The sequence below is a fragment of the Myotis myotis genome, unplaced genomic scaffold (genome assembly GCF_014108235.1).
Source record: "Myotis myotis isolate mMyoMyo1 unplaced genomic scaffold, mMyoMyo1.p scaffold_m19_p_10, whole genome shotgun sequence".
Classification (NCBI taxonomy): domain Eukaryota; kingdom Metazoa; phylum Chordata; class Mammalia; order Chiroptera; family Vespertilionidae; genus Myotis; species Myotis myotis.
The window spans coordinates 76,046,968-76,187,175 of NW_023416314.1; the positions used below are offsets into that span (position 1 = coordinate 76,046,968).

General features: G+C 52.8%; 3 protein-coding genes, 1 long non-coding RNA gene, 1 other non-coding gene and 1 pseudogene across 27 annotated transcripts in view; 1 reads left to right on the top strand and 5 right to left on the bottom strand.

The window, feature by feature from the left end:
* Positions 1-2,269: 2,269 nt before the first annotated feature.
* PPFIA1 (PTPRF interacting protein alpha 1) lies at positions 2,270-56,277 on the bottom strand. Of its 9 annotated transcripts, none has more exons than XM_036326331.1 (29): positions 56,119-56,277; positions 53,865-54,128; positions 42,880-42,981; positions 42,366-42,530; positions 41,684-41,758; positions 41,211-41,312; positions 40,756-40,977; positions 38,758-38,904; positions 36,849-36,983; positions 35,438-35,521; positions 32,574-32,705; positions 31,132-31,194; positions 30,282-30,361; positions 29,472-29,588; positions 28,395-28,530; positions 27,106-27,329; positions 25,753-25,981; positions 20,190-20,341; positions 18,643-18,815; positions 18,214-18,307; positions 17,818-17,899; positions 17,516-17,716; positions 10,897-11,072; positions 10,694-10,791; positions 8,956-9,131; positions 8,144-8,212; positions 7,233-7,398; positions 4,833-4,902; positions 2,270-3,602 (listed from the first exon to the last, which is right to left on the bottom strand). In XM_036326331.1, exons 2-28 carry the CDS (start codon positions 54,126-54,128, stop codon positions 4,844-4,846), a joined length of 3,723 nt encoding a protein of 1,240 aa, XP_036182224.1. In that variant the 5' UTR covers positions 56,119-56,277; the 3' UTR covers positions 2,270-3,602; positions 4,833-4,843. The 9 variants fall into 9 exon arrangements, 7 of the variants coding, with proteins under 7 accessions (XP_036182224.1, XP_036182222.1, XP_036182226.1 ...); XM_036326329.1 differs by lacking the exon at positions 56,119-56,277 and adding an exon at positions 55,386-55,628; XM_036326333.1 differs by lacking the exons at positions 8,144-8,212; positions 56,119-56,277 and adding an exon at positions 55,386-55,630.
* Positions 56,278-56,997: 720 nt separating this feature from the next.
* Positions 56,998-57,166, top strand: LOC118665545. Its single transcript, XR_004970656.1, has one exon. It is a non-coding gene; the product is annotated as a U1 spliceosomal RNA (small nuclear RNA).
* Positions 57,167-58,241: 1,075 nt separating this feature from the next.
* Positions 58,242-62,651, bottom strand: LOC118665177. Of its 2 annotated transcripts, XR_004970579.1 has the most exons (4): positions 62,592-62,651; positions 61,630-61,781; positions 61,315-61,529; positions 58,242-59,791 (listed from the first exon to the last, which is right to left on the bottom strand). It is a non-coding gene; the product is annotated as an uncharacterized LOC118665177 (long non-coding RNA). The 2 variants fall into 2 exon arrangements; XR_004970578.1 differs by lacking the exon at positions 62,592-62,651 and having other exon boundaries at positions 61,630-62,577.
* Positions 62,652-62,956: 305 nt separating this feature from the next.
* On the bottom strand, positions 62,957-63,499 carry LOC118665176 (annotated as a pseudogene).
* Positions 63,500-84,729: 21,230 nt separating this feature from the next.
* On the bottom strand, positions 84,730-90,205 carry FADD (Fas associated via death domain). The gene is made up of 2 exons (XM_036326338.1): positions 89,733-90,205; positions 84,730-87,611 (listed from the first exon to the last, which is right to left on the bottom strand). Exons 1-2 carry the CDS (start codon positions 90,016-90,018, stop codon positions 87,256-87,258), a joined length of 642 nt encoding a protein of 213 aa, XP_036182231.1. The 5' UTR covers positions 90,019-90,205; the 3' UTR covers positions 84,730-87,255.
* A 6,040-nt stretch (positions 90,206-96,245) lies between these two features.
* ANO1 (anoctamin 1) overlaps positions 96,246-140,208 on the bottom strand; it is a 73,134-nt gene continuing 29,171 nt past the window's right edge. For 3 of the 14 annotated variants that reach the window (XM_036326341.1, XM_036326339.1, XM_036326353.1), the window contains 20 exons: positions 138,910-138,951; positions 133,029-133,093; positions 132,118-132,252; positions 128,791-128,951; positions 123,908-123,990; positions 121,738-121,749; positions 121,089-121,160; positions 120,542-120,634; positions 118,935-119,012; positions 117,865-117,939; positions 113,860-114,061; positions 113,582-113,693; positions 112,520-112,577; positions 110,210-110,310; positions 109,502-109,647; positions 106,844-106,996; positions 102,547-102,599; positions 101,444-101,628; positions 98,470-98,575; positions 96,246-97,776 (listed from right to left, as the gene is read on the bottom strand). In XM_036326341.1, the coding sequence (XP_036182234.1) occupies positions 97,534-97,776; positions 98,470-98,575; positions 101,444-101,628; positions 102,547-102,599; positions 106,844-106,996; positions 109,502-109,647; positions 110,210-110,310; positions 112,520-112,577; positions 113,582-113,693; positions 113,860-114,061; positions 117,865-117,939; positions 118,935-119,012; positions 120,542-120,634; positions 121,089-121,160; positions 121,738-121,749; positions 123,908-123,990; positions 128,791-128,951; positions 132,118-132,252; positions 133,029-133,093; positions 138,910-138,951 (2,175 nt within the window). In that variant the 3' untranslated portion in view covers positions 96,246-97,533. The remainder of the gene's footprint in view (positions 97,777-98,469; positions 98,576-101,443; positions 101,629-102,546; positions 102,600-106,843; positions 106,997-109,501; positions 109,648-110,209; positions 110,311-112,519; positions 112,578-113,581; positions 113,694-113,859; positions 114,062-117,864; positions 117,940-118,934; positions 119,013-120,541; positions 120,635-121,088; positions 121,161-121,737; positions 121,750-123,907; positions 123,991-128,790; positions 128,952-132,117; positions 132,253-133,028; positions 133,094-138,909; positions 138,952-140,208) is intronic. The other 11 variants (XM_036326343.1, XM_036326340.1, XM_036326346.1 and 8 more) reach the window with 6 other exon arrangements.

Below are 140,208 nucleotides of genomic sequence, written 5' to 3' on the forward strand. Positions count from 1 at the left end.
CAGAGAGAGAACCCTCGGGGGAGAGAGTCAGAGAGACAGACGGAGGCAGAGACAGAGAGGTAAAGAGAGACACAGATAGAAACAGGGAGAGGGAGGGAGAGAGAGTGACATAGATGGAGACAGAGGGACAGAGACAGAGAGAGAGACAGAGATGGAGACAGAGGGACAGAGACAGAGAGAGACAGAGATGGAGACAGAGGGACAGAGACAGAGAGAGAAGGGACAGAGACAGAGAGAGACAGAGGTAGAAACACACACACACACACACGGAAATTGAGAGATAGGTACAGAGAGACAGAGAAGACGAGACAGACAGTGGAGATGGCCTTGGAGGGAACCTTCCAGAGCTGGACAGTGACCTTCCGAAGGGCGGATGTGAGGCAGGGATGGGCGTGTGGGGAGCCTGACTGCCCAGTAACTTACCCAACTGGAGGGGCTGGTCCCCACTGTCCGCTGTTTGAATTGGGCTCCCGTGGTGAGACCAGGAGCCGGGGAGGCCGGATTTGTGCATCTCTCTCCACCCCTCCCTCCTTCCTTTTCAGCAACATTTCTCAGGGGAGGGTGAGATGGAGTTAAAACGTGCTTGGGATGGAGTGGGTCCTGTCGACGGGGACGGAAGGAAACACCTCTACAGCATGGAAGGGGTGAGGTAGGGTTAGGGTTAGCTCTGCCCTTCAGGACCGGCTCTGCTGTTGGTGACGGGGCGAGGCCCTTCGGGACCAGGCGGGGCTCTGAGGGCAGGTTGTCCCTTTGGGCTAGGCTCGGTCTTGGGGACGAGGCTTGGCCCTTGGGTCGAAGGCTCGGCTCTTCGGTGCTGGGTTGGCTCTCTGGGACTTGGCTGGCTTTTCCTAGCACGGTTCGTCTCCGAGGCTCCGAGGCTGGGCTGGACTTGAGGCAAGCGTCAGTCTGTTTGTTTTTGGTTAATCCTTGCCTGAGAATGTTTTCCATTGACCTTAGAGAGTGGGAGAGGGAAAGACAGAGAGAAACATCTATGAGAGAGACACATTGGTTGCCTCCTGCACGAGCCCCGACCAGGGCCCAGACGGGGAGGAGCCTGCAACCAAGGTACGTGCCCTTGGCTGGAATCGAACCCGGGACCCTTTGGTCTGCAGGCCGACGCTCTATCCACTGAGCAACACTGGCCAGGGCTAAGTCAGTCTTTAGTGATGTCATGCAGTACACTGACACATCGCAGGCTTTGTGCTTGTGTTGGCAGCGACGACCTACCGTGAGTCTGCACGGTCTGAGCATCAGACTGGCCTGCAGGGGACAGACATTCATTCCAAACCCCTCCCCCCATCTCTTCTGACTTCCCATCATGGGCCTGTCCGAGAGCAGCAGCTGCCGTGGATTGGTTTGATTTCTGTGTACACCAGCTTTACCCGGCTTAATAAACACAAAGCTTCCATAGTGTTCCTGTAAGCAGGAGCAAAAACCCTTTCCTCAGAAGGGATTATTTCTAGGGCCGTGCAACATTCAAAAGCAGCGGTGGCCACCCTGTCAGACCTCGCGGACCACAGTGGTCTGTGGCCGGCCGGTTGGTGACCGCTGTTCAAAAGGATCAGATGCCTGTGAGAGTCCAGAGTCCAGGACCATCAAATTGGCCGGGCCATGGGGAAGCCCCGGTCTCCTCAAGACTGCCTTCCAGGAAAGGACCCCTAAGTGAGCCCAGTGGGCCTCAGAGCCGGAGGTTGAGAGGGCCACTGACTGTCGAGGGGGATGCGCCTGTGCAAATCGCTCCAACACAGGCTGGCTCCCTGGGGCTGCTGGAGGAGCAGAGCGTGCTCAGGGCTGTGCCGGGCACTTCAGGGCTGCGCCGGGCTCTTGGGAGCGAGGCTGGGCTCTTTGGGGTCAGCTTGGCTTTTTGGGGCTACGCTCAGCTCAGCGAGAGTGGAGCCTGCCTCTCTACTCCTATAAGGAATCGATGAAGGAAACCATTCCTTAACAGAGCACAAGCTCTGCGGCCCCAGGTACTTACTGCCCTTTGGGACTGGCTCCAGCTGTTTGGGGCTGGGCCAGGCTCTGCCCTTTGGGCCGGGGCTTTGTCTGTTTGGGTCTGGGCCTGCGGACTGTTGACATGAGCCCACATTTCCACTCTGCTTCAGTCCCCTGTGCCTTGGTCCTCCCAGTACTGGTTCCCCTGAGGACGGGCGAGGTCATCTCGGCCTCCAGGGCAAGGGCAGGGACTGCCTGGCCCTCCTTCGGATGACTCCTGAGCCTCCCCACTGGCTTCCGTCATAGTTTCCCAAGGGAGGACAAGGCCCAGAGCTGAGGCGGACAGGGCAGGCCACCCACGCCCACTGGCAGTGGGAAATGCTTTATTGAAAGAAAGCAATAAATAACACTGTGATAAAAAGAGTTCCAAAGTGGACTGTACATACTGTTACATAATCGGGACGTTCACAAAGGGTTACTAGAAAAACAGAAGGGCCAGAGCCAACTGTCCAAGTCGCTCGGAGCCGAGAGCGAATGTCGGGACACGCCATCTTCTGTCTCCGCAGCGGCTGCAGAATAAATAATGCACCGTGATCCGCACGCAGCCCCTGCTGGCTATGCCACGTGCCATTAAAAAAGGGCCCCTGGCTACTCAGACCGTCCAAAATGGCTACATCATCAACCCTAAAAAATGCATGGCTGGGTCCATTCTTTAAACAAGTTTACAAACAAATGTAAAACGATGTTCTAAGTAAGAAAAATAAGGCCTTTATTAGTTGCGCAGCATTATTCTCAGGAGCCCGTGCGTCATCTCTGCATCCACGTCTCTGCGATGTGCGTGTGGCCGCCGTGATTGGTCCTCGTGTGGGGGTGCCGGTGCCTTCCCGGGGCAGAGCCGGAGGCTCCCCACCTGCTTTTTCTTGTCCAGCAGAGAGCTGTCCCCAGCTCACGGCTCTGGCCGTCACTGAAGACGTCTCCAGTCCAGAGACGAGGCTACAAAGCACTGAGCCGGGCCCAGGAGTTCGTAGTGTTCTGATTCGTCCTTTCAGTCCAAATGTCTAACCCAGGTATATTGTCGCTGCAGAAGGAAGCAGTTCTTGCTAGAAAAAGTATAGCAAGGTCAGTCATTAAACTCCAACAGGGACTGCAGGAAACGTCTGCCCATTGCACAGGGACTGCTGTGCAGCTCGGAGAGGCCACTGCACGGTGTCAGGCCGACTTCAGAGACCCAGTGAAAGTCTTTTCTCTGCTGTGGCTTATTATCAAAAAATTAAACAGTGATAATTACAGAAAATGCATAATTTACAAACGCCCTACATTTGTTCACAGGATTTTTACATACAAGCATTACAGTACATTCGTTGAAGAGACTAAAATTAGACATAGGGACATGACTTGGTCTGATAGGACATTTATAGCCCAGATACACATGAAAAAGTAAGTAACTGTATAAATGAAGGCATAAGTTTACATAAATATAAGAAACATTAGATTCTAAAATATTTTCTTTATGGTACTTGTGAAATTTTCACTGATTAAAAACTCTGTAATAAAATATCTCAGGTCCATATAACAAGTATTGACAGACGGAAGAGTCCATCGAGTTCTAAAAGGCCGTCTCTGCAGGACTCACGGCTGCAGTCACCTGTAGAAGTAGTGTGGATAACCTGCAAACGAAACAGAAAGGCAGCCTTGAGATCATCCAGGAGAGGCACTGCCCTCCATGCCCCACCCCGGGCTCCCGCCTTCCCACTGCCTGCATTCCAGCTGCTCAAGAATTTGGATAAAACACCAAGGACTACGTGTATCAATGAGACAATTTCTTGACTGACTTTATTTTGGCACATGTCTAAAAGTTGTGAATTTTAAAAAAAGATGACAAGCCCTGATCAGTGTGGCTCAGTTGATTGAGCGTCGTCCTGTGCACCAAAAGGCTGCCGATTCGGTCCCCAGTCAGGGCACTTGGCCAGTTTCAAGCTCGATCCCCAGTAGGAGGCGTGCAGGAGGCAGTGACTGATGTTTCTCTCTCACGTAGATCTCTCTAAAATCAATAAAAGCAGCCTGGCCAGTTTGGTTCAGTGGTTGAACATTGACCTATGAACCAGGAGGCCATGGTTGATTCCTGGTCAGGGTACATGCCTGGGGTGTGGCTCAATCCCCATTAGGGCGTGCAGGAGGCAGCCAATCAATGGTTCTCTCTCATCATTGAGGTTTCAATCTCTCCCTCTCCCTTCTTCTCTGAAATCAATAAAAATATATTTAAAGATAAAATCAATAAAAGCGTATTAAAAAAAGTGATGAAACCAATCAAATAATCCAGCTGAGAGATGACAACAGAACAGGGCCCTCCATCCAGCCCTCAGAGGGTGACAAGGGCTGCCCCCCGCACCCCGCTCCCGGCAAGGGTATGCCCCTCAGGAACTGATCTTGGTGATGGCCAGGCAATTCTGTTTTTAAAACCAGTCTCTACATTGAAAGGCTATCAGCAAGTGTCACAGCACGGTACAGAGTCATGAAACAATTCCTTAGGGCTGGTCACCAGGAATGTGTGACAGCCAGCTAGCACCAAGACCTGGGGCCACGCCGGCACACGCACAGGGTGCAGGGACCAGTGCCTGGCACTCTGAACCACCGCCAGCTAAGAGCCGGTTCCTCTTTTCTGCTGTGTTCAGCCTCCCCACTCCGAAAAGGACGTGAGCAGACGCTTAGAAGAAGCCAGCTTCCTCAAGCTTAGGGACAGCAGGAGTGCACACTCTGGCTCCGTGGCCAACGGCAAGTACACAGCACCAAAGCCACCTCCGTGGCGCAGAGGCCGCGCCTCTCCAGGTTTAGTGCCTAGAGTGGGCGCTCCAGGCCCGAGCCGCCTCAGACCGGCTGCAGGATGCTGCTCTACTCACCACAGGAGGCGTCAGCAGGAGTAAGTCCTGACTGTGGCGGAATCCAGCCTCTGCGCTCCTGACACACTGCCTGCGCGACGCCCCGGGAAGAAGCATGCAAACACAGCGTGCAGTTAGTGTGGGCATCACACGAGGGCACTGGCACACACGCACACCTGCCACCGCCACCATGAGGGTCCCAGGGAGCCTTCCAGAGGGGACGTGATGGGCCAGGGAACCTACGTGTCACCAACTGTGGTGACCCTAAGTGTCTCTGCGTCTCCCAAGCAGCCCTGCAGTCACTGCAAGTTAACCCCCAAACAGTGTCGCTGCATCGGTGACAATTTCACCACGTACATCTACGTGCACGACTACTTAACGTGATGACTTTCTCCTTAAGCATCCAGAAAAGAGAGCAACTGGATTTCCTTTCCACCCTAAACGCTGCATCTGTAAGGAGGCGGGGAAGCCCAGCAGTGACTGAGCTGTTACCAGTCCACTCGGGGGAGGCCAGAGTCCAATGCCCACCTCCCAGCACCCTCTCCGTCCGCCTGCCGAAGGACGGGCTGCTCCCCCAGGAGGCCTCAGGGCAGGAAGGGGCCCAGGGGCGTGGTTTCGGGGGGTGGCTAGAGGACAATGACTTATCAAAGGACCTGAAGCCACTGTCAGTTTCTCTGGGAAACAGTGCACACCACGGACTTTTTGGTTAAGAAGCACACTGCACGGCCCAGGAGATAAGCCCCAGTTCTTCCTTACAAATCTAAGAAATTTTCAAAAGTATGTAGCAGATATTCAAGGTTCCCAATTACACATTTTTGGTTTTCCACCAGGAACACATTAGTAACATTCTGCTAAGGTTCTAGGAAGGATGCTAAGACAGCTGGTGCTGCTGCAGAGAATGGACAAGCTTATAAATCCTTCCAATTCCATGTGCCAGGAAACCTGCTGCAGTTCATCTTACACGCCCTCATTTCAACAGCCATTAAAACAGCCCATTTAATCAGGTTTATGCCTTAGTTACCATACAGGGTAGAAAGTCGTCTTCCCATATAACATGCTCCCTATACCTTTTCTAGAAATAGTTTTAATTCATCTAAACTCTAATCTCAATATTGCTGTTATTAAGGAAAAGGTGTAATGAGGAAAATAAGAAAGCACCCAGGCTGTTTAATAAGTCACAGGCCAAATTAAAACTTATGAAAATTATCTGCGTGCTCCTTTAAAGAAAAATGTGACTGTTTAAAAAGCTCCTGGCTTCCCCCGATAAGCATATTACTCAGAGAGACATTGCCTTCTAACAGGAAGGCTGCCCTGCAGCCTGGCCCGCGGCTTGGTTGGCTGGAGCGCCATCCCGCACGTCGAGAGGCGATGGACTCGATCCCTGGTCGGGGCACGTGTGGAAGGCACCAGATTGATGTGTCTAACATCTATGTTTCTCTCCCCTTACTGACTAAATAAATAAAAAATAATAACAATGTTCCCTACAAGCCATCCTCATTAAAAGTGTCCAGCTTAGCCAAGGTCTTATTTATATAAATGCACTTTTCTCTGATTTTTACATAGGCAAGTGAGACAAAACTTTTAAACCCACTTATGGGAAGGGCTAGTTAACATGAAAAACAGTAAAACCACATCAGTGCCCTTTTTAACTTCTCTAGGGCCCCCACTTCAGAAACGAGAATGGAGCCATCTGTCACAGGAGCATGAATACTGACTTGTGCCGGCCACACACTGAGAGCTTTATGGGGATCACTCCTCTGGCCGTCGAATCAGGCCGATGAGGAGGACCGCTGCACGACCATGTCACAGATGGGGAAGCAGGCGCAGTGCCTGCCGTCGAGCGGGCAGAGCACAGTGGCTGTCTGAGGCCTGATTTGAGACCAGGACTGCAGGGGCAGCGCAGTCAGCAGGACCGGCTCCCATCTGGGGATGACTCCCCAGGCCTGCAAGGTCTCCATCCCTCTGTGACAGGCAGTGTCGTGGACGGGTCCCAGCAGGGACAGGGAAGAACAGAAAGGGAGCCCTCCCAGGGTGCAGGGTGCCGACTGCTGTTAGGTGGACTTGGCCGTTGCCCAGTGTGGAGAGAGGTCCTGGGAGTAAGTGCTGCGGGCTGAGAGCCACCACACAGCTGCTACAGCGAATTCTAGCGCTGCCTGTCATGCCCACGTCCTCACATGCACGGATGTCCATCTACACGGAGGACACGCAGTGCTCAACATCATGCATTGGAAGAATATGAATATTCAACCAGACACAAACATAAATAAAACATTTCCTATTGTTAAACTTTTATAAACAGATATTAAGATTAATTCTAAAACATTTAAGCCGGGGCATGCAACAGGACTGAAATGCCTCGTAACAGATTAAACGGCCGTGCTCCATCACTACCCACACTCCAGCCACCAAGCGTCCACGTACCGTCCAGCTGCATCTTCTTGGGCGGCACGGAGGGCGAGGACAGGGAGGAGGTGACCCGGAAGTTTGCAGGGAGAGTCTCTGCTGATCCAGCAGCTAAGCCACGAACGTCCTTTGGTCTAAATTTTTTTCTCCAAGAAGGTGCTCTCCTAAAGGTCTTATCATCGTCCTGGAAAGTAAAGGACAGAATACAAAATGACTGTAAAATAAAGGACAAGAAAATAGTGGTTTTCAGCCCTTTGAAATGATGGCTGGACTCGCGGCCGCACTCTCATTCACATGCACCCCACCCGTTCCTGACGACCATATGCCTCGGGGACCGACTGGGAACCTGACTGAGAGGTGGTGGGCAGCACTGGCACCGAGGCCCTAACTGGGCAGAAATCTGCACTGTCCTGGCCGCCGGGGTGATGCTCCTCCCCTCCACCACCACGAGTCACTTCTGATCTTGCAAAAATCACGTCCTAACTATGCAAGAGGACACATCTTTGTCTTAAAAATAGCCATCAAGCTGTAAGGATTCTGTCTTATGCTGGGGTGGAGCCAGCAAGTGCTTCAAATTCAAGTTTCCTTCAGACCCGAAGAAGAGAGTAATAACAGTGTGGGAATCAGTGAGTCATGGTTTTGTACAAGGAGAAATTAACATTTTTATGTTTAACATACTTCCGAAACAGTCCCCCAAATGTTCCCAACACACAGCTTACAGACTCCATTCCTAGGCTACAACCAATGTTTTATGAACATTTTTGAGGGTTATCAAACGTTAAATAACAAAAAACAACCTATCTTACTGAAAATGTTAGTTTCTTAATAGCTCATTTGTTCCTAAAGTTTTAAGAACAAAGCCTAACTTAAAGTAAACACATGGCCACACTTAGCAGAGACACCACTGAAGTTATTAGGCTGGAACTTACTTCACTGAACCGCCTGTCGGTGCCCACGACCAAGAGGTTGTTAAACTCTCTCTCCAGGACAGTGCGAGCCTGAAAGCATAAAACACTCGACTTCAGTCTCACTTGGGAAGGAGGGGTCAGCACAGCACAGCTGTTCTTTCAACCAAGACTTTAAAAACCTTTGAAGGGAGGGAGGGGGAAAGGGAGACAGCCGTTATATTTTCAACAATAAAGATAAAAACTAAAACAAAATAAATAAAAAACCTTTGAAAAAGCTCTGATTGCCTTGAGCCATGACAGTGACCCAAATCAGGGTTTTCCTGTGGGGTTCCCAGACGGGCTTCTAGGAACTGCAGTGGGAAGGGTGTGTGTGGGTAGTGCAGCCAGGGGAGCGCCATGGGTGGGGGCGGAGTACTGGCAAAGCACATGCATCCTCTCAGAGGAATAAAGAATGTCCTGGCTCTCAAACGAGCCCGCAAGTCAGAAAGGACCAGGCAGGCGGCAGCGCACAGAAAGGACTGCCCTCCGTCGTCCGGCACGCGGAAGGTATGGAAGGTATTTCTCTTCCACCTAAGGTTGGATATGGATGCAACTTCCATGAGCATATGGACCTGAATGAAAACTTCCCATTATTTTATCGTTAAGACTCATGCAACTGGACATGAAAAGAGGACACAAATAACGGATCTGAACTGCCACATCCGGGTTAGGTGGGGAAAGAGGTGCCGCGCTGCTGGAGGGTTTACGTTGTGTCTCCATTTCGGTAACTCGCTGAAGGTCCTGGTCAGGAGAGCCGAGGGGACACGGACTGCGTGGGGCCGGGCGGGCGTTACCTGGGTGTTCTGCGTGGGGATCTGCAGTAGGAGGGCCAGCACGTTGAAATCGAAGGTTTCGTCTAAGGCCATGAGCGCCCCGTGCACCCCGCTCTCCAGGAGGTTGTTTGCGTATTCTTTCAGACCAATAGACAGGACCCAGCGAATCACGCGATCGTTGCTCCAAACAAGCACATCTGCAGGGAACAACAGGACGCAAGTGACTTCAGAAGGCTGTCTCCCTCATGTGTCCCCTGAACCCAGGACCAGGGCTCCTGCATGGGCCCTGATCCTTCAGTGCCTGCCTCAGCCAAAGCTCCACGGGCCAGGAAGCACTGCTGAGTGTGCACCAGCCACTCACTGACCAGGGATCGGAAGCAAAAGGACAGACGGGAATCTGAGTGCTCACCAGGTGCCAACTCGACTCACACACAGACTTGAGAATACTTGAAACACGTTCCTCCCATCACAGGAGCTGGCACCAACATGCATGCCTTGCTCACTCAACACAAACTTCCTGCTTATGATCTTGAAGCCATTTTTCTTGTCCCACTTTTAAAAGAGAGAAACGTAAAGATATTCTCCAGAATACTAGGATACTAGGAATTTGGAATTGGGGGGGGGGGGGGGGCAACAGAAGATCTTACATTATGCAAAGCAATAAATTATTAAATTCGCTCTAAAAATACCTCTCTAAAATACATACAGATGATCATCACTGCTTTCAAAGACAGCTTTTGTCAATTGTAAAAAGATTTAAAATGAATAGAAAAAAACAAGACAGATTTACACATTTAATTTCTAAAGCCCCTTTCTGGATAAAGGACAACACACACACACACACAGTGAGCGCGGGCTTACAGTTGTTCTCATGAGTCACATCAACTCAAACACAACTAGACTATTCTTCCAATGGGCCATCACCCCCAAAACACGTTTTTCATCTTCCATTTCTTTCTTCGTGAGAGTTGGGGACAGCAGCATTTACAGAGCCATGGGAGGATTAAATAAATTAACCCACAAAGAAAAGCATTCTGGTCTCCCGGTCCAACATCTGCATCTTCTCATGCTTCCCCACCCGTTTTCTTTTTCTTAATATGTTTTTATTGATTTCAGAGAGGAAGGGAGAGGGAGAGAGAGAGATTGAAACATCAATGATGACACGTCCCACACTGGAGTTCAAGCCCACAACTCAGGCATGTGCCCCAACCGGGAATCAAACTGACCTCCTGGTTCACAGGTCGACGCTCAACCACTGGGCCACGCCAGCCAGGCCCCACCTGTTTTCTAACAGAAACGCCTTTGCCTTCTTTGCCATAGGAAGCTCCCACCCAGCCTCCAGGCTCAGCTGGAATGTTAGCCCTGCACTGTTCCCCCTGCCCTGGGAGCAGGACCACCTGCTCTGTTCTGTGGCTCAAGTTCTGGAGTCAGTGGCCAGAGCAGCATTCACACCTCCATCAGGCGAGTGAAGTGCAGGCTCTTGCCCACCCTGCTCAGCGGTCCTGAAAGGAGTGGGGAGGTACCTGTGTACCCCCACAAGGAAAGGCTGAGTCAGAGGGAGAACATGCACCTCGATGCACCCAACCACAGACTAAGGATGCACAAGCTTCTCCGGCCGCAGCGGGACCTTGAAAAGCCCTCTTTCTCCCACCCTATCTGTGATGACTCCAGGCTCATCTTCCCCACTCAGAGCCTTTCCTGATTTTTTTAAATATGGGAAGCAGAGACATGCTAAATCAATTAGACATGAGGTACTAGCCTTTTACTTCATTCTGGCTTTCTTCTCTTTTCCTTTCCAGTTCTTTTCGGTCATAATTTAACCTTCGCAGGCACATAATTCCGCACTGGAAACTGTTTCTATTTATTAAAAACAAATAATAAAAATTATAAATAAAAAAAAAGAGAAAAAAATGGCAACAGTCACAAGTCAGCCAAGCAATAAGCACTCTGGCAACGACGTGCCTGTGGAAGCTGTCGACCATCTTCAGCTGCCCCCGCAGGTCCTTCTTGGTCAGGTGGTCCAGCATGCGCGCGTCCACCAGGCACTCCATGAAGTAGCTGCGGTACTGCGGGAGGCCCAGGCTGGGCAGCCACTCGTTGCCGATCCACTCGTGGTTCATGTCCCCGTACGCCAGCGTCTGCTTTCAATAATTGAGTATAATCAGTTCAGAAAAAAACCAGGAAAGAGGTCACAAGAACAGTTTCAATAATCTTTACACTGGATGTTTAGTCTATGACATATTCCCAAAGGCTAAAAACTAAGTACATCATTCTCCTTTATAATATCAAAATCATTTGCTCTCCTGTTAACTACCTTAAAATGTTCGTAAAACTTTATACAAAAGGAATTATACTAATAAAAATCTATGACTCATTTGTGTTTATAAATTGAATCTATTTACTGAACTACAACAGAACTGTAACTGACTATATATTATCTTTCTGGAATATGTTTTATGTGTAATAATATAAAACCAAAGAATGACCATGACTCATGAACAAGTTTGAAGGGCCTACCCACCTGTACTCATTAAGTAATCTTTGCTGGCTTTAATTTTAATACTTTGCTTTCTAAATTTTCTTAAAACCTGTTAATTTCAAAATCAGTTAGAAAAGTGAATAAAATTGTTTTAAAAGAATAGATAAAAGAGCTGATGGGTCTGAAAGGAAAAACAGACACACACACACAGGCCCACTCTCAGTTCATCACCCTCTACCTCATTAAGGCCGTGGATGCCTCCAGTACCAAGTCCCCGACCTAATGGGCATGTCATAGCGCACTCCACAGCTACAAGGGCATATGGAGCATTCTTCACGACAGACAGAGCTCAATGTACACACAGAGAATAAAATCATAAAATGTGCTCCAACCTCAAAAGAATTAAATTAGAAATCGATAATAAAAAGGTAAATGAAAACTCCTGAATACTTGGAAAGCAGCATACTTCTAATAACCCATGTGTCAAAGAAGAAATCATAAGAGGAATGAGAAAATATATTAAACTGAGTGAGTGAAAACACAATATATTCAAAAAGTATGGGATACAGCTAAAGCAGTGCCTTGAGGGAAATTAATAGTATAAATACTTAAGATATAATTGAGGAAAGGTCACAAATCAATAATCTAAGATTCTACCTGAAAAACCTTGAAAAGAACAAATGAAATCAGAAGGAAGGAAATGAAGCAGAACGAAGAAAAGAAAAAGAGCAGAAACCAATAAAACAGAAACCAGAAAAATTAAAAATAAAATAAAACTAAAATCTGTTTCTTCATAACTATCAATAAAATTGTCTATCTGCGACCCCTGAAAATACAGCCTACATATCAGATATTTACATTATGATTCACAACAGTAGCAAAATTAGTTATGAAGTAGCAACGAAAATAATTTTATGGTTGGGGGTCACCACAACATGAGGAACTGTATTAAAGGGTCACAGCATTAGGAAGGTTGAGAACCACTGGACCCTTCACCAGAGTACTAAAACAAAACAAAAGACATTACCAATATTAAGAATGAAAGGGGATAAAGGTTCATATCCTATAGATATTGAAAGAATAATAAGGGAAAATTGTGAATAACTTTAAGCAACTCAGACAATCTATGAAAGCCACTGAGTAAGAAGTGTATGACCTCTATCTATTAGAACTTTTTTGTAGTTACAAACCTTTTCACAACCAAAATTTCTGTCCTAAATGGCTTTACAGGTGAATCCTACCTAACAAACATTTATGAAAAAAGAGCAATTCTATAGACTATTTCAAAAAAGTGAAGAAGAAATGCCGAACTCATTTGACGAGGCCAGCATTGTCCTGACATTGAACCCAGACAAATGAATGTATTACAAGAAAACTATAGACCAATATCCCTCAGAGACACAGATGCAAAACTCCTTGTAAAACATTAGCACAGCAAATCAGTAATATATTAAAGTCATGAAATAGGACAAGTGGGGCTTTTCTCGAGAACTTAAATTTGGCTCAACGTCTGAAAATCAATGAAATTCACCATATTAATGGACTGAAGAGAAAAACCGCATCTGAAAGATGAGCGGAGGCATTTGACAAAATTCACCATTCCTTTAGGGGCGTCTCAGCCTTCTGAGTGGAAAAACCCGCCTCGATCTGATGAAGGGCCTCTACCAAACACAGCGCTGACACCCCTCCACGGGAAAGACTACACGCTCCTCCCCTGGTCAGGACAGAGCAGGGACGTTATGCAAAGCTGAGCGGCAGCTCCTAGCCACTGTGACAATCAAGCATGTAACTGGTGAGAAGAGAACATCTTTATTGGTAGGAGACCTAACAACCCGGGAAATGAATCTACAAGACAGCCGTTACAACTGAAGAGTCCAGTCAAGCTGTAGGGTACAAGGTAAAGATATGAAAATGAACTGTATTTCCAAACACTAGAAAGGAACTGGAAACGGAAATTTTAGAAATGCCATTCACAATGCCATGAATCGCCACGGACGCCTTGGGTAAATCTAACAGAATAGGTGCAGCTCTGTCCAGAGCAGAAAGGAGCCCGTGTGTGCAGTATGTGACACACGTCAAAGAGACACGGGTTCTTCAGCCCGAGACCAAACTGACCCACAGGCTGCTGCCCGGATCCCTGGACACAGCAACCCTCCCTCCTACCACGTTGTTTTGAAAATATGGTCTCTAAGCTATTATTTATTCCAACCAAGCTGAAAGGAATGACTCCAACAACAATGCTCAAATTCTAACAAAAAAAGTTTTACTATTTGCTCTAAACAACCATGAGGGAGAAATACAGACTTTTTTGGACACTGTCACAATATCATGTTTTTCTCAGTCTTTCAAGCCTCACTTTCATTTCACAGACACTTAGAGCATGGGTATCTGGTACTGCTTTCTTGCTTGCTGAGTATGTAATTCTTAAATTGACACAAAATGCAAAGAAACTTCTAAACAGAAAATTCTATGGAAGAAGAACCCTCCTTATTCTCATCTACTCACTCTAGTCTAGTTACTTCCTCCTGGCAGCGATGGGAGCTCCTGGGAGTACCGGCTCATCCCAGGGAGACCCACATCTCCTGGGCTGCCATCACAGGCCTCTGAGAAACGCACGCAGCAGGGTCTCGTGGTCAGAGAATGTGGGCGACAGGAGACAGCCACAGCACAGGGTGTTTTCCCATCATTGGAATGATCACAAATTCAATTCAGACCTTTGAGCTCTGTAGAACGGGGTGCTGGGAGGGCCCAGGGCCGTCCTGTCCCCTGCTGCGTCTGGAAGCAGCAGTCTCGCGGGTGGACACACTGATGGTGCCTGCCCAATGGCTGCATCTTGACATGTTCTTCCCCCAGTGCCCATGGGCACCTCGAACTTTCCTGGCTGCAGAGCTGCCGCCGTGGGGCGGCATGGGGTGGGCACCGAACGACTCCCGCACTTGGCAGCACCCGGACCCACCTCTCCTTCCTCTCATCTAAAAGCCCAGTGGCCTTGGCTCACGCCGAAGACCGCATGCTGGCTAATTCTGGCGCCATCAGCACAGCTCGCCCTTGCTTACATTTCCAGAGCAAGAGCAAGTGTTCAGCTTATGTAATTTATACGTCGTGCCTCTGATGCAGGGATTTCCTACGGCAGAGCTCTGCTTCTCACTATAAAGTTCAGTGACATGTAAGGAACTATGAAACGCCCCCTTTTTAATTCTAGTGGTCACCACTGACCCTGTGAAGGTGGACAGGGCATTTACCTGGAGAAGCAGCCAGACCATAGGTGGGGGCGGGGAGCTTAGGGAATCCTGCTTGAGCTCCCCTCTTTTGTTTAGGAAGTTGATGTAACTGGCTTTATTTTAAGGGGACCAATAGGAGAAACAGGGGTGTCAACCATCAACTGTAATTAGGAAAATTCTCATTTAAAATTATTGTTTTTCAGATACACAATCTCCAGATCCATGCGCAATGCCTTTAAGGAGGCCTCGGGAGAAAAGGCCTGCCCACACCTCCCGGCTCCGAGGTGCTGCTGAAATGCACAGCACACGGCAGTGCTGGCGGACGCAGGAGGGAAGCCACTGCTTGGCACAGCTGCAAACCAGCTGGGACAAAGCTCGCTGGAGCTGAAGAACCAGGAAGTTGAAAATCCAGATGTACACTAAGTGAGAAGAGGCTGAACTGAGGTTTCCATAGGAGGAAAGCTGTTAGTTAGCTCACACAGTGTTAAGAAAGTACCCACACAGACTCAGAGGTGAGCCTCTGAACCTACTTGTGTTGTTAATGTATTAGAAGGGTTTTCCCATCAGCAGATCTTGTAACTACAGTGACCCTATTGGGGACTGAAATATCTAATCTCAGGAGCTGCTGAGACCACAGGACTTTGCATAAAGGCCACACGTCAGGCAAAGTGATCTATGTTCATGAGAGTGAACCACTGTGTCCCTAGGAGAAAGCTGAGAAATGTTCAAAATTGTCCATGAGACATCCTCTATGCACTCTTGAATCCTATGCTTGGCTTTGACTGATGCTTTCAATCATTAACATTAATATGATTAAATTAAGATGTTAAAAACGTCAAGAAAAGTAAATTACAAGTTTTCATACGCCAATTCTTTTTGTTGCTGTACATATAGTGAAGAATAGATTATAGAAAGTCTCCAACCTGAGCCCAGCTTCCCTCCTCATCCTCCTGATGTTACGTGGTTAGGGATGCAAGAGAACACACACATATGGTTAGTACTGTGAGCTTGGAACGCAAAACAGTGAACGCGGGCAGTGCAGCTTCACCAAGGGAAGGCTCAAATAGCACAAGCACCATGCAGAACGCATGCACAACCCACACGCCCTCTCGCATGCAAGGAGCAGGCGTCCATGCCCAGCGCACCCACTGAGGAGGAAACTCGGGTCGGGCCCTCACAGTGGGGGCTAAACTGAGGTCTCCCCTCAAGAGAAAGGAATTCAATCTAAACAGAGCTGGTCTACCAACTTTAAGTTCATGACAAAAAAAATCTAAAAGAAGATAAAATACGAATTCTACTGCACACATTGGACCCAGACCTAAAAGAAGTATGCATCGGGAACAATATGGTGTGGAGGACACCCTGTCCCTGCTCTGAGCGGGGTGCCCTGAGGGACACGAGCCCGGGCGGGACTGACCGTGCGTGGCGTGGCGGTGAGCGTCTCCATCTCTTCGTGCGTTAACCAGACATTTCCTGTGGTCTAGGGTGACCCATGACCACGCCCATCCGGGATAAGGGGAGCAGTGACGAGAAGGAAAGGTGGCAGACATGTCAGCCACAGGCACGTAAGAGCAGGCGACGCAAAGGGTGTCCTTTTCACCTTCATGTCAGATGTCCACATGGAAGTAACATGTTACCACCAGCTCTCCCCTTTTACAGAGTAGCCACACCTCACTGACACTGTGCTGTCAACAGCAGGAGAGCAGCCCACGCCTTCCAGGTGTACCTGCCACGCTTACCACCTGAGGTACCTGACAGGCACAGAGGAAACAGGCCGTACTCCTGAGAGCTGTGACTGACTGTCGATTCAATAGATTGAGTGCAGTCTGACCGACAGCACAAAGGGCACAGCACAAAAGCAGGTTCCGTTATGGGAAGACGGTCCTCAGCAGGGGCCGCCGAGAGTAGCCTCCCACCTGGACAACCTCGTGTGGGGGCACCAGGAGGCTGGGAGCAGGGCTGTGTCCACAGAACGGCCCCCTCCCCTCAGCTGGCCTAGGAACAGGCCCTAGCCCCGGGATCCTCAGGGAACAGCTGCCCTGGTCTTGGGGTGCAGGGAAGGCTCCCCCAGGGGAGGTGTGCTCTCACTGCCTACTCAGGAGCTGTCTTTGTCACGAGTTTACGAAACACTGGGGAACCACCGGCTCCTTCCTTTCTAAAAAGGCAAATGAGGTGAACTGGGACAAGCCCACGGGACAAGAGCATCTGGGCAGCAGAGACAGGGGTGCTGTTCACCCCGCCTTCCCTACTAAACAAAACCAACACACGCGCTCTTGACTCACTGTGAGGAGCAGCTACGCGTTCGAATCAGGCCTTGGCCTCCACTCAGACGAGTGTCTATGCGGCTCTGAGGGGCCTGACCAGGTCTTTTCTCCAGAGCAGACTCAGAGCAGAGAGGCCCGGAGCCAATGCCAGAGCTGCCCAGACCCCAGTTACCGAGCATGTGCCCCTGAGGTATGTTTTTAACTTTTCAACCAGCACGCTTTGAAGGATGTTCAAGGTCTCCCCGTGGGGGAAACTGAGCAGACCATGCTGGCACACCTGCTGGTTCAGGACTGCTCACACCCTCGCTCCCAGGGGCTCCAGTCCCCAATGAGCAGCACCCGCAGGCCGAATACATCGGTAGAGAAACACTAGTTATCATGCAACTGGGGATCTAAGTTTTCCCTTTACTTTTCATAAATTTCTATTTAAATGTGATCACCACTTTTCTACATTTCAAACTCCTTCTGTATTACAATGGCAAAGCTGCTGTAAAAGCATTTCATAAAGTGTCTTTTAACCACCAACTGTCACATGAGAAGCTGTAGTGTTTCTGAATGCTAAAATCTTAAACTGGAACCGTGAGTGTATTTCTAAGGAAGCAGGGACGGACACGTACCGTCCTGGACGTGGGTGGGGCCGACGGGCTGGTCAGGGACATGATCTCCTGGATGGCCAGCCGCAGCTTCAGCCGGTGCAGAGGGTTGCTGATGCCGATCTCCCGCTGGATCTCCGTGTCCGACAGGGCCGACATGATGGCCCCGCTCTTCACGTTGGCTCGGCACGCGGCCACATACCAGGCCGGCATCCCCACCCAGAGCTAGAGACAGGAAGTGTCAAGGCCGGGTTAGGCTTAGAGTCTGACGGGAATCACACGCTCACCCGTGTAACACCCTCACCCCCGATGAGAAGGAGGCGTACCTCCAGCCACACGACCACAGTGGGCCCGTCCCATTGTGCAAAAGGTAGACCTTGTCTCCGTGCTTCCTCGAGCAGCTCGTGCCTGCAAATGACAAGACACTTGAAATCAGAGTCCCTACTATACACATACATAAAACACATGGACAGCATTCTCTCCGTAACTGCTCCCAAGTGTAAGAGTGCATGCCCATCACTCCTTTAATCTCCCACATCGCCCACTTATTGCTGGTTTGCTACAAACTACAAAGAATGCCTGGAGGAGGAAATGCTGACTGACTCCTCCATCTCTACAGCATCATCTCCTTGCAGAATAAAGGACACATTTAATAAATAAACATTAGGTAAAAATCAGGCCCCCCAAAAAATATTCAGTAAGTTGGACAATAAAACACTTACTTTTTCTGAAGTTTGCGATTTTTCTCAGCCTGTCCTCCCAATTTGCTAAGTCCCAAGGCGTCTTGAGATGAGTTTTCTGTCTCTGAAATGCCAGCTACGAGGAAGCAGAGTGGTTGAAAGAGAGATCAATATGGGCACCTTAGACGGTTTCATCAACAGGTGGACAGTGTGAGCAGGTAGAGTGAAAAACTCTATAGGCTGTTTATAACGTCACGCAGATGCCCAGAGAAGTAAACCGCTTACTTCCACAAGAAGCTGGTGGCTCTCTGGTTTGTAGGTACACACGGGGAAAATGTGCCTGTCCCTGGCCTAGGCCCCAGGAGAACACCCAGCTGGTAAGGCAGACCCCACGCAGGATGGATGGGGCACACAGCAGGCACACCTGGCAGACCCTACCCTCACGGCTGGCTGTTTGCTGAGAACACCGACCTTGTCCCAGCGCCTCCTTGCCGATGTGCCCAGGGCGCATCTTTTCCTTCTTGCCAAACAAGCGGCCGATGGAGGACTTGATGCCCTTCTTCTTGGGGGCTTTGTGCAGCGAGTCCTGGCTACTGTTACTGCTGCTGGGGTTGCTCACCGGGCCATCCTGTGAGCCTGTCGAGCTTTGGGGACAGAAAATGATCTTTAACAGGTGCCCCTGTCACAGGAACCAGAACTCTCCATGTTTTTAATACCCGCTCTCAAACTTCACCACAAACATCTCCGTCTCTTCTGCGACACCTACTTCACAGAACACACATGCCAGGAAGCTTGGGCTCCCGTGTCTCCCGACAGAGCCCTGTTTCTGGGAGGCCAAGGTTCTTCTGGGCCTGGGAGACTCCTTCCAAGGAAAGCGGGGCTCCACACCACCTGCCACAGAGGGCATGACCGACCCCACCCAGGTCACCTCTCAGCTAGTGACACGGCAGTCCCCACTCTCTGCAGCTCCCTCAGCCTCCCCGAGTGCAACTGTCCTGGCCGTGGAAAGAGCAAGAGTAACCAGCTGCAGGGCTGTCTCACTGGGCTCCTGAGGGCAGACACCCGGGAGCAGGAAGGACAAGTGAAGTCCCGCAGCTCAAAGGTACAGGGGCACCTGAAAGCTACCGATTGCCTTACAGGGATGACCACCAGAAACATGCCATGTGCGGGGCAAACGCTCCCACAAGAATAGAACGTTCGTTCTCAAACCAGTTGATTTGTGGAGTCTGAAGAAATGAGGTTTTCCTAAAATTGTGGATCTGGCCTAAGTCTGTCTTCCCGCACTGCCTCTACCAATCACGCCTGCACCCGTGGCATCACCGCAGCTCCAGGGCACGGCCCGCATGCTGAGAACACCATTTCAATAAACGCTACTGAATTAGCCAGTATTTCTTTAAAAACATTGTTCTGACTTTTTTAAACAAGAAAAGATCAAGAGCCTTGGCCAGTGTTGCCAAGTGGTCAGAGCCTTGGCCTGCAGGTTTGTTCCCCACCCAATCTGGGCGCATGTGCAACCAATCGATGTGTCTCTCTCACATCCATGTTTCTCTTGCTCTCCCTTTCCCTCCCTCCCTTCCACTCTCTCTACAGCAAACAAACATACAAACAATGGAAAAATATCCTTGGGTGAGAATTAACAACAAAATAAAATCAATAGCTTGCCCGGCTGGTGTGGCTCAATGGCTGACTATCAACCTATGAATCAGGAGGTCACGGTTCAATTCCCAGTCAGGGGACATGTCTGGGTCACACGCTTGATTCCCAGTGGGGGGCATGCAGGAGGCAGCTGATCAATGATTCTCTCTCATCATTGAAATCTCTCTCTCTCTCTTCCCCTCTCCCTTCCTCTCTGAAAGTAAAAAGAAAAAAAGACATTAAAAAAATAGAGGGAAGGAGAATGGTCTTTCTTAAAAAAAAAAAAAAAAATGCTTTCTTAATGCTGAAAATCCAGACAAGTATGTTTCCATGGTGACTGGCTCCGCCCCACCCCTTACTTCCTATAGACTGTGCCTCCTTACTTCCTGAGGTCCCGGATGTCTTCGTGGCTGACCGTGTGCAGGGCTCCTTTGTGCAGCCTGTCCAAGCGCAGGGACCTCGGGGAGGGAGGGGGGGATGTTTCACATTTTATTGTTGTCTTGTCATCTCGTACCTCTTCTCGGGAAGCTGGCAACTGAGGGGTGGAGAGAAGTGTAAACTTAGTTAACAACAGACTTGACCAAAAAAATAAAAAATCACACAGGCTTTAAATTACAATCATCCACTTATTTGAAAATCTTCTGGCTCTGCTTTTGTCTGAGTACAAAGCGGTCTCGGGCTAATGCCATTTTAAAGGCAGGTCTTGTTCACAAGACACAGGGCCACGGACCAAGCGCACAGCCCAGAGCCTGGCCCCAGTCCCCAGCTGCTGCACTCGGGCTAATGTGGGCCCTGGCGGGACACAGGGACACTCCTGTTCCCGAGCCTCCATGCAGACTAGAGTCCTAGGACACCATGGGGACAGCCACTGATGGGATGGCAGAGACCTGGACCACATCATCACGGACCAGGCGGCATTCGCTCTCCCCAGTGGGGAGCGGGGAGAATGTGTGGATCCGGTGCCCTTCAAAAGAAATGCCAGCAAGGGCAGAACCCTTTTGGGCAAAACTATCCAGACCTTTTTGTTTAGAAGGAAGAAAAAGAAACAGCTTGTACCATGACCCAGTACGATTTCAAATAATGATTCAAATTACTGGAGTAACAAACAGTTAAAAAAGTGAAAAGGTAACTAACTCCTCCACCCCCACACTTGTGTCTGGCCCGTTTCTCAATAATGTTTAGATTGGGTGTCATAACTGAAACATTATATGCGGTTGAAAAACAATGTGTTCACTCTGGCTTAGAGGAAATAACCCTAAGTTTTCACTAAAAGATGGTCTCCATGGTCTTGAAGATTCTAGGTGTGCCAGGATGTGAGTATGGGAAGCAGGGCGATGGCAAGAGCATGGGGAGCAGATGGACCCTTAGGACTCATGTACATATTTGAGTTTCATGTTTAGGGCAGGGCTGGACATCACGAACTGCCCCTCGCAAGCACTTGTGTGCACAAAGAGACTTGAGCAGCCACCATACGCCTTTTGAAAAATGATATTGTGTAAAAATATCGATCCACTGCATCCCAGAGGCTCGGTGATGACCAAGTGAATTAGTGCAGAACAGAGCTGAGCTCATTCAAGACATAACCATTAGCAACAGCTGGACAATTCTGCATCCTCTCCTCATTTCCAACCATCAGACCACAGGCTACAATGGCTAAACCTATCACTGTTAAACTTAGGGGTAGATCTCAGATGCAGGTTAAAACAATGATTTGTGAAAACCCAACAACAAAAAACAGGACGGGAAGTGACCCTTGTGGCTGAACTGACTGTAAACTCCATGAAGACCAGCAACTGCCCAAGCAAAGGCCGCCCCTCGTTCAAAGTTCAGTTGACATGAGCCTGTTGCTAAGGACATCTCCCGGCTCACCCCATGTGGCCTGGCCGGCCCTCTCTGTGCTCCTACTGGAAGGTGCTCCCCATGCTGGACTAGAGTCTACGTGCCATTTCAGACTTGACGACAAGGGGAGGCTCCGTGGAGCTGGGAAGTCATCTGGGCATATCCAAGGACACTGGGGAGTAGAAAGGCGCCATTGCATACCCATTGGCCGCATCTGCATGGCGACAGGCACTCCGCACACACCTGGTTGCATCCTCACAACCACCCCAGGGCAGTCATGACAGAACAAATATAAGTGAGCTAAGATTTAGAAGAAAAAAAGTAACTGGAAATAGAACATTTTTTCACCAAAAATCTTTAAGTTATTCAGCCCTGGCTGGTTTGGCTCAGTGGATAGAGCGTCAGCCTGTGGACAGAAGGGTCCCAGGTTTGATTCCGGTCAAGGGCACATGCGTAGGTTTCTGGCTCGATCCCCAGTAGAGGGTGTGCAGGAGGCAGCCGATCAATGATTTTCTCTCATCATTGATGCTTCTCTCTCTCTCTCTCTCTCTCTCTCTCTCCCTCTCACTTCCTCTCTGAAATCAATAAAAAATAAAAAAATAAATTATTCAAAATTTACTAGAGAAACACTATGATTACTCAGGGAAATAAAATTCTATTACAACCTATAAGATTAATTAAAATAATGCAACCTATGTATCAAAGAGCCCTAATAGTTGTCTATTCTAAGCCAAACTTCTCTATTCTTTAGGTACTATATGTTTGGTAAGTTGATGACATCGACAGTCTTTTTTTTTCTTCATATATTTTATTGACTTTTTTACAGAGAGGAAGGGATAGGGATAGAAAGTTAGAAACATCGATGAGAGAGAAACATCGATCAGCTGCCTCCTGCACACTCCCCACTGGGTATGTGCCCGCAACCAAGGTACATGCCCTTGACTGGAATCGAACCTGGGACCCTTGAGTCCGCAGGCCGACACTCTATCCACTGAGCCAAATCGGTTAGGGCGACATCGACAGTCTTGAATACAAAGGAGCCCGTCAGTAGCCCAGGCTGTCCTGCCCGGAGACAGATCAGCACACCACTTCCTTCATTGAATGCCTTGCTAGCAAGAAAAGTGAAGTATGAGCCAGCAGGACGGGAGGTGTGCTCTGTGCCTGTCGCTAGTGTAAGCTCTTCATCACCTGTGGCCTGTACACAGACAGGCACAGCCCATGGCCTCCCAACAGCACGCTTTCTGTCACTGTCTTCATTTCACAGGAGAGCAGAGCTGGGCACCAAAAGGGCGAGGAGCACAGCCAGGCCACACACCACGCAGCGACAGAGCTGGACCGTCACCACACAAGGTCCCTAAATCGCCAGGCTACTCTGCGCGAGGGAAGGCTCACACCACTGACCACCTGAAGGGCTGTCCGAGTGCGTGAGCACACAGGCTTGGGAGGGGGTAGACTGGTGCACAGCGTGACAATCACGAGGAAGTCATTTGGTTCCATCCTCTGAGAGCAGGGAGACCCAATTCATGGTCATCTATATGGAGAAGAGGCCCTGACACCCCTGGCAGGGATGCTGCAAAGGAGCCGAGAGCATCTGGGAAAAGGTAGGCTGGAGAGCGACGTGGCCAAGTGTCCAGGCTTTGAAACCAGACAGATCGTACTGCACTGTTTCCTGACTGTGTGACTGTGGGCACAGTGCGTGACACCGCTCCAAGCCTCAGTTCCCAAGTCTGTAAAATGGGGGTAACAACAGTAACCCATGTCTCCCAGGGTGTGTGTGAGGATCAGATGACAGACTCGTAAGCATGGAGCACAGAGCCTGGCATATAGTAAGAGCTTACTAACTGCTGCCAGCTATGATGATTAAAACTGGTGTTTCTCAGACCTAAGATCCATGGTTCTGCTTTAATAGTCAAACACCACGTTTGTTATAAACATGAAAGCAGCGACTGAAAGGCAACCAGGTGGGAGGAAGGCCAACGCTTATGCCCATCATGGCTTCTGTGGAACCACCAAGGACCTATTTCTAACAGTGTCATTACCTGCCCTCGGTGTGCATGTATATACAGTGACAGACACTCTTCACAGAGAAACAAAGGCACGTTACATCACGAAAATTTACCTTTCTACGATGTTTCCTTAAATCACTAGGCTGATAGATGCATGCAAAGAAAGGAAGAAAAACCAGGTTTACTGCACACTTTGATGTTAAAAATCCAACCATCAGTATATACAGGCAAATACATTTAAAAAAGAATGACAGGACAAATATAAGTGAGCTAAGATTTAGAAAAAAAAAGTAACTGGAAATAGAACATTTTTCACCAAAAATTTAAATATAAGTTATTCAAAATTTACTAGAGAAATACCACGAATTATTACTCAAGGAAATAAAATTCTATTACAACATATAAGATTAATTAAAATAATGCAATCTATGTAACAAAGAGCCCTAATAGTTGTCTATTCTAAGCCAAACTTCTCTATTCTTTCATTTTTCTTAATGAAAAACAAGTTACACTTCAAACGATCAGTCTTATAACTGTTATAAAACTGAACAAACCTAATTGGAGTTCATCACCTGTTGGATGTTAATGTAAAATCCTTGTCTAGAATTTAATTTAAAATGCTCAAAAAAAAGTTTTATTGACTACAGCAGGGAACCCCCTGAAAATCTGTAAGAATAAAAGCTAGAATAAGTAGGTGGAATCTTCACATTCTGTAATTCATGATCTTTAAATTAGAAAAGTAGTCTGTTAAAAGTATTAACTGTGCATGTTCAGTAAGTTGATGCTCTTGATGGTCTTGAATACAGCATCACAACCAGAAGGTATACTGTTTGTGTCAAGATTCCATTAATCCTACACTTAGTGGATCATTTCTTCACATTTGTAGAGGTAACATTTCACTTACGAATTACACACATCCTATAGTTTTGAGTAAAACCACTCTGATCCATCTATATCATGCCTATAGCCTCATCTAAAATATATCATCATTGCAGGGAAAAACACTATTCAATGAAAAATGAAGAAAAAGCATAAAGTCACCAATGAGCTGAGCGTGAACAGTCACTCCCCATGGACCACATGGCTGCCGTCACTTGGGCCTGTGGTGGAGGGAGGTGTTGCAGCCAGGGAGAGGGGAAGGGAGGGAGGAATAGACTACGGGGAGATGGGGGACAGGGGAACTGAGGCCTGGATGAATGGTGATTAAACAAGCAAAAGGATGATGCAGGAGATCAAAACCAAATGCAGCAGACACAGGCCAGCCAGCATGCAGAACTACACGCAAGGGGAAAATATCCAGCCTGTTTATAAATTCTCAGAGAAAATAAATATGAAACCCTAAGTGAAATTGTCAGAGTTTAAAATACTAGCTAATTAGCTAATGATGTAAGTTACGGAGAGTATGTCACATGCCACCGGAATGATGCAGAGGTGAAGTGGCTATCTGCTGGCGGGCAGTGTGGCTTAAAGTGAGTGTGGGTGGGACAGGAAAGGGCGGTGGTGCGGCTGCACAGCACGCTGTTGGTCAGGGTGCAATGTGAGGCAGCGCTCATGCAAACCTAAACCAGATGCGTGAACAAGGGTATCGCTCTGTCACCAGGGCCACAGGTCACTGCATTTCCAGATGCTTCCTAGGAAGCCACTCGGCTCTTTATGGGTGGCTGCTGGTCTCCCAGGCAGCATGACTAAGAGGGCCGGTCTGCCTTGTTTGGTTGCTGTTTTCTGATGGCAGGCCCTGTACCCTCCAGTTAGGCAACCCTAATGTAAAGGAAGACGGCCTCGGCCTTGGTACACTTCTCTATCAGCTACGAGGCTGCCTATACTTACTCTGTTCAACTGTCCATTCCTAAAAAACGGAAATACTCCCCCTTGAAGCTGCCATGCCCAATTGGTCCCCCGAGAAGTAAAATTCATTGTCACCGTGCTGCTGTCGAATGACTGATGACATACCAGCTGGTTTTCAAAACCTTGGACTTCCAAGCATAACATATGCGAAGCAAAATACCTGATTTTCTTCTGGGTCAAACAAAGAGCACATGTGCAGTGTCCGAGACAGAACTCGCTGGATGGGGAGTGCAGCGGCGAGCAGGCAAACACTCACCAGAGTCATGACGCCTAGTCTGTCCACTTCCCGAGCGGGGCTGTGCGGGATGCGTCGAGGGGTGGACCGACCGCTGTTGGGAGGGGAGGAGCCCGCGAGTGAGGACGCAGGATATGGAATGGAGCTCATGGATCTGAAACGGCCGAGGTTGTCCAGGCTCCCACTGCCAACGCGGCTTTCGATCTCCTCGGCCCGCTGCTCCGTGCTCTCCTTTTCCTCCTGAATCAACCTGGACAAACACAGACAGGCCACCCGCTGTCAGCAGCAGCACCACGCCACTGTGTAGAAACCGTGTGCAGGTGAGGGGCATTTCTGCCGTGCTAGTTGTACAAGAACAAGACCTGGTGGCCGCGCCACCTGCATGTACGGCAGGCTCAGCACGTGGCGCTCTTCACGTGGCCTTGGGACCAACCGGGTGTGTGGCTGCATCAGGTCTGAGCAGGTCGGGCCTCAGGGCACCCTGGTCACGGCTGCGCCCCAACACCTGGGGCCTCCTAAGCCCAGGCAATTCTTTGAATCCTGCCCCAGATGGCCCACTCTTGTACTTTTACTACTAGAACTGCTGGGAGGTTTCTAAGGAAACCCTTTTAAAATATTGATGAGCCTCAAAGAGCGCACACACCCCTTGTGACCGGCACTGTCCCGCAATGCACCAGTCCCTGTGCTGTGTTAATTTAATATGGCCAAGTACAAACACCAAGGGGATTTGCCAACCTTCACACCTTAGCTTTCCTGTTCGAAGTGGCTGTGTGATACACACCGCACTCTGCAGGGCGGGAGGACGCACATGTGGCAGGTAGCCCCCACCCGCAGCCTCCCAGGTGGGCAAAGCTCCAGGGCCCTCCAGCTGGGTCCTGAGCTTTTGGGGATGGAACTGAACACCTCTCACCCTGCCGCGGCACCTTACACAAATGTGCCGACACCACAGTTGTAGAGGGAAGGCCCTGGCTGACTGAATTCCATAATAAAGGGCAATTTCAAAACTTAAAAACCCTTCAAACAGAACTGAAGTATTATTCTAGAGCAGTGGTTCTCAACCTTCTGGACCTTTAAATACAGTTCCTCATGTTGTGACCCAACCATAAAATTATTTTCGTTGCTACTTCATAACTGTAATGTTGCTACTGTTATGAATCGTAATGTAAATATCTGATATGCAGGATGGTCTTAGGCGACCCCTGTGAAAGGGTCATTCGACCGCCAAAGGGGTCACGACCCACAGGTTGAGAACCACTGTTCTAGACCATTTAGACACTGCTCGCTGCACCGGCTCCAGCCTTCTCTAAGTGGGGTACAGTTCCCCGGGGACACTGTCTGTGTGCCGGGCATAACTCCATGTACAACCCCGTATACCTGATCTCCTTGTTGATGGCGTCCAGCTGCTCCTGCAGCATCATGGCCAGCGTCTGAGCGTCGGCCTGCCCACTGGGCGACAGCAGCGCCGACGAGCTGAAGAGAGTGTCCCCTTCGTCCTCGCCGTCTGACAGGTCGACATCGCTCTCAAACGCCTGTGCCACGTTGGCCAGGACGCTGGCTTGCTGGGCACGCTCCCAATCCTGCTCGTTCAGAGTCTGTACCTGTGAAAAGAAACCCCATCTCAGCAAAGACGCAAGAGTATAACCACAGTCAGAGCAACTTTAAGGAAGTCAAAGTCAAAAGTTTTCAAAAATTTCTAAATCAAGCCAGAAAGATTCTCGAAAAATGGGCCACGCTACAAGCTGCTGGCATCAATCAAGATTAGCCAGTGAATGTTAATTTAATTAGTGAGCGAATGCTCATTTACATTAAAATAAAATGCTTAGCCTGGCTGGCGTGGCTCAGTGGTTGAGTGTCAACCTATAAACCAGAAGGTCAGGGTTTGATTCCCGGTCGGGGCACATGCCCGGATTGTGGGCTCAGTCCCCAGTGGAGGGCGTGCAGGAGGCAGCCAATCAATGATTCTCATCACTGATGTTTCTGTCTCTCTCCTTCTCCCTTCCTCTCTGAAATAAATAAAAATATGCTAAAAAAAAATATATATATACTCTTAAAACTAAAAAGATAAATATTGTCGACCCTTGAACAATACAGGGTTAGGGGTGCCAACCCCCTGCACAGTCATAAATCTATGTATAACTTTTGACTCCCCCAAAACTTAACTACTGACAGCCCATTGTTGACTGGAAGTCTTATCAATAAGATAGTCAATTAACACATACTTTATCTTACATTATACACTGTACTTATAATAAAGTAAGCTAGAGGAAAATACATTCACGATGCTGTACCTACTCAGAGATACCTAGTCCTAAGTGTAAGTGGTCTGTTTACACGTTGGAAAATTCCACAGATAAGCTACCTGCACAGTTTAAAACCGTGTTGTTCAAGGGTTAACTATACGTGCGCTCATTTATTCTTCACTACTACTTCAAGACTACTAATCGGCACTGTGTTAGAGTAAGAGGTCATATTTTATTAGAATTTCCATTCCTTAAAAAAATAGCACACCTCAAAAATAAACTTTTAGCTAGAAAAAGGGACATGGGGGGGAGGGAAAGAGAACGTGACCTATTGACACTGTAATTCCAAAACACTCTCAAAACTATGAGGTAAACAGGTGACTTGTGCAGGCAGGTGACCCAGGGAGAAGACGGAGCGCTTGCCTTGGAAGGCTCGTCCCGCAGCGCTGCCACGCGGCCTTTCTGGGGGCGCCGCAACACCACGCTGCTGCTGTAGGAGTCCGTGGGACCGTCTGCCACGGGGAACCTGAAGTCTGGGACGCTGCCCAAGTGGGGTCGGCTGAAACATGGGAAAAAAACATTATTAGAAGAAAGTCAACTAACTTTGTTGGTCAGGCCAGACCTGTCAATCTGGGAAATAAATAAATTTACGGCAAGGTCTCTACGGAGGGCACAGAGGGGCCTCTGCTTGCTCCAATGCCCACGCCCTGCCAATCTTTCCTCTTTCAGCCCCTCCAGGAGGGAAACCTCGATGCCCAGGGAAACCAATGCGACACCGCAAACGTGACCCTCAGAACTGTCCCTTGGTCAGGCTGCGCAGCCTGGGTCATCTCCGCTTTCTCCCTGATTGACCTGGGGGCACACCCGCATGTCACTCCTGGCCTCCAACTGCTTACTTTCCCAGCTGCCAACAACCACCGCGTGAGGCTGCCGGCCCCCAGCCCCCACCTGTGAGGCTGCCTCAAGTGCACCCTGGAGGACCTGCTGCAGGAGCCCCTGAACCCCAGCTGGCACTGACAGGAACTGGACTTGGCAGCTTGCTTTCATGTTTCCAGATCCAAAGCACAGACCAGTGTGCAATCAGGTTAGCACACACTCAACACTTTTGGCTGGAGGAATCTCCCGAACAGTGGCCAGGCCTGGACACCCTGGGCGGAGATGCTGAAGGAGCCACTAGCTGTCACCAGGAGGCCTGCCAAGAACCTGGTCAGCGGGGGATGGAGCGCACTGCCCACAGGTCCCACCTTCACTGGGCAGGGCACCACACTCAGTCCTGCCACCGTCACCTGGGAAACAAGGGTGCTGCCTTCATTCTTAAAAGTCCTTAGGATCTGGGGAGATAAAACCCACCCACCTGATCAAAGCAAGTTAACGGGTCCCCTTGTGCCTGGGCACGCGACCTGCGGACAGGGCCAGTGGGACATGCCAACTCATCCCCTTTTGGTTCCCACACCTCTACATTCTTTCAAGAAATGTTTCTGAAGTGCTGCTCAGACTTACTGCTCATCTAAAAATGTCCACGTCAGGAATTTCCTCTTTCCCTTGTTCCTAATGAACTGCTCCTTCCTCCTCAGCAGGGTTCCAGCTGTGGTGGGGCTGGGCCTTGTTTCACACCAGCTGAAAGCCACGCGCACAGTCCTGCATGTCATTCTGGATGATTTCTCCAGAGTCCGCAAGTGCCTACTCCTGACACCGATCTCCAGGCTGCCTCGCCTCCCCACTGCCACCACCCTGCAGCTAGTCCCCTCAGGAGCGAGGCTCTTGTCCACATGCCGTCTATTTACGGAAGCCCGTCCATCAGCTGCCTTTCCCACTCCGCCTGGGCTCTCTCCTGTCGCTCCAGAAGGTCACAAAACAAGCTGACAGACCCCACTGCGAAGTCACGCCCAGAAGCCGAGCTCATGCCTGCTTCTCTTTACCCTCCCAGCCAATGCCTGTCCCAGGCGCTCTGCGAGGTGTCTTTTCCCACCTCTGGCTCCTCTGTGAAATCTGCAGGTTTGCCTCCTCGAAGTCTCTCCTGCCACTGTCCCCCACACAGCCTCTCGGTTCCTGTGCCCGTGCCTGTCACTCCCGGGTCTGATGCTCTCTGAGGCCCTGGGCTTTGCCTGCCTGTCCCTACACCACCAGGGCCTTGTTCTGCGGGGCCTTCCAGTGCACACACCCATGAACTGATCACCCCGCTTCCAAACCTCCTCCAGGTGCTGAGCCTGGCCTGGCCTCCGGGGCCCAGGCAAGCTGCAGCCAGTGATGCTGCTCACCCAGCCAGGCATGCGCCCTGTGCACACGACAGGGCGGAGGCCGACTTCATACCTGTGATGAAGGGAAGCACCTCTGAGCCGCATCTGGCTCAGTTCAGCCCTCAAAGCTTCGATGTTCAGTACCAGCTGATTCTGCAAAACAGCAAGTGACACCCATTGAAGATCTCAGGATGCAAATTCTTCACACAGTAGGTTAACTGAACAGTGACAAGTACCAAGCGCTTTAATTCTAAGAACATTTTCTCCAAAAGTCCTAATGTAAACAGACCCCCCTAACCCCCAACGAATAATTGCACACCTGCACTCACCTACCATTTGTATGCTCAACCTTTCTATACGCTGCAAAGTATTAAGTCAAGCTGACAAAAAGCTGTTGCAGGCACCCCTAAGCTGTGTCTCAGTGCTACCCCAAGTAGCTCCTATAGTGGCCCCACGTGGCCACGGAGCCCTCGAAGGGGCAGTCCCAGTTGAGATGTGTGGTGACTGTAAGACTGTAAGGTGGATTTCAAGCTTCATATGATAAAAAGCATGGGAAGGAGCTCATCAATTTTTATATTAATTACATGACAAGGTAACATTTTGATTCTACTGGGTTAAACACAAGTACTTTCACCTATCCTCGTACTGTTTAAATGTGGGCCGCTAGGATCACGCGTGGCTCAGTGTCTTCCGACTGGCCAGGCCTGTGCTAGGGGAAGGTTTGTGGTTCTGTCGTAGCTTTTCCGTGAAGCCAGAAGGAAGCAGTCCTGGGCCACGTGCACCACCAGACGCACAGCCACGGAGCAGTGGGCTCGCACAGAGAAGCCGCCTCAGCACCCCCATGCCGCAGTGGTCACAGCAGCACTGGACGCAGCTCCGTTCTGCTCTCAATGAGGGTCTAAATGGGTTACAGACTTAAGTACCTTATCATGTTGAGTTTCTTCTAGTTGCTTTTTTGCATCTTCAACTTCACGTACTAGAGAATTCTGAAAAAGATACAGTGCTTTAGTGTTGATTCGGGACAATGCTCCACGTGATATCAGATGGCTGCGTTTCTGTTTAAAATAATGAAGTACCTCAGCAAAGGAATGAGGCATAAGAATGTACTGCTGAGCAGCACCACACTCCCAGAGTGAGGCCAGAGGAACCGTGAACAGTCCCTGGTAAGGTAAACTTACTTTTCTGACTGCCTTCCGAATGTTGGTGTGGACATTCATTTTAATTGTTACACTGGTCTGCAGTGGCCTTTAAGCCATTAGGGAAAGCTAACACAGGTTCACATGCCGGCTTCAGCTCCCAGATAAAAACATTCCTGCCTGCCCAGCCAGTGTTGCTCAGTGGTTGAGCAGTGACCTATGAACCAAGAGGTCATGGTTCGATTCCCAGTCAGGGCATATATCCGGGTTGTGGTCTCAGTCACTAATGTGGGGGAGTGTAGGAGGCAGCCAATCAATGATTCTCTCTCATCATTGATGTTTCTATCTCTCTCTCTCCCTCTTCCTTCTTCTCTGAAATCAATAAAAATAAATAAAAATTAAAAACATTCGTGCCTTCGGGTTGGCCCACTGATCAGGGATGTGTGTCACCAACCATCCTGTGCAGCTCAGACAATGCGTTTCATAGTGTCTGATGTGTCGCACCATCAGTAGAGATCACTGGTCTCTCTCAAATGAGCATGACCAAATGCCAATCCCAACAAAGATTCTGGGTCGCATCTCTAGGTACACTGGTGCCATCAGAACAATTTTATTGACCTGGACCCCACTGGCTCCCACTGGGGTCCTGACAGATCCTAGAATGTGTCTCCTCTCAGTCATAGCTAAGAATTCCATGGCGACAGCAGCGAAAGCCCAGGCTCAGACACTTTCCAAACCAAATGGAAAGAGAGAAGGCAGGTGGTAGAACGGGACTCTGAGACAGAAATCAACTTCCAATGCAAGAGCAACAAAGGGGTGAGGGCCGGGCCTCCCAAAAGATTCTAGTGTAGGGGTTGGTAAACTGGCGCCTGTTGGCGAAATTCAGCCCACAGCCTCTTCCTGTCAATCAATTTTTATTAGAACAGCACACCAACTGATTTACATACCGTGTCTTTGGCTGCTTGCATGTTCATTGATTAGCATGGAATTATTTTACTCAGTTTGTAATTATTAGCAAGAGTGTAAAATATTTACTGTCTGCTCCTTGAAAGAAACGGTTTACTGACTCCTGTTCTAGAGAATAAGAATGACAAACGATTTTCCATGTACGCAAACTGCGCAAGGACATGGCCAGTGAAAGCCACTTCCGCTGGAAGATACTGTCTGCTTTCTGCACTGGCATTGACCGTTAGGCACTGTGGGGCGGGAATGCCCTCAGGGCAACCAACCTTCTCTTCCAGAGCAGCCATCCTCTCCTTAAGGTGAAGCTGAAGTCTCTCATTCGATTCTGAAAGGAGCCTGTCAACAGTTTCTGATAAGCGTTTATTATGTTCTTCATTCATCTTTTCTCTCTGCCGTGCCTAAAACAGGAGAAAAAAACTCAGCGCCCTGGCTGGTTTGGCTCAGTGGATGGGGTGTCAGCCTGTGGACGGAGGGGTCCTGGGTTCCATTCCGGTTGGGACACAGGCCCAGGTTGCAGGCTCAGTCCTCAGTAGGGGGCGTGCAGGAGGCAGCCGATCGATGATTCTCATCACTGATATTTCTCTCTCTCTCCCTTCTTCTCTGAAATCAATACAAATATATTAAAAAACAAACAAACACTTAGCAACTTCCAGCAAAGGCAGGATCATTATTTTAAAAGTGCCAAGGGCCGACGGTGTGGGCGATCTGTGCTCTCAGCCCTAGGCTGTCCCTCCCCATCGCCTGTAGTGATGACAGGAGCACTAGGACCCACTCGCAGGTGCAGAGTCGCAGGGACGAGTCTGTGAGAGATCACCAAGGAGAAGGCCCTATTGCTTCTGCTGAACAAAGCACTAGTGGGCCTCAGGAACCCCTCCAAGCAGCTGCCAGACTGACGCAGGAGGCAGACTGACATGCAGGAACAAGGGTGTTTATGGGGATCCGATTATGTACACACACTGGGGACCTTCCCCGCGTGTAAACAGAAGCTTGCGTCTGGATTCAGGGGAGAAAAGAATTTAACCCACAAAGCAAAAGGTAAAGAAGTTCATTTTGGAAAAAAGTCAGTGGTAATAGAGAGGCTTTCACTTGTATTTCTTTATATTCCTACATCTCTTGAACATTTTATAATAAAGATTTATATTAAAAAATTACAAATACCTTAATTTTAAAATGTATTAACAAAGTGTTAAGTCTATAGTTGATAAAACCATCACCCATTTCATGGTTTAAAAAGCTTGCTTTTGTCCCATATCCTAAGTGCAGGGACAGGAAGTGCCAACAGGCAGCCAAGTCAGGGTGGGCCGCTGGAGCGTGGCAGGCGCTTCCCCAGGGGGAGGGCAGCGTGGCCAGGGGCTGAGAGGCGTGCTCAAGCCACGCTGCCCGGGTAGGAGTGGTGAACTCACAAGAACTCGCTGCGGGACTGTGCTTCAGTTTCCTTGTCTATAAAATGTGGTGCCAGTGTCTCCCTTTTCTCTATGGTCTTGTAAGGATTAAAGAGAAAGTCCTCCAAGCCAGGCCTAACACTCTGCAACCACCATCTGGAGGAGACCCCATACAGTAAGGTGTTAACATTCGAATATTTTGAGAGCAAAACTTAAAAGTTTACTTTGAATTGCCTTAGTTATACACAGAATCCCCATCTCAGCACCTGTCCTTCAACTCTATAAGCCAGTACTGAAAATAATAGAGAGGCTCAAGCAGTGTGGCTCAGTGGTTGAGAGTCGACCTATGAACCAGGTCACAGTTCAATTCCCGGTCAGGGCACATGCCCAGGTTGTGGGGCTCAATCCCCAGTGTGGGGCATGCAGGAGGCAGCCAATCAATGATTCTCTCTCATTGATGTTTCTCTCTCCCCCCCGCCACCTCTTTGAAATCAGTAAAAATTAAAAAATAATAAAATGCACCCCTAAATAGCCAAAAATCTAATTCTCCAAGAGGTGAACGTGTGCATGAGCCTGTGCATGTGTGCCTGTGTGTGTGCACAAGCTTGTGTGTGTGTGTGCATGAATCTGTGTATACCTGCGAAGGAGCATGTGTGCATATGTGTCTGTGCGTGTGCACATACTGGGAGGCAGGGGACTGCCCAGCACAGTCCCTTCATCAGAGTCAGAATCTTCTCTTTGTGGAAGCTCATGTCTGATGCTCGGCAGTCCATGACCAAGAATACAGGTTTCTGGTGAAAACAAAATCTAACAGCCTTGCCGAAGCCGGTTTGGCTCAGTGGATGGAGCGTCGGCCTGCGGACTGAGGGGTCCCGGGTTCGATTCCGGTCAGGGGCATGTGCCTTGGTTGCGGGCACATCCCCAGTGGGGGGTGTGCAGGAGGCGGCTGGTCGATGTTTCTCTCTCATCGATGTTTCTGACTCTCTGTCTCTCTCCTTTCCTCTCTGTGAAAACTCAATAAAATATATTTAAAAAAAAAAAACAAAAAAACTAACAGCCTTGAACTGATGTCATAAGGTGGATACCCGCTGGACCTGGGGCAGCCACTCTCTTTTCCCTGGATGTGCCATGCTGACCTCTGATGGACTCTTTGTGAAAAGCTCTTAGATCCACCCGGCACACGCCCCACGACCCTGCTCGCGGACTCCTTCCATCACGGCTCAGCCAACAATCCTCATGTGTAGTAATATCCATCCTTATATATACCTTTACGTTGAGAGTAATAATTTGCTATTTCGGGATAGAGGTCAGGAACATAACCTGAATTTGGGACTTGGGTGCCATATCCTAAGCAAGCAGACTCTGCCTAGTCATTTCAGGGGGCCCCAGGCCAGCAACCTCAGTGTGTTTGAGGGGCGCCCATAAATCGGTCCCGCTGGTGCCTGGAGCAATTCCTGACAGGCTCGTCAGGGCTGCAGGCAGCCTCCTTGGATGTGGGGATCCATCTGCCCCCTGCAGGACTGCCCGCAGGGACCAAGTTCTTTCCTGCTTCCAAGGGGACATGATGTTGCCTGTGTGGCAGGGGCCCCTATCAGCAGACAAAGCGCAGATGCAGCCACAAGGTAAATGCACGCAGCAGAGGGAGAAGGGGACAGAGTCAGGGAAAGAGGAGAACTGAGCCTCCCGCACCCGGCGGCCCCCAGGCTCCACGCAGCGCTGGAGCAGACAGATGTCTGCTGGCCACGTACCCGCTGCAGCTCCTGGTTCTTCTCCTCCAGCTGCGCCTCCATCTGGCACAGCTGCTCCTCAATGTTGCCGTGTCTCTCCTCAGCCTGTCGGCAAGAACAGTGTATAAGTTCAACTAACAGTGACGCGACTCTGGGGACCGCATGCTGCAAACTAACTAAAGCGGTAGCAGAAAGCACACATGCTCCGTGCGGCGCTCCCACCCGACGGATGGAAGCGCTTCCTCATCCACCAGCACGTCCTGGGTGGCGGCATGTGTCAGTGGGAGGCAGCTGACCCTCTGAGGGTGGCTCTGGGTGTGGCTGGGGTGTGGTGAGCTCTGTGAGGAAACTGCCTCCCCCCCATGCCCAGGCTCGGGCTTTCTCGTGTCCCCCGTCCTGAGCTTGCGTGCTGAGTGCGCATGGAGCGGAGAGCAAGCACGACCCGACGCGGCACGACTACCTTCCTAAGCTGGGAAGTGAGTTCGCACAGTTTAGCTTCCTTAGCAGCAGAGCTTCCAGGAGACAAAAGGTCAGACTACAGGGCCGACCGAGGACAGGAGAGATGACAAGGACAGGAGAGGTGACAGAGGAGAGAAACCGAGACTTTAAACGCAGATCACGGTGGAAAGGAAGAGCTTCCGTCCCAGCTGTTAGCATGAACTCGCTCACGGGTCTGTGAGCACTTGTGTCAGCTGACTGACCCCACGCTGGCCACGCAGCATTGTCTGTCCTGCCCCTGCCAGCTCCTGAGCTCGAGCCAGTGAGACAAACCATCAGCAGGTGCTCCCCCCCAGGCGCCTGGGCCGCTGGACCGCAGACCTGAGGCTCTCGTAGGCCCAAGAGGGCGGGGTGTCTGTGGCTATGCCCGTCCTCCTCCTGGGGACCCGCCCAGCCCAGGCACCAGGACAGCATTCTGACATCGTCTTGTCATCCGTCTGCTTCCCCCAGGGTGAGGATGACTCTGAGAACAGGCACTGTGTCTTGCACATGTGTAGCCAATATTTGTTGAGCAAATGAATAAATTACTTAAAAAATTTGTTTATTACAAATCCACTCTGACTGTCTGTAGAAGAGAGTGGTCCTCCCCTACTTCTGAGAAGCCCTTCCCTTCCTCTCCACAAAGCTTCCATCCGGGGCCTTGAGCTGCTGACTTAACTCCAAGAAGCAGTGACTCTTACTTAGAGCACCCACGCTGGGGACAAACAGTACACGTCTGACAAACTGGAGGGAAATCAACATCAGGATAACAAATAACTGGGGGTATGCCTGACATTTAAGAAGTGTTCCACTCTCAAACAAAACAGCACTAAACACCAGTCTGGCTATTTCAGGGATTTTGGGCTACCGATGTAAGACCAATGACCAAGGTCCATGAACAAACCATCCCACCAATCAAAGCCCCGTGTGTAAGGGAAGGAAGCCGGGGAAGCACCTTGGAGAGCGCAGCCACCCGCTGGGCCAGCTCAGCCTCCACCTCAGGGAGTGTCTCCGCCTTCCGCAGGGTCTGCTGCAGCTTCTGCTCCGCCAGCTCCAAGCGCTCCTGCAACTGGCGGTTCTTATCCTCAGTCTGTGGAGAGAGCAGAGAAGCGAGTGGGAACAGGTCTCTGTGTGTGTGTGCTTTTTAAAATATATTTTACTGATTTCAGAAAGGAAGAGGGAGAGAGAGATAGAAACATCAATGATGATAGAATCATCGATCAGCTGCCCCCTGCAAGCCCCCTACTGATGGCTGAGCCTGCAACCTGGGCATGTGCCCTAATCAGAATCCAACCGGCAACCTCTGGGTGCACAGGACGATGCCCAACCACCTGAGCCACAGCAGCTAGGGCAGCCACTCTGTCTTTAATCAACTAAGACAAATCTGAATGCTGACATCGAAGTTAGTTCTGATGGGAGAACTCTTCCTGTGAGGAGTTCACACCCACTTTCTTGGGCTTGACTTCAATTGCAAAACACCTCTGGCCAGAGTACTTGCCTTTCCTAAGTATCGTTAAAGAAATCTTGCCAGAAATACAAGTTTCTACACATTAAAGAAACATGCTGGTCCCTTTTCGGTGGGGACTGAGGAGAACCAGGCCCCTCTCACAGCTGACCGCCACGGCGTGGCTCCATCTCCTCAGAAAGGGAGCCCCCAAGAGGATGCCTACGACATGCATCTCAGGTTACTTTTGTTTTTAATATATCTTTATTGGTTTCAGAGAGGAAGGGAGAGGGAGAGAGATAGAAACATCGATGAGAGAGAATCATTGATCGGCTGCCTCCTGTATACCCCACACTGGGGATTGAGCCTGCAACCTGGGGATGTACCCAGCCCGGGAATCGAACTATGACCCCCTGGTTCATAGGTTGACGCTCAACCACTCAGCCACGCCAGCTGGGCTCAAGTTATTTTTGTAAATGTATGATTAGTCTTTTAAAAAAAATCCTCATACTCTACAAAAATTTCAGTGTAGAAAATGCAGACAAAGTAATTTTTTTTAAAAAAAAGAAAACTCAGAACTCATTTATAAGTTCAGGTTCCTGAGATGTTAGCACTTGTTTATACTCAGCTTTCTTCCCTTTCTCTGCCTGCATATATACGGGTAGACAAAAGTAGGTTTACAGTTATAAAACATCTAATAATACAATAATCAATACATAATAACCAAGAGTAAACTGTTCTGAGTACTCACAATTTTAAACCTGTTACACATATACAATACATTATGCTTTCAAACCCTCAGGAAATTCTGTGGCTGTCTGTAAACTCAGTATTGTGAACATCTTACACGCTCTTAAACAGCATTCCACATTCTAATTTATACCTTCCCAGTATTTCATTTGTTACTTTAACTTGGGCGCTAAGGATACACTTTATAATACACCAGACAAACTCACTTTATTTTCAGAAGTGGATTCAGTTTTCCAGTTAACTGACTACCTGAGCCTCCAGAGGAACAAGAACGGTGTGGCTGTGGAATCACCAGAGGTGAACGCTCCCTGCAGGCTGCCTTGCTAAACCCACCGTTTACTATCCTGACCCCAGTCCCTCACAAGCAGCCCACTGCCTCGAAATGGGAAGGTCTTTGCCACTCTGCTTCTTAGGTAAACAGGCTGACAAACAACAGATTAATGAAATAAAACAGAAGAATCAAGGAGTGTAACTCTATAAAATGGTAAAACCAAATCCTACATAATTAAAACTGTTAATTAAAATAACCCATACTTTTCAAACATAATAGTCTGAGATCATAAAAACTTTACTTTGGACTTGACATCAACAGGAAAGTCGCAGGAGAAAGGGCTCTAACTTCCTTAGTAATTAACTGGAAAAGCGAGACCAACTTCCTTAAGAACACTACCTGTCGATGCATAGAGTCCTTGTTGGCAATTTCGTTTTCCAGCTTGTCGTTGAGGTCGTGCACAGAGGTGGCCTCGCGCTGGGCTGCGAGGTAGCGCTCCTCCAGGGTGTTGATCCGCTCCTCCATGTCTTCCTTCTGCGCCATGGCCTACACAGCGTTCAGAGGGGAAGGTAAGTAACAGGGAACACATCAACATGCTGCTGAGAAAAAACTGGACTAAACCCTAATTTTCAAATCAGATATAAAATTAGTGTCTCCAAAATTAAATTGATAGGTCAATTTTCAGCAATGTGAATGGAAACGTGCCTACCTCAAATATCATAAACATGCACCTATACCATTAGCCAGCACTCCCTGTCTTAACACTATGGCTGGCCACTCAGTTAACCAAGCTTATCCTTTTCTACGTAGCATTTCCAAAAAAATGTACAATGAAATATCGCAATATTGCACGAATTCCAGGAGGGGAAGGTATCTGCCTCACGGTACAAGAGGGTTCATCAAGGTGTGATCCCTCAATGGACATGACAGTCAGACACCAGTGTCATTTTCTTGGGTACAAATTGGATGAAATCACATCCAATTACCACAAAATTAAGGAAATCGTTACACTTGGCTGGTGTGGTTCAGTGGTTGAGCGCCGACCCAGGAAATAGGAGGTCACGGTTCGATTCCCAGTCAGGGCACATGCCCGGGTTGCAGGCTTGATCCCCAGTAGGGGGCATGTAGGAGGCAGCCAATCAATGATTCTCTCTCATCATTGATATTTCTATTCCTCTCTCGCTTTCCCTCCCTCTCTGAAGTCAAAACATATGTTTAAAAAAAAAATGTAAGGAGATCAAATGAATGAATGGAAATGGAAGTCAAAGTTTAAGTTAACTGTATACAGCCTTCAAAAGCCTAATCCTGTGAAAATAATTCTCTTACACAGTATTACACACTGAAACTAGGGCCGAACTTTCTGCTCATGCAATTCCTGTCCCCAAGTAGAAATTCATTTTAGGTGCCTCCCCATTGACTAAGTAACTAATGTTAGCAAAGTCTTAATATTAAAAGTGACAGGTCTTTAAAAAAGGAATTTAATTTCAAAATTCGCTGCATATTACTCTGCCACATAAATACTGCCTGTTACCAGAGAACAGTGTAACTAAACCTTAACAGGTTACACTCTATCTACTCCTGTGAGGGTCTGAAAGGCTCTTCCTGAGAGTCCTGGCTGAGATGGTCTCCCCGGGAGAAGAGGTGGGGTGTTTGTCTTGTTTACAAAGAAGAGCATAAAGTGAAGGGGGAGGGGCGATCCAGAGAAAGTATGCAGCCCTCACTGGCTTTTATAATGACGATTATAAATTCTTACACATACAGAAGGAACTGTCTGCCAAATAGGAGTGCATTTCTACGCAATGTGACAGCATCATCCTGATGACCCCATGTGAGCACACTTCACTGTCTGTCTGACCCCAGCATTTAGTATCAATGATTCCTTTGGGGACAGGACATATAAAGGCTAGGAGATTGCCAACGCTCTGAACAGTCAGCAGACAACGCAGATAGCAGGTCAGTGAACTAGCAGCACACCAAACACCAACACCCACATGTTCACGTGTGCGTCAGAAGGAAATCTGAGCATGGTGGAGACTAGGTTCAGACTGCCCAGACCTTGCAGAAATCAGGACTCCACAACCAGGCCATTACACAGTCACGCAGTAGCATGACCAGAAGGGTGGCCTCCTGTTCCTTCTGCCGCCGCCGGTCTAATGAGCAGCTGGACCAGGTCTCCACCTTTCCAGACCTTGGGGAAAGGAGACTGCATCAGCAGAACGGGGAGGGCACCTATCACGGTCTCACAGCACCGTTCTGTTTTTTGCTATTACGTATACAATGATGCGAAGGTTGGAAGCAATTGGGAGGGTAAGGGACAAAAGGAGCAAAACAATCAAACTTTCAGACCACCCCAGCATTTGGCCCGATGATGGCCCTGCAATCTGTGGGCTCGCTTACCTCCCGCACATCTCGCTGCAGCTTCGTGTTCACCTCCTCGGACTTGATGAGGTCCTTCCGGGCCGTGTCCAGGTCCTCCTCCAGCTCTGCCACGTGGGTGGAGAGGGCGGCCAGGCGCTCCTTCATCTGGCTCTGTTCCCGGGCCTGCTTGTCTATGACTTCCTGCAGCTCCATCACTTTAGCAAGGTCTTCCTCATGGCTTAAAGAACCATCAGAGGATCTCTGATGGGGAGAAAAGAACTCTTAAACAGCCTCATCTGAGGAGCTAGGAAGCAAAGTGCTTCTGGGACACAGGGAGACATCAAATGAATATATGCAGTCAGCTGGACCACAACTTCCGCAGGCGCGAGGCTGGACTGGACTGGGCTGTGGCCCAGCGTTCCCCACAGTCCTGCGCAGACCACGGACAGGTGAAACCAGGACTTAGAAAGAGACAGAGAGAGCCAAGGACTTGCCTTTCCATTCGTGCTGGGTGTGTTTTCTTGTTCATGATTTATGTCAAGCACCCCATCTGTCAGTGTTTTTTTCTGATTATTCTGTTCTTTAAGAATCATCAGCTAAAACCAAAAAATCGAATATGAGAGTAAAGCACTAAGTAAAGATAGCAAAACTCGTTTTGGAAAAACACAACTACCAACTGTAAACATAATATAAGAATATATCCATGGGGACGTCAGCCATCCGGACTACGGCCAGATTAGTAAAACCAGAACTTACTCCCTACTGGACAGGTGGTACTGAGAGATATCCTGCAACTCTGGAAGGAAAGTGCCATTCACCAGTCCTTACACTGACTCCAGGGGCTGGTCCTCACTCAGAAAGACAAACAGCACCTGATATCCACTAGCACAGTCTTCATAATTTTTTTTAAATTACGAGATAAAAATGAAAAACCCTCAATTCAAACCATGTGATATACCAAACTTACCTCTTTGTGGGTGGCACCCAGCTCTTCCTCCAGCAAACTACACCTTTCAAGTGCTACTCGTAGGCGCTCCCTCACCTGAAAGCAAACAGAGTTGAAGTGTGTGCATATTTATTTAATGCTTAATGACAGCAATTCTAATTCACCATCATTCTAACATAACACAACAGTATACCTTAACGTCTTTCATGATGTTAATGTCAAGAAAAGCCGTTTGTTAATAGCTTAATAATTTAGAAAAATCTTCTCCCTAAATTATACTATTCAATTCTTAATAACAAATCAATATACAGAATGGAATAAATTTTAAGCCTGGCTGGCATAGCTCAGTGGCTGAGCATCGACCTATGAACCAGGAGGTCACGGTTCAATTCCCATTCAGGGCACATGCCGGCATGCGGGCTCGATCCCCAGTGTGGGGCATGCAGGAGATGCCGATCAATGATTCTCTCTCATCACTGATGTTTCTATCTCTCTCGAACTCTCCCTTCCTCTCTGAAATCAATAAAAATATGTAACAAAACAACAACAAAAACTTTAAAACATTTATGCTAATACTTTTTACCTATACAGAACTCTGTCTTCTCACAGGAAAACTGTAAGAGTTTAAGTTGTGCATATCCATGATGCCCACGGAGCAATGCGGCACATGTTCAAGCCAAGAATAACTGCGGGGCTGCTGTACCTTTTCATCCAGAGCTTTGTGGTGCTCAAACAATGACTTGAGTGCTTTGAGGACTTCCACCTCGCTGGACACGCCTGCCGGGGACTGCGCCTGTCTCTTCACCACGGTCATCCGGAGAGAACGCTCGTGCCTGGAGACAAGGCACTCTAAATGTTCTAGCAGCAGCTACAAGAAAGGCCAAAATCAAACACGTTTAAGGCACACTCTCAGTATCGTATTTGAACCTGGAGCAAATAACTCCCTTCATTCTCATGCTAACACGAGTCTGACTCCCTTCAATTTGGTCTAAAGTCAGAGAGAGCCCTCTCAACGGTATTAAAATATTAGTTCTTCTCATCATCAATTTCAAGCCAGGACCGAGAACACTGAACTGATCAAATGCAGTTGAGTCACGGGAGATGTTCAAACTGTGCTTGAAGCCAGACGGAGTGGGTCGTCTTTGAGAGTAAAGCCAGCAGCACAGCTCTGGACAGCGACCCAGAGGCCAGTGTGAGAGCACGCAGACCAGACTCACCCTGGTGTTGTTTCTTTCTGCCTTCAGTTCAGCAATTTCTTCTTCCCGCTCAAGCAGCTGCTCCCTGCACACATTGAGCTCTTTAGTAAGTGCTGCAAACTCCTGGAAAACAGGACAGACGCTGTCAAGATCCCAGGGCTCACGCAGAGGGGTGATCCCAGGGCTGGGACAAGGGGTGACCCTCCAGAGAAAGAGGTCAGACGATGAGCCCAGACCACAGACCACCTCACTCAGACTGCCTGTCAGGCATTCAATAGAGCGAAACTCCTCTGAAATAACTAAAATTATCTGCCAACGTTTCGCTGCATTTTAAGTTTTTCTCTCTAAAGAACAAAGAAGGGACAAAGGTTCACTTAATCAATCTGACATTCAAATTACGAAAAATGGTTGATACAGATTCTAGACAATTTACAAACAGGTGGCATATTCAAGTTCATGAATAAATTCTTTGAAATCAAAGTCAACTTTACCCCAGAAATGACGCCAGTCATTAGAACCTGACTTTACAAGGCTAGCCTCCAAGAGCTTATTTGAGCCATGACGCAGAACTGAAATACTTGAAAAGAAGCTGTCCCCAGGACTTGAAAAGAAGCAAAACCCAGGACTATTCATGCAAACTGGGGCACATGGTCATCCCACCTGTGAGAGGTGGGTGGACAGAGATGGGAGGGGCAAGACTTCTGAGTATGCCTAGTTCTGTGGTTCTGATTTTTGGATCATATAAACATTTTATATATTTGGAAAAAAATTATATTCCAAACAAAAAAGGCAGACCCTAAAATTAAGAATAATCAAAAACAAATGAACCTAACTGTGTTATCAAATTTTGTGTGGCTATGTTACTTCCTATTGCTTTAAAACATATTATTCTAACTACACTTGACACTTAAACAATGGGGGAGGTTGGCTTAGGGGCACCGACCTGCCCATGCAGTAAAAAATGTGCCTGCATATAACTTCTGACTCTCCAAAAACTTTACTCATGACTGAAGCCTTACCGATCACATAAATAGTCAATTAACACATATTTTGTATGTTATGTTATATACTGTATAATTACAATAAAGTAACTTAAAGAAAATAAAGAAAATCAAGAAAGATAAAATACATTTATAGTACTGTATGTGTATATTGAAAACGAAAATTGCATATATGTGGGTCTGCACAGTTCAAATCCATTTTGTGCAAGGGTCAATTTGCATATAATTCTTTTTTTCAAATTGATTTTAGAGAGAGGCAGGGAAGGAAAGAGAGAGAGGGAAAACACTGCTCAGTCACCTCCCATACATTCCCCAACCAGGGATTGAACCCGAAACCTTTTAGTAGACAGGAAGACTCTCCAACCAACTGAGCCCACACTGGCCAGGGCTGGGCTGCATATATTCTTAAGATATATTTATTCCAAAACTCAAAAGAATTATAAAAACAATTCTAAAACTTGATTCAGTAGGATAATTATAACAATAAGGTACTAAATATCTAAAAAGGATAAAGAAAATAATGTTGCCCTGGCTGGTTTGGCTCAGTGGTTGGAATGTCAGCCCAAGAATAGAAGAGTTTTGGGTTTGATTCCCTGTCAAGGGCATGTACCTGGGTTGTAGGTTTGATCCCCGCCCCGCTTGGGGCACATATGGGAGGCAGCCAATCGATATGACTCACATCCATGTTTCTCTCTCTCTCTACTCCCCCCACCTCCTTTCCACTCTCTAAAAAAAAAAAAAAAAAAAAAAAAAAAAAAAATCAATGGAAAAAATATCCTCTGGTGAGGATTAGCCAAAAAAATATGAAAAAATAAGTGACCACTCTAACCAATGGTTCCCACCTTGTGTCCATTCTTGCCCCCACCCCCAACCTATTCTCTAAGCAGCATAAACATGATCTAAAAACATCCCAACAAACCTTGCTAATCTCTCCACCTGGTCCGTGACAGTATTCAAAGAAACCCTCACTCTTTGGCAGGCAAGGCTCTGACTGCCCACCTGGCCCCCTCACCTGACGCACTCCTCCCTTTGCTGCAGGAACAATGGCCTCACTTCCATGGTGTGAGCCATGGCCAAGTTCTTCCTTGCCTCTGGCCTTAGCCCCTGCAGTCACAGTGCTGGGGAAGGTCTCACGGCTGGCTTCTCTCAGCCTCTGGATCTCTGACCAGAAGAGACCCTCCACAGGCCTTTTCTGGGTCCCTCCTGGACTCCAGTGTGCCACAGACAGCACACCTCACACAGCCTTGGCTGTGTCTTTCTAACTACTTTGTCTGTGAAGATACACCTCACAACCTGTACTTCTGTTGAGAAGCAGTTTGATGTCAGCTCTCGAAAGACAGCTGTCTGCCTCTACCACGGTCTCCTGGGGATATGGAACTCGGAACCTGAGGGGCTCAACTGAAAGTGGAAGGCTCACCTGGCTGGTGTGGCTCAGTGGTTGAGCATCAACCTATGAACTAGGACAGTGATGGCGAACCTATGACACGCGTGTCAGAGGTGACATGCGAACTCATTTTTTTGGTTGATTTTTCTTTGTTAAATGGCATTTAAATATATAAAATAAATATCAAAAATATAAGTCTTTGTTTTACTATGGTTGCAAATATCAAAAAATTTCCATATGTGACACGGCACCAGAGTTAAGTTAGGATTTTTCAAAATGCTGACACGCCGAGCTCAAAAGGTTCGCCATCACTGAACTAGGAGGTCACTGTTTGATTCCTGGTCAGGGCACATGCCCAGGTTTCAGGCTCGAACACCAGTAGGGGTCATGCAGAAGGCAGCCGATCAATGATTCTCTCTCATCATTGATGTTTCTCTCTCTCCCTTCCTCTCTGAAATCAATAAAAACATATTTAAAAATAAGAAAGTGACCACTGTAGCCCTGGCCAGTGTTGTTCTGCAGTTAGAGTGTTAGCCGACACACCTAAGGGTCACAGGTTCATTTTCCGGTCAAGGGTATGTACCTTGGTTGCAGGTTTGATCCCCCAGTAGGGGTCATGCAGAAGGCAGCCGATCAATGATTCTCTCTCATCATTGATGTTTCTATTCCTCTCTTCCTTCCTCTCTCTGAAATCAATACTCCCCCCCTCCCCCCCCTTTATTTTAAAAAAGAGTGGAAGGCTCTGTCTCATGCAGACAATTAAAGGTGCTGACAAGGAGGAAGACAAGGCAGGGCTGCTTTAAAAAAGATGGCAAGTTGTGCAAAAGAGAGAAGATACAAATGGGCCAGTGCTGCTGGGAAAGGATATATTTAACCGTTTCATAAACTAGGAACCATGGAAATACGCATGGTCTCCTGAGCGAGGTTCTGCCAAGTCAGTGAGGCACACCAGGGGGACCATCATAGGCCTGCCCTCAGTGAGGAGGCCTTGACTAACTTTACCGCACCCTGATTAGGAGGTCGGTCTCCCTAACTTGCGCACTGACTTAACTCAGCCCGTGCCTGATCGCCTTGTTGAAAGCCCTGAAAACGGAATTACAATTGAGCGCTGCACCCTCTGGCTGTGACCCCTGGAGCCCCTCCACCCCGGCCCCTGGACGCATACTCTTCCCTGTGGGGGGCGGGAGCTGCACTGTCCAATGTTCAGGAGCGTCTCTACCCCAGTTCCTTTGTCTCCCCAGCATCAGAGCTTTTCCAGATCTCATCCTCCCGACAAGTCTGCTTCCACCTGCTTCCCTTTCCAATCCACCCAGCACACTTGATACTGCCACCAGCTTCCCCTAAACCTCTGCTGTGACAATCGACACATCTGATGTAGGTAGGCTTACTTCTTACTAAGTTGTGATTCCCCCCCCCCCCAATATATTTTTATTGATTTTAGATTGAGGAAGGGAGAGGGAAAGATAGAAACATTAATGATGAGAGAGAATCATTCATCGGCTGCCTCCTGTATGCCCCCCACTGGGGATGGATGTGCCCTGACGGGAATTGAACTTTGACCTCCTGGTTCATGGGTCCACGCTCAACCACTGAGCAACACCAACCTGGCTGAGTTGTGATTTTTAAGAACCTGTTCAGGACTGGCTGGTGTGGCTCAGGTGATTGGGGTTGTCCCACGCATCAGAAGGTCTCAGGTTCAATTCCCAGTCAGGGCACATCCCCAGGTTGCAGGTTTGTTCCTGGTTGGGTGAGTACGGGAGGCAGCTGATCGATGTTTCTCTTTCACACTGATGTTTTTTTTCTCTTTCCAAAATTAATAAAACATTAAAAAAAACCCACCACCACCTTATTGGTTAGGGTGTCTGAGTCTTATATACACTCCTGTCTCAGGGATTAGCAGACTGGGAGAGACATGGGCAAAATTTGGGGTCCCACCCAAAACTCAACCTGAACAATCGGATTCTCTTTTCTCAGTTTCACATACGAGAATTCTCTGAGAGAAATGTGTTTCAAAACTCTCTTTTGTTGCTTTCAAACAAATCTGATCTGATATACTTAAAACACTGCTTTCCCACCAATACTCATTGTTTTCAAGTACCCAAGGAAGAGTTCACAAAAATGAATATATGCTGTCTCATCATCAGGCAAGCTCAACACATCTCACAGGACTGAAATGATGCAGTCTACTTAGGAAATGCAGCGGATTGACAGTTTATGTCCCCTCCAAATCCTCCACCCGCCCCAAGGAGATGGTATGAGGAGGCAGGAACTTTGGGAGGTGATTAGGTCATGAGTGGACAGAACTCCTTTGCCCCGTCACTATGTGAGGACAGTGAGAAGCTGGCCATCTATACACCAGGAAGCAGGCTCACCCAACATCGAATCAGCTGGCACCAAGACCTTGGACTTCCCAGCCTCCAGACCATGAGAAATAAATTCTGTTGTTTATAAGACAGCTAGTCTATGGTACTGTTATAGTAGTCTGAAAAGACTAAGACAGGTATCTTCATGAAATTAAGCCAGAAATCAACACAGAGATAAATAGAAAATCCCCCAAACATTGGGAAGTAGTATACTTTCTAAAAACTTTATGACAAAAAAAGATACTACAATGACAAAATTTTAAATATTTTAATGTTTTTATTGATTTTTTTTGAGAGAGAGAGGAAGGGAGGAGAGAGAGAAACATCGAAGAGAGACAAACATCAACATTGATCAGCTGCCTCCTGAACACCCCCTGCTGGGGATCAGCCCAAAACCCGGGCATATGCCCTGACTGGGAATTGAAGGGTGACCTCCTGGTTCATGGGTCAATGCTCAACCACTGAGCCACACCATTTAATATTTTTACCTAAAAGAATAAAAATTTGGCTTATCAAAACTTGTGGAATGCAACTAAAGGTGTGCTTAGAGGGAAACTTACAGTCTTAAACACATATACTGGAAAAGAAGAAAAGCTAAAAATCAATTAAGCATCTATCTCAAGAAACCAGAAAAAAGAACAGCAAATAAAAAGTAGATGGAGGGAAAAAAATGAAATAGAAAACAAAAATTACATAGGAAAAAAAAAATCAATAAAGCCAAAAGTTGGTTCTTTGAAAGGATTAATACAATTGATAAACACCTAGCAAGACCAGCAAGAAAAAGAAATAAAGCCCAGTGACCAATATCAAATAATTGTAAAGGGGACATGAGCCACTTCACACTCATTAACTGAAAAGTTCAGGTGAACTGAATGAATTCCTAGGGGGGGAAAAAGCCTACCTAAATAGACACAAGAAACAGAAAATAAGAAAAATCCCATTTCCATGTAAGAAATTGAATCTGAAATTAAAGCCTTCTCACACACAATAACAAACCCTACACCAGCTTCTTCCAAAAATCTAAGGGAAAAGAACACCAGTCTCACAGGAACTCTTCTGGGAACCCATGAGGAACACTCCCACCTTGTTTTATGAGACCAGCATAACCCTGACCAAACACAACAAAAAGAATGGACTGTAAAGCACAGAGCTCAAAGATACGCAGATATTTAGCGTCAGAGACATTCAGTGCAGAAAAGTGTTGGATGCTACAGATTCATCAGGATTCCACAGTTTCAATTATAATTTACTTGCAAGGCTACACTAATGTTTTTGCTTGACTCATTACAAGATACGTTTCTTGACTCTCAATTAGGTTTTCAATGAGGATGTAACAAAATAAGAATTTTGAGACTAGAAATTGTTCTTTTAAAAAAACTGAAATAAGTTCATTCCTAGTTAATTATAATAGAAGCATAAAATTTTATTGGGCAAGCAGATAACATACATGTATTGAAACATAATACTTCTCTGAACTTCATTAGGCTTTCATATACTCATTTCTATTTAATTATAACTAAATCACCATCATTCATTGCCAAGTTGGAAACACTGTCAAATAAACACTTTCAATAAGAGAATTCAAAAAAAGATTTAAAATTACAGACCAATTTCTCATGAATGCAGATGAAATAATTCTTAAAAATATTAACAACAACAAAAACAGTGAAAGAAGAATACACTGAGGTCAGGTTGGGATTATTACAGAATTTCAAAAAAAAATTTTTAAAGTTAAACCACCACATAAAAGAAAAATCACTTGATACAAATTGATGGTCACCAAATTGAGAAGGGGAGGCAGAGGGTGGAGGCTGGGTGAAAAGGGGGAAGGGATTAATATGTATGAACTGCCAGTTATAAAAATAGTCATAAAGTATAGCATAGGGAATATGGTCAATAATTTTGTGGTAACTATGCATAGTACCAAGTAGGTACTGGACTTATGGGGGAATATCACTCTGTAAGTTATTTAAGTATCTAACCACTAAGCTGTACACCTGAAACTAATAATATCAAATGTCAACTGTAATTGAAAAATTTTAAAGTAAAAAAAAGTTAACATAATAATTTAATTCATTATCTTAAAAATGCTTAGCAAACTAAAAATAGAGAATTTTCAAATTTTGATAAGAATATCTACAAAGAAGCTACATCAAATATCACTTGTAATGGTAAAATATGGACTGCTTTCCCTCTGATATTGGAAGCGACATAAGGAAACCTATTCTCATCACTTCTACTTAACACTGTACTGGAGATCTTAGCCAGTACAATAAGGCAAGAAAAATAAAAATGGGTATAGCACTGGGAAAGAAAAAAAATAAAGTGTCATTTGCAGACACATGTGTACGCATAGAAAATACAATAATTATTATTAGAAATATATTTAGCAAGTGAGTATCCAAAAAGTTCTATCTCTATATACCAGTAATACACCACGGCATTATTTAATTCATAAAGATATAATTTTTAATGGCATCAAAAATATCAAATACCTTTGAATAAATTAAACACATATTAAACATATACAGAAAACTGTAAAATACTAAGACAAGTTAAAGAAGATCTAAATAAATGGTAGACTTTCTTGTGTTCATGGCTTATAAGACCAATATTAAAAAGATGTCAGTACTCCCCACATTGGCCTACAGATTTAATGCAATCTCAATGAAAACCCCAGCACATTTTCTGGGGAGAGACTGCCAAGTAGATCCTAAAATTTATCTGAAAACACAAAGGGTCAAGATTAGCTAGGTAATCATGAATCAGAGCAAAGCTGGAGGACTTAAATTATCAGCTATCAAGACTGACTACATCTACAGTAAGTTAGACAGTGTGGCATTTGTGCAAAGATAACCAAAAGATCAAGGGCACAGGGGAGTCCAGAAACAGACCCATACATTTACAGTGACTTGGTTTATGACAGAGACGACACTGCAGTGCACTAGGGAAGGATGGTCTTCTTAATAAATTACGTGGTGTCATTTGGATATCTATATATTTCAGGTGGGGGAAGGATCTTGGCCCCTATCTCACACCATAAACAAAAATCAATTTCAGATGGATTATAGATCTAAATGTGACAGATAAAACAAGAAAGCTTTCACAGGCCGAAACCGGTTTGGCTCAGTGGATAGAGCGTCGCCCTGTGGACTGAAAGGTCCCGGGTTCGATTCCGGTTAAGGGCATGTACCTGGGTTGCGGGCACATCCCCAGTAGGAGATGTGCAGGAAGCAGCTGATCGATGTTTCTCTCTCATCGATGTTTCTAACTATCTCTCTCCCTTCCTCTCTGTAAAAAATCAATAAAATATATTAAAAAAAAAAAGAAAGCTTTCACAGGAAGACACCTTCATGAACTTCCTGATATCATGCAATGAACCAAGAGCATCAATTGGGCTACATTAAAATGAAAACTTCTTATCAAAAGATACCACTGAGAGAGTGAAGAGGCGCAAACACAAGAACGTAAAAGAAAATCTGCCATACATATATGCACTCAACACCCACCAGACAGCGAGAATGAAAGAACTGATGAGACCACGTATTAGAAAACCACTGACTGCTCACACACTGCAGATGGTACAAACTGGTACCAACACCACTCGGGAAGTGTCTACTGAGGCTGATCAAATGACACCACTTCTTGTCACTCCTTTGAACACACCTAATAGGAATGTATACATATCTGCACCCAAAAAACAAGCAAGGATATTCAGGGCAGCATTTGCAAAAACTAGAAACAACCCAGATACCCACAAACAGTAGAAAGAATAAGTTATGATAGCCCTGGCTGGTGTGGCTCAGTTGGTTAAAGCAGTATCCCATGCATTGGAAGGTCGTGCCTAACAATCGATGTATCTCTCTCACATCAATGTTTCTCTCTCCCTTCCTCCCTCTCTAAAATCAATTTTAAAAATAAATAAGTTATGGTATATTCATTCATATATTGGGTTACTAGACAGCAGATGAGAATAAACAAAGCTACATAAGATAACATGGATCGATTTCGCATACAATGTTGAATGATAGAATCAAGAAACAAAATACACATATTACTTTACTGCATTTATATAAAATCAAGAACATGCCAAAGCAATCATCACCAAAAGTCAAAAGCGGGCAGGCTGGTGTGGCTCAGTGGTTGAACATCGACCTATGAACCAGGAGGTAATGGGTTTGATTCCTGATGAGGCCATATGCCCTGGTTGCGGGCTCGATCCTGTGTGGGTTGTGCAGGACACAGCAGATCAATGACTCTCTCTCATCACTGATGTTTTCATCTCTCTCTCTCCCTTCCTCTCTGAAATCAATAAAAATATTTTTTAAAAAGTCCAGACCATCATTTTCTACTGATACTTGTTTTATATATTGGGATTCTGAATACAAGTTTTCTTGAAGAAAGAGTTCCTGTGGTTTAAAAAAAAATTGAAAACCACTGGAACAAATAAAATTAAAAGTCCTTTTAAAAAATTTGGGGGGGGCATAGTTAGCTCTGGGGGACAAATACTGGGAGTAGGTAAGAGGGGCTTCTGGGAAGCTTGGAAATGTTCTGTTTTTTGAGCTAGTGGTGGTTACAAGAATGTGTTCACCTTGTGAAGAACTCGAGATGTACGCTTATGATTTGTGAATTTTCCTGGTGTATATTATATTCAAATTTTGAAGTATATACTTGCCTACGTAATGTGCCAGGAGAACAAATGTACTTATCTGATTCATATGCCTCCTACCTGGTTACACTGCTAACCACCAAACAGGAGATAAATGCCAAGAAAGGGAAGCGTCCAAACCACGTTTACTTGATGGTTCCTGTGTTTCTGAAATGCTGGCCCCAGGTGCTTAGGTGGTGAGTGACTGTGCGACACCATCTCTACTTAATGAGGCATTTCCAGGTTACCACCCTGCGCAGTAGCTAGAAACAAATCATTGAGCAACTGTCTCACCCCACTGGTGCGGCAACCCCCTGTACGAGACTGTACTGCACAAAACTCCGTCCCTTCCCTGCTGTGTCCTTGTGCTCCTTTAAAAAAACTAGCTCACCAGATATGTATTTGACATACACTTCAGTATATGTACCTACCTCCAATTACATTAAAACAAATACAATCACACATACACAAAAATACAACTGAAAAGATTTACAAATACACTAAAATCTGGCAAGACATAATATGACCAATCCTTTTAAGCTTCTGGTAATAAAATCTGACCCAAATAAAATTGGCAATTTAGAGGATTGGAATGAGAAAAAACTTAATGGTTCTCTAATCCAAAAAAAGGAAATATTATAGCACTAACATTAAATTATTCCTGCTAAAAAAGAAATCCAAATGTTGAACTTATCAATCTTTCAGGACAGCTGACTAAAGCCAAGAAACGCATTAAGGCCAGTAATTATTCATTCACTAATTTAGCGCTGCAGACCCACCACGAAAGCATCAATGTGTGCCTATTCAGGGCTGCCTGAAAGCACCATCAAGGCAGCTATTATGAATAAGTAAAACGGCACCTAGACAGCTCATAACACCCAAGTCACTTTCCTCTCTCCCACCAGGCTGTGCCTTTTACCTTACATTCCAGTTGCCATTCTCTCCCTTCACCTATCATTAAATCCTCATTCAGCTCCATAATCAACGGGTTTGAAACACTGGTCCAAACGTAACATACTTAAATGAACAACTGCAGCTTTAGAATTCTCATCTGCCAAGGAGAAAGTTCCAAAGGAATCAATGTCCAGTTTTCTATTTCCTGGAACAAATTTCATTTATAACACGCAGGTGTCCTGATAAAGGCGGATTGTACAAGTATTTTCCTGTGAAACCAATCCTATTTGTCCATTCAATTTCATCAGTTAATTAGAAATATATGACACAACCCATGGGCAATACCCATTTAACAAGAAACGGCTGAAGACGAGCGATCGAAATGCACCCCATAGCTTGACTGTTTCAAGGTCCTTTTAAAAAAACTTGGGAGCACCGCCCCAAATCCAGTTCCTCCCGCCGCCCCGAAGAAAGGAACAAGAGTAACCAGGTGTTTTCACATGACTTCAGAAGGGCAGAACCTTTTTTCCTGAGAACTTTAATCCCCAGGACCTGGCTCTATAGCTCTTACAAATACCAGAACCCCATCAACTCACAAATGGTCATGTAAAGGACTCATCTAAAAATACCAACATCATCAAGATGACCTCCCAGAAATGACACCACTAAGCAGACACCCATCTGTAAAGCTGCAGGAGAGGGAAGAGCATCCGTACCTGCGGAAGTGCAGTGTTGAGCTGCCTCTGCAAGGAATCTCTTTCATGGCCAACCTCGTGTAATTTCCCCTGGGTTAACGCCAGTGTCTCTTGGGTCTCTCTCAGCGTCTCAAGAAGGCGGTCCTTCTCCTCCAGCATGGACACCATCAACTGCTCAAAATGCGAATCTGCATCTGGCTGCGAAGGCGAGCCGGACCCATGGCTCCCACTTCCTCCTGGGGGGCCTTCTGCTTCACTGATGGTTGGCATCACCTCGCACATCATCTTGAAAGAAAAGGCCCAGACTACAGTCAGCAAGTGCAAAGTCAGGGCTCTCACAAAGCTGCAACTTTATAGCTACCTGTCCTTAATAAATGAAAGGCCCACAGCCTCTGTCTCCCATCTGACTGGTAGGCTCTGAACATGACAGACTGGGAAAACACACACATGCAAACCACAAGATGAAGGAAGACATTAATAGACAATGATCCATAAAGGACACAAACAGCAAACCCTTGGTATTTTGTTTGCAAAGCTGTATTTTCTAGATGTTGAAAACACGTGTGCTTCTGTAACCTTTTTTTTTTTTTTTTTTTTTTCCTATTTCCCGGTAGGGGAAAGAAAGTTGAAACACACGCCACCCAATCAGTCTTCAGGAAAAGCACCGGGGGCGCACACAGACAAGTACAAATCCACCAGGCATCTTACAGGAATGTGTGCCGTCAGCTCCTGAGAAGGACTGACGGCTCCCTGAATTCTTGGGCTGGATTTGGGGAGCGCTAAAAGGCCTGGATTCCTTAGGGGCTGGGAGGCATGTTTTCCAATGGCTGCAATGGCTGGTCCGACAATCTAACTTACGTAAGTTACCAGACCAAAAAAAAAAAAAAAAAAAAAATTCCACAATGGAAATATAGCAGGTCGATACAGCCGTGACGGCTAGGAAAGAAAAGTGAAAGGTGAGATTATGAGAGGCTATTAAGTGTCTCAAATATAACTCCGGGGCCAGGGAAAGGAGGGCCGGTGCCCGAGGCTGCCGCGGTATTCCCGGCTCGGCAGACCCCCGAGCGGGAGATGCCCAAGACCACGCACCGGATGGTCACCACGACCTCTCCACGCTCACGCTCGCACCAGGTGCGGCAGATCCCCGGACCCCGGGGTGCTTGCTGAGAACCGTTTGCAACGGGAGCTCAGCCTGAGTCGGGGTTTCTCGCGGCCACAGGTGTTTGCCTTTCGCGCTCGGAGCTGGGATCACCGGGGCGCTGGGGGCAGGGGAGGGGGCGGCGCGCAGTGCCTGAGCTCGTCCCTCGGGGCGCGGGCGGGGGACGCATCCTCCCGGGGTCCCGCCGGGGTTCCAGCGGGCGCCCGCAGGGCTCTCGCACCGACCCCGCGCCGCGGGCCCCGCCCCCAGTTCCCGCCCTGCGCCCCCCGGAGCGCGCCCTTCCCGCGAGGCTGACATTAATCGGCAGCGGTGCCGTCCCGGGGAGGGGCTGGCTCCCGGGACCCCGCTCCGCCCGAGCCTGCCTCAGTCTCCCGCTCCCTTACCTTGCTCGCCGGCGGGAGCAGGCGAGGAGGCTCCGCGGCGGCTCCCGGGCGGCCGCTCGCTCCGGGCGAGCTCGGGGCCCGACGAAGGCAGCCCGCGCCCGCGCGCGCCCCGCGCCCGCGGCCCCGGGCCCGCCGCCCCCAGTCACTAAGGCCGGCCCGCGGCCGGACACTGGCGGAGCACGGGAGGAGCGGGCCCGGCTGCGCGTCGCCGGCGTCAACGTGCCCGACGTCAGGCGCGTCGGCGTAGCGTCAGCGCCGAGCGCCGCCGGCCCGGCCCGCCCCGCCCCGGGGAGGGGCGTCGGGCGAGCACCGTGGCGGCCGAGAGCGCAAGCGCCGCCTCCTCAGGTGGGGCGGTCTGCGCCTCCCAGGCGCCGATTGGATGGGCGCTGCCGGAGCCCCGCCCCCACAGGCCCCGCCCAGGCCGGGGTCGCCTCCCCGGAGTCGTGGCTCCGGGCTCGGGTCCTGACAGCATCTGGCACCTCCCGGGCCGCCCCCAAATCTCCTACTGCGCGAGGACTCCAGAGTCATGATCGAGCTTCCACTCTTTATCAGGCTCTGGGCCAGACTCTTCCCGACGTCACGTTTCCACACCTTGCTGGGAGCGCGCGCGGGCGGAAGTCACCTGCTGGCAGGTCCGAGCCCGCGGCGTCGCTTCCGGAGCCTGCGCGGAACCGATCCTTACCGGACTCCGAAGGACGCGCTTTCCACGCAAGACCCCTTGACCTCGCTTTACCTGCTGTGGTCGGAGAGGCAGAGATGCGCAGCGCTGGAAGTCGAGTCCCCAGGCGCAGGGTGGTGAATGCAGGCTTCGGAGCCAGGCGCACCCGGTTCGGCTCCCGCAGATGCTTCTGGCCGTGTGCGCTTCTCGCGGTGTGCGCCCTTGTCTGACTCAGGGGAACCTGTCTGCGATTCAGAGCCTTATCTCTAGGATGGGAAGAGGATCCAGAACCACCCCAGGGCTTTCCTAATAAGTAGAACATCTGCAGAGAGCAACCAGATGAGAACCTGGCTGGGAGGCACTCTGCAAATGATGGTCATTTTTATCCTTATTCATATTCCTATTTCAGCCTTACTCAAACCTTTTTAAACACCAGCTCTGTGCCAAGTCCTGTGCTAGATCCTGCAGGTACAGATATTGATAAATACACCTTTAATACATGAAAGCAGATGCTCCCCCTTTGGTTTGACTCCTGGAGCACAAACTTTTCACAAACCAGAATGTCAGGGCATGTTGCCCGGCGCTACTGCCACTGTCTGACTATTTGTGATGAGGCAGCCAGAAATCCCTGAATTACCCAAGTCTAAACAAAGGCACTATGGGGGCAGAGAACCCTACCCAGGCTGATTCCTTGACTCCCCCAGATTGCTCCCTCAGATTGGCTTTCTTAACTCCCAGAGTCCAGGACCACACCTCTTTTTCCTTCATGTATTCATTAATTCATTCATTCAATAAATATTTATTGAGTGACTGCATACACACACGAATTTGCACCCCTAACCCAGGGTCTGGAACAGAGGAAAGTCTCCAGCTCTCCTTACATGTACCAGCTTAATTCATCCAGCCCATGTTTGCACCATGCTCATAAAGTACCTTCTAAGAAATCAGGAAAAAACAAATACCTGGCAGGAGAGAGAGCATGATCACAAAGTGGTTTCCCACAGTGAGGCTTATCCATTGCACTCCAGATGTGCTGACCCCTGCGATTTCCCCAAATGTAGGAAGCTTGACTGCATAACTTGTGGTAGTGGGGACAGGACTGTGTACAAGTACACGCTCTCCACTGGGGGAGGGGGGGAGAAATTGGGAAGATACCCAAATTTAGTTCAATGGGGTGGAATGTTCATTCATTTTATGAATATTTTTAGGGCCCTATGTGCCAGGTGTGGCATAGGTTTGGGGAACACAGAGCTAAGACATCATTTCTCCCTCCCCCCCGCCCCCCAGTTTATAGCCTGGAGGGGCGAAGAAAAACAGAGTATTGCAATGTTTGTCTTATAAACAATGTGTGACTGGTGCAGAGGGACCACAGAAGAAGGAGGATCCAACTCTCCAGCTGGCATCATGGGGGCTTCACAGGGGAGATCTGAGCTGGGTCTCAAAGGATGAGCAGTTTTCCAAGCAGAGAAGGGAGAAGCCCGTTTGGTATAGCTCCAGTAAAGTGAGATCCCAGCTTTCACTCATTTCCATTCATTCATTCATGCATGCATGCATGCATTCATTCATTTCATTCCCCCAGATTGCAAGTTCAGTAAGAGAAAGTTGTAAACAAGCTAAAAGGCCAACAAAAAGAGATTGGTTAAATCATTTTCTTTCCAAATGACAGAAAGTGTGATGACATTCTCAGTCATGTTTTGATAACTATCTAATCACAGGCAAAATTCTATATCTTGTTTGTGGTGGTAGTTACAAGACTATACACGTTTGTCAAAACTCACACAACTCTACACTAATATGTAAAGTATGCCCTAATTCTTAAAAGTGGGGAAAACCTTTTTAAAAAAGCAAGATACAAACAAGTATATACAGAGTGAGTCCAAATTCAAAAAAGAAAGCAGGCTGTGTTTAGATGAAGCATGTATGATATAAACTTTATCTTTCACACAAAAAGCTCTAGAACAGCGGTTCTCAACCTGTGGGTCGCGACCCTTTGGGGGTCGAACGACCCTTTCACAGGGGTCGCCTAAGACCATCAGAAAACACATATACAATTACATATTGTTTTTGTGATTAATCACTATGCTTTAATTATGTTCAATTTGTAACAATGAAAATACATCCTGCATATCAGATATTTACGATTCATAACAGTAGCAAAATTACAGTTATGAAGTAGCAACGAGAATAATTTTATGGTTGGGGGTCACCACAACATGAACTGTATTAAAGGGTCGCAGCATTAGGAAGGTTGAGAACCACTGCTCTAGAATGTTATTAATCAAGTGATAGAATTGTGATAAAATCAGTTTGTTGTTTTAAATATATACTTTTATTGATTTCAGAGAGAAAGGGAGAGGGAGAGAGAGAGAAACATCAATGCTGAGAATCATCAATCGGCTGCTTCCTGCACGCCCCCTACTGGGGATTGAGCCTGCAACCAAGGACGTGTGCCCTGATTGGGAATTGAACCATGACCTCCTGGTTCATAGGTTGATGTGCAACCACCGAGCCAGACCAGCTGGGCAACAAAATAAGTTTTACATGAAATGAAATTTGTAAAAGAAAAACATACACATCCATACATGAAAATATTGTTACTATACGCAATTAGTGTTGTGCATTTTTCTGTATAAACATCATATGTTTTCCTGCAGAGGGACCCATCAGAATGTTGGCAGTGGTTGTCTGAGTGGGACGTGGGTAGTTTTCATGTATTTCTTCGTGCTAGTGTGTACTTCCTAGATACTTTATGGTGAATCTGCACTACTTTTATCATGGGGGGGGGGGCACAAATCTTATTTTAATAAAACCTAGGCAAGAATGAACCATGGAGAATTGCTCAGGAGGCTAAAATGACTTTTAGATGCAGTTATCTGTACCACCCAACTAAACTGTTTCCCAGAAGTATTCGTCTGAACAACACTGTAGAGATTGGGTGGCATCCTTGTAAGCCTCAGTCCGGAAAACAATGAACATGGGAAATGCTTTGGCTCCAATTCTTCTAAAGTTTCGATAAAGATAAGGTAATATGGGTGGGGAGGGGGTTGTGTCTTCACAAATGTGCCACCAGCCTCGGCTCCGGATAATGTAGTTAGTCGTCAACCTTGAGCATGACCCGAGCCGCCTCTCCTGTCTAGAGATGCAAGCAAGCCAAGGAATCCTGTGAGATCAGAGTGTGTATCACAGAGATCTGGGTGTGTCTCAAACCCCCAGGAATATGTAAGAACCTAATGAATGGTGGTGTGACAAGCAGCCAGAAGGTCTGGGCTGGAAGAGCTGTGTGGGTGGATGGTGGGACAGGGGACCCTCCCTTTAAGAGGAAGAAACGAAGCCCAGAGATGCAAAAGGGATTTTCCTACTGGCACCCGGCCAGGTTGGGGCAGAGATGGGACTGGAGCTTCGAGTGAACCGGGGCTGCTGGTTCCTGAGTCCACCCTGCTTGGGTTTTCCATGTACCCCTGTTAGGTGGGAGGTCAGTAAACGAGGAGACAGGGAAATAAAGCAAGTGCTTTGCTATTCATCTCATTTAACTCTTACAGTAACTCCCCAGATGGGTTCCTATATCTTCCCATTTTGTAGATGAGGAAACTGAGGTCCAAGTGGCCGATAAGCAGGGAGATCCATCATCAGCCCAAATGTTCCAGGGTCCATAGTTGTTCGATTTCTCGTAGTCAACCAATTAACTGAAATTTTGACCCATCAATGAGCCAGCCTGGATCGTGGGAGCTTGGTTGGTGCGTGTCAGTCCCTAAGAGCAGGGGTGATAAAATCACACTTGCAGAGCATTTTACAGAAAACCCTTTACCCCTGTAACCTCACTCAATCCCACATCCTTTTACAGGTGCCGCCGAGAGACTAGATAACCTGCCTGGCGCCCATGATTTGGTCAAAGCTCTGCCTGGAATGCAGGAATGGCTCCGGAGCCCGTGTTCCTGATGCTATATCGAAAGGTGTCCGCTGACCCCAAAGCTGGGGACAAAACCCCTTGACCCGTGTGGGCCGACCAAGGTCCCACCCCCAATGTCCACTGAGGGTCCACACTGCCTCCCACCTGCCCAGCCTAAAATGCTCCCCATTGTCCCAGTAAATGCCAGGCACAGAGAGTCCCAGCTCTGGGAGTACCCCACACAGGGGTGAAGATTTCTGTTCCCTTCACCCATATAATTAGGTTTTAAAATCAGGTCATAAGCTTCCCGCAACTTGATTTTCTGGATTTCATTGAGTTCATCAGATAGTGTCATCTAATAAAAATACCCAGCTATTATAGGGAGAAGAGCCCACGGGCAGTTCAAACTCTCTGAGAGCTGGGCCCTCTTCCCTTAACCTTGACCTTGGGCAAGGTATGTAACCCAGACTAAGCCTCAATCTCACCTGTCAGATAGGGACAATAAAGACTAACTTGCAAGCTGGGATGTTGAAATAAGAGTAACTGCCCTTCTTGTCTAGTCACCATTGCCCTCTTTGAAAGCCACTTTCACACAGTGGTTACTAACATGGACTCTGGAGCTGGGTGGCCTGGTTCAGACGTTGGCTCTGTTTCTTTTGGCCGTGGCTGTGTACTCTCAGGCAAGTTGGTTGACCTCTCTTGTCCTCATTCCTAAAGCGAGGATCACAGCACCGCCTCAGAGGCCGGCTGTGAGGGCTAAGTGAGTGGGGAAGAGCTCCCGTGTAAGAGCCCTACCCTCACCACAACCCCCCCACCCCGCCACCCCCCAAGAATCTGGATTACTTCCTACTTCTTTGCTTCTGACAGGCTGAGAGAGGGCGGGGCCTGTTCTCACCACTGCCACCCAAGGGGCCTCGCAGGTCTTCTGAGGTTTTCTTCCTATTTGTGACCATCCCTCAAGCGTGTGTGGCTGGGAGCTAAGACAGTCGTCTGAGGCCATAGGGAGAGACACTGTCCATCCCATTGCCAGGCAGGGGTTCCTCACCCCCCCCCCCCCATCTCCCAGGAAAGTTTTGTTTTTCCCATTCCCAAAGAGCGCAGAAAAGCAGTCAAGAAATGGAGAAAAAGGGGAAAGTATTATAATTCCGTAATAATGAAAGATAAGCATAATGGTTAGACTTTTATATAATTTATGAGGTGATCCCCAATAAGCCTAGTACTCACGTGGCACCATCGCTAGTTATTACAATACCATTGACGATATTCCCTGTGCTGTGCTTTCTATCCCTGTGACTGCTTTGTAACGACGTGGAATTATCTTTAAAATGTTAAGTGGTTTTTATTTGGCATATATCTATTATCATTCTCTGGAGAAGTAAACTTACCAACCAACATGAAGAGGTTACTGGTTGGAAGGGATCCACTGATCAAGTCAAAAGCAAGGGCAGGAAATGCCGTCACGTGGAGCTGCAGGATAAGGGTTAATTTTAGGAACTGGGACCGAAGCACGTGGGACCAGTCTTGCTGTGGCTATGGCTGTGGCTGTGTGGCTGTGGCTGTGGCTGTGGCTGCTCTTGGCCCCGCCTCTGCCAATGGTGAGCTGTCCTTTCAAATAAAAGAAATATCAATGAGTTTATGCACACAGGTTACTTCATACGAGCCCTGGGAGTGGTATTCCCAGGAATAAGCAAAGGACTCACATTGGCGACTCTGTGTAGCTCCGCATGGCCAACAGCTGCACGTGTTCCGTGACTGGAATCCCACTCCATCACACTTGCTGGCATTTCCAGTAAGTTTTTTGGTTTTTTTTGTTTGTTTTAGATTCTCTCAACATTTTATTTTTTTTAAGTTTCTGAAATACAAGTCAAAGCACATTTTTGTAACACAGCATGCTAACAAGCTTTACATTCGTCTCCCTACAGGATGACTGAATATAGGTACTGTAAAACTTCCTCTTCAAAAGAACACATTTTATGGAGGGAAGCCCCTCGTTAAAAGAATACATGGGAGCACAGGCTATCATATTTAATTATTTTGGTGCTTATGAACACCAAACTTGGAACAGCAGCCCCGCCGACGGAAAATTTGTTCTCTGAAGTATCTTCAGTATTCCTCCTTTTACAAAAAGAAATTAAGTGCATTTGAAAAAGTGGCAGTTTTTGGTATAGGCCTCTGAGCTTGGAAAATCAGGATATGTTTTGACTCTACAGAAGGAACATTCTAGAATCCACCTAAAAACATCTGGCAGAACAGTTGGCCTGAGGCTACTGAGGTTGTTCCACATCAGAGGGGGTCAAAGGGGGCCTGGAACAGTGCCCAAGTCTCACAGTAGCCACAGAACCGCTTACTCGAATTAGCCGAAATTCTGTATAGACTACACAACACTAGCAGAACAACCTCGGCAGTCACAAACTGTAAGCTTAGAACAAATATCTCAGCAGGAACAATATTCAAAATGTTTACAAACTTTGGATGTAAAAAAACACTTCCTCCTTCAGAGATGATGTCTGTGCTGAAGCACTTTGTTTCCAGGACGCGGGGGACAACCACGAAACGTTCACAGTGAGAATAAATCCAACCTGCTTGCCCTAAGCTTGGTGCTTAGGGTGTCGGCCCGTTCCCCATCAGGTCTCAGGTCCGATTCTTGGTCAAGGGCACCTACCTGGGTGGCAGGTAAGATCCCCGGCCCTGGTCAGGGCACGTGCCAGAGGATGTGTCTCTCTCACATCGATGTTTCTCCCCTCTCCCTCCCTTCCTCCCTTCCATGCTCTGTAAAAGTCAATGGAAAAGATATCCTCAGGTGAGGACTAACAAAGAAATTAAATTAAAAAAATCCAAGCTGCTTCACTCCCACCGTTCCTGTGCTCTTGCAAGGGGTGTCTTATCTTCTTTATTCTCAATGTAAATACTTGCTCCCTGGGACACTGGCAGGTAAGCCTCCCCCACTCTCTCCTCATCACGGACTAAGTATCGAGGAGTGGTACCTTGGATGCTTGTGGGTGCTCCGTAGAAGGATATGAATCATCTTCAGGTTACCCTGGGTGCCGCCCGGTGCATTGCTATAGCCTCACCTGGTCCTTAGCATCTGGATCAGCCCCGCCTTCGGGCAACAGCTGCATGGTGTGGGGGAGTACAGCCATTTTGATGGGCAGCATTCACTTGAGCACCTCTTCCCAGAAGGGCTTTTGCAGTCTCATTATCCCAGCCAGTGGAAGCAGCAATATGAAGCGGAGACCGACCGGCATCACGCTCATCACGCACTGGCACCCCAAGGTGCCGCAAGAATGCAACCATTTCCGTGTGTCCGCTGAGCACGCCCACGCAATGCAGCTCTGCTGTCCCAGTAGCTGGGATGTCTGCGCCAGGATCTCCTACTTCAACTCCTCCAGCTTCCCGCTGCCGGCCAGACCGCAGACCATTTGCTCAGAGCCAGGGGTGGGCCAACTTTTTGACCCGAGGGCCACAATGGGTTCTTAAACTGGACCGGAGGGCCGGAACAAAAGCATGGATGGAGTGTTTGTGTGAACTAATATAAATTCAAAGTAAACATCATTACATAAAAGGGTACGGTCTTTTTTTTTTTTTTTTTTTAGTTTTATTCATTTCAAACGGGCCGGATCCGGCCCGCGGGCTGTAGTTTGCCCACGGCTGGCTTAGACCCTCATTCCCTTTCCAAGATCGGTGGCAGCAGGGCCCTCCAGGGTATGATGTTCACGTGGGACTACAGGTTTTTAAAATATATTTTTGATTTTTTTTTTTTTTGAGAGAGAGAAAGAGAGGGAAACATCAATTTGTTGTTCTACTTATTTATGCATTCACTGCTTCTTCTATGTGCCCTGGCTGGGAATTGAACCTGCAGCCTTTTTGGTGTATTCCTATTGCCCAACTCCTACTGACATGTTCCTAAAAATCTGACCAACACAAAAAGAAATGTTTTTAGCTCTGGAATATTTGTCATGAAACAAAAGATTGAGAGGATCAGATAGGGTAATTTTTAATATTTGAAAGCATGCAAATACAGTGTTCTCAAGAACACCGAATAATTAGGGTGTGGGGTATTCTGATTTCTCGTTCCCAAGTTTTAAAGATTCATATCTGTGAGGAACTTGGATCCCGTGGCTGCTGGCTTACTGAGGACGCAGGTCGTGCTGTGCAGCGGTGCCAGCCAGCACCCGCCCCCACGCCGGGCTTGCTAAGTGGGGCCGTCAATGGGTGTTTTGTTTGAGTACCTTCAGTTGATCAATCTTGGCACCCAGGCCATGGCAGTACCACCAGGAAGGTCTATTTCTTTCTTCCTGACACGTCCTTAAAATCACTTGAACGTTCACAGAGGATATGACAACTGTTAGATGTTGGAATTTTTCAGCATGTATACGAAGAACATTTTTATCCATGTCATTCATCTATTCCGCAGACATTGTCATGTTGAGCCACTTTAAGCCAGGCACCGGGCCAGGCACTCAAAATACCTCCATAATTCGAGATGTGAGAGCTGGTTGTCTAGGCAGAGAAGCAGACGGACGGATAAGCAAAGATTTGCATCTGGTTTGGAAACAGTGTGTTCCGCGGCCAGGGACGACTCTTTATATGGGCTCCATCAACTGGACCCCCACAGGGAGAAGCAGAGTTGGGGTTACAGTGGCCATGAGCTCCTCCTGCCTGCTGCCCCTCCTGCCATCTGGGAAAGGAAGGGAGCTGCTGGGGAGACACAGAGGGAGGCAGGCAGGCGGCTGCACTCAGGGTCGGTGAACCGATGCAGCCACTGGAGCTGAGGTTTCTTACCAGCACTTGGCTTTTTGGCTGGGAGTGGCTGGTTGTCCATCCTCACTGCTAAGACCAAGTTAGTTGGAATTAAAGTTTTATCATTCTGTGTTTTTTTTTAAAAAAGGGAAAAGCTGGAAAACTTTGTTTGAGATTGGAATGTGTGCTGATCTGCTCAGGCCGCTGTAACTACGTCCCACAGACGGCGGCTTAAACCAGACATTTACTGTCCCCGTCCTGGAGGCTGGGGGTCAGGGATCCAGGTGCAGACAGCCGTCTCCTCCCTGTGTCCCCACGTGGGTGTCCCTCTGTGTGTATCTGTGCCCTGATCTCCTCTTTTAATAAGGATACCAGTCACATTGGATTAGGACCACCCCAGGGACCTCCTTCTACCTTAATCACCTCTTTAAAGACCCCATCTCCAGATACAGTCACATTCTGAGGTCCTAGAGGTCAGGACTCCAACATATGGCCTGGGGGGACAGTGCAGCCCATTGCTGCCGCCCTCAGTGTCCCTGGCTGCCGTGGTGCAGACACACCACTGGTCTCCCCTCAGCGTTAACTTCCTGCCACATTTCCATGTCCAAGGTGTGATGATGGACTCGACTAAGCTGGACTGGCAGGGCTCACAGAATACTTTTTACCTCACCAAGAGAATGGCTTTATTTATTTTTTAACATTTTTTTAATTGATATTTTTTAGAGAGAAGGGAGAGAGAGAAACATGCACACATTGATTTGTTGTTCCATCCATTCATGCATTCCTTGGTTGATTCATATATGTGCCCTGACCAAGGATCGAACCCGCAATCTTGGCGTATTAGGATGATGCTCTAACCAACTGAGCTTCCTGGCCAGGGCCCAAGAGACTTGTTTTAAAAACGAATCTGAAAACACTTGAGCTGGGAGTCAATTCTCAAATCTCCATTTTCAAATTCTATTTCCCACTGCCATGCCTGCAGGCTACCTAGAGTCGTTTCTTCCTCCCCCCGCCAACCCCCCTGCATCGGTAGGGCTGTGCATTGGTGACAACCTTCTTTGTGTGTAGCTGGCAGCAGATGCCCTTATCCTGTCTTCCTCTGATTGTGTGTATCCATTGTGTTCAGTGAGGAACTGGGAACTGGTGGCTTTCTTGTGCTTTATAGACTTTCACACCGATGCTTAGGACAGGGCACTCATGAGGAGTTTAGGACACAATAGTGGGGTGGGATTAAATATGAAAAAAAATGTCCTTGCATAGGAGGCGTCCGTATCTCCCACAAACGGAGCCTTGGCAGCCTGAGCTGCCATGCCCCACGGCGCTGCCCACTGCCTCATCCACCCTCCTTTTTTTAATCCTCACCAGAGGTTATTTTTCCATTGATTATTTTTAGAGAGAGTGGAAGAGAGAGGGAAAGCAGAGAGAAATATTGATGTGAGAGAAACACATCGATTGGTTACCTCCTGCACAAGCCCCTACCAGAGCCCGGGCTGGGGAGGAGCCTGCAACCGAGGTAAGTCCCCTTGACCAGAATCAAACCCAGGAGCCTTCGGTCTGCAGGCCGGCGCTCTATCCACTGAGCCAAACCGGCCAGAGCCCCACCCACCCTCCTCATCATCCCCCCTGGGCTCCCACTGCCCACTGCCTGGCACCCACTCTTGCCACACCTTCTCCTGGCCCTGGAGGACGAATGACGGCTCACGGCTTGGCTGGGACTGATGAGCACATTGTCCCTGTTCCCTGCAGCCCAGCCTTCTCAGAACCAGCTGGCTGTGACTCAGAAGGAAAGAGGAGAAATGAGGCCTGTTTCATGGGCAGCAGGGGTGGGGGTGGGCGTTTAAAATCTGGGAAATAATGAGCTGTGAATGACGCTTCCCTTGAGCCAGGCAGGTGGCAGCAGCCTCGATGGCCCCGATGAAGCCAAGAGGCCGAGGCAGGGCCAGGGGAGTGGCTTGGCGTATTAACCTGCTTGGACAGCTGTAACTAAGTCCCACAGATGGCGGCTTAAGCCAGACATTTACTGGCCCTCAAGGAGTTTTAACCCCTGTAAGGTCACATCAAGCAATCAGCCAACACCGAGCCAGAGGGGCTCTGACCAGACACAGAAGAAACCCCTGGCTGTGGCAGAACTGACCCCAAAGCGGAGCCAGGCAGGCTCCGCATCCCGGCTCTGGGTGGCACAGGCTGGGAGCCACATGCGGAGCCTCGCAGCTCATGGAGGGGCCTGTCCATTTAGTCCCCAGCACTTAAGAGTTTGGCCTTTTTACATCAGGCAGAAGGAGAACGTGCCCGATCTCTGTGGGAATCCCGGGAGTTTCCACCGTGGGAAGTTGGAGTGTGGATCCCCTGCACTGTGGACCAGCCCTTCCCCAGGTCTGCACACGGAGCAGGTCCCAGCAGGTGTGGCGGAGGGCCAGGGAGCAGTCTGTCCCTGGCTCGCTGTCTTGATCTCCCTCACGGAGCAGGTGCTCGGTCATCACCACAGAGCCTCCTGGCGCCCAGTCAAGGTGGCAAGCCAGGGACAGCGACAGTGTTCGCACGATGCTCTCAGCTGCCATAGGAAAGGCCCCACCCAGCCAGTCCCCTTGGAGCGATTCCCTCCTCCTAGCCCAGCTGGGCACCTCCCTGCCACCCAGCCCACCCCGCGGGCTCTGGACCAGGCCAAGAGGGTCCAGACCTTCCTGGCGGGACCTCATTCTTTCAGCCCACAGTGATCTCTGGAGGCCGACAGGAAAGAAGAAACAGGACAGGCAGGATCCTGGGAGGAGATAGGCCTTAAACAAGTAATTACTTGTCATTCTTTAATCACAAGGTGAGGCGTGCCCCAGAGGAAAGGGTGGGCGAGGAGAACCTGACAGCAGCCAACAGCATGCACTGGACGAGGCTGATCTGGCGGGAGGGGCGGGGTGGCGGCCCACAGCGGGTCTGGATGGCAGGTATGTGGCCACATGCTAACGCACCTGTGCAGGCTCCCGAGGAAGCTTCTGGCAGCCACACGAGGCCCCTTCTCCTCCATCACACTGAGCAGAGGGGAGAGGCAATGACAGAAACGTCCCCGGCCTGTAGGGGCCTAAACTTGTAAGCTCCTGGTTTATTAATGCTGTCGTGGAAACTGCCGATCACCGTAGGTAGGATGAAGTCACTGCACAGTTCGCTCCCCCTCTCCCGTCTGCTGCCCCGACACCGGCCTCCGCAGGCCTGACTCCTGCGTTCCATCCTCTGTGTTCCTGAGGTCGTCGTCTTCTCACATGGACATATCTTGCGAGTCTGTGCTGGGGTTCATATCTCTGTGTAATCCCAGGATTCATAAACCACGCCAAAGCCTGGCCACCACCAAAATGGGTCCTGAATCTAGACACAAAGTTGACGTCTGCTTGGTCTTGTACATTTAGCTAGTTTTTCCCGAATTTCTGTCCTAGGTACTGTTCCCTTCCCAGGGAGAAGGATTTGCTTCTCCTGAGGTTGGTCATGAACTTCCTGGTCTGGATAGTTACTGTGTCGCTCATGAGGGCGGGCGACCCAGGGGGCCCTAAACTTATAGATCGAGCATCCTGATCATGTGGTAACTTTTTTTTTCCTTGACAGACAACTGTTTAGTTTTTATTTCATAATCATAAACTTAACTCTGCAATCCAGCTAGACTGGGAAGGGGTAGGGAAATTATGGAACCCAATAAACTGGCAAGAGCACAAAGATTATAGAACATTCCAAGCAAATCGGGGTGAATGGGTGCTCTCCTGAGCTACAGAAGGAATGGTCTGGTGGTTAAGATAAAACACAAGTCAAATTTATTAGAGTTGCCCACAGTCAGCAATGGTGATCTTCTTGCTGGTCTAGCCATTCCTGGACCCAGAGCGCTCCATGGCTGTCACTATATCCAGGCCTTCTGTCACCTGGCGAAGACCACGTGCTTGCCACCCACCCACTCAGGCTTGGCAGCGCAGATGAGAAACTGGGGACTGTTTGCGTTAGGTCCAGTGTTTGCCATGGACAGACGCCAGGATGAAGTTCTCGTCCTCAAATTTCTCCCCATAGATGGACTTGCCGCCTGTGCCATTATGGCGTGTGAAGTCACCATCCTGACACATAAATCCTGGAATAATTCTGCGAAAGCAGGAACTTTTATAACCAAATCCCTTCTCCCCAGTGCTCAGAGCACGGAAGTTTTCTGCTGTCTTTCGAACTTTGTCTGCAAACAGCTCGAAGGAGATGTGGCCCAAGCGCTCGCCGTCGACGGCGATGTCGAAGAACACGGTGGGGTTCCCCAGGGCTGGTCACGGGCGGCTTCGGGGCAGCAGCATCTGCCCATGTGGTAACTTTTGAGCACTGTCCTCTCTGCAGTGGGTAGAAGTGGTCCCCAAAAGACATGTCTGTGTCCTGACCCCCAGGACCTGCAAATGCATCGTATTTAGGGACTTTACAGACGGGATCAAATTAAGGGTGTCAAGATGAGAGCTCCTGGATTTAGGGGGCCTTAGTTTGTGTCCCTATAAAAAGAGGAGAGGATGCACACACACAGGAAGCCATGTGAAGACAGAAGCTGGAGAGAGGCAGCTTGCCCACGCCTTGATTTCGGACGTCTGGCCTCCAGGACTGCGAGAGAATCTATTTCTGTTGTTTTAAACCAAGGGAGGGGAACCTTTATTCTACCCAGGGCCATTTAGATATCTGTAACATCATTCGAGGGCCATACAAAATCATCAACTTAAAATTTAGCCTGCTATATTTGGCCAAACAGTTAAGTAATTCACCCCTAATGCCTTGGCAGGGCCAGACCAAATGATTCCCGGGCCTTATATGGCCCGCAGGCTGGACGTTCCCCACCCCTGTAAGGATCCAGTGTGTCTGTGACAGGAAACTACTCCTCTCTAACCTACGCATCTTTATGTATTTATACATGAAACACCCCCCACATTAGTACTTGCTAAGACCACAGCGCAGCTGGCATGAAGCGGGAGGCACACAAGGAGAGGAAGATGAAGGTGAGACTTGGGGTCCCTGTGGGGCGGTGTTGGGGGGGGTGGTGGATCAGGAGCAACAGGAGGGGTGATTGGTCTTGGCGTGTTGTATTTCTTAGGCGGGCAGTGGTATGGGGTGTCCATGTTATCTTATTACTATTTTCACTTCTGTTCTTTTGTATGAATGAACTATTTCATAGTAAAAGGTTTTCTAAAGGGCACAGGACTTGGGAGTCATGTTCTGCATGCTCTGGATTGTGGCTCCGGTAGGTCTCTGAGCCTCACTGGTCACACAGGGGTAGGTCACAGTGCCACCTTATAGAAGGGGACCGTTGGCAGTGCCTGGCTGAGGTGGGCATGCCTTGTCGGTCTTCAGGGTGGGACCCCAGCAGGGAGATGGCATCCAGACCCGTAGCTGGTCTCTGTGGCCACTCAGAGCCTTTCAATGAGAGAGGAAAAGACTGGCTCTTTTTGTCTTTTAACTTAACCTGTTTACAATTTCTCTTACACCTTCTGGCGAATACCTGAATCCAGAGGGCCGGCCACACTGCTTTTGCCCAAAGCCCAGAATGCTCGCTGCACTCCTGTCTGCATCCCTGCTGGTGGCTGAGAGGCTCTTTCTCACCACAATGACGACTCTGGACACAGAAGGTGAGGGTGTGCTGCGGCCCGCCCACAGGACCCTTCTTCCTCACTGTGCTTTCTGGTTACGGTTCCAAGTCCTGGCCAGCATCTGCAGGATGGCGGAGGCGGCTGGGGCCGGGCGGCTGTGGGACCCGTCCCCCCACCTCAGCACAGGAGAGGCCCTGCCGCTGGGAAAGCCCGTCCACAGCTCACATTCTTCCCTGGCGTCCGACACACTTGGAACAAAATCCACGGCTCACTCAGCTCCACGCCTACTGGCCTTCCTTGTGGCCTCGAACCTGCCAAGCTGGTTCCTGCCCCAGGGCCGTTGCACTAGCTGCCCCTCCTGCCCAGATCACTCTGGCCTGGCTCGTCACCTGGTTGACGTCTCTCAGTCACTGAGTTCTCACGCCATAAAGTCACCTCTTCCGGGAGGTCACCTGACCAGGCTTCCCCCTCCCCCTCCCCCTGCAGGGGAGCTCGGAGCTCTGCTCCGTGCCCTGCTCCCCTGCTCCTCACTGGCCTTGGTTCCCATGGGGAAGGGAGAAGCCAGGAGCCTCAGGCAGGAAGGCAATAAGCTTGGCCCTGGGAGGGAAGGAGGCAGATTGCCAGACTCCAGTTTCAGCTCCTTCAAGCCCACCATGTTCTGGGAGGCCAGGTGCCGGTAACAGGGTGGGCAGGTGCCCCCTCAGGCCCAGGGAGAGCAGGGCAGGCTTCCTGGAAGAAGCAACACTGAAGGAAGGACAGAGGGAATGAGATTCTGTCGGGTGAGGAGAGTGAGGGAAGAAGGTCCAGGTGGAGAGATGAGGCAGGACAAGAAAACTTGACCGCCCTCGCTCCCTCTTCCCAGAGATCTGGGGGGAAGCTCAGATTGGCTCTGCCGGAGGGAAGGAAAACTCTGCAAGAGGGAGAAGGGGGTTCCTCCCTACCAGCCTTCTCTGGGGCACCCTGAGGAAGCGGAGGGGCCCCCTTTTCCCACGGTCCGCAGCAGGCTCCTCCCACCCAGGGGTGCCAGCCAGCCCCAGGGCAGTGTGGGAGAGGGCAGAACGCTGCGGCTCCCACCACGGGCCAGGCAGCAACCTGCCTGGGGATAACAAGCTTCAGTGCTGGTGAGAAAGATTACAGAGGCCTCCAATAAACACTGAAAAAACAAAACAAAACGAACCAGACACCTCACCGCTGGCTGGTGAGCCAGAGAGTGCCAGAGTTTTCTCTGAACAAAGCCTGTCAGACAGGAGGTGGGGAGGGGAAGAGAAGCCGGCTGAGGACAGGGCCAAAGTCTGAAGGCGGAGGGCTCAATGCCGGAGGACACAGAGCCAGCGCAGCCACCCTCGGTCTGGACCTGCACCTGCCCTTCCGACCCCGGGTGCTCAGGCCCCTGTCCTGTCCTGTCCTCTCCCAGGCCCAAGGAGCCCCCAGAGCAGGTCCACAGGCCTGGCCAAGACGGTTTCCACAGTCCCCCCTGAAAGCAGCCAATGACATTCCAGCACATTGGATGACAAGGGGTAGCGGTCAGTCCAATGCCATGTGCTCTGCGAGGCGCCGTGTCTCCATGGCCAGACCACCAGCGTCTTATATGTGCGGCCTCGCTGTGGGGATGCAGAGTGAAGGGGATCAGCAGTGAGGTGAACAGGTGCCTCTTTTCCAACGCCGGGGACCTGGGACAGATCAAACACCCTACCTGGGCCAGGAGGTCAGGCCCCGGTCACTGTTCACTTCACATGCGCACCGAGTGTCTGTGACACGTGGGCACTGTCCTGGGGGCTGGTAGTGTCACGGGGAACAAAATCAGGGGTGTGTCCCGAACCCTGAGGGGCTTCTGGTCCTATGAAGAGAAGTGACAGCACCAGCAAAGCTAACATCTGAAGAGGACCATTTAGGCCCTGGCCGCTTGTGAAGTTTATAAACCAAATCCTGGCAGTCTGGGTTTTCCCCAAGCAGCCCCGAATCTGCCCCTTCCCGCAGCCAGAGGCCAGCTCAGCTCCCCGTTTACTTGCTGTCACAGCACTTGACCCTGCTGACCCCATGCCCTCTGCACTCCCAGCGGTGACCAACCCCCAGTTCCTTTTTAGGACTCCTCACCCCACCGTGACTCCCGAGGGCCCGTCCCGCGCCCTCCTCTCCTCCGTCTGTACTTCCTGCGCAGGCTCTTCCTTTCCTGAGGTCCCAATGACTGTCTAGAACAGGGGTGGGCAGACTTTTTGACTCGAGGGCCACAATGGGTTCTTAAACTGGACCGGAGGGCCGGAACAAAAGCATGGGTGGAGTGTTTGTGTGAACTAATATAAATTCAAAGTAAACATCATTACATAAAAGGGTACGGTCTTTTTTTTTTTTAGTTTTATTAATTTCAAATGGGCCGTAGTTTGTCCACGGCTGGTCTAGAAGCTGACGGCCCTGGACTGCGTTGAACCGGGTCCCCCCAAATCCATGTCCACCTGGAACCTCAGAATGCGAGCTTATTTGGAAGTAGGCCTTTGCAGATGTGACAAGGTAAGTTAAGGTGAGGCCACCCCGGAAGAGGGCAGGCCCTAAGCCCAGTGACTCGTGTCCTTATAAGAGACCCTGGGAGGACACAGGGGTGGGAGCCACGTGCCACGACGGGCAGAGATCTCAGAGAGGCAGCCGCAGCTAAGAACACGACGGGTTCCGAAAACCGAAAACCGCCAGCAGCTGGAAGAGGCTGGAAGGATTCTCCCCTAAACCTTTGGGAGAGCACGGCCCTGGGTCACCCTGACTTAGGACTTCCGTCTCCAGGACTCTGAGAGCATAAGTTCTGTTGTGTTAAGGCTCCCAGCTTGCAGTCCTTTGTTATGGCTGCCCAGGACACTCACACAGCCCCCCATCTGTATCCCATCACGACCTGTCTCCTGAAGCTCACACCTGCTTCCCCACCTGCCTGCCAGATAACGCCTCCCATGAGCTCTGTTCCCACTCCGGCACCCCCAGCTCCGGGATGCACCGCTGGCTGCCCAGGCCAGAGCCTGCCCGTCACCCAGACCCCTCCCTGCCTCTCACCCACCACCCAGTGACTCACCGGCCCTGAACTGTTCTTGGAGACAAGCAGACATAACCAAACGCAACTCTGCAAGCTTGATGGGACTTTCAAAACAAACAGGGCCCAACAGTAGAAGGCGTTCCTGGAATCACGCGAACCTGAATGCAGGCCGGCAGCACCGGCACTCCTGCTGGACTTCCGAGTGACACTGGTCTCGTGATGGAGCAAACAGTCCTATCCCAGGGGTGCAGCTGAGGACGCAGGGACGAAGCGTCCTCGTGTCTGCGACTCACTTTCAGATGGTTCAGAAGAGAGAACTCTACCTGTCCTGCTGCCCATCTGGTGAGAGAAAACAAAGGGAAAGCGTGTTAGGGACGCTTGACTCCAGGTGGACACAATGTTCATCAACCTTCTGAGCATGGCGCAGGCTTTTAAAAAAAATATATGTTTTGCCCTAGCTGGTTTGGCTCAGTGGGTAGAATGTAGGCCTGCAGACTGAAGGGCCCCAGGTTCAGTGCTGGTCAAGGGCATATGCCAGGGTTGCGGCTTGATCACCAGTAGGGGGTGTGCAGGAGGCAGCTGATCAATGATTCTCTCTCATCATTGATGTTTCTCTCTCTCTCTCTCTCTCTCTCCCCCTTCCACTCTGAAATAAAAAAAGATATAAAAACAAACAAACAATGCCTCTTTTTTAAAAAAAGATGGCCATACCATATGTTTATATAGCAAGGTCTGTTTAAAACATATATATATATATATATATATATATATATATATATATATATATATATATATATATAGTGAGTGGCCAGATTATTATGACCACCTGACGTTTGTAGGCAAATTAGCTATAATTTCATGCTCAAGTTGCTAGAGGGCCAGATCATTATAAACCTCTAAATAGCACAACATACCTAAGTATCGTTGCTGATCAAGTTCATCCTATCATGTTGATGGCGTATCCCAATGGAGATGGCTTCTTCCAACAAGCCAATGGGCCATGCCACGGTGCTCGTATTGTGCGGGAGTGGTTCCAAGAACATGAGGGAGACTTTACCTTGCTTAGGTGGCCCCCACAATCACCAGATCTCAATCCAATTGAGCATTTGTGGGATGAAGTTAAAAGAGCCATAAACAAAAAAAAAAAGAGCCATCAGGCTGCTGGGTCCACAGCCATCAAACCTCACAGAACTGGATAGTGCTATTCATCAGGCATGGTGTCAGATTCCTCGCATCACCTTTCAACACCTCGTGGAGTCAATGCCAAGAAGAATCGCCGCAGTATTGAAGGCAAAAGGTGGCCCAACGAAGTACTGATGGGGTGGTCATAATAATCTGGCTGGTCATAATAATCTGGCCACTCAGATTATGTTTTTATTGATTTTGGGAAGAGAGGAAGAGAGAGGGAGAGAGATAGAAACAATGATGAAAGAGAAACATTGATTGGCTGTCTCCTGCACACCCCCTACTGGGGATTGAGCCTGCAATCCAAGCATGTACCCTGACCAGGACTCGGACCAGCGACCTCATGGTGCATAGGACGATGCCCAACCAACTGAGCCACACTGGCCAGGGCATGGTGAAGTCTTAATAATAAAAAGTTGGGGGTGGATTCTTTTGATCTCAGCCTATTCTCCGACCCCAGGGCTTGTGCTCTGCCCCAGACTGCCACCCTGCACTCTTGCTGGGGTCACCTCTGCTCCAGCCTTCCCTGCACATCACTGCTCACTCCAACTCGTCCACATAGCAGCCAGACTTCTCCCCCAAAACCAGACCCTTGTCCTGCCCCGCCTGCCTGAAGCCCTCTAAGCCTGTGCTTGGGTCAAAGTTCAGATTCCTTCCTCGGCCTACAGTCCTCTGCTACCTCTCCAGGCCACACTACTCTTAACCTCAAGTTCAACACCCCACCTGCGCTCCTCCCACTTCCCTTTTCACCCCCTCTCCCGTCGTCACCTGGCTGCTCTACCTGCAGGTCTCAACTGAGATGCCTCTTTTCTGCAAGTCCTGTGCCTGCCCCATGTGCTCTATGGAGCACATTTACCCTACATATCTATTAAAGCTCGATGCTGTACAGTCAACTCCTTCTGATGGCATCTCTCCCCCACCTGACAGTTATCTCCATGAGAGGAAGGGCTGGGAGTGTATTGTCATTATCTCCTACCCACCTGGCAGAGGACCTGGCACATCATGGGCATGCAATAAATGATGAATGGATGACTCTGTTGGAGCTGGATGTATGGATGGATGGATGAATAGATAAATGAATGGATGGATGAATGGGTGTGTGGTTGGATAGACAAATGGATGGATGGATGGATGGATGGATGGTTGATGAAAGGATGGATGGGTGTGTAGAAGAATGGATTAATGGATGGATGGATGATGAATAGACAGATCGGTGGATGGATAGATGATGGATGGCTTGATAGATGAATGGGTGGATGATGGATGGATGATGAATAGGTGGGTGGATGGATGATATAGTGCAAACAAAGGTGCCATGAGGAGGTGGGGGTCAGGTTTAATTGAAGGAGGCTTATTAGAGGAGTTGAGAGGACAGCATTGTGGTGACAGCTGCAACTTAAAGAGCTTTCCCTCTTTGCTGGGTCCCAGACCTGGCACTTTATTTGTGTCACCTCTCTGCATCCTCATGGTAGCCCTTGGTGTGAGCTATCGTCCCCTTGCCTAAGTCTTGTTTCATTGGTAATTAATACTTTAATAAAAATTTAAATAAGTAACACTTGCTTGACACGGCATTTAAAGGGTGCAGCAAGATGTACATTTTCCCACTGCAGAGACCCAGACTGTTGTAGGCACAGTAGGAGCTCAATAAAACGCACTGACTTGAATATTTAACATGTGAAGAAACAGCAGCTCAGAGAGGGTGGGAGCTTGCCCAGCGTCTCACCGTCAGCCACGTCACGGTGTGCAAGCAGGTTCCTCTCACTGCAGACCAGCCCTCTCCGCCGAGGAGGAGGAGTGGGGTGCGGAGGGCACGCCTGAGCTGAAAGGTGGGGGGGCGTGTAGACAAAGGCTCAGAGGCAGGAAAGGCATGGCACGTCCTGGGGACAGAGAGGAGGATTGTGTCAGGAAATTCGGTGAGGCTGGAGTTGGCATCAAGGCCTTGAGATCCAGCTGAGGCGGCGGCAGTGACCGGCCAGGCACAGGAAAAGGGTAGATGTCATCTTTTTGGAGCTTGGAAGGCAGGAGGCCAGGACAAGACGAGAAAGCCGATGTTGCAGGTTGGGGTGAAGACAGTGTGCCACACAGAACCAAGCCAGACCCACTCTCAAAGCCTCCGCCTGGATGTCTACCCTGCTCCCACCTGCCCGTCCTCACCGCCGCCTGCCTCATGGAAAGAACATGATCCACTGGGCCGCTCTCTTGGCTGAGCGCAGGGCCTGGGGACAGGAATGGAGGTGCTTCCAGGCCAGCGGAGGCGGTGCTCCGGGGGCTGCCTGCGTGCGGGTGTGCCCCGCCAGAGGACTCTAGGTAGCGGTGAGGTAAGGGACTTGGCACCAGATAGCACCGAGTCACATGGTGAGAAAGCTGTTCCCCTTTCAGTTACCCATCAATCCTGAGCAAACTGAAATTCAGGATCCTGGTTATTCAGGCGAATGACGAAGTTTTCTGTTTGTTTTAAAGACAAGAGCAGCCCTGTGGTCCAGAGCCTTGAAGGGCAGCTGAATCTGTCAATGGTTTCTGAATATTATTTTTTCACCGCAGTCATTGTTACGGTCACCTTCTACCGACTCCCAAGTAATCCTTTCTTTCAGTTTGTAGTAGGTTGGTGGTAAGTGTCTGAAACCCCCAAATCACCATGGCTTCAATGAGAGAGCATGTCTTTCACCGAAGGCAGGCTGGTGGAGGCTCCGCGATCCAGGCTCCGTCCTCCTTGCTGCTTTACCCCTCGTGGTCCAAGATACCTGCCGGTGCTCCAGCCACCAGGCTTGCGTTCCAGCCAGAGGAAGGAAGGAGATGCTGACGTGCACAGCTCCCGCCCTTTAAGGATACTTCTAGGAAGTTCCAAATGGCACTTCTTCTCAAATGGCCACGCCCGGCTGCAAGGGAGGTTGGGAAGCAGCCTGGATTCTGGGCAGCCATCCACTCATCTAAAAATCAGGGCTCTCAGGGAAAGCAAGAAGGTGTGAACAGGTCCTGGGGAAACGAGCGAGTCTGCCACGCCCCGCTTTTCTCTCCTGATGGAGACATCGAGGTTTTTTATTTTATTTTAATTTCAAGTGAGGAAAGAGTGTCGCTTTAAAGAAAAAGCTAAGTAAATAAAGGAACAGGTGGCCCCTGGTTGGCCTGGAGCTCAGTGAAGTTCAGGAAGCATGCTGTGAATACAGAAACACAAAAGATAATCGAAGGGCCAGATGGATCAGGGTCAAGTTTCATTTTTAGGATATCTCAGGCCCCTGTGGACAGCGGCCTGGAGCAGGACAGATCAGAGGCAGGAGCCCAGAAGAGGGGCAGAACGGTCTGAGCCAGGCCCTGGAGCTGGGAGGAGCGCAGGTCTGGATAACCAGGAAAGCTAACCAGGCCTGGCGAGGGGGGACCTGTGGGCATCAGCATCTGTTTGTTTGCTTTGGGGGCAGGAATGGGGGTGGGTGGGGCTGCCATGGGGTTTAAGAATAAGAAAGAAGTTAAGATGGGATAGGTCAGAGGTCTCTAGGTCAGAGGCTGCTGAGAGGATGGAGGGGTCTACTAAGCCAAGCCCACAGGCCATCCTGAACAAGTATGTGGACAAAGCACTGACCAGGGCAGTGCATGGGGCGAGGGCTCACATCCTGGCAGTGCTGACGCTGTCTGCATTGTCTCGCTGCACCCACACAGCGCAGCAAACCGGTCGCCTCTGTCCCCATTGGACAGCAAGAGGAAGCTGCTCCCGATGGTCTCGGGCGTGTGAACAGCAGAGCAGATCCACACAGGGTCCGAAGCTTCCCAAACTGGAGCCCTGGTGCCCAGAACCGTGCCTGGCCCGGGCAGGGTGGTCCTGAAGAATGAGCGAATGAATGAATGAGAGAATGAATGGGGGGGCCATCCTCCTGCCTCTGTGTGCAAACATTCTCTAGCAAGCAGGAGTCTCGGGGAACCATGCCACCCCTTCCCCTGGCCCGCAGCTCCTGGTGGGGAACACTCCATTTTCCCAAAATAAAAGGGTGTGGGGACCGGAAGTGTGGCTCCCTGGGCTCCTCCCTGACTGCTCTGGGCGGGAAGCCAGCCCTCGCGGTTATTTCCAGCGCCCGCCCTGCTTTCAGCGGAGTATTTCTGGAGTGCACACAGCCTTATTTTAGTGTTATGTTAGGGGTTGCTCCGCGCTGGGCAGACGCCTGGCCACGCATGCTGCTGGTGACTGCCTGGCTGTGGTGACTGGGCCAACCTTCCGTGGGAGCCCAGGACAGCATGTGGGCTGGGATGAACTTCTCCCCCCCCCCCCCCCCCCCCGCCGCCCCCTCCATCTGGGCCAGTCTGGGAGCTGGAAGGTGCTGCAGGGCAGGCCAGCTCTGTCAGTCTGCGGACTTCACCCTCCGCCTCCTACTGTGAGCCTCCCTCCCCCCGCCCCCCCACCCAATCACCAAACTCCAAAAGTTAAAGTACCACCCCTAGGAATCTAGTTGTTTGGTTTTTCTCATTTTCCGATGAGCAAGCACATTCACTGAATCTCTAATAAAATGAACCACACATTTAGTCATGTCCTTGTCCTGCTTAAAACATGTTGTCTAGAAGATAAAATCCAGGCCTTTCCTTTCCCTTCAGGCTGAGAACACTCTCCTGAACCTGCCTCGAACCAGCCCCACTAATCTGCTCCCTGCCTCCCGAACAAGCTCTCTTCTTTCATGCCTCCTGGCCTTTGCACTTGTTGTTTTCTGTGCTTGAACTGCTCGCCATCTGCTGAACTCCTACTTATCCTATGAAACCCAACTCAAAAGGCCCCTTCTCCGAAACACAGTTAGGTGTCCTTGCCCCACCTGTGATCTGACAGATTACTCAGCTCTCAGGACTCTGGTTTCTTCTCTTGTCATTGTTTTCCTGTCTCTCCTGTTATACCTGGAACTCCTGAACATCACGTATCACCCTGCATTCATTCCAGTCCTGTCCTTCCTCCCCATTGCCTAAGGCAGTTACTATCCCATGATGGTAATAAGTCAGCAACTACCTTCCTTGGTGTTTCAAGTTCTGCCCTGGCTTTGTCCCACCGCAGCCCTGGGAAAGGCGGGGCACCCCCAACTTTACTCATAGGAAATGCAGGGGTTCCATCAGTGAGCAGTGAGTGCCCACATTCCTTGGGCTGGCAGCACTGGGTGTGCAGTTAGAAGGCACCCAGCTGCGGTGACTCAGTGGGTGTCAGAGGTGGCCCAAGGTCACTCCTCACATCCCCCCCCCCCCAAGCCCAAACAGGGAGAAAGGAAGGTGAATCCCAACCCCCTTTGTTTTACAAATTGGATGACAGAGCCTCTCAGATTAACCAGAAAACAAAACGGAAACCAAAACCCCAAATCCACCACTTACATCATTTCCAGCCTGGAGGAGGGCCAGCTTTCAGCCTAGGGCTCAGCTCTACGCACTGGATTGGCCCAGAACACCCCCTGCCTTCTCTGTTCCCTGAGCTTCGGGTTGGCAATGGGGGGGCGTTGTCCCCTGGGGGCCGGAACCCCACAAGACCACTGGGAGTCTCTGGAGCTGCTAGACCCCTCCCCCCACAGCCCATGCTCCCCCTGACAGGCCTGGGCTCCATCCAGATCAAAGCCAGCCTCAGCCCATCCTGAGGGGAAGGCCAGGTTAGAGCCCAGGCAGTTAGTGTACCTCACGTTGGTAAGGAATCCGGTCATCCTGCCCCCTGCGGTGCTGGGGCCACTTCAGGACTCTGTGTAGGACTGAATCAGACTCCGTGGGGGTGGGGGTCCGGGCAGGGTGGTCCTGAAGAATGAGCGAATGAATGAATGGGCTTGGGCAATTTGAACACATTTCCAGAAGATTCTTTATTTCTTGGGGATAGGTGCTCCCCCTCTCCTCTCCTGATCAGCAGGCACCTACAGTCTCGAAGCTCTTACTCCAGCCCCGTGATTCACCTCCTTGTCCAGGGGCCCCCTTCGGTGGAAGTCCTGAGGGCCCCTCCCATTCAGCGTCCTCTGAACCCAGCATCCCTTTGTGGGCTGTCCCCCCCACCACCACCCCCAGCCACTGGGCCTCCTTCTCAGGACACCACCTCCTGCCCTGAACCGCTCGGCACCACCCCCTCTCTCTTGCCCCATTGCCCCACATGTATGCCAGGCCACAAATATACCCTGGAATTCGTTCCTGCTCTCCCTCCACCACCGCACACTATCCCAGCCCCCTCCATCGCCACCCCCCTCCCCCGTCGCCTGGCCCATTCCAGTAGCCTTGAACCCACTCCCCTTTCCCTCCTCTGTTCCCTGCAGCCAGAGCAGCAAATCTGATTACCTTGCCCCCTGCTGGCACGTCTTCAGAGCTGCCCCTTACTCCTGGGACAAAATCAAACTCATGGAGTTCCAGCTTGCACAACAAAGGCTGGAGTGGTTGACGCAGCAAAGCGAGTTGCTAAAGGACAGCAGACCACTCTCGGGCTTCAAGAGGGCAAGCGCCCCAGGGAACCTTCCAGCTGGAACTGCCACCCAAGCCACCACGAGACCTCTGCTGTGCTGCTCCCGCCTGTGCAATGGGGTCCCCGAGCCCTGCCCGGGTCCTGGCTTTGGGTCATCCCTGTGCTGCAGGGAGGCAGAGGGTGCCGTTGCCCTGGGAGGTGAGGGCTCTGGGCAGGCATTTCTTAGGCATGTGTCACATGAGCAGAGCAAGCTGATTAGCCACTCAGTGATGTTTGTCACTCGGCTCTGCTGATGGCTACACCGAGGTCGCTGGACTGCCACAGCCCTGGAACAAGGGGCTGGTGCGTCCTTAGTTGTGTACTTCCCTCTGCTCTGTGAGCAAGTCACAGAATCCTCCCGGGGTCCTAGGAGGAGGTGCTGGGACCACCCACTTTGTAGATGAGTTCATTTGCCCAACGGCACACAGCTGCTAAGTAGTGGAGCTGGGCTTCGACCTGGCCAGGCTGCTCCAGAGCCAGCCTCCTGGGGATGCCATGCCCCCGGGGGTGGGGTTCGCTGGGTCTCTGTTAGCTCTGCCTTATTGTTATCCATTACCTCTACACGGTCCCCCACATCTTTTTGGCGACTTGAATTTTGGTCTGTGCTGACAAAGATGAGTTAGTCTCCAGTCTCCTCGATCCATGTACATTGACTTCTTCCCATAGTCTTTGGTTTGTGGTCTGGGTTGCAAACACCATCAGTGGGGCCAGATGACAGGAGTCCCATTCCCATTTGTCTATCCATCCACACACCCATTCATCCATCCATTCATTTTATATGTAAAAATCTTGATAAGTAAGGGCTTGCCGGCCAGGCCTGGATCAAATGCTCCTCAGAGCGAGGTGCAGGGGTTGACTTCCTGGATGTTACCCAGGGCCCGTGAAGATCTCTGGAAATAAACATGTGATCCAAGAGTTTATACCAGCAAGCTGTAAAAGAAGTCATTTAAAACATGCAGTCACTCAGGAATAATTAAGATAATGACATTTAGTGACCTTTACAATGTACAGTCAATCACCACACCTCGTCTCAGCAGCCCTGGGAGAGGGAGGGTCCTATCAGGTGAGCAATGGAGGTTGGGGAGGTGGGGCTTCACTGTGGGGTCACCCAGCTAGAGGGAGGTGAAGTGGGCAGTCCCAGGCTGAGCCCTTTGCTAAGAATCTACTGGATGAATGCATTGGTGGATGAATAGATGGGTGGGTGGGTGGATGGATCCAGAGCAAAGGTATGCTCCTGAGTATGGGCAAGTGGCATCCATCCTGGCTGGGGGGAGGGCAGCTCCCGAGGTCCCTGGCTGGACCTGCGTGGTGTGAAGGGCAAATTCCGGGTCTTGGTCATCACGGGGAGTGCTGGCCGGGGCACTGGGAATCAGTGGGTGATGGCCTGCCTGCACCCACCCCAGCAGGAATCTCAGAGCCTGACCAGCCCCAAGCCCAGCAAAGGCAAAGCGCCTTGGGAATCTGAAACCCTCCAATGACACAATTTCTTGCCTGCAGGAGACTCTGGACCCCCGGGGACACCTGGGCTGGCCTTTTACAGATGCAGTTCACTTATTCATCCGCTCAGCAGACCCACAGTAAGCCTTACCTGCAAAGCGGCTGGGTGGCGCTGGGAGCAGCAGTGAAAAGGAAGCTGTAGGTTGTGGAGCTCAGGGAGCTGAGCCTGGTGGGGCGGGACAGGGGCAGGAGGAGCCTAGGACAGGTAGTGGGGTTGGGCAAAGCTGCTGTCAGAATGGCTTGGGCAGCCTGCTGGGCACCGCTCCTGGCATCACGATGCTGCTGACTAGCGTTGATCCTGGGGGACCTGGGCATCCTGGGAGCCGGTTCCTCCAGCCGGGACCCCCCGGGAAGCACTGACACTGACCCAGACTCAGTGATGAGCAAGGCTTTGCTTGTGACGATGTTACTGCGATCCATACAAACAGAAGGCCAGACGGAGGCTTCTGCTTCCAGCTCTCAGAAACTACAGAACATCAATACAATGACAAGTTAGAGGGTTGCCTACAAAACGGACACAATGTAGACGAATAGCGTAATTAAATGGTTAATTTAATGTGAAGAATGACTTCTTAATTGCTGTAAAATAGACACAAAATGTGCCCCTTTCAACCATGTTTAAACGTCACTGAGCACGCTCACAGTGCTGTGCAGTCATGGCCACCCTCCATGCCCCAAACTGTCGTCTCCCAACAGCTGTCCCACGAAGCAGCACGTGAGGTTTGGTGGGACAAAGCTGTCACCTCGTGTCTACACGGTCATCGGGCAGGCTTGGGAGAGGGGGAGGCCTTGCACCCCTGGTATCTGGGGTGACACAAATGGCCGATGGCTTTTCATTCAACCCAACCAGGAGATCTGCGCCCACACATCACGTGGCTCTCACTCAATGAGGACCCCCCTCACCCACTGAGTCAGCCTCTGTGCCTTGGTGGCAATGTGGGGGGCATACACGTGTGTCTCTGGCCAGTGTCTTAATTTAGACAGACTCAAAACTGAGGGCTTCTTTGATGAAACTGGATTTCCATTGCAAATTTTCCCTGTGAGAGACAAGTTCTGCCTTTGTATCCGCAGACGGAGGGGGACTGGGCATTTTCTCATGAGCACATGCGACCCCAGCATGCTTGCCTGTCCAGTTCCAGACACGATGCACACAGCAACCCTGTGGTTAGAAAGCGGTCCGAGAGATGACTCAGAAGAGTTATCATGGAAATAAAAACACAAAACAAAAAAATGTGTAGAGAGCTTGTGGCTCTAATAATACATTCTGGGCCCTGGCCAGTGTGGCTCAGATGGTTGGGCGTCATCCTGTGCACTGAAGGGCTGTTGGTTCCATTCCTGGTCAGGGCAAATACCCAGGTTGGGGGCTTGATCCCCTGTGCGCGGGGGTGGGGGGGGGGTGGGGGCACGCTGGAGGCAGATACTTGACGTTCCTTTCTCACATTGATGTTTCTTTCTCAAGATCAATAAAAAATGTTAAAATAGAAAGAATACATTGAGAGCTCTGCAGATGGGGGGTGGGTTAGAAGGGGAGGGAAGGGCAGGAAGGAGAAGAGCCTGTGTTTTCTAGAGGGGGTGAGGCTCATTGGGAGGCAGCAGGAGAATCTGTGAGGCAGTCTGGTCTAGAGGTAGCCCCAGGCAGGAGGAGTCCCAGTTCTGCACCTTAGGCACTGGCCAGGAATGGGGAGGGGGGGAGGGGATGGGGAAGATGCTGAGCTTGAGTTTTGTGGCTGGCAAAATGCCTACCCGCCCAGGTGCCCAAGTCCTAACCCCCAGAACCTGTGAATACCTCTTGCATGACAACAGGTGTTACCCCTGGCAGCAAACAGTATGGGTTTGGTGTTTTAGGAAAAGACTGGGAGGAACCAGGGAGCTGGGACAGGTGAGGCCAAGGCTGTAAACTGGTGCTGGGAGAGGGTGTGCAGGAGTGGGCAGCGGCAAGAGGAAACCAGGAGCATTTCATGGGGAATGGTCAAGAGCAGTCAATGCCTGGAGGCTGAGCGAGACTGAACAGGCATATGAGTTTGCAACCTGCAACCTCAGCAAGTGCTGGGAAGATGCAGTGAGGACGGAGGCCAGTGAGTGGGGAGGAAACAGGATGAACGAGGGCCTCCCACCAGTGGCTGGTGACCCTGGAGGCGGGGTGACTGACAGAGAGAGCCCTGTGTGTGTCCAGGGCAGGACTGGCTGTGGTGTGAAGAGGTGAGAGGGTGTGAAGCCAGAGCACTCAGGAGGGGTGGGCAGACCAGGCACTGACACTTTGTTCCAGGAGACGCTTGATCCAGTTCCCCTTGATTGGCCTGAAATCTGGGAAACACACAGGCCTCTCTTTTTCTGGGGGAAAAGGGTGAAGAGAGCAAAACATGCCCTTAACTTCAGCTTTCGAGTTGACTTGTCTACACACCTTTATTAGAAACATACGATGTCATGATTGCAAAAAATAAGGCACATGGGTTGCTATGAGAACTCCTTGTCCAAAAATTGTAGCAGCTCCTTCCTTTGGGTGGTGGAACTGACCCTGTCAAGGCCACGGCTCTGATCAGACATCAACCCTGTCTGTCCCAGGAGAGGCTATGGAAAGGCCCAGAACGTTCCGCGGAAGCAGCCTTCACCATCTGTGTCAGACTCAGCCACATGCTCTCCAGGGGCAGAACACCCCACCAAATAGTCCAGGTTACTCCACACATCAAAGAAAATGCGGAAAACACAAGTACAGTAACCCTGTCATCAGCAAATAACCGTTCTCAGATGCTTGCTGTGTGCATTTCACCTCTGTGCCCATCTGTGCTTTGTACAAGCTGTGTGTATGGTTTATGTTTCCTTGTTTTACAAAACTGGGGACACTGTGCATCTCAAGGACAGGCTGCGTGTCCTGTTCGACCCAGTCTCACGCCAGGCTCGGTGGCAGTCCCTTGGAAGCCTCCCGACCACGTGCACGCTTCTATCTGGCTGGAAGCCTCATCTTCACCCCACCCTCCGGCTCTGACCTGGTGGCACACAGCAGCCCAGGGCTAGGACCCCCTGGGCCCAGCAGCATCAGTTGGAGGCATTTTGTCACCCATCACCTTTGCTGAGTTTTACAACTCAAGACCCAAGCTTTGTTTGAGTGAGATTAGATCACGCAGAGGATGAGGTGAGGCTGCCCCAAGGCTAGGGCTCCTCCCTCACCACAGGGACAGGAGTCCTGGGATGTCAGTGCCTCACTGCACTGGCACTGGGTGATGGGCCACGGGAGCAAGCTGAGGACTGAGCCTGTGTCTCTCTACCGGGCAATGGGAAATTTCGGGTACAGCAACCACGCCCATCAAAGCCTCTATCGGAGCACCTGGCATGATGGGAGGGCTGGGGTTCTTATAGCATGTGGGAGAGGGAGGATGTGGGGGAGGATGCTGCCAGCTGCTCCACACGTCCCCATTTCAGCAGTGGACACCACAAACCATAGGAATGGCAGAACCTCTAAAACCTATCTCTGGGCAAGAAATATGGACACACTGCTGAGAAAACTCAATTCCCAAAGCTACCCATTTGGGAAGCCACTCACATTTGCTGATGGTGAGGACGTCTGCTGTCCACAGAACTGGGCTGGCCTGGGGCTTCAAGAGGGTGCTGCTGGTGGGTGGGGGTGTGTAGCGCTAACACGGGGCCGGACCACACCGTACGGGACAGAAACCAGCTCAGCTCCTTGGCAGCACCCAGACCTGTGATGTGCTGGTTAACGCCCGTGTTCCGGGCAGGCTTTCGGGGTGAACGGAGTAGGGCCATGCTGTCCTGTGTGCTGCTGCGCCCCAGCTCCTGGCACAGGAAGTATCTGCTGAAGGTGTGGGGGCTCAAGGGCCGGGTCCATACTGAGTGGGGGCATGGCTAGGTCCTCAGGGGGAGGCACACGCATGACATCCCATCACATGTGGCTGTTCCCAGGTGGCAGCTGGAGGCCCAGACTAGGGACACCACTTGGCTCCCGGGTGCCTCCTGGAGGTAGGCAGGGCCCAAGCAGCGAAGGCTCCCCTATTCAGAGGTGGGGCAACTGTGAGGAAATGCGGCCACTCAGGCTGAGCCCAGGATGGGCTGCGAGGGAGACCATGATCGGCTGAGACGGGACTCTTGAGAATATGTGACATAAAATCGATAGAAATGGAAAATTATCTGTAATAGGGAGATTTTTGCTATAAAGGCATTTGCTTAGTACAATTACTGTAGAAACAGGAAGATTGCTTTCTAAAATTACAGATCCCAGTCCCTTGCCAATTCTGTTACCAGAAGGACAGTGATTTTGATACAATAGTAACTGGATTCACAGGAATCATAGTGCTTCTAGGGACTGAGTATAGAGCTGACTGTGAGATCACTTTACTTCTGAGCCCCGAACAGGCACCACCTCGGAGGAGGCAGCTCCCTCAGGGGCAGGGGCAGGGCCTGGAGCAGGGGTGCTTCTCGCCCACGCGCTGCCCGAACACGCGGTCCTCACGGACAGCCTCACGAGCAGAGTGGGCTCTGAGCTGGTGCACTGCCTCCAATCCCAGCTCTGCTGGCACCAACCCCAGTTCCCTCCAGTGCCTTAACTCTGAGCTCCCTCCCTCCCCTGAGAATCGTGAGGTAACAACCAGGGCTAGATTCCTTTTATGTGCTGGATATGGTTCCAAAATCCCTCTGTAGGAACTCACTTAATGGAGGCCAGACTCCCTTTCACAGGGTGATCAAGAAGAATGAATGGATGTATGGGTACCAGGCCCGAAGCTCCACCTGGCACACAGTGTGTGCTAAGTCAGCGCTCTGGCCGAGATGCCTGTGGCTGTGCGAGTGAGCGCTGAGGTCGCTTGTCCTGGCTCACTGTGAGGTCTTCACAGCGCAGGCGCACGGAAGCCCTGGTCAAGCTCGGTGGAGGGGTCCCTGGAGAAGAGCCGCGGGGTCAGGAGGAGGCTCTCGTGCTGGGTGCGTCCACGTCCCATGACATGAGGGACACAGTGCTGCTTCCGCTCTCGTTCTCGCGCTGGAGGTCCCGGGCCTGCTGGTGCTCCTCGATGAGGTCTGCCACCAGGTTGAGCCGGCAGGCCCTGAGCGCCTCCACAAGGCGGGGCACGGCCGCTCGCTCCCGTGTGGTGCTCCTCCAGACTCTCAGTGACTCCCGCACCTGCTCTGTCAGGTTCCGGGGATACTTCACCTCGATGGCATCGATCTTGCTGTCAGACACTTTAAGCTGACGAGCCAGTCTTCTCCAGTCCTTCCCCACGTGATCGCATATGATGTCAAATGCTGCGTAAAGGTCTAGGGAAAGAAAGAACAAAATGATTGACCAGAGGTTTGGGGCAGCTGCTTAGGAGACAGATACCCCAATGGACTTCTCTGTGCTGACCCAAGTGCTGGGTACACCAGAGGTCCTCTTGCAAAGCTGAAGTCACCTGGCAGCAGAGGGGCTGGAGGTCACAGAAAGCCCAGCAGTGACTTCTAATCCCACCCCAGCCAATGCCACCCCAAGACACGGAGGTGTGGCCTGCTGAAGACTTGGTGGCTGGGACGGGCTGTGGTGGAACTATCTGTTTGGACAGGGGACACTGAAGAAAGGGCTGGGAGTTGCTGGAAGGAAGGAAATGGGGCTACTCCCCTAACCCATCCCGAACCATGGCCTCTAAAAGGATATATCCGTGTCAATTCCCTGGAACCACGAACGTTAACTTAGTTAGAAAAGGGTCTTTGCAGATGTAAGTTGAGGATCTCGAGATGAGGCCATCCTGGATTATGCAGGTGGCCCTATATCCAGTGATGTGTCCTGATAGGACATACACAGAGGAGGCCATGTAACCATGGGGGCAGACACTCAAGTGTCGTGGCCGTCTGGAGCCCCAGGAGCAGGACGAGGCAGGAAGGACCACCCCCAAAGCCTGCGGAGGGAGCACAGTCCCGAGACACCTTGGCTCTGGACTCTGGCTGCCTCCTGCGAGAGAAGCAAGCTCTGCTGCTTTAAGCCACCGAGTCGGTGGGGATTTGTATGGCAGCCCCAGACTGACCACCAGTCTTCAGTCCCTGGCTACCATGTCCTCAAGTGCTGGCGCTACTGCTGAGACCAACCAGCCGGGGACTACAGACCACAGGCTATTCTGGAATGTGGAGAGAGGCGAGAGGACAAAATGTTCCTGCAAATTCCATCTCCAGCGACAGACCAGAGACTCTATGGCCATTTGTACAGACGAGGACACCGAGCACAGAGAAGGCCAGTCAGCCTCCTGAGGCCGGACAGCCAGACCAGGGCAGAGCCAGGTGGCAAAACCCTGACAGTCTGAGTCTTTAGGCTAATTCATCTTCTATAGAAGAGTCACGAAGAATCACCCTTGTCAACCCTCACACTTGCTCTTCACCTCCTGGTGCACTTCCCTCCAACGTACATCACACACACACACACACACACACACACACCTCCCCCCCAGAAAATACTTGAAGATACACTTTTCCCATGTCCCGGATTGTCTGTCTAGCACTGTGTGTGCACGTGTACATATGTATAAATCTGTCTACACTTAGACAGAGCTGTGCTGTCAGCCTGCCACCAATAAGAAGCACCAGTGCTTATGGAGTGACTCTTAATATCCTTTTTGGGTTCAGAGACAGAATAACCCATTTCAGGCCACAGCCTGAAGCCCTGAGGGGTGCCCCCCAAGCACTTCCTGCCCTTGGGTTGTAGACTATGCGCAAGCCACAGGTGCGGGCTGCGGAGGGGGTGTCTGCTAGCCGGGCAGGAGCCACTGCAGAATGGACTTGACCAGGGGGGCAGTTTAGTGCCTAATTCCCCCCCCCCCCCCCAGGCCATACTGCCTGGCCTCAACCCTCCCTCCGTTAATTATTGGCTAGGCAAGTCACTGAATATCCCTCTGGGCCACAGTCCTCTCGCCTGTAGAAGAGGAAGAATAACGGTAGGTAACAGTCTTTAACAAACGGGGTTATTGTGAAACTGAATACGTAATGTGCAGAGAACAGTAAGGGCAGCCATAAACCCGTCTACTGTTACTGTCACTATTCCCCGAAGGCGGCGGGCACAGCTGGGCGCTTACTCCCAGCAGAAGGCCAGTGCGGGCGGCAGCACAGGCTCCCGCGACCCTCTCCCACCCGGAGGAGGTCAGCAACGCCTTTTCCTTCCGAGTATTTTCTCTTATTTGGTGCGGACCCGGGCTCTGCACCACAAACACTGAACTTGGGGGGCGGGTGTCCAGGCCCTGCAGCCCAGGGCGAGCTCACGGTTCTGAGGTTTGGTTCTCCCACGTGTCACCGGTGTTCCAGGGGGGTTTAGGGGAAACCCACGCAAACTCGAACCTGGCAACGGTCAGACGCCCGGCAGACCCGCAACGCGGCCTGCTGGGCAGACTGGCTCGGCCCCCGGCCCCCGGCCGCGCCCACCTTGCTCCTCCGGCGCCGCCCGCTCCGCCGCGCCCGCCTCGTAGTCGTCCAGGAGCCGCAGCAGGTCTTGGCGCCGCAGGGGCACGAGCAGCTCGCGCAGCAGCTCGGTGTGCTCGCCGTCCAGCTCGTTCTGCTCGAGCAGCACGGAGAAGAGGTCCACGCCGCTCTGCACGCGCTCCAGCTTCCTCTTGCTGATGCGGCCTTGGCACAGGAACTTGAGCTCGGTCAGCTCGCCGCTCGTCAGGCCGGTGGACACCGAGTGCAGCAGCACCAGGAACCGATCCATGGCGGCGGCCACCGGGCGGGCGCGGCCCGAACCTGGCCCGCCGCGCGCGTCCCCCGCTCCGGCCCGCCACCCCCGGCCTCGGCCCGCCGCCCGCCCGCCGGCCTGCGCCGCCGCTGGGGGTCCCTCTTCACAAACCCCGAGCTTCGATCCCGACACCGGAAGTCCACCCAGGGCCTCCTCCGGGTTTCGCGAGAACTCGGGAGCCTCGCGAGAACTGCGGGACTCACGCATGCGCCCGGGACCCGACCGTAGCCGTTTCTGCCTGGGAGAGGCGCCGCCGCCTCCAGGGGGCGCCCCAGGCAGGATACCGGCGCGGGCTGGGGCGGCCTCTGCGCCTGCGCCCTTCGGACCTTCTCCCTCCTGATGGTAACCTTTGGCCTTGGAGCTCCCGAGACCCCCGGTGGCGGGCCTGCGTTTCCTGTGGAATGTGGCAGGACAGCTGCTGATGATAAATTCATTTATTTATTGACATTGGTGATGGTGCATGTCCTTTAGTGCCCCCTAGGCACCTGTGTGCGGAAAAGGTGACTCAGGTTTATTTAGGTGGTTAACTTTAATTGGTATTTGATTTTTAAAGTTGTAGTCATTGGTGCTTTGAATGCTTTTTAGCCTTTATCGAGCGCCTACTGTATGCCAGGCAGTAGGTGCTGGGGACAAATTCGGGAAGTCCCTGCCTGCTAGAGCTTAGTCATCAGTACACTCGCTTACAAAACGCAGATAAGAAAGCGCAGTGTGCCTGAGGTCAATGCTGCAGGAAGGGGGCTGGGGGGGGAGGGGGGGAGAAGGTAGGGGTGGCGTGGGGGTGGGGGCTGAGGGAAGGCAGGGGGAGGCCAGGGAGGGGCCACGTAAGGATCGGCTTTTCTGCTGAGATGGAGCCCCTGCAGAGTGAGAAGCAAAGACATTTGAGTTACATTATATATATATATATATATATATATATATATATATATGATGTGCGATAACTCACATACCATATCACTTACCCTTTTAAGGTGTACAATCCACTGGTTTTTAGTCTATTCATAAGGTTGTCCCACCCTTTCCATTAGCTAATTTTAGAACATTTTCATCACCCCAAGTAGGACCCTGCCTCCCTTTAGCGGCCCCTTCCTTCCCTCCTCCTCCCCCAGCCCCTGGCACCTGCTAATTTACTTTCTGTCTCTGGATTTGACTATTCTGGGCATTTCATACAACTGGAACCATACACCACGTGGCCTGTGGAGCCTGCTTCCTTTTCATTGAGCAGAATGTCTTCCAGGTTCATCCACGACGTAGCAGGTGTCAGTGTGGGTTCCTTTTTATGGGGCAGAAGTCTTCCATGCATGGATGGACCACATTTGTTCACCAGTCATCAGCCGATGGACATTCCAGTTGTTTCCACCTTTTGGCTATTATATGCATAATGCTGCTATGAACTGAGTAATATATTTGAAACCTTTTTAATTTATTGATTTTAGAGAGGGAGAAAGAGGGAGAGAGATGTTGATTTGCTGTTTTACTCATTTATGTATGTATTGGTTGACTCCTGTATGTGCCCTGACGGGGATCGAACTCACTACCTTGGCACAGAGGGATAATTCTTTAACCCACCGAGCCACGCCAGCCGGGCTCTGCGTAATATTTTTAAGGAACTGTTCTGAGTAGAAGCCATGGGACTCTGCACTAATCCCGGCGAGGGAGGAGAGCCCCTGGACCGAGTGCAGTGCAGGCGGTGAGAGGGGTGAGGCCCTCTTCAGATTTGGGGTGGACACAAACAAGAGGAACTGAGGGTGCTTGTGCATTGACTCACCTGGGGAAGGTGGGGGTGGGTGGGTTTGGGGGAGGACCTATTAGACATGTTGACTGGGCAGTGGGATGTACAGGAAGAGGGTTTGGCACAGAGATCTGGGCAGTGATGTGAATTTGGGAGCATTCTGTAGATAGGTGGTGCTTGTGATGGTAAATTTTTAAAAAATGCATTTTTTTTTTTATTGATTTCAGAGAGAAAGCGAGAGGGAGAAACATCAGTGAAGAGAGAGAATCATATGTTCCAGATATGAGTCCCACGTCAGATATATGATGTGCAAACATTGCCTCCCATTTGGTGAATTGCCATTTAACTCTGTCGACTTTGATGCCACCTAACTAGAGAGATGGCAGTGTGAGAAGGACCCCCAGCCGACACTGGCTTGAAGATTGTGGGGTGGGTCTGGCCCTGCCGACACCTTGGTTTTAGCCCAGTGAGACTTGTGTCAGACGTCTCACCTACGGAACTAGAAGTTAATAAATGTGTGTTGTTTGAAGCCACTAAATTTGTGGTAATTTGCCCCAACAGCAGACAGAAAACCAGCTCTGGTCCGCCTGCAGGCTCTTTTCCTCCCAAAGTGCAGTTCCCACAGGCAGCCAGCAGAGGGAAGCAGCCACCTATAAACAAACGCAGGGACCAGCGTTAACGCAGCTGGGAGTCAGCACAGGGGTTCAGGACCCTGGTTACAGCTGGGTGAGGAGGGGTGACCAGAAGGGAGCACCAAGGGAGGCTTCTGAGTCCTGGCTACAGCGGTGTGGGTTTTGTGGCAGTTGTCTAGATACTTAAGGTACGTGCAGTTTTCTGTGTTAGACGTCAGTGTGTGGGGAGAGTGGGGGCATGGGGGTGGGAGGAAGAGAAGGGGAGAGGGAGAGTGGATCACAGTAAATAAGTATCGGCAGAGCTGAGGAAATCAGGCCTCAGTTTCACAAGCTGCCTTTTCCCCAGGTGCATCCCAGGATCCTGGCCCCGGGGGCTCACACCAACTCCTCTGAGGAAACCTGGCTGAGGTGTCTGTGCTGCCCAAGTCAGTGTGCCAGGTGTCAGCTCCTCTGCCAGAGGCTGTGGGCCTATCTGCGGGCCAGAGGCATCAACTATCTCCCACGTAACCCCTAACCTCCTCCACCAACACCCCTGCCAGTTGATTCTAAGGTCCACGCAGCCCAAAGGCAGAAAAGCTCAGGTGTCAGTCTGTTTGCCTGCCATCCATGTACCCATTCACTGATCTGTCTGCCTAACCACTCATCCATCCATCCATCCATCCATCCATCCATCCATCCATCCACCCTCCCAACCACCCATCCATGTACCCATTCACTGATCTGTCTACCTAACCACTTATCCATCCATCCATTCGTTCATCTTCCCAGCCACTCATCCATGCACCCATTCACCCATCTACTTATTTATCCATCCATCCATCCATCCATCCATCCATCCATCCATCCATCCTCCCAGCCACCCATCCATGTACCCATTCACCCTTCTATCAACCCATCCACTTATCCATCCATCCATCCATCCATCCATCCATCCATCCATCCATCCATCCGTCCGTCTTCCCAACCACCCATCCATGCATCCATGCATCCATCCATCCATCCTCCCAACCACCTATCCATGTACCCATTCACCCATCTATCCACCCATCCACTTATCCATCCACCCATCCATCCTCCCAGCCACCCATCATCCATTCACTCACTTGGCACTTCTGGTGCCTTCTTTGTGCCCGGCCTGGGCCCCTGCTCCTTCTGGGTCTGTTCCTTGCAGGGTCAGCACTTTCCCACTTGGCGGTGGCTCCTGCAGAACGTGGATGGTAAATGAGTGCTGCCCAAGCGTGGAGACACCGACACCTGTGTTGGGGGTCATTTTAGGGAGCACGTTGGGCCCTAGGAGCCTGCAGGTGAATGAGTGGGAGGTGGGGATGTGGGTGCCCGGCTCTGAGTCCAGCCTTGGGGTGAGGACAGCTGTGTCCCAGCACACGCCTTGGCCAAGCCCTGTTGCAGGGACCCCCACAGCTGGTTCTGCATCTCAGGAAAAGGACCTGCCCTGGGCTTGTCTAGAAAGCCAGTGGCTCCGGCAGCCATAGTCTCAGCTGCCCCTGTGGGCTGTGGGCAGGCACGTTTGGGAGGGTGGGAGGTGGACTGTGGCGGGTGGAGAGGACTTGCACCGTCTGAAGAAGGGCAACCGGCCCCAGTCCCACGTGAGAGGTGACACGGTGAAAAATGGGGCCGTGTCATCAGTGGGGGAGAATTTTCAAGAGAACAGCAAGCCAGGATTTTTATGTGGATGTAACTGGTTTTTCTATATTAAATTCACTCAAATATCAACTAATTCTGAACCTATCAAATGGAGGTTGTGGGGCTGGATGCAGCTCACACCAGCTTCCACCCTCTGGGGAGGGCTGCCCAAAACCCCACATCAGACGCCGGGGACAGACTCCTGCCCATTCCCACACCATCCAGGGGCCAGAAGCAAAAGTGTTCGGCACTAGGTGCCACAGGGCCTGGGTGCGAAAGATGGCTGTGCAGCCTGCTGTGTGACCACAGTGGAACAATGACCTTCTTTGGGCCTCCTTGTGCCCGCTGTGAAGTAATGGCACCGACCGACCAGCTGATCTCTGGGGAATCCTTCCACTGCGAGATTGTGAGTCCTTCTGACATTGTTGCTCTTTCTCCACCACTTCTACCACCCCTGCCCAAGCCTACCCTCGCTCACCTGACTTCTGCAGCTCTCTCCTCTCAGGCTTCCCACCCAACAGCTGCAAAGAGTAAGATGTGAATCAGATCCTGGCACTGCCTGGTTAAAACCACCCTCACTTTGCCATGGCTCTTAGCACCAAGCTCACAGTCCTCACGTGGCCGGGAGTCTCTGCGTGAGTTGGTTCTGGTGGCCTCCCCTGCCCTTTGCTCTAGCCACGCTGTCCTTGCTGCTCCTAGAGTTAGCCCAGCACACTGTTGCCTCAGGACCTTTGCACTGGCTGTTCCCGCTGCCTGAACTGTCCTGCCTTCCTCTCCAGGGTTTTACGTTCTGGCTCCTCATTGCTCAGCTCCCCAGGGGCCTCCCTGACCAACTCAGTCTGTCCGTGGTACCCCCTGTTTATGTTCATCAGCACCCCTTTCTTCCTCTGAAGCTATCGTGTTTTGGTGTTCATTTTCTGGCTCAGCATCTGGCGCTCTCTGTAAGAAGCCATCCCCCGAGAGCAGGGGCGTTGTCTGCTTGGTCCATGGCTCTCTCTGTGAGCGTGCCATGAGTGAATGTCTGTAGGCCCTGAGTGCCAGCCTCCATAAGGTCTTGGCTTAGGTGCTACGGAGCCTGTGATCGTGGGCAAGTCACCGCCCCGCTCTGATGCTGTGTCCTCATCTGTCAAATGGGGCAGGTGCCACCATGAGCCCTCAGGCTTCAGGGAGGACCCAGGAGAGGAAGGGGTTCCTGTGACACTGGCCCTGGGTGCTGCCCTCCGTTTAGGACCTAGAGTGCGGTCCCAAAGCTTCAGAAGGCCTTTCTGAATGCGAGTAACCAGGACACTGGGCGCTTGCGGTTTGCTGAGGTTTTCTTGGGGACGGAGGCACGTGGCCACCAGAGGGCGCCCGAGGCTTGCGGCTGGCAGGGAAGGCCCGGAGGTGTGCGGACCCCGCTAGCCCGAGCGGCTCCTGAGCGAGTGTCCAGCTGACAGGGTGTGCTGCCCGCTGGAGTTTGATATTACAAATGCCCCTTCTTTCACGAAATGATGGTGGTTCTCGGTGGTGGTTTAAAAGCAGGTGCCCCCACTTAGCCACAGGAAAACACTGGTGACTCTAGGTTGGTCCCCGAAAGGTTGGCGGGAAGGTTTAGCTCCACGAAATCCCAAATACTCTGTTGGGTGGGAGCAGGGGTCAGGATTTGGGGTTCATAGAAGAGGCTGCTGGGAAGGTGTGACAACTCCCATCCCAACACACGTGTGAACACAAGGACATATAAACACATATAAACACATGCACACACAAGCCCCTGCACACAGACATAGGCACACACCAATACACACTTGCACACACAAGCACACATACCAGTAAACACATAAGCGCATATGCGCACACACAAGCCCCAGCATATACACATGCACAGACACATGCACATATGAACATGTGCGCACACATGCCCCTGCACACATGTACACACACCCGTGCACACACACGCACTCAGAGGGGAAGTCCCAGGAACACCCACAGCACTCCATGTGTCTCACCAAAGACGACGGATGCCCCCAAGTCCCTCCCGAATTCTCAGCTCCGCCCTGGGGCTTGGGACACGGGGGGAGCCCGGGGAGCCTCCCGGGGCAGATGTCACCGGACAGTGTTCCGTGAGGACGGTGCCACACACACACATTTACCCAGGGGAATGTCTAGCTACGGCTTCCGGATCTGTGCACATTCGCTTAAAAAAAAAGGTTTCCATGAGAGGATTTTTGGTAATCACCTAGTTTTTAATACAATATTCGTATACAAAACCCCCATTTCACACAACTTCCTGTACACAGGAACACAGAAGCATCCGATGGCACGATTTTAGCACATGAGGGACATCGCCGCCTGCAGACTATGACCAGGGCTGGCAGCCGGTGTGTCTGCTTCCCTCCCGTGTTTCTCTGGGTGCTCGAGGCTTGGACCCCGTCACCCACAAGACCTGTGTACACAAGCTCTTAAAATCCTAACTGTCCAACAGTAACATTCCTGTGAGTAAAAATATAGAGAAGTGTTACCAAAATAGAAGACTTTATTAATAAAAATCTTTGGTAGTAACAGTATTTTAAATTCCTCTCAATGATACTTGGTTCACTAGTAAAAGAAATTCCTTCCACCTTTGAGCTACAGGAAAAAAACCCTTCAAATCCACCGTAGAATCGATTAAAAAAAACAAAAAAAACACAAACCCTCAATAAATATCCTAAAGCTGTGACCGAACCCTGGGAGCCGTTAGACTTCCTGAAACCACTGTCGCCCCCAGATGCCTCCGGGTGACCGCTCACTGCCTGCTGTCCTGTCGCTGGGCGTTGCCCATGAGGAAAGGGGACAGCTGTGAGGCCAGCTCCCGGCGCGGGGGTGGGGTGGGGTGGGGAGGGGAGGGGACAGGTGTGGCTCCTGACGGGACCTGCCCCCGCTGGCTCTCAGGCGTAAGCTGGACGCTCCCACGCCCTCTGGCCGACATGGCCAGGCCACCTCCCCTGACCAGAGTGCCTGCTTCTGAGCCTATAGAAAAGGTGATGGAAATCGGCTGGCTCTCCTGACCGAGAGGCAGGTGAGGTCTCAGGGAACTGGTCTCAAATGGCTCATTCCTCTCTGTTCCCCCTCCAGGTGGCACCAGATGTGCCCAGGGCCTCGGGTGCTGTTCCCACCTGTCAGGGTGCCAGGGGGATTACAGAAGGTGCTCCCCGGCGCCTCTGCTCACGGCTGCCATTGGGGGTGGGGGGGAGACGCCAGGACTGCCCTGCAAAGGCCGCCTCTGCCGCGTGCACCACCCTATCCCAGCAACCATTCTGATTAACTCCAAGAGAAAAGATAAAAAATTCCCTGCATCATGGGTTTGTGCAAAAACAAGGGGAAAAAAACAGAAACCCAGAAAAAAGATTTTAAAAAATGTTGTTCTATCAGAAGGTGGTCTTCAAGGTTTGCTGCAAACACAGGAGCCACCCGACCTGGTGGGGATGGGCCGCCTGCCCGGGAGAGGTGCCCCTTGGTCGGGCGCCGGGGCCGCTACAGGGCGCCCCCGTGGTTTTCGGGGCCGTCCGGGCCGGCCTGGGGGCTGTGGTTGCTGCAGGGCTCGCTCTTCTTCGGGCCCCGCTCCATCCACGTGTCCAGCAGCTGCTGCTTGCCCTGCTCCTCCCGCATGAACAGCTCGACCATCAGCACCTTCTCCTTGTGGATCTGCTGGCTGATGTCCTTGGGGATGTCCGGGATGACCCAGTCCACGAAGTCGCTCATGAACATGACCAGGTTCTGAAAGGACCGTCAGCGTGTGGGGGTGGAGAGGAGGACCCCGGAAAATGCTCCCCAGGTCTCCCCACCTGGCAGCACCGCCCCCTGTCACGCCCCTGCCGGTGGCCTTGGGCACCCCCTTGGAGCTCCTGGGCCTCGGTTTCCTGGAAGGTATAACTGAGGCAGGAAACCTGCCAGCAGCTCCTCCCGACATGTTTGCTAGCCTTCTTTTGAAAATTTCACAGTTAAAATTTATGATTTTTAGAGAGAAAGAGGGAGTGAGAGGGAGAAAAAGAAACACCGGTTTGTTATTCCACTTGCTCATCATTCATTGGGTGAATTCCTGTATGTGCCCTGACCTGGGGATCGAACCCACAACCTGGGGGTAGTGGGTGACGCTCTAACCGACCGAGCCACCGGCCAGGGCAGCCGGCCTGCTTGAGAATCTGAGCTCCGTCAATAGGAAACGCCTCTGGAGGAATCGAAATTCCTTGGCTGGGAGGCTTCAGAGATGATCCGCTGGGTCACGCATCACCAAATAAGACAAGCGTCAAGGCTTTAAAGCAATTAATAACATGAAAACAGCCCACAAAAGGACGGAACTCCGGCTGATGCCTCCGTGGGCACGCCCGCAGTTCCGCGGCTCGGAACCCTGCCGTCTGGACCCTGCCTGACACAGACTCTCAAACTCCTGGACGCGGGGCCCCGGCGTACCTGGAAGACGATGACGAAGGCCAGCCGTGCTGCCAGGACGGCCCAGAAGTCCTTGGAGATGTCGTACTTGTGTTCCGACCATGGGGGCTCCCGGTAGTCTTTGTACCTGCAAACGCCGGCAGGAATGGGGGGCTGCGAGAGGACCCTGGGGTTCTGCCCAGCACCACGTGGCCCCTGAGGCCACAGCCTCGGCAGGGGCAGCCCCGCCGCCCAGGGGACAGGAAGTCTCTCCATGTTGGAGGGATGGCCAGGAGCCACCGTGGGCTGGCAGAGTCCAAGGGGCTTTGCAGAAAGTTGAGGACCCGTTAAGTGTCCCTGGAGGCCCAGCTGTGGGCCCCCAGAAGGAGGTTCTGGGACCATCTGGTGAAACCCTATCTCCAAAAGAAGTCCCACCGGAAACCCCGGGAGGTCAAACCAAGTGAGCAGGGCTTCCCTGGCTGAAGTGGGTGGGGGTCCCTAAGCCTGGCTCCCCTAACCTCGACCCACGCCTGCTGTCCACAACACTCAGGCTGGGTCTGCTGAAACCCAGTCTGAAAACCACCTGCCCAGTCTTTGCAGCGGAAACTACTGGAAAGAACGACATGTTTTCTCAGCGTGGCCTGTGGAGGGGGTTAAACATACAAGTGGTGTGGCCGGGGCCTGCCTGGCAACTGCCCCAGGGGGCCCAGTGCCCAGGGGCACTCCTCTCTCTTCCAGCCACAGCCTCTTGGCTGTGACCTCCTTATCTGTGACTAATACAGTCCACCCCTCCTTCCCAGTTATCATGTTTAGACATTGCCTAATGACTTCCTGTTCGGAGAGACCAGCTCCTCACACCCCTCCCCTGAGCCTGCCTCTGTCCCTCCTTCTGCCCACCACTCTGCCAAGTGGGAGGGATGGGCACCTCATGAGCTTCCGGTCTCTCCATCCCCTTCCTCTTTCACGCAGGCCCAGAGATGCCCAGGGTGAGGACCCAGGGTTCTGTCTCCACCTAGGCCCATCCAACTGCTCCCTGAAATCCGGGGGTGCTTGGGTTTAATGGGCTGATGCCCCTCTGCATTGGAAATGCCCTCAGGAAAAATGCCCGCAGTTTCCAGGCTAGGGGGCCACAGGTGTGCTCCGTGCTGGTCACTGGAAAGCTGAGGTCCAGTGGGGGAGAGGAGGCGGGGCGGCACCGGCTCTGTGGGCACAGTAGCCCTGGCCTGGACCCCATCCAGTTACTGCCTTGCTGTGTGTCCCTGCACAATCGCCTGGCCTCTCTGGGCCTCTGCCTGGCATTCCCTCACTTATTCACATCGTGTGCCTTTACTGAACAGCTACCATGTGCCAGGCCCCGATCCAGGGAGCAGACGCAGCAGGGAACACAACCGACAGGGCTCCTCACCCACAGAGCGTTATCTCTGGAGTGAGCTGGATGGGAGGGCTAAGCTGCCAACCCCGGAGATAGGATTGGGCTGGGAACCCACAGTCTGGTGCCAGCTGCTGAGTGACACAGAAGTTGCACAACCTGAACTCTGATGGGAACAGGCAGCCCGTGTTCTCCCAGCATCAGAAGCCACACACGTGTCCTCCTTTCTGTGCTCAAGGCCTGCGGCATCGGGAGACTAGGAAATGTGTTTGGGTCACCTGGCAAACTCCTATGCATCCCTCAAAGCCCACTTACAGATCTGTCCAGATGCCACCACCTGCATTAACCTCTATGATTTTTTTTTTTTTTTTCCCTTGCGTGGCTCTCCTTAGCCACCTGCTAGCTCCCCTGGGGAGAATAACAATATTGATGTCCTCTCTGGGGATGGCTGTGAGCATTACATGAGACAAGGCCTGTTTTAATACAGGGACAAATGGTAGCCACCAGCATCACAGCTCTCAGCTCTGCTCTGCCGCCTCTCACACCCACCGCCCCAGGCTGGGCTCCGTGCTGCTCCTCCCACAGCCAGCTCCTCCAGGAAGTGGGTTGTCATGGGCGTGGCCAGGGGAGGTGTGGAGCTCACAGCACCTGCAGCCCATGATCATGGCCAAAGGATGGGGTGGACCTGGCCGAAAGCGAATTCTGGGGTGTGCAGTGGTCTGGCCCACGGTCTTCCACATCCACGGGGGTAAAAGCAGCAAGCTACTTAAAATAATGGGGCCTTCACCCTGCTCCCTGGCCTCCCACTACGTGAGCAGGACACCTGAACTAATGCATGGGCTGGGGAGCTGCCTCCTTAACCAATGCCTGTGACCTGCTTCCTGATCCTAAGACCCAAGGCTGACCCTATGACATCAGCACTGACACTCCCGAGGGGATTTCTAATGAAATGGCCTCCTACCTCCCTGCCTTCTTTCTTCAGAATCATCCTTCCTTTAAAATTCAGTTTAGACAAATAGGTCAAGCCTGAGCGTGTTCTTGGCATGAACATTCAGACAACACAAAGGTACTGGTGCTCCTGGGGCACCTGCCTGCGGTCGGACAGGCGGAGGGTTGGAGCAGGTCATCCTCTGCCTTTCCTGGGTGCATGTGCCCACCTATGTGTATGTTGAAGTATGGGCCCCTCCCTGACACAGAGCTCGCAGGGCACCATGTCGCTGCTCACTGATCACTCGCCAGCCGGGAGTGTCTGCTCCTGCAGCGCCATCAGCAGCACCTGCAGAGTCCACGAGACTCGGGCCTGGGACTGCTGACTACTGGGCAGGAGACATTCTCGCCACTGGGACTGCTGGGCCGAAGGGTACAAAGCAGGAGCTGCTGGGGGACCTCCCTGCTGCCAGAAAACCATGCCCGCACGGACGAGACAAAGGTGGGAGGCAGCACCCGAGTGGCCCTGATGGCACCCGGCAGCACCTGGATCCAGCCATGCCTGAAGCTACTCTGGACTTCCTAGTTAAAAGAACGAAGGGATCTTTTATTTCTCGCAGTACGACTGAGCTGTCCCGTGACTTGCCCCTGAAAGAATCCTGGCTTGAACCGGGTTCTCCCAGAAAGCGGGCTCTTCACTGGGAGGGGCGGGGAGGGTACCTGCAGACGTGCACCTCGTAGCCCAGGTCCAGGGGGTCGTTGGGGGCTGTGCCGTCCTGGAAGTCGCTGACGTTGAAGGAGGAGAGGGTGTGGTTGACGAAGCCGTGCATGGTCCCGTTCTTGCTGTACATGTACAGGTACACCAGGCGGGGGATGAAGTCGGACGTGAAGGAGATCACGAAGGCCTGGGCGGAACAGCAGGGTGAGCACAGGGCCCGTGGCCCTGGGCCTGCTCGTGGGACACTGCCTATGAGTTAGTGATGTGAGCAAAGGCCCAGTGAACACAGGAAGGGTTGGGGGCATTCCCGTCAGCCCCTCCGGCAGCCCAAGGAGCTGGGAACACATCACCCCTGGGTGGGAAGGCATGGGATGAATGCTGGCAGCCTCTACTAGCTGTGCGGCCTTGGGCTAGTCACCTAACGTCTCTGTGCCTCCATTTTTCTTCTGGTTACACAGGACTAACAACACCCACTGTACAATCCTCATGCCTCGTGTTTTTTTTTTTTTTATATATATTTTTTAAGATTTTAAAAATTGATTTTTAGAGAGAGAAGAGGAGGGAGAGAGAGTTTAGAGAAACATCGATGTGAGAGTGAAACATCCATCGGCCGCCTCCTGCACACCCCCTACCAGGGATGGAGCCTGCAACCCAGGCATGTGCTCTGACTGGGAATTGAACCTACAACTTTTCAGTGCCCGGGACGATGCTCAAGCAACTGAGCCACACCGGCCAGGCACTTAAAAAAAAAAAAAAGAGCAGAAAGATTGCCAATGAGGAATCTCTTTCTCAATGTCTCTCTGTCTCTGTCTCTCTCTTGTTTATTCTCAGGACTCTTGGGAGAGTGGACTCAGGGGTCAAGGTGGGCATGGTGGAGAATTTTGCTCAAGGTCGCAGGAAAAGGTTCAGGAGGATCTGTGATTCCTGCCTAAAGCTCCCCACAACGTCTCAACATGACCCAGGGACACTTCTAAAGAGGAGACGCTGCTGCCAGCCCGCGGCCTCACCCAGGTTGAAAGCAGAGGGTGCCCAGCTCCCTGGGAGGGGCGACGGGCTGCCAGCCAGCTCAGCCAGGGCCTCCCTGTGCCCGACCGCTGTCACTTACGTTGATGATGACGGCAAGTTTCCCGATGCCTCTGAGAATGTTGTACCAGATTCCTGGGGAGGCAGAAGCACAGTGTTAGAGAGCCCTTGTGCCAGGTCTCAGGGACCCGGCTGCTGGCCCAGACAGGCACCTGCTGACCCCAGAGCCTGGGCTCCTGCAGGTCCACCAGCTGCTTGTAAGCAAATCCTAACTTCTCAACGAGTGCTTCCCACCAGCTGGTCCCTCCGTCGTCCTGAACAAGCTCCCGTGAGCCTGTTTACCCACTGATTGGCTTGGACGCCGCCGTTTTTTCTACAACAACAAAGATTCAAGTCGGGTACAGCTCTTGCCCATAAGAGCCCACGGCACGGTAACTCGCGGCCAAGCTCAGAGGGTTGGTGACTAGAACTGTTACGGCAGCTCTTTCCTTCTGTCCCTGTATTTAGGGACAAGCCAGAGGTAGCACGGGGTCCTGGCTGCTGAGGCCGGGTCCCGTCCTGGGTGTAATGACCATTTCCCGTGCACCTGAGCGCAGGCGAGAAGGATCCGGCTGCCCTGGAGGAGCAGGTGTTCCCCCACGGCCTCCCTGGCAGCCTGGCCCAGGAAGGAAGTGCCTTATCTGGGGGCCCTGCCTGTTAGGGCCTCGATGCTGCGACTCCTGGGAAGGGGCCCAGTGCCTCCTAGCCCAGTGACCCTAACCCGGTCCTGTTGGGCCAGGAACCCTGTCGCTGAACCAGATCTGATTCCGGGGACAACCAGCACTTCTCGGAAAGGGTGGGAGAGGACCGCGGCCCACCCTGGCCTGTTGGTGCGACTGGCACTAGGGAAGACTGTGGAGGGTGGGGTTTCTCTACTCAGGGCGGAGGCTGCTTTGGGGCAGGAGAGCAGTGAGCACCTGGGCGCCCCTAAGGTCCCGATTTGGGGGGGCATGTTGGTGGTCTGCAAAGACATGATTCCAGGTCTGTGTGGCCCAGAAGCTAGAAACCACAGGCTTGGAGGCAGCACCCGAGGCCAGCTCTCTTACTCCCCACCGGCCTGTGAGGATTCTGTGACAGCGCCCCCTGCTGCTGGCCCTGCCTCCGGTCAGCAGTCCTGCGGCTGTGGGAGGGCCGACCCAATCCAGACACAAGTTGGTGTGGTTCCCTTTGGTCTTCCCTGAGAGCAGGAACTCGGCCCATCACGTGCTCCGTGGCCGTGTCAGCATCCTGCGTGTGCCCGTCTCCCGTTCATGCGGCCCACCTGTGGGGCCTAGGTTTGCGACCTCAGAGCTGGGGTGCTGGGGCTCAGGTAGCCTGGGGAAGGTTGCCGTCTCTGGGTCGGGGGCTCCCTTGGGAGGCAGCTGAGCTCAGCACGAGGAAACGGGTCCATGGCCGGGCTGGTGGCAGCGGGGAATGGGTGGGCCAGCAGAGCTTTCCCAAAGTTGGGAGCAAAACCTGTTTTGCAGGTGCCACAGCGACTTCACGTGGCGGCCAGTGGTCCTCGGAGTGGCCCCCACACCAGAATCGTGGGGTCCCGCTTAACAAGTGCAAAACCAGGGCCAGACCAGCCTGTCTCGCGTTGTGACTCTCCCCAGGTGCCTGGCCGAGCTCCATGGTGAGGACGGCCGCCCTGCGGATCCCCAGGCACCAGGGACCATGCTTGTGGGAAAAACCTCTGGGCTTCCTTTATGGGGGTGGGGTGGGGGGGCCGCCTTCTTCAAGGTGCCTCTGCCGTCCCAGGTGCTGAGCCCCATTTCCAGGAACAGGACAGGGCTGTGCAGCCACCCGTGACCATACGCGGTGCCCGGAGCCGAATGCCGGCGGGAGTTTGTTCCCGGAGGCTCCGCAGAAGAAGGCTGAGAGCCGGAAGCGGGTTAATCTGGTGTCAGAGGTCAGGGCTGGGAAGCTGGAGCCGGTTCCCACGCACAGGGCTGGGTCCCCTGCAGGGCCACGCCGCACCCCTCCCCCCTCTCCGTGCCCAGGCAGCGCGATGGAGGCGTCGGGCCTTTGTGGCAGAGCTTCCCGCAGCCACCCCGCCCGTGGGTGCAGGTCACAGGGGCCACTGGGGCCCTCCGTCCCCTCGGGGCCCTGCATGGATCACAGGAGGAATACAAAAGCCTCTTCAGGAAAAGGTTACAGCGAAGAAGCCCATAAATAAATCCGTGAAAGGAGGCAGATTATGCCTCCAACCAACCATACAGGAACCAGGAAGTGGGCGGTGATCCGCAAGAACGAGAGAAAAACAGAGCCAACCTCCCCCAGGCCCCGGAGACCTGCTCCAAGCCTGGCTCGCGGTGGGAACAACGGCCACAGCGGAGCGCAGAGGCCGGAGGCTGCCAGGCTCCCCCCACCCTGGTGGGTTGGCAACTTTCGGGATGTGGCTGCAGGGGGCAGCCAGGCTTTGCCAAGCAAAGGGCGCCAAAGCAAACACCGGACCGGGGCCTGCGGGCACCTGAGAATCAAAAGGAAGAGTGACAGGAGGTCACGCTCTTTACTGCCACTGGGCACGGGGTCCAGCTTTCCCAAGGACTGTCCGGTGTGTGGCGAGCAGGCCCCTGCCACCCCTGGCGAGGCCTTTGGTGCAGCACAAGCTTCTGGAGGCCACTCTCCTCGTCCCCGCACGGCTGTCAACCCTCTAGCCTCGGTTTTCCCATCTGGAAAGTGGGACCCAGGATCTTGCCACCCGACAGCTGAACCCCCAGGAGACGTTCGATGCCAGACCTGCTCCCCGGGGGTGGTCCTCGGAGCAGGCATGATGCGCTAACGGAAGCCTGCTGCCGTGTCTCCGTCTCCGGGGGGTCTGCAAGCGTCGCCTGGGTTTGGGTGGCCCACGAGCGAAGACTGGCTTCTTACATTTAACGTGTGAGATGGAAACCCAGCTGCTCTGACTCGAGGACGAGGCCTCCTGGTCCACAGGGACTGAAACACTGACTCTGGGGCCTTCACGTGCGCTGAGCTCCGACCCATGTGATGGGGGATTGGGGGGGGGAGGAGAGGGGAGGCGAGGGGGAGGCAGCATCACAGACCAGAAGGGACTCAGAGAGCCAGCCAGTTCAAGGGCCTTAACAGCTGTTTAAAATGCACACAAGCCCGGCCGGTGTGGCTCACTGGTTGAGCGTCAACCTATGAACCAGGAGGTCACTGTTCGATTCCTATATGCCCTGGATTGCGGGCTCGATTCCCAGTAGGGAGTGTGCAGGAGGCAGCCGATCAATGATTCTCTCTCATCATTGATGTTTCTATCTCTCTCTCCCTCTCCCTTCCTCTCTGAACTCAATAAAAATAAATTTAAAAAATCCCACATGGAATCCTACCGGGAAGTTGGGTAGGGAGGGCGTCTGTTCTGAGTCCTTGCTGGAGGTCTGTGATGGGGGCAAGCTAACATGTCAGAACGCAGGGGGATGGCTGCTCTACTCGAGTCCTGGCTCTGCCGTCCCTCCCTGAGGAAAGCCAAAGTGTCCAGGCTCCTCTCAAAGCCATGCCCGCAGGTCTTTCCACGGATCCCACAGCTCTAATGTGGGGTTGCATGGGAACCGGACAAAATCACCGCTAGGCGACCATGTCGGAGCCATGAAGATGGCGATTTCATACAGTTCAACCTCAGAGACCACACTTGTAATGAGGTCCACGCCATCTCAGAGGTGGATGGGGGGGGGGGTAGGTCTGGCTACCATGGGCGGGTCCATCGGCCAGCAGAGGCCAAGGCACGGCCAAGGACAGGGATGGGATGGCCCAAGAGGACAGAGGAACTCCTGGCAGGGCTGATGGAGCCCCCATATTTAGCAATATCATGTCTCGGCTGTGAAATGATAGAGTGATCCCCCAGGAAGGAAGGCCCTGGGGTGTCCTGCCACACTGCAATCCAGTCCTTCATCAGGGGGAGGGGGGCGTTTCCCCTCCTTTTCTTTCTTTCTTGTGAACACCAAATGATTAAATGATACCCTGCGTAGGAAGGCTCTTGTTAAGCAGCTAAGGTGTGCTTCCCCATTGGCCTAGCTCTGTGTTCTGGGGGTGCACACAGTGTCCGAAGTTGAGGACCATCGAAGGGACGTGCAGCCGAGGACCTGGGGCAGTGGGTGGTGAGACGCGTCCGGACTAACTCTCACGGCCAATACATCTAAGGAGTTAGGCGGTCGGCGGGTGGGGGGAGTGGGGAGCCTTGGGGTTGTACATCACCCTGCCCCCAGACCCTGAGTCTCCATGCAGGCAAGGCGAGGTGAGCAGCCTGTGGGGACCCCCTGCCTGGCCCCACTTTGCTGGCTCTGACTCTCACTTGGGCAGAGCGGGTTCCCACCCCCAAACCAGCATGCGCTCGCGCACAACCCGCCGGTGTCACTCACCGATGTCCTTGGCCCTGACGGCCACCGGCCTGCGCAGCTCAGTGACGAACTTTTTGGCATCCAGGCGGATCTCGATGATGTTATTCAGCAGCGCGAACAGCGGGGCGAGGGGGAAGGATGCCACGAACAGGGTGACGAAGCCAAACTGGATGACTGCAGAGAGAGGGAGCCATCAGCCTCCCACACGGGACGGGGTGCCCACCGCCCAGGAGCCCCGGGAGCTGACCACTGGGATTCTGGCGGGTGCCCTGCCTCCAGAGGAAGAAGGTGACCCGGGAGTGTGATTCTTGAACAATGGGCCCAGCTGGTCCATAAGTACTCATTTATCACATGTTTAATCTTGAAAAAGAATACAAAATTATCTTGAATGTAAACTGTAATTGAAAAGTAAAAAGAGAAAATCAATAATGGGAAAAAGGCCCCACGGGTATCAGGGCCCAGCCTCGGCCATCGTGCCTGGGCTAGAAGGGCCTCGCATGGGCCCTTACGCTCCCATCAGCCAGAGGTTCCTGCACTTGGGGGGCCTGCCGGCGTCTCCAAAAGCCTTGAACATCCCCTTCCATCGGGCCTCGGGGAGCCGGGCGGGGACCAGTGTGCAGGATGATGTCCCTCTGCCTCAGGCCCCTCCCTCTCCCTCCTCATCCTCATCACGGACAGGCCGCCTCTGTGGTTTCTTCGCTGGGGACACTGCAGCCAGCACAGGGCCGGCGACCCGGGGGGACAGGAAAAGGTTGCTGAGCGGAAGCGAGTGGGGCTGCTGGTTCGGGAATTGCACAACAGGACCCGGCCAAGGTGCTCGGTGCCAGGCGGTGAACAAGGAGCTGACAGGGTGTCACGGTGTGCCTGTGGCCACTGACCGCACCGTGGGTGGGGGCTCCATGTGGCCTCTGGGCCGTACGCTGGTCCGGTCTAAAGGCTCTGGGGGTGATGGGGCCCTTGGATAAGCTCAGCGTGGGGCCAGGGGCTGCTGAGGCTGAGGCTGTGGGTTCCCTGACTCGTCTTGCACTGCTGGGTCAGGAATGGGGCCAGGAGGGCAGCTGGAGCCTCGATGGGGCGGGGACGGGGGCGGGACATTCTTGGCGGGGCCTTTTCTTGCCGTGTACGGGCACCCGTGACCCGTGCTCTGGGTGCCCAGCGAGTTGGCCTCGAGGGGGAGACAGGCAGCAGGTGTGGCGGGGTGACAGTCATGGGGTGCAGAGTGCCCCCTGGATGAATGGATGAGGGAAAGGTCTGAAGACTCCTGCAGAGAGCTCCAGGGGGGGTGCCCATGGCCACCACTGACAGCTTATTTAAAAGGTGGGTTCCCTGGCCCATCCCTGGTCTGAGCCAGGCGAGGCCTGGGGCTGTGGATTTTAAAATAAACCCCCGGGCAAGCGGTGTGGGGCAGGGCGACCTCAGGCGGAGCTTCCTGCTTTATGGCGAGCCTGCCCTGCGGGCCTGTTGGCCCAGCTGGTCCATAAGTCAATCCCAGCGTCCCGGCAACATGGGGCACGGGGGAGCGGGGCGCTCCCTGGGTGGGCAGGAGGAGCCTGTCCCAGGACCTAATTTCATCAAATCCAGGGGAACATGGGACTCGACCTCCAGCCATCATAGAAATGAATGTCTGAGAAACGACCTCATCTCTTAGCCTATCAGAGGCTGCCTCTCCCCCCCCCCCCCCCGCGCCCCCTCCTGCGCCCCCGCCCCTCCTGGGGCAGGGCAGGCAGGGGAGGCCTCCTCCCACACCCCATGCTGGGTGAACAGCCCACCTGCCTCTGGTTCAGCTTGGATTTTATTCCACGAGGAAACAGAGAATGTCCTCCAAACACAACACTGTTTCCTTTTATTCCAAGCCTCCAGATTCTTTTCCTTCTGAGTCAACGGCGCGGTGCTCTTTGCACCACTGGGAAGCCGGGCGGGACTTACACGGACCAGCTGGGCCAACAGGCTCGCAGGGCAGGCTCCTCATAAAGCAGGAAGCTCCGCCCCAGGTCGCCCTGCCCCGCACCGCCTCACCTCGGCAGTTTGCCCAGGGGTTTGTTTTAAAATCCACAGCCCCGGGTCTCAGCCCGCACAGACCAGGGATGGGCCAGGGAACCCACATCTTAAACAACCTGTCCGTGGTGGCCAGGGGACACTCCCCTCTGAGGCCTCCATCGCTCATCCGTTCATTCAGCGAACACGCACTGAGCGCCCACTGTCCGCCTGGGCCTGTTCTAGGTGCAGGGGGCCTGCTAGGAAAGCTGACCATGTCAGAGGGTGATGGGAGCCGTGTGCAGGGAGCGTGGAGGGGAGCCGCTGGGCAGGGAGGGGCCGCCCCCTTTCAACACTGTGGTCAGGAAGACCCTCTGGGGTGGACACTCAGGGATAAGCCCTGGGGAAGGGAGAGGGGGAGTCGTGCCAGTATTAGGGGGAGAGCATTCCTGGCCCTGCTAGTGCAAGGGAGGTGGCCACTTGTTCTGGGTGACAGTGGGGAGGCCTGTGTGGCCAGAGCCGGGGGAGGCGAGTGGGGGGCCAGGGAGGCCCCGGGTGGTTGCCATGTGGCCACACCTGACCTCCTCCGTCTGTCCCTTGCTCCACCTGAGAGTTGCATGCCACCCTTGGGCACCCTCCCGAGTGCAGGTGGCCAGGCCTCCTGGTGAGCAAGGGCCCGCCTCCCTCCGAGCCCGCCGTGCTCACTCATCTCCATGTACTCTGGGGTGAGGCCCCCGAACGGCTCCAGCGTGAAGTCCGCCTCGTATCGCTGCTTCCTCTTCATGTGCTCGTCATGGTCGGCGGGGCTCTGGCGCTTCAGCCGCAGGTAGCGGATGAACTTCTTCATCTTCCTGAAAGCAAGGCCAGGACTCGGTCAGGTTGCCAGGAGGGCGGGCTTTGGGGGGCTGAGTCTGCACCGCCAGCCGTGCTCCGAATTCCCTGAGCCGTCATGCCACGCCCTGAGCTGTCGCACTGGCCAGGACTGCTCTGTCCATGGGCCTCTTTGCCCTTTCCCCCGAGGCCGGGGTCCTAAGGAAGCAGAGACGCAGGGAGGGCAATGGCCACCTAAAACCACGGGGAGGCCCTGAAGGTGCCGGGGGTCTGGCTGTGCCTACGCGGACCCTGGGAGGGCGGAAAGAGAAGGCAGATCATGGCGCCTTGAAGAGGGACCGGGCCATGGTTCCTGAAGGATGCTGGGTAAGCAGGCACAGCCTCCACAGGACCTGTCGGTACTCTGCATCCTCGGCCAGTCGGGGAGCAGAGTCCCCGGCCTCCTCCTCGTTCCCTGCAGGGTGGCTTCCATCCGGTCCTCCCCTTCTGTCCTCACCACCTCCCTGTCTGGCATCCCCACGCCCCCCACCCCGTCCTGGCCCAGGCCCGGCATCATCCCGCCCCCCGGCCCGCGGTACTCACGGGATGCCGATCTCGAACAGGTTGTTCTGGATGAGCTGCTTGCCCAGCATGATGATGCTGAGCTGGATGCACAGCTCCATCAGGCAGCCGCCCGGGGCGCACTGCAGGTAGAGGGAGGGCGCGTGAGATCCCGCCCCACCCCACCCCGAGGGCATGGGAGAGAGGACCGGCCGCAGGGAGGGGATCTCGGCCCTCGTGGGGTGGGCTGAACTGTGTCCTCCACAAAGCTAGGTCCACGTCCTAATCCCAGAACCTCAGAAGGGGACCTTATTTAGAAATAGGGTCTTTGCAGACGGGACCAAGTTAGAATGAGGTCACACGGGAGCACAGAGGGCTCCTGTCCAATGACTGGTGTCCTTACAAGAAGAGAACACAGACCCGAAGAGAAGGCGAGTGAAGCCGGAGGGAGGCAGAGGTCGGAGTGCTGCGTGTATATGCAAGGGAGCTCCAAGGACTGCCCGTGGCCATGGAGGCCGGGCAGAGCCCCCTCCAGCCTTTGGAAGGAGCGCAGCCCTGCTGACACCCTGGTTTTGGACATCTGGCCTCCAGAACTGCGAGGGGATCCATTTCTGTTTGTTTTTCTTTTAAATATTTTAAATGATTTCAGAGAGGAAAGGAGAGGGAGATAAACATCAATGATGAGAGAGAATCATTGATCGGCTGCCTCCTGCACACCCCCTACTGGGGATCCAGCCCATAACCGGGGCATGTGCCCTGACCAGGAATCAAACTGTGACCTCCTGGTTCATAGGTCGATGTTCAACCACTGAGCCACACCAGCCGGGCAATTTCTGTTGTTTTGAGTCTCCCATCTGTGGTATTCTGTTCGGCCCCCCGGAAGCTAGTGCGCCCGGCCTGCAGGCCGTTGGGGCAGGGACCTGGCTCAGGGAGGGAATGCACGGCCAGGCTGGGCAGCGCTGGGGCTGATCTCGGCTTCCCCTCCTCCCCCAAGGCCAGTGCCCTGTCCCTGACACTGGCTGCCTGTCCACAGACCCTGCATGGCCACGGGCACGGGCATGGGGACGGGCACGGCAGCCTGGGGTCCCTGCAGTTGGGAAGCCACACGGTGAGACAGCCAGCCACCTACTGCCCCTGTCCTTATGGGGCTTGTGTGGCCTTGGGCTGGGGGCTGGTATGATGGGTGAGAACTTAACTCATCTGAACAAAGAGAACTCAGGACACACTAGAGACCCCTGAGTACAGATGACTCCTCGTTGAGTCCCTAGCAAATCTCTTTATATTGTTACCCAAACGTTTTTCTTGCAGAGCCGTCATTTCATTAAAAAAAAAAATGATGATGGCTGTAGCTGGTTTGTCTCAGTGGATGGAGCATTAGCTCATGGACTGAAGCGTCTGGGTTTGAGTCTGGTCGAGGGCATGCACCTCAGTTGCTGGCTTGGTCCCCGGCCCTGGTCGGGGCACATGTGGGAGGCAACCAATGAATGTCTCTCTCTCACATTGATGTTTTTCTCTCTCCGTCTCTTCCCCTCCTATCCATTCTCTAAAAAAAAAAAAAAAAAAAAGATGTCTTTGCTGTATTCTATTCTACGAAGGCATGTCACCAACTTCCCCAGACATTGCAGAGTTTGACAGGGCGCCGTCCATGTGAAGGGCATGTCCAGGAAAGCCCTGGCTGGGCTTTTGGCAAACATCTCTTCCCGTGGGTGAGGCCTGTGTCGGGATGTTCAGAGGCTGGCACTCAAGGGGCTGAACCTCTAGGCTGTGCCCTGGGCAGCCAGATTGCCCTGTGCCTGATGCCCACCCCACCTTCCCCTCCACAGGCCCTTCATCAGGAAGACACTCCCCCTCATTTTCCGTCACGTGGGATTACTCTGGGGGTTGGAAATGCTGACCTGGTCCCCCGAGACCTGAACAACCCACCGGCTCAGAAGCCCAGCTTGGTCTGGGCTGGGACTCGGCGGCAGAGGACAGCGGGCGCCCTGACCAGACCCGCGGTGGCCCAGGGTCACCGGCATCGTGTTTGGGGGGAAGAGAAGTGGGCATTCTGATGTTAAAGTAAAATGAAAGGTAGCTGAGTTTCGTTTTCCCCTCATCTTAACCAAAGAGGAGAAGATCCTCGGTCTCATAGAAAAAGGGAAAAAATCGGTGTCCTTGTTGGGTTTCCCCGGCTACGAAGAGACGCTCCTTTCGGGGTGAGCCTGTATGGACACACCTCAGACTATCAGAGCCCGGCCACCACCCGGGGGAGAGGGGCTCCCACGGGAAGGAAAGAGGCTGCCCCCCAATAAGGAATCGGCCGGGTGATGAAGGACATGTGATGGGGGCACAGGAGGCTTGCGAGCTCATTACCTCTTCCATGCGGAAGGACCGGAAGATGTACACGTAGTCGCCGGGGCGCCCCACGAACCTGTAACGGTTGGAAGGCAGTTAGTGGGCAGAGTCCCAGCTTGGGGGACCCGTGGGGGAGGGGCGAGCTGAGATCCCCGAAGGCACAGCCCGGAGTGTGTTATAGAGGCCTCTCTCTGCCTGTCCCACTGGCTAAGAAATGACCGGGGGCTTTTCTGTTGGTCCAGTGTTCCTGTGACTGCCAAACCCACATGGGGCAAGAAACGTAACAGGAAACAAGTGGCTGAGGGGGGACGGAAGCGGGGAGCCCAGGAGGGGACGAAGGCCAAGCTGTCACCCACCATGGCAGGGCCCCGGGACCGCAGGGACCTTGGAGGCTGGGGTGTGGAGGTCCCTGAGGCTGCCTCTCAGCTTCCTGTGGGATGTGAGGCTGGAGGCCTGCTCCATTGTCATGTATGCTCTCAGGGGGCCTGGTCCCCTTGGCTGGGCTCTGGGACCCCAGGGTGGGAGGACCCCGAGGGTCTTGTAAATGATAGGGTGCTGAGGAGGAGCCTTTGGGAGGGTCTTGGGATCAGACCTGCCAGCCCCAGCAGGAGGGGTGGTAGGGAGTCTGGTGGAGGGGGTCACGGGCCAGGATGGCTCCAGAGGGTCCAGACACGGGCTCATCCTGCCACCAGCCTGGCACATGGAGCTGGTCAGTAGCGGCACTTCTTACACCTTCTCCCAGGGCCCTCACCCTCGAGTCATCTTGACCCACTGTGGAGGCAACTGGCGCTCGCTGCCTGGGGTCCTTAGTATCTGGGGTCCCCACTGTCCAGGGTCTCTGCTGTCTGGGGTCTCCATGGTCCAGAGTTCCTGCTGCCTGGAGTCCCTAATGTTCAGGGTCCCTGCTGCCTGGCACCCCCACAGGCACTAGAACTGGGCGGCAGTGAGAACCATCCTGACTGCTCTGTCCTGGGCCATGGTGTGCCCCGCCTGCAGACACAGGAAGGGGAGCCTCCCACGGGCCTGGCAGCAGCGAGTGGTGGAAAGGCAGTGAGTTTCAGTGGCTGAGGAGGTCCCTACCGGCCTTTGAAGAAAGCCACGTAAAAGATGGGAGTGTAGGAGTTGACGAACTTCAGCAGGAAAGCCTTGAAGATCAGCCTCTCCTCAAAGCTCTTCTCAGTCTTGGGGACCTCTGGAGGGAGCGAGATGCAGGCTGCTGAGTGGCCGGCTGACTGCTCCACGCGGTTCTCAGGGGACGGGGCCCAGAGGAGGAAAGTGACCCGCCCGAGGCCCCAGGGCAGGAGGGGCTGCCTGGCTCCGGGGTGGGCCGGGCCGCGGTCCAGGACACGAATGCTCACCGATCTTGGTGAGCCACCGGGCTACACAGCCGTAGACCTCGTCCAGCAGGATGATGACCACCAGGTTGATGATGACTGCAGTGGCCGTGACTGTGACCCGAATGTTGGACCGCACGGAGGGGGAGGAGTTCATGGCTAAGGCGGCGGCTGTGGAGATTCTGTAGATGATGACTCCAAGGACGATGGCGAAGGTGACCGCGATCTGCAGAGGAGGAGGGGCACCTTGGCTGGGCCACCTGGGTCTCCCGGACCTCCCTCTGTGCTCCCCAGCCAGCCCTCCCTCCACCCTGTCACCCACACATGCCAGGGGCTCTACGGCATTAAGTCCACAGACACGAACAAAGGACTGGTTTCTGTTGTCCAGAAGAGACTGAGCGGTCCGGCCACCAGGCCAGGCCCCCCAGCACACAAGTGGGGTTCACCAGGCTGACCACTGGGTGGGGGCTCCTCCCCTCAACCTGGTGATGAGCAGAAGCTGAGACACTCGGGTGGAGCGATGTTTAAAGGAGGCGGGTGGCGTGTGGGCGGCCCGATCTGGGGTGGGCGCTGCTGCAGGCCTGGCTGGACAGTCAGATGGGTCCCTTCTCTCAACCTCCTTGGTTCACCAACACCCTCGGGCTTGTCCCCAAGAGCTAGCCCCTCTTTTTGCCACACCCCACTGTTGGACTGGAACGTCCCACACAACTCGGGCTGGAGGTTGCCTGGGAGATGGGGGGAGGGCGGCTGGCTGGGATGACAAGGCTGTTCCGTGTGGAGCTGTCTGTCTGTCTGTCTGGATTCCGTTTCCTTTTCCTCAAAGACCCTAACTCAGCCGGGGAGACCCTGTCCTGCCCCAGGGGTGAGGCCACCTGCGAATCCCAGCCCTGAGGACACACTGCGTGCGCAGGCTCCACACTCTTCCCACTCCCTCCTGGGTGTCCGCATCCTCACACATTTACCCCCATTAGGGTGCGGAGGGCAGGCCCCAGCTCTGCTAGGAGGGTGCCGAGAGGCCCCGGGACAGTCCTGGGGCCAGGGGGTGCGCCGTGCGCCTGCAGCTTGGTTCACCCCTCGGGGGCACCGCAGCCATCAGAAGTCTCCTAGCAAAGCTCTTATTTTGAACTTTGGGCCAGTGACTTTGCTTCTGCTGCTGACTAAAGGGTGACCACACCCTGCCCAAGAAATGTCCACGGCCACACCACGCCCTGATGAAGGGGTGGCCCCATTTTGAGGTGTGGGTACTGCTCCCTGCCGGCTCTGGGAACAAGGGCTTTCCTCGGAAAATCCCTGGCTCCTGCCAAGGGGCCCCTCCCAGGGGAAGGCACCGCCCTGGCCCTGGAGTTGGCCCTCGTGCCCGCGTGTGGGGGGGCAGGCAGGCAGGCAGCCGGGCCTGCGGGGTGACTCAGCAAGGCCCCCCCTTTCCCAGCCAGAGGGCTGGCACGTCCCCATGACAGGCAAGCCCCGTGCAGCCTCCTTCCTGGGTACAGTTCCCCCTGGAAGGACAGGGCGCCGGGGTGTGGGGCTGGCTGGTGCGGCCACTCCAGTGTCTCTACACCAGGAACATGGGCACATCGTAGGTGCTCAGCCAACATTTGTTCAGTGAATGGAGCTCCTGTGGGCGGGACAAAACTTGCTGATTCATTTGACGGGGTCGCCAGTACCTCAAGGGCCAGCTCCTTCCCTACCCACCAGCCTGCCTTTGCTGGGAGTGACAGTGCGCCCATGTCCCCGTTTCCCTGCAGATAGGGGGGCTCATGTGAAGTGGTCTGACCAGTGAGATGCAAGCAGAGGTTGTGGGCAGGTCTCTGGAAAGCACCTTCAAAGAGGGGCTGCCTCCAGTGGCATGGTCTCCTTCCCCTTGGCCCTACCCCTTCCTCCCGCCTGGAGAGTGGAGGTGATACCGGGGCTGGAGCAGCCTCGTTGTGACTAAGAGGAGGCACAGGCTGGGTGAGAAGGAGGTCAGAGAGGTCAGTGTCTGGCGGCATTGTGGGGCTGCCAGACGAGCCCTGCACAGCCACCTCCTCACTTTTGGTTAGGAGGAGCTTAGACGCCCTGAAAGACCATCCAGGAAGTGACATGTAGCCAACGCCTCCTTGCTGCGGTGCAGAGGGCCCAGCCAGCCCCCCCACCCCACCACCCCGCTCTCGCTGGTCCTTCTGCAAGGACACTGCGGCTTCTCCACCAGGTGCCTCAGTCTCCTGCTTCTGCATCCCGATCCCTGTGCTGTGAGCCCCAGGGAGGCTCTGGGTAGGGACACCATCATCCTTAGGTGACCCCAGCACTAAGCCCAATGATTGCCCAGAGGGGACACTCACATGCCTTTGGGGCATGTGCTCCAGGGCCCTCAAGACCAGACTGGCCCGCTCAGAGTCCCCTGGATGGCACAACAGCCCCCAGCCCCATCGAGCTGGCTCCCGGGATTTCCTTCCATTAGCCGAGAGCCCCCTTTAGCGTGTGTAAGAGCAGGAGGGGAAACTGAGTCCTCACTCTGCCCTGCCCTTACCCCAACCTGGAAAACAAAGATAAGCTCTGGCCCCAAGTTCATATGGAACAGCGGGCTCCTGGGGCAGACGGGCCCAGTGGCGTGTGGCCCTGCCACCTGCTGGCTGGCGGCCTGGGGAGAGGGACTGGCCTCCAGGCCTCAGTTTCCTCACCAGCTGCAGGGGTGGCCTCAGGACAGGCAGGTGGTGAGGCCTGAAGAAGATGCTCCCTGTTAGGCACTCCGGCCAGCTGGGCTCAGGCTCAGCCCTCGAACCCGGGGCCCCTGGGAGCCAGGTCACAGGGTGGGGGCTGGACAAGGGGGCAGCCGTTCCTTCAGTGACCACAAGTGGCCCTGACCTCTTGGGGAAGGATGAAAGCACGGCTGGCCGGGGAGCCCCATCAGTGTGGGGGAAAACCCCCTCAGAGAGCTCAGGTGTGGCCGAGTCATTCGGGCCCACCAGCGCGTCACAGCCCCCCAGTCACCCTGAGTTGTATCACCCTGACTTCTGTCCTGTCTGTGCTTATTTAATCTCTTTAAAAACCTTCCAATTAAAAGGACAATGAGGTACCACTTCCCACCTGCCAGAATGGCTACCATCATTAGCTCAACAAGCAACAAGTGCTGGTGAGGATGTGGACAAAAGGGAACCCCAGTGCACTGCTGGTGGGGATGCAGACTGGCGCAGCCACTGTGGAAGACAGTGTGGAGTTTCCTCAAAAAATTAAAAATGGAACTGTCTTTTGACCCAGCAACCCTGCTTCTAACACGATGTCCTAACACCAATCAGAAAGAAGGCATGCGCCCCTATGTTCATAGCAGCACAATATACGATAGCTAAGATCTGGAAACAGCCCGCGTGCTCGTCAGTAGACGAGTGGATAAAGAAGCGGTGGTACGTTTACTCCATGGAACTCTGTGCAGCAGTAAAGGAGAGGGACCTCTTACCCTTTGAGACAGCACGGAGGGCCTGGAGAGATCACGCTAAGTGAAATAAGCCAGTCAGAGAAAGACAAGCATCACATGATCTCACTCACATGTGGAATCTAATGAACCAAACAAACTGACGAACAAAATAGACCCAGAGACATAGAAGCATGGGAGAGACTGATGAATCTCAGAGGAAAGGGGGTGGGGGAAGGCAAGAAAAGATTAACCGAAGAACTTATATACACATATGCATAACCATGGACACAGACAACAGTGGGTTGAAGGCCTGGGGAGGGGTGGGGGGAAGGAGGGGACCTCTGTAAGACTTTCAACAATAAAGATAAATTAAAAAAAAAATAAAAACCTCAGCTTTGTCTTAAATAATATCTGTGAGATCTGGGTCTGGCTGTCACAATGAGAGATGTGCATCGGGGACTCTGGGAAATTCTCTCACCGACCCCAGGGCATGCAGAAGGCCCCTGGGGACCACGGGGAACCTCGCTCCTTCCCATTCCAGGGGCACCATCCCACAAGCATACACGTGCCACAGTGACGGCTGACCCCGGCCCGGGTGTGGGCTCCCCGGCGTCCTCCCGCCTCGGCCTTCCGGAACTTACCATGAAGACGATGGACATCAAGTTGGTGAAGTAGGCGGGGAACCGGTCTCTCCAGGTCAGCTTCACCTTGTCAGTCTGCAACATGGAACAACGCGGGTCACCCGTGGGAACCACCCGGGCGGGGAGGTGTGCGTTGTGTATGTGTGCATGTGTGCACATATGTGCGTGTGTGTGTGCGCGTGTGTGTGCGTGAACTCAGACGACAGATACACTTAGAAACACCTTAAAAAAAAAAAAACATTTACAGTTCGAGTGGATGCAAACGTCTAGTGTTCACAGAAACAGCGGGGGTCCCGTGACCTAGGAAATGATGTCACGTCATGACAGAGGGAACTTGTTTAACATGGGTTTCCTCTGTGTGATGACAACAGCAGTAATGACAAGAGTGTCAGGCCCTTTTCTAAATCAGACCGTCAGACCCTCATCGGGGAGAAGCGTGTCTGGACCCCATTTCTTCGGCGGAAGGTCTCACGTCTGGGGCGAGAAGATCTAAGGTGCTCTGCCCTCGGCCGCCCAGACCATAATAGTTATTTTCCTTTGCAGAGCAAGTCGAAACAGGCAGCCCGCACGACACGTTCCAATGCTGCTTGCCGCGTAGCCGCAGCGGACCGTGGCGACACTTGGCGACAGGCGCCTGGAGGCTCTCTGGGTGGGGAGGAGCCCTAGGTGGAAGCCTGTCACCAACCCGGGATGTTTCAAGAACCGGGGTGGGCTTTTAAACGGGAAGCACAAGTGTTTGGACAAGGAATGCTGCCGCGGACAGGACCCGGGAGGCCCTCGCTCCGGGGCGGGTGGCATGCATGTTAACGAGAAGACGAGACCGCTGGCAGGCAGTGGTGACAAGCACAGATCACAGGCCCCCCCGCACCCCCCAGCCCTCCGTAGCCATGCAGTGACACCTCCGCACACGTCACAGCTCGCTGGGGGTGGCAGGAGGAGAGGAAGCATGAATGTGAATGTTAAAAAAAAGACAAAACCAACACAAAAGTCAGAGTTGGTTGAGGAGGACGCAATGGACTTTGGTCGTCGCAAACAGTCACGACTCGCATTGCCCCGACACAGAAAAGTACCAATTTCACCCCCGCCATGGCTGTCTTAACCCTCTGCTTCCATTTGTTTGTTGACTCTTCTGGAATATTCCGGTGCTTCTAAGGGGAGGGGGGAGGGAACAAGAGAGCACCACGGGGTGAGGTGTGACCTTGGCCCAGGCCCCCGTCACCCCCGTGGTGTGCTTGCCGCCGAGGCTGGTCCAGGTTCTGGGCGTTGCAGACCACAGGAGCTGGCAGGGACCCCGTCCTAACAGCAAGGCTGAGACCAGGGGGGAGGGGAGCGCAGACCAGGCTTCAGACCGAGACCCCAGCACGGAAGCCCGCGGGGCTCGGTAATGCCCGACTCGCCAACCGGCTGCTGTGATCCACAGGGTTCACTTATGCAGACGCCGCGCGTGCTGAGCGCCCGATGCCAACACAAAGGAGGCCACACCCAGAGCTGTAAGTTAATATAACCATTAAGGGGTGGATTGTGCTTTCCTAAGTGAATCTGGAGCCTCAGCTGCGGGGGAAACGAAAACCATAAAGGAGCCGCTGGGAGCCAATGAAATGGAGGAGAAAATAAAGGGTGTGGCCCCCCAGGGGCAAACAGGGCTTGGGGTCCCCCAACAGCCTGCAGAAATCACCCCATACCCTGTTCTCATGTGATCTGAGATCTCTGGTCAAAGCTCAGAGGGGGAGTGAGTGGGGGTCTGAGGGGCACTCCTGACACGCCCCCAGACCCGCTGTTGGGGTTGGTTGAGTCCCTCGACTTACGCAGACACGACATGTGCCACAAGCCCTTTTCCCCCTTAGGAGGGAATGTAACACCCACCCCTGCTCATGCTTAGAGGTGCCACTGTGAAGCCATGGGATGGGCTGTCCTGGGCCACCGCCGCCGAGATGCCGCACTGAGTGCATTGGCATCATGCCTCTCCCTTTAGGAGGGGAAACCGAGGCCCAGGAGGGGAAATGGAGCCGCTCAAGGCCACAGGTCGCTGCTCAGAAGGCACCGTGCAGGGGGGTGTCATACCTTCTGATCGGTCTAACTGAAGACAATCTCTCGAGCTGGGTGATGGCTCATGCCTTTGTGGTTATATTTTTGCACCCCGAGTCCCGCTCAGACTGTAGGAGTGTGTTCAAAGAGTGCACCCTCTTTGTGACTACAAGAGGACTAAGCTGGACTCTGCTGTCATGGAAACGGGCCCGAGAGGGGGCTATGGTGCACCCATTTTACCCCCTAGATGGGATGCTGGCGATTGCGACCCCCAGCCTCTCAGAACCAGAAAACTCTGCCCATGTGACACAACGACCAGGAAAGACTGGGGGACTGTCCTGATCAGCTCCAGAGGCTGAGTGTGCAAAGGGGACAGCAGACGCTGGAGCTGGGACGAGCATCTGTCAACTGTCCCCGTCCCACAGGCATGATGTGAAGGTCTCCAGCCGCAGTCAGAGGCTGACAAGGGCCCAGGGCTCTGTGCGGCCCCGGCCATGTACAAACACCTCCCCTGCAAAATAACCAACACTCTAGAGCTTGTGAGCCTTCAGGCTGCACACGTAAGACTACCAACTCGAATGACAGGTTTAGGGAGAAAGAAAGGCATGTATTATGAGAAGATGATGGCCGCCAGGACATCACCAAAACCCACCTCTCTCTCTCTCATCCTCCTTGTCTGTGAGTGGAACAAGGAACCGGCCATTTGTTCAGGGATGGCTGGTTGAGCAATCCCTTCCATTTCATCCTTCAACCCAGAACACAGTGAGGTGGACACAATGAATGTCAAGTGTACTGCGACAAAGCTGCAAAGCTACCTGGTCCTCGATGTTAAAATGCTGGCTGAAGTTTGAGGTCATGCTCAGGATAGATCAAGACGGTAGAGCTATAGCAGGTTTGACAAACTACAGCCTGCAGCCAAATCTGGCCCCCCCCCCCACTTGTTTTTATAAATAAAGTTTTATTGGAACAAATGGGCCAGGCCCATTTGTTTACCTGCTGTCTATGGCTGCTTTCAAGCCATAATGGCAGAATTGAGTAGTTGTGACAGAGGCTTGCAGAGTCTAAATATTTCTCTGTCTCGCGGGCCAGCTTCTGATTTACACTGTTGAACAGGCAGAGTTTTCTGAGCCCCAGTCTACACTGTTGATGAACACACAGTGTTGTATTGCTGGGAAAGCCAGAAGAAGTGGCCAACGTACCTCTTTGTTCTTGGATTCTTTCCTGAGTGACTTCTCCAAAACTCTAGCTTCATACTCAGCTCTGGGATGGTCCTGTGGAAGAAACCAAGTTGGCCTGTGAACTGTGAGTTTGAGATCCTCACCTTGAACACGCATGCCAAATCCAGTCCACCCAATTGCGCTGGGCACCCTTTGGGGGGGCCAATTCACAGCTGGCTGTTTTGTACCATTTCCAATTCAGAAAGTGCCATATGCGGTCCGTCCGGGATCTACCCCTTGTTGGGAACGCAGCCCCTGGGGAAGGCCAGAGAACCTGGCTCTGGGTGCTGCTGGCAGCGAATCAGTGCCCAGTGGCCCCCTTTTGAACACCCAGCTGTGAACTGGCCCCGAGAACGTCTACTGGGGTCAGGAGAGACGCAGTAAGTGTCAGCAAGCGCGGGCAGACCGGAGGCGCCAGGCCTCGGGGGAGCCCGGAGCAGGCCAGCAGAGGGCACTGGAACGGAAGAATGGGGTTAAGAGAGACCCGAAGGTGGGGAGAAGCGGAGACCCCGCCCGCGGTGGAGGAGCTGCGGAGGCCTGATGGTAGAAAGAGACAGATGAGGCGTGAGAAGATCCCTCTTCCCGGGAGACAGGCTATGGGGAGACAGAGGAGTGACAAAAAGTTCCAAACCTTGACGGCCTCCTTCAGGGAACCAGAAACATAAACATGAAAACAAACAGAAAAGACTCCATTACTTGTGTTGTTTTTAAAGAAATAGGCCACGTCCTCTAAACTAAAGACAATTTTCTTAAGGGCTGGGATGAGGGTGAAGGACACGGGTGGACAAGGAGCACCTGGGGGCTGAGACCCGCTAGCGGTCATCGTTGCTTTAGGGTGACAGTGCGTGCTGTTGCTTTTGCAGCTTGAGCAATTTTGGGAATTCCCAGGTGGGTGCTGGACTGTGTCGGTCTCAGCTAAGGGGCACACGGGCTCCTTCTGCTCCCAGGGCCAACGCCGGGAGCTCAGACTGCATGGAGAGGCAGCCTTTACCCCTCAGATTCACTCCCAAAGGGTCCCTGGTCAGCTATGAGGGGGAGGGAGGTGATGGGGAGACTCACCTTGGGGACCTCATTCAGTTCCCTGGGGCCTCATGCCCAAGGGCTCCGACTGCCACCCCCAAGTCAAGTGCCGGGGGCAGGGGGCAGGTGAAGAGATCATGGGATGGATCCCCGAGGGGCTGAACACACAGGACTGGCCCCCTCCCCAACTCTCCCCAACCAGAGGGACATCATGAAAAGGACATTCTCAATCTTCTTCTAAAATAAGACGGCGATTGCTTTGTGTTGTGCTCGCATCTTCCTAATTGAAAGAGTAACAAGGAAAGAACCTGCCCAGGGGGAGGTTCCGTGCCTGGCTCACCCCTGAAGGGCTGCCTGTCGGTGAACAGGCTGCATCTGTTTTGGTGTCGCCATGTGTGAGACGGGATAATGGGGCCCCCTGGGTTAAGAGGGTTGAGCTCAGAGGTGGCTAGCGGGTGACTGGTCCTGGGGTACTTACTGGTCCGGGGCCCTCCCTGCCCTAAGTGCTTCTTATCCACTGAGACCCCCTCAAACCCTCTAGAGTGAGAACTAGTTCACAATCCGTATTTAAGAAGGAAGGACACTGAGGCACAGAGAGGTTAGGCAACTTGGCCTCGGGCACACAGCAAGGGCAGTGCCAAACCAGGATGGAAGCCCTGCGGTGCCTCTCCCCGCAGACCCCAGCCCCCTCGGCCACCAGCAGCACTGGGAGCACGGAGCCCGCCCACCAGCTTCCCTGAATGCAGTAGGTTCGGCTGAAGACTGGCGGGCAGACTCAGTGCCAGGAGGGAGCATGTGTGGGGAGAACGATGGAATGCTAAAAAACGATGGGGGAGATTTCACATCCAGTGAACATGCATGAGAGCTCGCTTTTAAAAGACAAGCTCGGTGTCTTATAAAGTTAAGTGGCTGCCGTGACCGGTTTGGCTCAGTGGATAGAGCGTCCGTCGGCCTGCGGACTGAGGGGTCCCGGGTTCGATTCCGGTCAAGGGCATGTACCTTGGTTGCAGGCACATCCCCAGTGGGAGGTGTGCCGGAGGCAGCTGATCGGTTTCTCTCTCATTGATGTTTCTGACTCTCTATCTCTCTCCCTTCCTCTCTGTGAGAAATCAATAAAATATATACTTAAAAAAAATTTAAGCGGCGACCAGTGTGGCCACACCTTAAAGCTCTGCTCTGTGGGCGGCAGGCTGTGGGGACTGCTTTTCCTTGTCTTCCCCACTCTTCCCGTGGGGAACTCAGGCGGGAGCTGCCCATTCGGAGGGCAGCGGCCAGGCTTCTCCGAGGAACCTCTGGAGAGTGTTCTCCGCCGTCCCAGTGGCCCCTGGGCCGTCTTGGGAAAGTGGGGATGCGGGCGTCTGGTTTTCCCTCTATTGGGAAAGGCTCGGCTCCCACCTCTCAGTCACGCCCAACGACTGGCACTGAGGGCGTGGCTTTGGCACGGGGGCAAAGACTCACAGCGCTTCTGGGGACTCGACCTCCTGGGCGGTGGTGATTCCCTCCCAGACTCGCCCGGCCTCCCCCGGATTCGATGAGGTCAGCGTGGTGAGCTGTCCCTGACCACACTGGTGGGCGGTGCGTCCATGTGAGCATGGAGATCAGAAACACTCGACAGACATCAAACCGTCGCCCTGGCAACCGCGGGTGATTCAAACACCAGGGATGTGAACTGAGAAGCAGGCGGGGGCAGCCTTGCCTGGGCCCCAGGGCCTCAGGCTTCCAGGAGCGTCCCCAGGAGGTAATGGGTGGGGGCAGGGGAGGACGCAGTGCCCCCCACTCACCTCCTCCTCCTCGAAGCCTGTGAGGTCCCAGCGGTAGTTGAGACGCATCTGTTTCCGCTTCCAGTGCTCCATGAAGGTGGCGGCTGCAGGCAGGGAGGAAAACCATAAAGTCAGGGCCGAGCAGGCCTGAGACGCCAGATGGCACAAATGCATTCTTTGCTTCTGCACCATTTGGTGAATGAGGGTGACATCGTGCTGGGCAAGAACGTCACAGGAATGAACCCTTTTTGCCCTCCTGCCCACCCTGAGGCAGAGACGGTCCCATTCCCCTTTCACAGATGAAGAAACTCAGGCACGTGGAAATCAAGTCCTGGCCAAGGTTACTCATCCAGCCAGTGAGGGGCCGGCCCAGGCTGGTCCCAGAGCCTGGGCTCTTAACCGTCCTGTTCCATCGATCTTGGGGACCCCCAGGTCAGAAAGCGTGAGGGGAGAGCCAAGGACACACACTCAAGCTTCAAACCCTCGTAGGTGGTCTGGCTGCTGGGCTGCACTCCTGCTTTCGCATTCCCAACAGACTATGCATAGTTCAAATGCCGCCTCCTCCAGGGAGCCCCCGATCCTCCTCCTGTGTCAGAAAGAAACTAACTCCTCCTGGGGCCTCTCCCGCTCACGGTGTCCACACTGCCCTCCATTATGATCCCCGTCCCATGTCAAGGGGCCTTTCTATTGGGGGTATGCAGGGGGGGCCCTGTTCCCCTGGGTCCCAGGCACACAGCCCGGCACCCGGCGCAGACTGGAGCTCAAGGGTGCTCACTGAATGAGCGGACGGCGTTCATGAGCACACAGCTTGCAACTGGAGATGCTGGCTGCACCCTTTATCCTTAACGCTTCTCCCCAGGAAGGAAGCTCCGGTGCATGCAAAGGTCAAGCTGTCCCGAGTCAGGCCTATATGAAGGGCTGTTGTGTAAAGTATTAATCAACCTCCCAGTCATGACAGGAGGGAGGTGCTATTCTCTCTCCCTTTTTCAGAGGAGGAAACTGAGGCTCAGAGGAATTAAATGGCTGGTCTGACAAGTGGTGGCATCAAGATGGCGTCAAATCACAGGACAAGGACGGATTCCCTGGTTGGTCACCTGCCACACCTGGAAGGCAGGAGAAATGGACCGTTTTCCCCTGGGGTTTCTCAGAGCGTGGGCCTGGGTTCTGCGGTATCAGAGTCCCCCAGGGAGCTTGTTAAAATGCAGATCCCTGGGGCCCATGTTCACAACAAGCTGTGCAGTGGCACTCGGGCCCGGAGCATGCAGACACACTGACCTACCACCGCCTGTCCTTCCTCCCACCCGTCCCTGCCCAGCAATGAGTTGGCTGCTTAACACTCGTCCCCCCATCCCCACCCCCCAGGCCTCCGTTTCAGCTTCCACCCAGGCCGCATCCACCCGCGCCCTGGGCCCTGTCTTGCCCTGTCCCCACTGCCTCCCGCCTGGCCTGCCTCCAATTTCCCTAATTCTGGATGCCTCCTCCGCGGGCTACCAGAGCCCTTTCCCAAGCACACCCCTGAACGCTGCTGCTGTGACCAAGCGTGACCTTGCAGGCCCGGGAGATGCCCTGGTGCGGCCTCCCTGCCGACGGTTGTGCCAGGTGGGCCAGCAGAGCCTCTCAGACCGGCCGCTGGAGTCTCAGGCCACCAGGCGAGGCTCTGGCCGGTCTGGGTGCTTCTGCCGCTGCGTGCAGACCTGCCCGCCTCCCTGGGGAAGTCCGCGCTCCTAGGGGCCAGGGTCTTGTCTCCCAAACCTCTGGGCTCCATCACCCAGACTCCATAGGGCAGGGCTGCATCCTCCTTAAAGCGCAGCCCCCTGAGAGCAGAGACCAGCTGCATGAACGGTGGCTCCCAACAGTCACACGTCTGCTCAATGCACATCTGTTTTCTGAGAGCGGAGGAGCAGACGGGACCCTGCCTATTAACCCCTGTGGGGACGGGGGCCAGGCACGAAGGCCCTAGCCCTCCACGGCCTCCCTGAGTCCAGAGGAAACCACAGTGTTGCTCTCCCTGTGCCCCTCCAGCCCAGGGTGACAGCCGGGTCACCTGCCCACTCCACGCCGACCCCGGGGAAGGGGTTTCAGCCCTGCCTCTGCCATTTCATTCAAGCAGGGACCATCGTCTTCCGGCTTATGGGGCCGGGCTCAAATCTAATTACTTCCTTTGTTCTGCAGGAAACTGACAGGCAGTTAAAACCCATTATTATGCCATCATTTCAGAACATTGATCCTGGAGAACAGCTAAATGGGGCTCAAAGTTGCTGTGTGTGACGCCTAATTTGAGGTTTTGAAATGTCATAAATTCCAGGCAGCAGGGAGCTGAGGTCTCTGGGCCCAGAGTGTCAGCCCCGGGGAAGTCAGACCCCACCGTGGCGTGGAAGCGAGATTAGAACCGCGGGCCGGCAGCCATCCCTCAGGGGGCACAGCCCGAGCCCCTCCCGGCAGGAACAGGTTTGGAGCCGCTCTGTCACTGTGTGAGCAGAAACGTTAGAAGCTGGAGAACGGAAAAGAAAGGACACAATGGGATGAAGCAGCAGTAGGAAGGTGATCCCTGAGAGGGCAATGAAGGAACAATTGACAGAGGATTAAAAAACCAGCAGCGCAAGGCCAGGCAGGGGACAGAGGGACTGTCCCCCCCTCCCCCCCCCATCCTGTGCGGTGCGGCCGCACAGGGCACACACACCTCTCCGCCCAGCAGGCTCTTTCCCGTGGCTTCTGTCTTGATTTCTAATAACCTCCTTTTTCCCTGAAGTAAGTGCTTCATGGGAGTGGTTTGGCTTTTCTGTTATTCCCCCCGAATGGGAAAGTGTAGACTGAACTTGCTTTTGACTCTCTGACAGACACTCTCTGACAGGCACTTGTCTCCTGGGGGAAGTGGAGCTGGAGGAGGCTGGGGCAGACAGCGGAACAGATTTGCCCTTTTCCCTCCTGGTGGTGGGGGTGGTGCAGATGGAACCATATGTTTTCCCCGCAAGGATGGGCTGTGGTGAGGAATGGCCAACGCCTCTGAGGGTGTGAAGCAGCACTGCCTTGCACACAGTAGGTGCTCAATAAAGAAGTGTGAAGTGAGCGAGCTGGCGGCAGAGAAGGGGCTGCACCGGATTTACTGGATTTAACTGAAACCTTGTGGTGCTGCCTGGCCGAGCAGTGCTGCTGCCCGAGTGCCCTCTCTACCTGCTCTGGGTGAACCTCGGCTCCTCCAGGAGGGCACAGAGCAGGGCTTGGGGGATGCTGGGGTGGGGAGCTGTGACCGGGGCATGGATCTGTCATGTCTGGTATGAGTCTGTTAGCTGTGTGATCTTGGGTAAGTCACTTAACCTCTCTGGGCCTCAGTGTCCTCATGAGAGAATATCAACAGAGCCTCCCTCTGCTGTGTGCTGTGGCGGGGTCACTGAGACAAGCTGGCTTCCTCCTCTGCCCACCACTCCTGCCAGCGCCTGGCATAGTCCACCCTCAGCGCAGGCTCTGGAGGGGAAGGCAGGAGTGGTGGGCAGAGGAGGAAGCCAGTCCAGCACAAATGCGAGCTGGTCCCGTCAGGAACGAGCCAGGCAGGTGCTAAGTGTGCCTGGCACCAGAGCTGTGAGTGACACCAGCAGAGGGGGCAGAGCCCAGGGGTGGAGTATTGGGGTGGGGTTGGGGAGCAGATGCTGGGTTCTCGTCTCCCTTTGCCTCTTATTAGTGGTGTCTGTTTGGGAAAGTTGCCTCAGTGTGTCCATCTGTCAAATGGGGCAATGGAGGTAGCACCTCTTAAAGCCACGGGGGGAATGATGAACCACCTCCCGTGAGGCGCTCAGAACAGCGCCTGGCCCAGCGGGGCCCAGCTCACTGAAGCTCGCGTTCCTTTCTGAAGGTGAAGTGACAGGACTCACAGAGGGCCCCAAGCGCAAGGGGGGAGGTCAGATTTGGGCTCTAATTTTTAGAGTCTAGGCTGTTTTCACAAAGCAAATGGGCATGGAACTGGTGTGCCAGCTGGCAGGACATCACAGCTGGCTCTTGGTATGGCCCAGAGATCGTCACAATGATCCACTCAAGGTTTCCAACAACTCAGCTGGGTACCAGCACTATCTGCACTGTACAAATGGAGACCTGTCCCAGCTTGGAGGTGACAGAGCTGGGCACGAAACCGGAGTCTGGCCCAGGAAGGGGCCCTATCCTAGTACACGGTCAACCCAGCCGAGTTATCCAATTAGCCCAATGGTTAGGCCGGCGGTCTGTGCGGGCTGAGCTTGGCTGTGCTTCCTGGGTCCAGGTCAGAGGAGGGGAGTGGGCAGTGAGCTGACCGGTGCTGAGGTCTTGAGGAGGGCCAGCAGGCTGGGGATGAGGAGCAGCAGGTGGTGGGGGATGGCTAGGGATGGTTCTCCATGGACACAGGATCCAGAGAGGCGGGGGATGGGTGGGGAGGAGTGGAGGGGCCAGAGCTCAGGAAAATGGGGGCTCAGTTCCTAGACCTGGCATTTCAGTGGCCATGGCTTCCATACCTGTGAAAGAGGCACGCGGCACCTACAGGGATCTGTGAGGGTCTAAGGAGACACGTGCCCCAGGGCTGGCTCCGGCCGGAGGAATGCAGAGCCCAGGCCTCCTGTGCTAAAGCAGCTGCCTTCCTGGGCCAACAGACCCTGGTCCCAGGAGGGAGGTCCTGTTTCTAAGGGCAACGCACCCTCCTGGGCTTTTCCCAGGGGTTCCGGGTGGGTCAGAATAACTCAGAATAACTGCAGCTGCGGCAGACGCAGCGGAGACCCTGGGAACTGCAGGTAAAGCGGGGGGTTATTTCCACGACCTCCCTCCGTGTTCATCCCCGGCATGTGCTGCCTGTGGGCGGTCCCAAGAAGGGAATTAGGGACCTACCTCACGTCACCTGTGCCCCAATGGCCCGGGGGGTGGGGGTGGGGGCGCGGCGCTCTGCTCACCCCAGAGAGCCATGAAGATGGAGAAGAAGACAGTGGCCGGGTTGTCGAAGAGGTGGCTGGCCCTGGCCGTGGCACAGGCCGAGCTCATCTTCCAGTAGCTGCAGGTCTTGTCGCACAGCGGGCACATGGTAATGTTGTGGCTCTGGTCACACATCTCCATGCTGGAAGAGAGGGAGCCGCTGAGAGTCCTCCGCCGGCCCACAAGGACTGCCCGGCCCCGCCACGGTGCCCCTGGCCAGGCCCTTTAACCTTCTGGAAGACGAGGGGAGGGCCCAGCTCTGGCCTGCCTTGCCCTCCTCCCCACGGACTTGGACAAGATGCGGAGCTCTCAGTGACCCAGGCAGGAGTCACTCCCAGGGCGGAGGTGGTCATCCAGGAGAAGGCTGGGGGCGGGGGTACTGCTTTTTGTTTAAAATTTCTGCTGCACGACTTTATGCACCGAATCACAGCTGGCCCATGGCCGTAGGTGGGTGTCTAGTAAACGTCTGCTGAATGGTTCTGTTCCCGGCACAGTGGGCACTCGGCCCCATTCTGTCCTTTCAGTTACTCACCAAATGCCTATTAGAGAATGTGCATGTGCTGTATGTGCCCAGCTCTGTGTTGGGCCCGGGGGATGGGAAGATGCCTGGTGACCGAGGCTGCTGGCTCGAGGCAGCTGGGGAATTGTGCATGCGTGTACACGTGTCTGTGTGCGTGTGCGTGAGGGGTGGGTGCATGCCGGTGGCGGGGCCGCGTGCAGCCAGCCAGCGCTGGACTGGAATCTCACCCCACCACTTGGGATCTGTGTGCCCTCGGGCATGTTACTCCAACTCCCTGGGCCTCAGTTTCCCCATCTGCAGCGTGGGGATGCTGAGAGTGAAGAGTGCCCATGTTACTGGGTTGGCAGGAGGATCACACAGAGCGAGCGTGGAGCCCTGGAACAGAGCTGGCACGCGCACACCACACTCCTGTTACGGGAATAACCAGGCGCCGAGCAGCTGCAGTGATTTTGAAAGGAGGCCCATGGGCCGCCTTGAGGGGTCTATCCCTTGCCCCTCCCTGAGCTTCCTGTCTTCTGGGGGTCTCTGCTGGGAGGCAGAAGGAACCCATGTGTGGGGGGCAGACGCCCCAGGGAGGGCTGGCTGCATCTCTGCCTGCCGTGAGTCCCGTGGCTGCCACAGCCCTCCTCCCTGCCAGCGCTAACGCCAGCCAGACTAAAAGCCTGTTTTCTGCCAGTTTTAAACCCTCCGCCACTCCCTTCACCACTTTCAGCCAAAATAAAGACAAGGAAAGGGATGGCTTGTCCTTGGAGGGGGTAAAAGGGCAGATAAGACCCCCCCTCCCCGGGGAACACGCCCACATCACGGGCTGAGGGCCGATGGGACTCAGGAATCCCCGGTAAGCACCATCTGCCTCTGGCCGTGTGGTGAGAGGTGGAGGCGCTGGCCTGGCCTGGGAGATGGCTGTGCTGGGGAATGCACGCCTGCCTGGGCAGCGCCTCAGCTGGCTCCGCATCCCCTGCAGGGGGGAGGGAAGGTGACGTCCTCTGCAGCCTCCCAGGGGGACCGTGAGGGCGCCCCGGCTTCCACGGGCCACGTCCCGCAGGGCTTTTGAATCCGAACCCCACCCCACCTAGGCCACTTTCATCTTCACCACAGCCACACCCAAGCACTGTGGCCTCACGTCACATTAGCTTTCTAAGGGATAAGCTTTCTCCCGCCTGTGCCCCACATAAGCCGGTGCCCTTAACCGTTAGATCCTGAGTGGGTGGACCTTAGGTGTTGTTCGTGTGTAAGAACACTGACACATGCTTGAGGTGTCATTCACATATTAAACATTTACGCGAGGTTCACTGGCTACGGTCTCTCCGGGCTGTGGGCCCTACGAGCCACCTCCTCGCCAGGCAAAGGCTCACGGGCTCTTTTCTGAATGGACGGTGGGCGCACTTCCCAAGCCACAGCTCGGCTTCCGAGACTTGGGGCTGAGCCGTAGGAAATGGAACTGAGCTGATGTCTTAGGGCTTTTCCAGAGAGACTGGGAGCTCCTGGGAGGCAGGGCCAGGGGGCACCCGCCCTTCTAAACTCGAGTTTGCCCATGGGTACAGCAGCCTTTCGTCCTCACACACAACCTGGTTGTCTTGGGGCTGGTGTTGGCAGGTCTAGGAACAACTAGAAAGGAGGGGAGGCATCTATGCATGCGGGACAGGGTCCCCTGAGCTCTGTGCACACGGGACAGGGTCCTCCAAGCTCTGTGCATGCGGGGACAGGGTCCCCTGAGCTCTGTGCACATGGGACAGGGTCCCCCAAGCTCTGGGCACGCAGACAGGGTCCCCCAAGCTCTGTGCATGCGGGGACAGGGTCCCCTGAGCTCTGTGCACACGGGACAGGGTCCTCCAAGCTCTGGGCACGCAGACAGGGTCCTCTGAGCTCTGTGCCTGCAGACAGGGTCCTCCAAGCTCTGGGCACGCAGACAGGGTCCTCCAAGCTCTGTGCATGCGGGGACAGGGTCCTCCAAGCTCTGTGCATGCGGGGACAGGGTCCTCCAAGCTCTGGGCATGCAGACAGGGTCCTCCAAGCTCTGTGCATGCGGGGACAGGGTCCTCCAAGCTCTGGGCATGCAGACAGGGTCCTCCAAGCTCTGTGCATGAGGGGACAGGGTCCTCCAAGCTCTGTGCATGCGGGGACAGGGTCCTCCAAGCTCTGGGCATGCAGACAGGGTCCTCTGAGCTCTGTGCCTGCAGACAGGGTCCTCCGAGCTCGTGCGATTTGACTTACGTTCTGGCTGCCACTCTGGGAGACACCTCCCTCCTCCCCCCATTACGAGGCCAGGCTACCCCTAGAGTCTCGGCCTTCTCCCTAGTGCCCAGCCAGCCCTGACCGTGGCAGATGGCAGCAGGAGCGTGGGTTCTGCGTGCAGAGGCCTGGTCTGCTGTTCATGCCTCACCTCCCGAGCCCCGGGGTCGAGGTGGAGAGAGACCCAGCTGAGTCCCCTGCCCGAGGCCCATGAATGGCATTTGTCCCATGTCCCAACCTCACAGGAGGCAGGGGATTTCCTGTCACCTGAGGACTGAGAACTAAAAGGGGAAAGAAAACTTCAGAGGAAGAAAAGGAGCTTTGTCTCCCGTCTGCTTTCGACAGTAAAACGGCTCCCAGGGTGTTTGTGCCGGAAAAGGATGCCCGGCCTTCAGATGGCAATTATGTCCCTTGCACCGGGCCCCCGCCCTGACAGCACACAGCCAGCATGCCCGTCCGGGGCTGAGTGTGGGTGCGGAAGGTTCTGGGGCCTGAGGCCAAGGAGGCCTGCAGCTGGTCGCAGAGATGGGCGTGTCCTGGGACAGGCCCCGCCTACCTGGGGATGTTTTCATTGACGGTGGCGCATCCATAGAGGAAAACGATGACCCCGACAATGGAGGCGGGGATGAGCATCTGGGTGTACACGCCCAGCCAGGCGAAGTACAGGCCGATCTTCTCCCCAAAGTACTTCCTGCACGGTGGGCAAAGCCAGAGAGACAAGCTCACTCATTCTGCACCGCTGGGAGACAAGTCCCGTCCCCTCCCCTGCACCAACAGCTCAAAGCGGCCCCTGGTTCTCTGGGCCAGGAAGTAGAGAGTGGGCGGGGCTCTGAGCCAGGCTACCAGGTTTGGGGGTGCTCTCTGCTTTCCCTACGTCTGCCCCCTCTCTCTGTGCCCCGGGGGAGGTGTTTGTGATACGCATGCGGGTGGGCGCAATCCATGGCCCGCGAGGCTGCCAGTTTCCTTCCGAGTCGGGTTCAGCTAAGAGCTGGCACTCTGGCCTGGGGGCACCAGGAGAGGGCCTGTGCCTCCTGCTGAGTGTCTCGGATGCCGTGATGGGTTTAGACGAATGCTCATGGGCTGAGCTCTGTCTCCACGTCCCCAGAGGACACACACAGCTGGATCTGGTCCACCCCCTTCCTGCCCTCGGGACAGAGGTCCTCTGGGAGAGGACACATTCTTTTCTGCCTCTCAGCACAGCAACGCGAGGACCTGGCCCGCCGCCCGGCAGAGTCAGGCCGGGCTGCGAAATTAGGAGGAGACAGCGAGTATGAGGACTGGAGAGCCACCCTCCAGTGAACTAAGGCTACTGGGTCCCGCCGGGAGGCCTCGGGTCAAGTTCACACAGGTTCCCAGGCACTGAACAGTCAGGGCAGCTGGCACACGTGGGGACATTTATCCCTGGCATCCAACTGGGGATTTGCCCCCCACAGCCGCTGCCCGGGGAGCCGGGCTGCTCTCGCTTACCTGACCAGGTCGATGGGCTGGTACTTATAGAAGACGCCGTAGCTGGCCCACTCTTCGTACAGGAGCTGGGAAAGAGCAAGCGGCGAGGGGCCGGTGAGAGTGGGATGCTCCCAGGTCCCTTCCCAGAACACAGGGCTGATGTTCTCTGCTCACAGCTACATCCTTCATTCATTCAACAAACGCTGGCGAGAGTCGGACAAGGGCCAGGCCCCATGCTGGGCACCGGGCTTTCAGAGGGGAGCTGGGCAGACACAGCCCTGAGCCCCGGGCCCCTGTCGTGGTGGGGGAGATGGACGTGGAAAAACTGGGTCACGGCCTTCAGCTCTGGGAAGGGTCCCAAAGAACCCACCCTCGGGGGTCGCTGAGCTGGCGCTGAAGGCCAGCGATGGGGTTGGGGCTCCCTGAGCAGGAACGAGCCTACGGTTTCAGGTGAAGGTGGGGATGGGAAAGAGGCTTTGGGCATCTTCGTGGAATCCTCTCCCTTCGCGACTTGATCTAAAGCGACCCGACACTGTAAGGCTTTTCCATTTAGGTTTCCCGGTCGCTCCCGTCACACACGGAACCATCGTGATAAAGGACAGAATCTACTTGGCTTTGGAGCAAAAAAAATAAAAGTGGCAAGATTAAAAAAAAATCTCATGGGATACACAGAGCTCAACGTTTGTCTCCTGAGACGGGCTGTCTGATTAAGACACTTAGTGAAATAAATGAAGCCTGCACACACCGTTACCCCCGGGCTGTGGGCAGGAACGGTAATGAGAGGGACAGATCGGAAGCTGTGTGTGAACACGCTCAGGGTGTCCCAGGACGCCGCCGTGTCAGGACTGCTGGCTGGAAGAAGGAAATCCCACGCACAGGGGTAATTCGTGCTTTCCCAGCCTTAACTCCAAGCCCAAGGTCACACGGCTGGCTGCACGGGAGAGGGGGCCCGCCCTGGGGCCTTCCGTGCCTCGCCACCTGTCTCTGCTGGGCAGGAGGCGGGCACGGGGATGCCCGTGAGGACTCGCCAGGGTCTCTTCTGGATGCTGCAGCTTGCCCTGTGTCCTTCTTTCTTTTCTTCATAGTTAAAATATTTTGGGGGTCTCCTATGTTCAATTAAAAAATTTTGGGGGTCTCCAATGCTCAGATTTTGCTGTGGCCCCATCTTATCATCCCAAACGCTCTATGCTATGGACTGAATGTTTGTGTCCTATGTGACTGTATTTGGGAAGTAATTAAGGTTAAAAGAGGTCATAAAAGTGAGGTTTGGATGTGACAGGACTGGTGCCCCTATAAGAAGAGATGCACACGCAGAGAGGAAAGGCCCTGTGAGGATGAGGCCAGAAGGCGGCCGTCTGCAAGCCAGAAAGCGAGCCCTCCAGGACCACACCCCGGCGGCACCTGGGTCCTGGGCTTCCAGCCTCCAGAACTGTGAGAATAAATGTCTGCTGTTTACGCCGCCCTTCTTCGCGGTTCTGTGCCTGCAGCCCGAGCTAACACATTCTCCTCCATTTCTGGGCACCCACGTATATTCAAGTCTTTGAAAATGAAAAGTGTAAGAAGCTTGCTGGGTGGGTCCAGCTTCCACAGACCAGGGAGACAGGGCTCCCTGGACATGGCCCCCAGCCAGTTTCTCCACTTCCTCAGGCCCCTGCTGAGCGAGAACGCCCGGGAGGAAGAGAGGCACCGTGATCCGTCAGCGGTCCACACGCACCTCTAAAAGCAGGGAGGAAAGAACGCAGGAAAGCAAAGCGCAGTCGTAATAAATCACAGTGAACCTGGCTGTCAGCATCCTGCGTTTTGCCTGCTCTGATCTTTATGGGGTAGCTGCCTTCAGACCTTCAGTCCTGCGAGTGGTACAAACAGGATGTATTCAGCAGGACTCCAAGTTCTGACAGATGAATGGCCAGGCCTGCTGCTGGGGAAGGGGGGTGGGGTGAGAGGAGCTTTGCAGTTTCGGGCAGGCAGGGAGCCAGGTTGCACGGGGCCTCCCCCGCTGTGCTCTGAGCGGGGTGGTTGGTTCTGCTGAGTCTGGAGTGGCCATCCTGGGCAGACCTCTCAGCCTGGTGGGAGGTCCTGCGTAGACCCTAACCACTGAGCGCTGAGTGTGTGAGCTGGCCCTCCCCTCTGAGTCCTGGTGGGCATCGGGGCTCTCCCCTGGGCCCCATCGCCTCCTTTATACTGAAGGGCGCTGTCCTTCCTGCCGGTCACAGAATGAACCCAGACGGGCTCACGCACTGAGGGAGCTCTGCGGAAGGCAGAGGGCCGTGCTCCCGGTCTCACACGCCTGGCCATGCAGAAAGCGACGCACAGCCCACAGCTGCACTCTGTGAACAGGGAGGTCTGCGCCAGCAAACTCTGATGAGACTGCACAGCACCTCCGGAGAAGCAACATGGCCATCCCTGTCCTGGGCGGCTTCCTCCCTTGGCTGAAATCAAGTCACTGATTTATATCATAGACAGGCTGGGAGGCGCTGGGAAGGAGGAAGGGAGGGAGAGAGGGAGGGAGGAGAGGGGGATGGAGGGGGAGGGAGAGATCCTGGGAGGGAGAGAGAGAAGGAAGACTGGCTTGGGAGGGGTGGCACAGGGGGGAAGCCTGGAGAGCCTCTGAAGTCACGGCCATGTCACACCAGTCACCGTGTTCCCGAACCTGCTCAGGAGGACTGGCCCGCAGCAGGCCGGCCACCATGCGCCCACAGCTGTGCCAAGTGGGGCACACCCCGATTTCTACATAAGCCACTTTACCTCGGTAAAGTTCTCTTCCTGCCAAGCAGAGAACATCCATCACCCTATAGCTGTCAGGGTAGAGAAATCTGACTGAAGATTTCCCTGTTACCATTGGCAGAACTCCCAGGGTGCACCCCAGCCTCATGAGCAGGGTGGGAGGTGCTGGGGGTGCCCTGGGTGGGGAACTGGCGGCTCCAGTCACAGTGACCTAGAGCTCCCAGCACCCAGACCTCAGAGGGGGTCTCGGCTCAACCTGCCAGCATTCCTCCTGCCCAGACCTCCCGCTGGGCCCACATGCTGGGCATTGGTGCAGTTCTTAATGGCTGTGTATGGACTTGCCCTTTGCCGTGTCCCCCCTGAATGCAGGCCCCAAGAAGACCAGGTTTGTTTGGTCTGTCCCCAACAGTCCCCAACACCTCCAACAAGGCCTGGGGCAGATAACAGGTTTCCATTCAGTAACTGCCAGATGGATGGATGGATGGATGGATGGATGAATGAACAAAGGAAGGGAGGGAGGAAGGCAGCATGGGCTGGGCCCTGTGGCTCTCAGTCCAGCCCAGGATGGAGCCACCTTAATCCACACCTGAAGGAGGGGACCGGGTGCAGAGGGGAGAGCCGCACCCACCCCCGGTTGTGGCCGCGCCTGCCTCCTGTTGGGCCCCTGCTCCTGAAGCTCAGCCAGGAAGATGGCCTTGGCTTTCCTGGGTCCCCCTTTCCGTCCTGTCCCTGGGGTCAGCCACAGGGGCTCCTGCCACTGACAGGATGCCTCAGGCTTTGTCATTGGAAAGGCAAAATATTCAGAACCGGGCCCCTTAGGGGGGAGTCATCATGGGAGAATGAGAGGTTCTCTAGGGTTCTGAGATAGGACCCAAACACCTAACTGGGCATCCTCCCTCCTGGCCTCCCTCTCTGTTTTCCTTTAGTCCATTCCATCCCATCCTAACTTTTATCTGTTTGTCCGTTGTCGATTCATCCATCCACCCACCCATCTAATACTCCCTGACTAGCCCCCCGGGCCAGGCCTCATGTTCATTGCTGGGGCATAACATTAAAAAGGAGATGGGGGCTGGCAGCTTTCCAGGCAGAGAACAGGTGGGTCTGGGTGAACTGGGAGCCATGCTGGCTGGGCCTGGCACACAGCAGTGTTCAGTAAATAGTTCCTGCCAAAGCAACTGGGGAGACAGTCTTGGCACTGGTGTGATCATCATCCAAGGAGCCTTCAGACTGGCAAGGCAGCCAGTGTGGCTGGAGCGTGCGGAGGAGGGCGGGGAACTGGGGTGGAGGGGCCTAGGGCCTGGAGGACGGGATTAGGCCAGAAGGGGGTTGCTGGTGCCAAAGGGGCACAGAGAGAGCAGGAAGGGGGCTTCAGAGGCCAAGTTGGCCAGGCCGGGGGAGGGGCTGGGGGAGTTCTGCAAGTCATGGGGTCTCAGACGAATGCCAGATGTTCCACTAAAAATAACCAAATATGTAATTTTGTGCTAACCCAGATAGCATCTTCAGCTGGATCCCGAGGCGGGCAAGTTGGATCAAGTACCAGAGGTTTAAAAACACGTATGGGGGGCTGGAGGGGGTGGGAATGAGGAACATTCCAGAGCCTGAGGTTCCTGGCCCTGCCATCTGGGACCAGGCCACCACTGTGAGGCTCTCGGGGGAGTGTCCCTGCTCTCCACATCGGAGGGATCCGCTCTCGGGGTGAGAGGCTGGACAGGGGACAAAAGAGACACAGGGCCCAGGGAGGGCTGCTCCCCGAGGGGTCGGGGGGAGGGCTGAGCTTGTCTGGGGTGACACGGAGCCAGGAGCAAGGCTGGTATCTGGGCGTGGGCACATGTGCAGGACGGCAGGGCAGAGCCTTCCAGAGTGTGGAGGGCGGAGAGGTGGCTGTTGTGGGAAGATGCGTACCTGTAGTGGGTGGGGGGAGGAGGGGGGGAGGAACAGAGCTTCCTGGAAAGCCTGGGGGCTGGAATCAGGAACACCCACTGGGGAAGGGAGGAATCACGGTTCCAAAGTGCGTCCCCCGAATGCTAGCTCAACAACTTGTCCATTAGAAAGGGTTCCACCCTCCTGCACTGCTGGTGGGAATGCAGACTGGTGCAGCCACTGTGGAGAACAGTATGGGGTTTCCTCAAAAAACTAAAAATGGAACTCCCATTTGACCCAGTGATCCCACTTCTAGGAATATATCCCAAGAAGCCAGAAACACCAATCAGAAAGGATATATGCACCCCTATGTTCATAGCAGCACAATTCACCATAGCTAAGATCTGGAAACAGCCTAAGTGCCCATCAGCAGATGAGTGGATTAGAAAACTGTGGTACATCTACACGATGGAATACTATGCTGCGGTAAAAAAGAAGGAACTCTTGCCATTTGCAACAGCATGGATGGAACTGGAGAGCATTATGCTAAGTGAAATAAGCCAGTCAGAGAAAGATAAATACCACATGATCTCACTAATTTGTGGACTATAGAGAACAACATAGACTGATGAACAGGGACAGATCCAAAGACAGAGAAACAGCAACCAGACTATTAATCCCCAGAGGGAAAGTAGGGGAGGGTGGGGGTAAGGGGAAGAGATCAACCAAAGGACTTGTATACATGCATATACGCCAAACCAATGGACGCAGACAACAGGGGGATGAGAGCATGAGTGGGGGGGGGGGGGAAGGGGGGGAAGGATGGGGGTTAATGGGGGGATGAGGACACATTTGTAATACCTTAACCAATAAAGAAATTAAAGATTAAAAAAAAGGGCTCCAGGTCAAGTAAGTTTGAGAAACACTGGGTTGAATACCATCCAGCAAGTTTCCCCAGGGTGCTGGGAGCTCTCTGTGCAGCTGGCCACAGCGGTTCCCACACTCATCTGCCCGGAGCAGGGCAGGATAGGCTGAATGTCAGCAGGGACGGCGGAGGTTGCGTACCCCGGTTAAGACACAGGTTTACCCCGGCCCGGTCCGGGCAGCATCTGAGCAGCACAGATAACCTGCCACCGGCGTTTCTGAGCATCAGACGGAGAAACCAACCAAATGGAGTTCACCGATGTTCTCCCTCAACTGTGGCAGCGGAAGCCCTGTCACCACAGATGCCCATGGAGCAACCCGCCCTAACCCTCTCGAGGCCCAGGGGCCCCTCCAGACCCGGCCGGAGCCCCTTCTCTCCCTCGCGTCCACTTACTTTTCTGTCATTGAACTCCACGTCCTCACCTTCATACTCTCCCTGTTGGAAAAGAGAAAAAGGATGTTCTTACCACCCAAGGGCACTCTCGAGTAATTTCCATTCCTAACGTCTCCAAACAGACTCCACAAACACGCACTGACCTGGTTAAGATCACCCTAGGACGAGACTTCACCCAGAGCAGGAGGTGGACTAGGCCTCCCCCCGTGATATAAATCACTCCGTGTGTCCCGCGTGCCCTGCCCTCCACCCGACCCAGAGGCGAAGTCCGAGAAAGGACTGTGGCCAGGTCCCTGGAGGTGCCTTCTGGGGCTGGAGAATCTATCAACAGGGTGAACACACCTTCCACTCTGTAGGTGGCCCCAGTGTCTCGGCCCCAGTACCCCGTCCAGGTGGGGTCCCTGTCACTCTTGATTGTCCCAGGAGGGACGATAAATGATATGGTAACGGCACGTATAGATCAGTGAGCCCAAATCTCCCATTTTACAGATGGAAACATTGAGGCTCATTGATTTTCCTGAGGATAGAAGGCTGAATTTGATCCAACCCGGGACTCAGATCCCGTCTCCAAGTGCAATGGAAAAGGAGGGTCTAAAAGTCAAAAGTGAGTCCCATGCACCAGCTTTGACTAAGCAGGAGCCACAAGTGAGGGGCTCAGTGAGGGCCTGGTGAGGATGGTCCTGAGAACTGCCTGACAGATAAAGCTCTGAGGCCCCTTGGAGGCGTGCCCACTGCCCGTTCACCATCAGCCCCCTCCAGGTGAGGAGGACTGGGCCACCTGGCAAGCAACCCGCCACCCTGGTCCTGGAAGGGAGATGCTTTGAGAGTCTTAAAGGACTCTCCCCTGCCCTGACTTTCTTCTCATGGTGGAGTCAGCCACCTGGGCCCCACAGTACCGCATCTATCCAGAGGTCAGTTAGCTGGTGACCTCAAGGTGGGGAGATGCCAACCAGGAAGGAAGTCGAGTGGCCAGCTGAAATGTCAAAATCCGTTCTCTGTGGCTGACACACTGATTACAGAGACCCCTTGGGGGGGTCTTGCTCAGAGCACACCCATTTTGGCAGGTATCCTCTGGTTGGCACCAGCACCCCACACCTTGCTGACAGGTGATCTTGCTGAATGAATGAATGAATGAATGAATGAATGAACAAACGAACACAGTGAGCCAGGCACTGGAAGGGGGTGGCAGTGCTGCGGGCATGCACGGAGGGCAGCGAGCAGAGACATCGAACACCTTAGTGGTGGTGAGACGGGTGATGAAAAATTCAGAGCTCAGGCAGCGATTTCCACCCGGTGCAC

Coding starts and splice junctions, on each gene's coding strand:
- PPFIA1 (XM_036326331.1), bottom strand. CDS start 54,128: ATGATGTGCGAGGTGATGCCAACCATCAGTGAAGCAGAAGGCCCCCCA. Junction 42,531..42,879: donor CAGAAAGAAACAACACCAGG/GTGAGTCTGGTC, acceptor CCTTTCTTGTAG/CTGCTGCTAGAACATTTAGA. Junction 8,213..8,955: donor TCCCCACGCAGAACACCCAG/GTAACGCCCGCC, acceptor TTATGCTTTCAG/GCTCGCACTGTCCTGGAGAG.
- FADD (XM_036326338.1), bottom strand. CDS start 90,018: ATGGATCGGTTCCTGGTGCTGCTGCACTCGGTGTCCACCGGCCTGACG. Junction 87,612..89,732: donor GGCGGCGCCGGAGGAGCAAG/GTGGGCGCGGCC, acceptor TTCTTTCCCTAG/ACCTTTACGCAGCATTTGAC.